The following is a 119,612-nucleotide window of genomic DNA, read 5'->3' on the forward strand; positions in this document are numbered from 1 at the left end:
GAGCGGCATTGGAGGAATTACAGAGTAAAGTCAGTCTAATCAAACAAAGAAACAATTGCATAATTTTTCTGATGCCACAGCACACAAGGCACTACAAGTGCTGCGCCTGCCACATGCACAACTCCACTCCACCAAGCTATGTAGAAGTCCCTGGATGGAATGAAGAGCTACTCCAAACGTGAACAATGTAACGTGAATGGAGTGTTCTGTGTAAAGTGTTGCAGCATTTCACAAGAGGAAGCAAACCAAGATTGGGAGTAGCTGCAGACAGCAAGCAGACAACTTCAATCTTTATGTATCCCAGCTTAGGATGGAAGGAGCTGGTTTACCTCTCGGAAACATGCAATCCTATCTGCTACAGTCCTAAAGCTGGACTTGCCAGAAAACACTTCGTTTGGACATTACCAGAAATTCCAGGTAAGCAAGATTGTCCAGTGCAGCTGGAGCTAGCAGAGTCCTGCAATGCTTTAGGGACATGCAGATCAGCTCCAACTGCAATGAAGAAGATTGCCGACCTGCAAAGGCTGAAGAAGACACAACACAGGGCACTGTCCAAGAGAAATAGAACATTTATTACCAACAATCAATAGAAAACTAGAAAACATCATAAAAAATTGTAACTAAACTAAAATTGCTGCCTGAAATAGGCTCCAAGGCTGGGCTGGTCCTCGTCTGGTTCCACCTCCAGGGCTTGCTCCAGGGCCTGGATCCAGCGGCACATCCAGCCCAGGAGGCCACGAATGTCAGGATCGGGGAACAATGTAGAAAAAGCCAAACAAAATGTATTATCTGTAATAAAAAAGGAGACAGACTTGCTTCACACAACAACAGCATGCAATGCTTGTCTACCTTTGTCCATTATCCTGAAAGCACTCTATGCTGTTGTCACCTCATAATTGGAACACAGAACTTACATTTCTTGCCTGGATGATATCATGGCCCAAGGAGTGAGCTTGGAATCCTTAGTCCTAGATTACCCGCTTCCCACCCGCAATGTACTGTGGCCAGGCGGCAGCTACAGGCAAAGCAATGTACTTGTACGTCACTCTGGCTGTACTAACACAGGAGGCACACCACACACCCGAGCCGGCACGCAGCGCTCCCCTCCCCCGACTGCTGTGTCTGGTGAATACAGCGGAATGAAGATCCCAGTGATTGTGACCCGGTGATCATGTGATCTCTAGGTGATCCCAATGTAAGCAGCTGTTATGAATCAATCTCATTCATAACAGCTCTGCTTCTCCTCCTAGTGAGCTGTGATTGGCCCACAGCTGTCACATGATACATGGGGCCAATCACAGCACCCTGTACCATGTGACCAGCTCCAGCCAATCACAGATCACTATCTTGAGCTGTCAAAAATCTAACTCACTGATTACAGTTGATGAATGAGTTCGGTTCTGACAGCATTGCAGGAGAAATGATCATTATTTCTACAGCAAAGAAAAATGTGAAAAAAAAATCCCTGATCACCCCCCTCCCCCCCCCAGTAGTACAATGGTTACCATGGTAACATCCTACTATTCTGATAAAAGTATTTTTAAAAAAAAGTTAAATACCATATTGAGAATTTTGTTTTAAAAAAATTTTAAGGTTTTTTTTTTTTAACTACTTGCCAACCACTTACCCGCATTTTGTGGGTGAGCAGCAGCTCTTGGTAAAGTGGCATAATCTGCATCACTTCCTGTTTTGGGGTGTCAATGCGCCTGCGCCCCCCACTGCCCCCCCGGTCAGTCCAGGGAGAGAAGAGAGAACACGGCACCGAGTAAAAGCACCACTACATTGTACACACACGTTAGATTAGCACATTTAACCCTTTGATTGCCCCGTCACCCAGCCAGTGCCATTAGTACAGTGTCAGTATATAGAATGTTTCCCTGATCTCTGTATTCCTGCCACTAGTGACATCACATAGTGTCAGGGTCAGTAAGCCCCTCCCAGCCAGGGTCAGCTGGCGTTAGATTGGCCGCACACTGTCGCACTCACGCTATAGGTCGCTGATCACCGCCATTACTAGTATAGTGTTTGTACGGATCAATATATTGATCATGAACAGAACTATACTAGTGCCGCCTTTGTATAGTGTCCCCAATACTCAGTGTTAGCCGGATCGGCCCGGTCACTGCCAGCACTAGTGTTCAGCCCCTCCACTGTTCTTCACAGAAGATTTGTACCAATTGTGGGCCAAGGCAATTTATACACCACAATACATGGCCGCCACCCAAATTCAACTCTTGTCACACAATTCACATGGAACTCTATCACCGTTTATGAAATTAAAACATTTTTTGGGCCGAACCCTCAACATGGACATTACAGAAAAGAATGAATTGCAGTCATATTGGTCCGCAGACCCGATTCATCGTATGTCCGTGTTCTCTGCTGTGGATGGATTTGCACACGGTTCAGTTTCCTTCATTTATTGATAAACCCCATAAGACCAATGAAGTGGGTGTAAAGTGGAAGCAGTGGATGTGCAGAGAATAGGATTTGGAGCCCCGAGCTCTTTATCTCTGAATGTCTCCACATATTTGTAGTGTATTTGTGATGATTTCTGTGCACACACAATAGGACAGCGCTGTGACACATAATGCTCTTCTAGATGACAGGGAATCCTTCCCTTTGTTACAGCAGCAGTCCGCTAGAAGGTTTTTGTAGGTTTGGAGTTGTTACACATAGCGCGGGTTTTATCCATTTATAGTGATGACATCATTGCCCAAATCTGGGGGTCACCAGCCATTTCCACCCTTTACTCCCAGCTGGGGGGCTTTGTATCCATATACCAGATGTTCTACAGGACTAAATCTGCAATCAATGTTACTGCAAAATCAAAGGGGCCAAAACCCCTCCCCCGAGGAGTCATATATTTCTGTCCCCCTTGGTGGGAGTGGAGGTGACCCCTCTATAAGGATCTACAGTCCATACACACCCAGCACAATTCCGGGGTCACACTACCAGACGCTTCTCGGGGCTGCAGTTCCTCTGAGCTCCACAAGGTGGGGATCTCACTTCTACCCAGACAGGAAGTCTCTATGGAAGACAGTTGGAAGTGATGTCAGGTACACTCAGGACGGTCTAGGGGAGAGGTGAATCAGGAGGAAGTAGAGAGGAGACATTCCTGGATCTGGCGGCAGAGGAGGTAATACGTAGATGATCCCCTTCAGGGGGAGGAGTTGATGATAATATATTTGCTCCCAAAGCTGGCCTACATGGTTCAGTTTTATTGTTCAGCCAGCGGGATGACCAGAAAAACTGAAACGATTCCCCCATCCACACATTGGAGGTGGATGGGGGAATCCTCCCCGCTGCACTCTTGTATTCTGACAATGGGGGGACTCCTCTGCTCTCAGAATACACGGATCAGCACTGAAGCTATTGGCTGCAGCCGCTGGGGGAGTGGCTTTTATCCGGCAGTGGCCACACATGGATGTAAATGTGAGCGATCCCTGCTGAACCAGCTGAATTTCCATGGATCTATGGTCACCTTCAGTGACTTCCTCCCCTCCCCCTCATCTTCTTTATGATGTCAGAGAATCCTATGACATCACACTGACCTCACAGCTCCTCCTCCCAAAGTCCCTCCATCCAGAGTCAGAGAATCCTATGACATCACAGTGACCTCACAGCTCCTCCTCCCAAAGTCCCTCCATCCAGAGTCAGAAAATCCTATGACATCACACTGACCTCACAGCTCCTCCCCCCAATGTCCCTCCATCCAGTCAGGGAATCCTATGACATCACACTGACCTCACAGCTCCTCCTCCCAATGTCCCTCCATCCGGAGTCAGAGAATACTATGACATCACACTGACCTCACAGCTCCTCCTCCCAATGTCCCTCCATCTGACTTTATTCTGATGCTCTTAGGATGTGGGGCCCCTTGGTATCCTCACATGTAAAGTGGGACTGTTGGTCCTGCGTTGTATGTAATGACATCTGAATGCTGCAACAAGCCTATACCCTGCGTAGTGTGGGGGTCCTGTGGGGGGAATTATACCTCAGCCTGAAGTGGGGCTTTAATAAAATGGAGACCTGAATGGAGAGGTGAGGAGGATTCTGGGAATATCATTTGATGTGACTATTTGTGTTCAGATGTAGAGTTTTCCTCCTGTGAAGTCTGGAGATCATATGACATCACATTGCCTCCACCTCCCTCCCTGATAGAAGAGAGAAAGAAGAAGAAGATTCTAGAAGTCACCAGAGAGATCACTGAGCTGCTGACAGGAGAGGTGAGCGGTGCCGGGAATTCTGGGACATTCTCCAGTAACAGACAAGGGATGTGTCTGGATGGTGACTGTATCATTGTGTGTGTCAGGTTCCTATAAGGTGTCAGGGTGTCACTGTCTATTTCTCCATGGAGGAGTGGGAGTATTTAGAAGGACACAAGGATCTCTACAAGGACGTCATGATGGACAATCAGCCGCCCCTCACATCACCGGGTAAGAGGAGACTTTATTGTAAAGGAGAGAGCAGTACGGAGGATCCACCTAGATCCCCCATCATCTGATAAACACATAGAAACAATGGATTCAGTCAGTGTGTGTGTTTCCTACAGATGGATCCAGTCATGGGAACCCACCACAGAGATGTCCCCGTCCTCTGTATTCCCGGGATTCCACACAGGAAGGTCACACCATCCCTCACCATCATCAGGTAGATGATGACAATTATTGGTAGTTGTGATTTATACACAGCATGTTTGTTACAATGAATGTTTTATTATATCTTTCAGAGTGGAATCCTCGGGGATGATAATATTGATGTTAAAGAAGAGTATAAAGAGGAGGATGAGGAGTATGGAGTGATGGAGGAGTTTTCAGAAGGACACAAGGATATGATGGAGCCACCTAATACCAGGAACCCACCAGTGAGATGTCCCCGTCCTCTGTATTCCTGGGATTCCACACAGGAAGGTCACACCATCCCTCACCATTACAAGGTTGGTGGGATGGAGCATCCAGAGCATGGACTCCTAGAGACAATGTGTGGAGTTTTTATGTGATGTAACAATATTAACGCTTATGTCTTACAGATGTTATTTTCTTTCCTTCTCTTGGTTTAGGGTGAAGATCTGATAGATATAGAATTTGAGGTGAAAGCAGAAGAAGAAGAGGCGTATGTGAGGGATGATCAGCAGTCTATGGAGGAGGATGGAATAACGGGGACATTTATAGAGGAGGACACTCCTACAGAGATCAGCACAGGTGGGTCATGAACACTAAATCCATTCCTCCACCCATACTGCTCACTGATTGGTCCAGAGTAGGGCGGGGACTGGGTGATATCAGCCTGTAATCCCCTGGTCACTTTCCTGAGCTGTGTTCCCCGTCCTGTATTCCTGGATTTCTCTCGGATAATCTTCCTTCTCTGTGCTGCAGACACAATTTATGTATCTAGACTGGATTTATGGAGGTTCTGGGGTTCAGCTGGCAGAAAAATGTGGATTTTTACTCTAAGCATTGCATAATGTAGGCACCCAGGACATGTGACTGGGGTCTCCTGCCTTGTGCCTGACTCTTCCAGGGGACCTTCTCTGTTATCTGCTGGCTGTGCCGGGTGGAGGGATATGTCTGTAGTGTCTCAGCCCCAAGTCACTGAGTGCAGTCTCAGGAGATGGGAGGCAGCGGTGTGGGACCTACATAGTTACATAGTTAGTCTGGCTGAAAAAAGACATCCATCTAGTTGTACCATTAAAGATAAAAGTTATAATCCGACACCCACAGCTGATCCACCAGAAGGCAAAAACCCAGCAAAGCACGATCCGATCTGTTCCTGCAGGGGAAAAAAAATCCTTCCTGATCCCTCCGAGAGGCAATTGGATATTCCCTGGATCAACTTTCCCTATAAATGTCATATCCAGTTATATTCTCTGTATCCAAGAAAGAATCCAGGACTTTCCTACAGCAATCCCCCCTTATGTATTATACATGGTGATCATATCCCCCCTTATGTATTATACATGGAGATCATATCCCCCCTTATGTATTATACATGGAGATCATATCCCCCCTTATGTATTATACATGGAGATCATATCCCCCCTTATGTATTATACATGGAGATCATATTCCCCTTATGTATTATACATGGAGATCATATCCCCCCTTATGCATTATACATGGAGATCATATCCCCCCCTTATGTATTATACATGGAGATCATATCCCCCCCTTATGTATTATACATGGAGATCATATCCCCCTTATGTATTATACATGGTGATCATATCCCACCTTATGTATTATACATGGAGATCATATCCCCCCCTTATGTATTATACATGGAGATCATATCCCCCTTATGTATTATACATGGAGATCATATCCCCCTTATGTATTATACATGGAGATCATATCCCCCTTATGTATTATACATGGAGATCATATCCCCCCTTATGTATTATACATGGAGATCATATCCCCCTTATGTATTATACATGGAGATCATATCCCCCTTATGTATTATACATGGAGATCATATCCCCCCTTATGTATTATACATGGAGATCATATCCCCCCTTATGTATTATACATGGAGATCATATCCCCCTTATGTATTATACATGGAGATCATATCCCCCCCTTATGTATTATACATGGAGATCATATCCCCCCTTATGTATTATACATGGAGATCATATCCCCCCCTTATGTCTTATACATGGAGATCATATCCCCCCTTATGTATTATACATGGAGATCATATCCCCCTTATGTATTATACATGGAGATCATATCCCCCCTTATGTATTATACATGGAGATCATACCCCCCTTATGTATTATACATGGTGATCGTATCCCCCCTTATGTATTATACATGGAGATCGTATCCCCCCTTATGTATTATACATGGAGATCGTATCCCCCCTTATGTGTTATACATGGAGATCATATCCCCCTTATGTATTATACATGGAGATCATATCCCCCTTATGTATTATACATGTAGATCATATCCCCCCTTATGTATTATACATGGAGATCATATCCCCCCTTATTTATTATACATGGAGATCATATCCCCCCTTATGTATTATACATGGAGATCGTATCCCCCTTATGTATTATACATGGAGATCATATCCCCCCCTTATGTATTATACATGGAGATCATATCCCCCCTTATGTATTATACATGGAGATCATATCCCCCCTTATGTATTATACATGGAGATCATATCCCCCCTCATGTATTATACATGGAGATCATATCCCCCCTTATGTATTATACATGGAGATCATATCCCCCCTTATGTATTATACATGGAGATCATATCCCCCCCTTATGTATTATACATGGAGATCATATCCCCCCCCCTTATGTATTATACATGGAGATCATATCCCCCCCTTATGTATTATACATGGTGATCATATCCCCCCTTATGTATTATACATGGAGATCATATCTCCCCTTATGTATTATACATGGAGATCATATCCCCCCTTATGTATTATACATGGAGATCATATCCCCCCCATATGTATTATACATGGAGATCATATCCCCCCCTTATGTATTATATATGGAGATCATATCCCCCTTATGTATTATACATGGAGATCATATCCCCCTTATGTATTATACATGGAGATCATATCCCCCTTATGTATTATACATGGAGATCATATCCCCCCTTATGTATTATACATGGAGATCATATCCCCCCTTATGTATTATACATGGAGATCATATCCCCCCTTATGTATTATACATGGAGATCATATCCCCCTTATGTATTATACATGGTGATCATATCCCCCCCCCCTTATGTATTATACATGGAGATCATATCCCCCTTATGTATTATACATGGAGATCATATCTCCCCTTATGTATTATACATGGAGATCATATCCCCCCTTATGTATTATACATGGAGATCATATCCCCCCTTATGTATTATACATGGAGATCATATCCCCCCTTATGTATTATACATGGTGATCATATCCCCCCCCTTATGTATTATACATGGAGATCATATCCCCCCTTATGTATTATACATGGAGATCATATCCCCCCCTTATGTATTATACATGGAGATCATATCCCCCTTATGTATTATACATGGAGATCATATCCCCCCTTATGTATTATACATGGTGATTATATCCCTCTTATGTATTATACATGGAGATCATATCCCCCTTATGTATTATACATGGAGATCATATCCCCCCTTATGTATTATACATGGAGATCATATCCCCCCTTATGTATTATACATGGAGATCATATCCCCCCTTATGTATTATACATGGAGATCATATCCCCCCCTTATGTATTATACATGGTGATCATATCCCCCCCTTATGTATTATACATGGATATCATATCCCCCTTATGTATTATACATGGAGATCATATCCCCCCTTATGTATTATACATGGAGATCACATCCCCCTTATGTATTATACATGGAGATCATATCCCCCCTTATGTATTATACATGGAGATCATATCCCCCTTATGTATTATACATGGAGATCATATCCCCCCCTTATGTATTATACATGGAGATCATATCCCCCCCCTTATGTATTATACATGGAGATCATATCCCCCCTTATGTATTATACATGGAGATCATATCCCCCCTTATGTATTATACATGGAGATCATATCCCCCCTTATGTATTATACATGGTGATTATATCCCTCTTATGTATTATACTTGGAGATCATATCCCCCCCTTATGTATTATACATAGAGATCATACCCCCCCTTATGTATTATACATGGAGATCATATCCCCCCTTATGTATTATACATGGAGATCATATCCCCCCCTTATGTATTATACATGGAGATCATATCCCCCCTTATGTATTATACATGGAGATCATATCCCCCCTTATGTATTATACATGGAGATCATATCCCCCCTTATGTATTATACATGGGGATCATATCCCCCCTTATGTATTATACATGGAGATCATATCCCCCCTTATGTATTATACATGGAGATCATATCCCCCCCTTATGTATTATACATGGTGATTATATCCCTCTTATGTATTATACATGGAGATCATATCCCCCCTTATGTATTATACATGGAGATCATATCCCCCCTTATGTATTATACATGGTGATCATATCCCCCCTTATGTATTATACATGGAGATCATATCCCCCCTTATGTATTATACATGGAGATCATATCCCCCCTTATGTATTATACATGGAGATCATATCCCCCCTTATGTATTATACATGGAGATCATATCCCCCTTATGTATTATACATGGAGATCATATCCCCCTTATGTATTATACATGGAGATCATATTCCCCTTATGTATTATACATGGAGATCATATCCCCCCTTATGCATTATACATGGAGATCATATCCCCCCCTTATGTATTATACATGGAGATCATATCCCCCCCTTATGTATTATACATGGAGATCATATCCCCCTTATGTATTATACATGGTGATCATATCCCACCTTATGTATTATACATGGAGATCATATCCCCCCCTTATGTATTATACATGGAGATCATATCCCCCTTATGTATTATACATGGAGATCATATCCCCCTTATGTATTATACATGGAGATCATATCCCCCTTATGTATTATACATGGAGATCATATCCCCCTTATGTATTATACATGGAGATCATATCCCCCTTATGTATTATACATGGATATCATATCCCCCTTATGTATTATACATGGAGATCATATCCCCCTTATGTATTATACATGGAGATCATATCCCCCCTTATGTATTATACATGGAGATCATATCCCCCCTTATGTATTATACATGGAGATCATATCCCCCTTATGTATTATACATGGAGATCATATCCCCCCCTTATGTCTTATACATGGAGATCATATCCCCCCTTATGTATTATACATGGAGATCATATCCCCCTTATGTATTATACATGGAGATCATATCCCCCCTTATGTATTATACATGGAGATCATACCCCCCTTATGTATTATACATGGTGATCGTATCCCCCCTTATGTATTATACATGGAGATCGTATCCCCCCTTATGTATTATACATGGAGATCGTATCCCCCCTTATGTGTTATACATGGAGATCATATCCCCCTTATGTATTATACATGGAGATCATATCCCCCTTATGTATTATACATGTAGATCATATCCCCCCTTATGTATTATACATGGAGATCATATCCCCCCTTATTTATTATACATGGAGATCATATCCCCCCTTATGTATTATACATGGAGATCGTATCCCCCTTATGTATTATACATGGAGATCATATCCCCCCCTTATGTATTATACATGGAGATCATATCCCCCCTTATGTATTATACATGGAGATCATATCCCCCCTTATGTATTATACATGGAGATCATATCCCCCCTCATGTATTATACATGGAGATCATATCCCCCCTTATGTATTATACATGGAGATCATATCCCCCCTTATGTATTATACATGGAGATCATATCCCCCCCTTATGTATTATACATGGAGATCATATCCCCCCCCCTTATGTATTATACATGGAGATCATATCCCCCCCTTATGTATTATACATGGTGATCATATCCCCCCTTATGTATTATACATGGAGATCATATCTCCCCTTATGTATTATACATGGAGATCATATCCCCCCTTATGTATTATACATGGAGATCATATCCCCCCCATATGTATTATACATGGAGATCATATCCCCCCCTTATGTATTATATATGGAGATCATATCCCCCTTATGTATTATACATGGAGATCATATCCCCCTTATGTATTATACATGGAGATCATATCCCCCTTATGTATTATACATGGAGATCATATCCCCCCTTATGTATTATACATGGAGATCATATCCCCCCTTATGTATTATACATGGAGATCATATCCCCCCTTATGTATTATACATGGAGATCATATCCCCCTTATGTATTATACATGGTGATCATATCCCCCCCCCCCTTATGTATTATACATGGAGATCATATCCCCCTTATGTATTATACATGGAGATCATATCTCCCCTTATGTATTATACATGGAGATCATATCCCCCCTTATGTATTATACATGGAGATCATATCCCCCCTTATGTATTATACATGGAGATCATATCCCCCCTTATGTATTATACATGGAGATCATATCCCCCCTTATGTATTATACATGGTGATCATATCCCCCCCCTTATGTATTATACATGGAGATCATATCCCCCCTTATGTATTATACATGGAGATCATATCCCCCCCTTATGTATTATACATGGAGATCATATCCCCCTTATGTATTATACATGGAGATCATATCCCCCCTTATGTATTATACATGGTGATTATATCCCTCTTATGTATTATACATGGAGATCATATCCCCCTTATGTATTATACATGGAGATCATATCCCCCCTTATGTATTATACATGGAGATCATATCCCCCCTTATGTATTATACATGGAGATCATATCCCCCCTTATGTATTATACATGGAGATCATATCCCCCCCTTATGTATTATACATGGTGATCATATCCCCCCCTTATGTATTATACATGGATATCATATCCCCCTTATGTATTATACATGGAGATCATATCCCCCCTTATGTATTATACATGGAGATCACATCCCCCTTATGTATTATACATGGAGATCATATCCCCCCTTATGTATTATACATGGAGATCATATCCCCCTTATGTATTATACATGGAGATCATATCCCCCCCTTATGTATTATACATGGAGATCATATCCCCCCCCTTATGTATTATACATGGAGATCATATCCCCCCCTTATGTATTATACATGGAGATCATATCCCCCCTTATGTATTATACATGGAGATCATATCCCCCCTTATGTATTATACATGGAGATCATATCCCCCCTTATGTATTATACATGGAGATCATATCCCCCTTTATGTATTATACAAGGAGATCATATCCCCCTTATGTATTATACATGGAGATCATATCCCCCCTTATGTATTATACATGGAGATCATATCCCCCCTTATGTATTATACATGGTGATTATATCCCTCTTATGTATTATACTTGGAGATCATATCCCCCCCTTATGTATTATACATAGAGATCATACCCCCCCTTATGTATTATACATGGAGATCATATCCCCCCTTATGTATTATACATGGAGATCATATCCCCCCCTTATGTATTATACATGGAGATCATATCCCCCCTTATGTATTATACATGGAGATCATATCCCCCCTTATGTATTATACATGGAGATCATATCCCCCCTTATGTATTATACATGGGGATCATATCCCCCCTTATGTATTATACATGGAGATCATATCCCCCCTTATGTATTATACATGGAGATCATATCCCCCCTTATGTATTATACATGGAGATCATATCCCCCCCTTATGTATTATACATGGTGATTATATCCCTCTTATGTATTATACATGGAGATCATATCCCCCCTTATGTATTATACATGGAGATCATATCCCCCCTTATGTATTATACATGGTGATCATATCCCCCCCTTATGTATTATAGATGGAGATCATATCCCCCCTTATGTATTATACATGGAGATCATATCCCCCCCTTATGTATTATACATGGAGATCATATCCCCCTTATGTATTATACATGGTGATCATATCCCCCCTTATGTATTATACATGGGGATCATATCCCCGCTTATGTATTATACATGGAGATCATATCCCCCCCTTATGTATTATACATGGAGATCATATCCCCCCTTATGTATTATACATGGAGATCATATCCCCCCTTATGTATTATACATGGAGATCATATCCCCCTTATGTATTATACATGGAGATCATATCCCCCTTATGTATTATACATGGAGATCATATCCCCCTTATGTATTATACATGGAGATCATATCCCCCTTATGTATTATACATGGAGATCATATCCCCCCTTATGTATTATACATGGGGATCATATCCCCCCCTTATGTATTATAGATGGAGATCATATCCCCCCTTATGTATTATACATGGAGATCATATCCCCCCCTTATGTATTATACATGGAGATCATATCCCCCCCTTATGTATTATACATGGAGATCATATCCCCCTTATGTATTATACATGGTGATCATATCCCCCCTTATGTATTATACATGGGGATCATATCCCCGCTTATGTATTATACATGGAGATCATATCCCCCCTTATGTATTATACATGGAGATCATATCCCCCTTATGTATTATACATGGAGATCATATCCCCCTTATGTATTATACATGGAGATCATATCCCCCCTTATGTATTATACATGGAGATCATATCCCCCCTTATGTATTATACATGGAGATCATATCCCCCTTATGTATTATACATGGAGATCATATCCCCCCTTATGTATTATACATGGAGATCATATCCCCCCTTATGTATTATACATGGAGATCATATCCCCCCTTATGTATTATACATGGTGATTATATCCCTCTTATGTATTATACTTGGAGATCATATCCCCCCCTTATGTATTATACATAGAGATCATACCCCCCCTTATGTATTCTACATGGAGATCATATCCCCCCTTATGTATTATACATGGAGATCATATCCCCCCCTTATGTATTATACATGGAGATCATATCCCCCCTTATGTATTATACATGGAGATCATATCCCCCCTTATGTATTATACATGGAGATAATTTCCCCCCTTATGTATTATACATGGGGATCATATCCCCCCTTATGTATTATACATGGAGATCATATCCCCCCCTTATGTATTATACATGGAGATCATATCCCCCCTTATGTATTATACATGGAGATCATATCCCCCCCTTATGTATTATACATGGTGATTATATCCCTCTTATGTATTATACATGGAGATCATATCCCCCCTTATGTATTATACATGGAGATCATATCCCCCCTTATGTATTATACATGGTGATCATATCCCCCCCTTATGTATTATAGATGGAGATCATATCCCCCCTTATGTATTATACATGGAGATCATATCCCCCCCTTATGTATTATACATGGAGATCATATCCCCCTTATGTATTATACATGGTGATCATATCCCCCCTTATGTATTATACATGGGGATCATATCCCCGCTTATGTATTATACATGGAGATCATATCCCCCCCTTATGTATTATACATGGAGATCATATCCCCCCTTATGTATTATACATGGAGATCATATCCCCCCTTATGTATTATACATGGAGATCATATCCCCCTTATGTATTATACATGGAGATCATATCCCCCTTATGTATTATACATGGAGATCATATCCCCCTTATGTATTATACATGGAGATCATATCCCCCTTATGTATTATACATGGAGATCATATCCCCCTTATGTATTATACATGGAGATCATATCCCCCCTTATGTATTATACATGGAGATCATATCCCCCCTTATGTATTATACATGGGGATCATATCCCCCCCTTATGTATTATAGATGGAGATCATATCCCCCCTTATGTATTATACATGGAGATCATATCCCCCCCTTATGTATTATACATGGAGATCATATCCCCCCCTTATGTATTATACATGGAGATCATATCCCCCTTATGTATTATACATGGTGATCATATCCCCCCTTATGTATTATACATGGGGATCATATCCCCGCTTATGTATTATACATGGAGATCATATCCCCCCTTATGTATTATACATGGAGATCATATCCCCCCCTTATGTATTATACATGGAGATCATATCCCCCCTTATGTATTATACATGGAGATCATATCCCCCCTTATGTATTATACATGGAGATCATATCCCCCCTTATGTATTATACATGGAGATCATATCCCCCCTTATGTATTATACATGGAGATCATATCCCCCCTTATGTATTATACATGGAGATCATATCCCCCCCTTATGTATTATACATGGAGATCATATCCCCCCTTATGTATTATACATGGAGATCATATCCCCCCCTTATGTATTATACATGGTGATTATATCCCTCTTATGTATTATACATGGAGATCATATCCCCCCTTATGTATTATACATGGTGATCATATCCCCCCCTTATGTATTATAGATGGAGATCATATCCCCCCTTATGTATTATACATGGAGATCATATCCCCCCCTTATGTATTATACATGGAGATCATATCCCCCTTATGTATTATACATGGTGATCATATCCCCCCTTATGTATTATACATGGGGATCATATCCCCGCTTATGTATTATACATGGAGATCATATCCCCCCCTTATGTATTATACATGGAGATCATATCCCCCCCTTATGTATTATACATGGAGATCATATCCCCCCTTATGTATTATACATGGAGATAATATCCCCCTTATGTATTATACATGGAGATCATATCCCCCCTTATGTATTATACATGGGGATCATATCCCCCCCTTATGTATTATACATGGAGATCATATCCCCCCTTATGTATTATACATGGAGATCATATCCCCCCCCTTATGTATTATACATGGAGATCATATCCCCCCCTTATGTATTATACATGGAGATCATATCCCCCTTATGTATTATACATGGTGATCATATCCCCCCTTATGTATTATACATGGGGATCATATCCCCGCTTATGTATTATACATGGAGATCATATCCCCCCTTATGTATTATACATGGAGATCATATCCCCCCCTTATGTATTATACATGGAGATCATATCCCCCCTTATGTATTATACATGGAGATCATATCCCCCCTTATGTATTATACATGGAGATCATATCCCCCCTTATGTATTATACATGGAGATCATATCCCCCCTTATGTATTATACATGGAGATCATATCCCCCCCTTATGTATTATACATGGAGATCATATCCCCCCTTATGTATTATACATGGAGATCATATCCCCCCCTTATGTATTATACATGGTGATTATATCCCTCTTATGTATTATACATGGAGATCATATCCCCCCTTATGTATTATACATGGTGATCATATCCCCCCCTTATGTATTATAGATGGAGATCATATCCCCCCTTATGTATTATACATGGAGATCATATCCCCCCCTTATGTATTATACATGGAGATCATATCCCCCTTATGTATTATACATGGTGATCATATCCCCCCTTATGTATTATACATGGGGATCATATCCCCGCTTATGTATTATACATGGAGATCATATCCCCCCCTTATGTATTATACATGGAGATCATATCCCCCCCTTATGTATTATACATGGAGATCATATCCCCCCTTATGTATTATACATGGAGATCATATCCCCCTTATGTATTATACATGGAGATCATATCCCCCCCTTATGTATTATACATGGTGATTATATCCCTCTTATGTATTATACATGGAGATCATATCCCCCCTTATGTATTATACATGGTGATCATATCCCCCCCTTATGTATTATAGATGGAGATCATATCCCCCCTTATGTATTATACATGGAGATCATATCCCCCCCTTATGTATTATACATGGAGATCATATCCCCCTTATGTATTATACATGGAGATCATATCCCCCCCTTATGTATTATACATGGTGATCATATCCCCCCTTATGTATTATACATGGGGATCATATCCCCGCTTATGTATTATACATGGAGATCATATCCCCCCCTTATGTATTATACATGGAGATCATATCCCCCCCTTATGTATTATACATGGAGATCATATCCCCCCTTATGTATTATACATGGAGATCATATCCCCCTTATGTATTATACATGGAGATCATATCCCCCCGTATGTATTATACATGGAGATCATATCCCCCTTATGTATTATACATGGAGATCATATCCCCCCTTATGTATTATACATGGAGATCATATCCCCCCCCTTATGTATTATACATGGAGATCATATCCCCCCTTATGTATTATACATGGAGATCATATCCCCCTTAATCTCCTCTTCTCAGTAGAGAATACATTCAGTTCCTCTAATCTCTCCTCATAGCTGATCTCCTCCATGCCTCGTATCAGTTTGGTTGCCCTTCTCTGTACTTTCTCCAGTTCCCCAATGTTCTTTTTGTGAATTGATGATATCTCTCTCTCTGGAGTCTATAACTCTCCTAATACAAGAGAGGATTTTGCTCGCTTTAGAACCCGCAGCTTTGCATTGCCTGCCATTATTAAGCTGGTAATCTACCATAACCCCCAGATCCTTCTCCACCATTGACCCCCCCAGATCCTTCTACACCACTGACCCCTACCCCTCCAGATCCTGCTCCACAATTGCCCCCCAGATCCTTCTCCACCATTGACCCCCCCCCCAGATCTTTCTCCACTATTGACCCTCCAAATCCTTCTCCACCATTGACCACCCCAGATGCTTCACCACCATTGACCTCCCCAGATCCTTCTCTACCATTGCCCCCCAGATACTTCTCCACCATTGACCCCCCCAGATCCTTTTCTACCATTGACCCCCCAGATCCTTCTCCACCATTGATCCCCCAGTTGTACCCCCCTAGTATGTATGATGCATGCATATTCTTAGCCCCCCAGTGCAGAACCTTACATTTATCACCATTAGCCCTCATTGGCCCCATAGCCCCCCAATTACACAGAGCATTGAGGTCGGCTTGTAAGTTGGAGACATCCTGTAAGGACGTTATTCCCCGGCACAGCTTGGTGTCATCTGCAAAGACTGGAATGGGATTTATAATCTCACACCCCATATTGTTTATAAATATATTAAAAAGTAAGGGTCCCAACACTGAACCTTGGGGTACCCCACTAATAACACTGAACCTTGGGGTACACCACTAATAACACTGAACCTTGGGGTACACCACTAATAACACTGAACCTTGGGGTACCCCACTAATAACACTGAACCCTGGGGTACTCCACTAATAACACTGAACCTTGGGGAACCCCACTAATACCTCCGAACCTTGGGGTACACCACTAATAACACTGAACCTTGGGCTGCCCCACTAATGACTCTGAACCCTGGGGTACCCCACTAATAACACTGAACCTTGGGCTGCCCCACTAATAACACTGAACCTTGGGCTGCCCCACTAATAACACTGAACCTTGGGGTGCCCCACTAATAACACTGAACCTTGGGGTACATCACTAATAACACTGAGCCTTGGGGTACCCCTCTATTAACAGTGAGCCTTGGGGTACCCCACTAATAACACTGAACCTTGGGGAACCCCACTAATAACACTGAACCTTTGGGTACCCCACTAATAACACTGAACCTTGGGGTACCCCACTAATAACACTGAACCTTGGGGAACCCCACTAATACCTCTGAACCCTGGGGTACCCCACTAATAACACTGAACCTTGGGGTACCCCACTAATAACACTGAACCTTGGGGAACCCCACTAAGAACACTGAACCTTTGGGTACCTCACTAATAAAACTGAACCTTGGGGTACCCCACTAACCCCTTCCATACTGGGCACTTTTACCCCTCTGAACAATTATATCATAAGGGCATGCGCTATTAATAAATTATATAAATATATCTATCACCATATATAAAGTGACCAAAAAATAAATAAAATATCCAAAAACCACATGGTGTGTAAAATAAATATAGTGTCCAAAAACAATATATAAATATATCTATTCGTGTCCAAAAACAATCTTCAGTGACTTCATAACACTGAGAAATCCACCACCAAAAACGATGGAATGATCTCACCAGAGATATTTGCTGGTCAAATTATAAACCAGCAACAGCGCTTGTGGTCTGGGAGCGATGAATAATGATGTCCAATTAGTAGATGTAGTAATACTCAATCACTTTCCAGGTAATCAATAATAGTAAGCAGCCTGAGGAATACTATATCCCGATCATAGAAAATACTCTGCAGCCAAAGGATCTCATGGGAAATGTCTCCACTCCATTTCATACCTCCATATATACATGCAGCACACTCAGGAACAAAGAAGAGAACATAATGGTGCAGCACGTTTTTACCATTTATCTGGAGGGGCTCTGAAATAGATCTTCATGTATTTTCACATTGTATTAATGAGAATTGTTCTGGTTTAACGTTTAGTTACGAAGGATTTTGAACGGGTTCATTTCCTGGATTTAAACTTCTATAAATATGAGGGACAGATTTATACTAAATCTTTTGTTAAAGATAAAAACAGCTCCATTCCAGTTTCTAGTGGACATCATCCTAAATGGCTATATAATACCCCAAGGAGCCAGTTTACGAGGATTAAAAGAAACTGTAGTTTAAGGAAAGATTTTGTTGACCAAACCGATCTATTGATAGACAGGTTTATTGATAAAGGATATAAAAAACCCTTTTTGGTGGCTGAAAGGGAAGTTATTGATAGAAAAGATAGAAGTAGTTTCCTGTCTAAGAGAAAGATTAAAAATGATAGATTTGATATTGCCTTTATTACCAACTTTAATAATCAATATAAAAAGTTTGAGGGTATTTTTAAAAAATATTGGCCAATTTTGTTAAAAGATGAGACACTGAAAAAGATTATTCCTGAAAGACCTAAATTTATTTATAAGAAAAATAGATCTGTAAGGATGAAATTGGTACATAATGTTTTAGATCCACCTAAAGAAGTAAACTTCTTCCCTGATCTTAAGGGCTTTGTTTATTGTAACAAATGTAAAGCATGAAGAACGGTTAATAGATCTGGGAAAATAAAAAGGAAGACATTTGTTTCAAATATAACAAAAAAGGAATATAGTATTGATACAACTTATTTCATGTAATTCCTCTCATGTAATATATGTTTTAGAATGCCGTGTCAATGTCAGTATATAGGAAGAACAGGGAGACAGTTAAAAACTAGGATAAATGAACATTTGAATAATATAAAAAGAGGATTTGAGAAACACAGAGTCTGAAGACATTTCAAATGAAAACACAATAGTGATCCAAGTTTAGCAACATTTTATGGTATTGAGTAGAGATGATCGAACCGAAGTAGCCGAAGTGGAATTCGAGTCGAATATCGGAAAAATTTCGATTCGCGCCGAATCCGAAAAATAGCCTAATTCGGACGCGCGAATCGAAATTTTTCCGAAAATGGCGGCTGACATGTGCGGCGACGGAGCGGGGATGTCTGGGAAGGCGCGCAGACAAGGCGCGCTGACCCATAATGCATTCCTCAACGACATGTGATCGCATCAGCCAATCAGCAGCCAGCCAGCTAGCACTGTGTAATGGTCGAGCTATAAATAGCGGCCATTTTGGAATTCTTCATTTGCCTGCAGTCATTGAACAGAGGCAGACCGCTCTGTATTAGGGACAGAGTTAGGGCCACAGAAACGATACTTGGGGACAGAGAAACGTTACTTAGGGACAGAGAACCATTACTCAGGGACACAGATTTGTTAATTAGGGCCACAGAATCGTTACTTAGGGACAAAGAAACGCTAGTTAGGGCCACAGAATTCATACTCAGGGACAGACAGAATTGTTACTGAGTGCCAGAGAATTGTTACTTAGGGCCACAGAAACGTTATTAGGGCCACAGAATTGTTACTCAGGGACAGACAGAATTGTTACTGAGTGCCAGAGAATTGTTACTTAGGGCCACAGAAACTTTAGTTAGGGCCACAGAATTGTTACTCAGGGACAGACACAGAATTGTTACTGAGGGCCACAGAACTGTTACTTAGGGCCACAGAATTGTTACTCGTACAGACACAGAATTGTTACTGAGGGCCACAGAACTGTTACTTAGGGCCACAGAATTGTTACTCGCACAGACACAGAATTGTTACACAGGGACACAGAACTGTTACTGAGGGCCACAGAACCGTTACTTAGGGCCACAGAATTGTTACTCGCACAGACACAGAATTGTTACTCGCACAGACACAGAATTGTTACTGAGGGCCACAGAACTGTTAGTTAGGGCCACAGAATTGTTACTCGCACAGACACAGAATTGTTACTCGCACAGACACAGAATTGTTACTGAGGGCCACAGAACTGTTACTTGGGGCCACAGAAACGTTAATCAGGGACACAGAATTGTTACTGAGGGCCACAGAACTGTTACTTAGGGCCACAGAATTGTTACTCGCACAGACACAGAATTGTTACTCGCACAGACACAGAATTGTTACTCGCACAGACACAGAATTGTTACTCGCACAGACACAGAATTGTTACTCAGGGACACAGAACTGTTACTGAGGGCCACAGAACCGTTACTTAGGGCCACAGAATTGTTACTCGCACAGACACAGAATTGTTACTCGCACAGACACAGAATTGTTACTCGCACAGACACAGAATTGTTACTCAGGGACACAGAACTGTTACTGAGGGCCACAGAACTGTTACTTAGGGCCACAGAATTGTTACTCGCACAGACACAGAATTGTTATACAGGGACACAGAATTGTTACTGAGGGCCACAGAACCGTTACTTAGGGACACATAATTGTTACTGAGGGCCACAGAACTGTTACTTAGGGCCACAGAATTGTTACTCGCACAGACACAGAATTGTTACTCAGGGACACAGAACTGTTACTGAGGGCCACAGAACCGTTACTTAGGGCCACAGAATTGTTACTCAGGGACACAGAATCATTTAATTAAAGAGTATGTCAGACAACATGCAGAGGAGTGGCAGAGGAGGCAATGTTTTAGGAGCGAGCAGACGTGGCAGCAGAGGAAGGGGTCGAGGCAGCACTATTCGCAGCCAGAGGCTAGTGCTCCCGGTGTCATCCAGTACAGTGAGGAAGAGCTAACAGAGGGCGGTCAGGAACGGGGGGAGACATCCGCCTCTTCAGCAGCCAGGCGAAGAAGTAGTGGCGAGGAGAGTGTCTCGGTAGCCGGTGTAGAGACAGGTCTGTCTCCTGACCCACACGCAGCCGAGGGGGCTAGTAGTGAGGCGGAGACCCTAATTGATGATGATGAGGCTGATCGCACTTGGCAGCCTCGTCGTCATCAGGCTATTGCTTCCGCATCTTCAGGAGAAGAGGGTGGCAGCTTGGCAGCGAGCAAAACAGTCGGTGGGTTGTCTCCATCGCCACACTCTGCCATGTGCCACTTTCAGGTCTCCTCACACACTGCTGGTGTGTTGAATTTTTTGACATAGGGTGCTGGCAGATTACGGGCCTCCCATAGCTGCTGCCAGGCCCCTAATCTGCCATGGGCCCCTATACCGCCTCCTCATGCTGCTGCCAGGTCCACAGTCTCTCATGCCATGTGCCACTTTCAGGTCTCCTCACACTGCTGGTGTGTTGAATTTTTTGACATAGGGTGCTGGCAGATTACGGGCCTCCCATAGCTGCTGCCAGGCCCCTAATCTGCCATGGGCCCCTATATACCGCCTCCTCATGCTGCTGCCAAGTCCAAAGTCTCTCATGGGTCCCTGTACGGCCTCCCATTGCTGCTGTCTCCATCGCCACACTCTGCCATGTGCCACTTTCAGGTCTCCTCACACACTGCTGGTGTGTTGAATTTTTTCACATAGGGTGCTGGCAGATTACGGGCCTCCCATAGCTGCTGCCAGGCCCCTAATCTGCCATGGGCCCCTATACCGCCTCCTCATGCTGCTGCCAGGTCCACAGTCTCTCATGCCATGTGCCACTTTCAGGTCTCCTCACACTGCTGGTGTGTTGAATTTTTTGACATAGGGTGCTGGCAGATTACGGGCCTCCCATTGCTGCTGCCAGGCCCCTAATCTGCCATGGGCCCCTATATACCGCCTCCTCATGCTGCTGCCAGATCCAGAGTCTGTCATGGGTCCCTGTTCGGCCTCCCATTGCTGCTGTCTCCATCGCCACACTCTGCCATGTGCCACTTTCAGGTCTCCTCACACACTGCTGGTGTGTTGAATTTTTTGACATAGGGTGCTGGCAGATTACGGGCCTCCCATAGCTGCTGCCAGGCCCCTAATCTGCCATGGGCCCCTATACCGCCTCATGCTGCTGCCAGGTCCACAGTCTCTCATGCCATGTGCCACTTTCAGGTCTCCTCACACTGCTGGTGTGTTGAATTTTTTGACATAGGGTGCTGGCAGATTACGGGCCTCCCATAGCTGCTGCCAGGCCCCTAATCTGCCATGGGCCCCTATATACCGCCTCCTCATGCTGCTGCCAGGTCCAGAGTCTGTCATGGGTCCCTGTACGGCCTCCCATTGCTGCTGTCTCCATCGCCACACTCTGCCATGTGCCACTTTCAGGTCTCCTCACACACTGCTGGTGTGTTGAATTTTTTGACATAGGGTGCTGGCAGATTACGGGCCTCCCATAGCTGCTGCCAGGCCCCTAATCTGCCATGGGCCCCTATACCGCCTCCTCATGCTGCTGCCAGGTCCACAGTCTCTCATGCCATGTGCCACTTTCAGGTCTCCTCACACTGCTGGTGTGTTGAATTTTTTGACATAGGGTGCTGGCAGATTACGGGCCTACTATAGCTGCTGCCAGGCCCCTAATCTGCCATGGGCCCCTATACCGCCTCCTCATGCTGCTGCCAGGTCCAGGCGAACGTAGTCACACAGGGGAGGAACTTATCAGTGTAATGAACAGAGAAATCGACAGATGGCTGTCTCCGCGCAAACTGAAAATCGGAACCATGTTGACCGACAACGGAAAGAACATGGTGTCTGCTCTGCGTCAAGGAAGGTTGTGCCATGCGCCATGCATGGCTCACGTGTTCAATCTGGTTGTCAAGCGGTTCCTAAAATCCACCATCCCACTGCAAGACATCCTTAAAATGTCACGTAAACTTTGCATGCATTTCAGCCATTCCTACACCGCAAAGCACACCCTCCTTGAGCTGCAGCGGCAGAACGGAATTCCACAGCATCGCCTGATCTGCGACGTTGCAACAAGGTGGAATTCAACCCTACACATGTTAGACCGCCTTTACGAGCAGCGAAAGGCCATCACCGATTTCCTGATGTTACAAGCGGATAAAGGTACTCCCCTGTGTAACTTCGATGTCAGCCATTGGCAGCTCATGCGTGACACCTGCCGCTTGCTCAGGCCCTTTGAGGAGGCCACGCTATTCGTGAGTCGGCAGGACTATGGGATGAACGACGTCATTCCTCTGTTGCACGTCCTTGAACAAATGCTGTTAACAATGGCTGGTCAGGGTGCGGTAGACGTGGCGCACAGATCTCAACGCCACATGACCCCTGTGGGGGCAGGACAGGAAGAAGAGGAGGAGGTAGAGGAGGACATTTGTGCTCAGGAATTATTGAGTGAAATGGGTGGTTTTTCCACTCAGCGGACAGGAGTGGAGGAGCAGGAGCATCTGGTAGAGGAGGAGGAGGAGGAGACAGAGGACCCAGACGCACCGTGGCAGTATGCTGTGGAGATGGAGGCAGGGAGTCCCTCACATTCCTTGGCACAAATGGCCCATAGCATGCTCGGTTGCTTGCGTAGCGACAGCCGAATAATAACCATCAGACAGAGGGATGACTTTTGGCTGTCCACCTTGTTGGACCCTCGCTACCGTTCCAAAATGGTGGCCTTTTTCACACCTGCTGAGAGGGAGGCCAAAATAACGTACTATAAAAACCACCTATGTAGTCAGCTGGTCTCTGCCTTTCTGCGCCAACGTCCATCCTCAGACACTGTGGGCCCTGTGCGCTTGCGTTCCGCTGCCATGGCAGCAGGGGAGGGGTGGGGTGGTAGGAGCAGTGGCAGCTCCACCAGCAGCGGCTGCCTCAGTCTGCAGTCGATGATGAGTAGCTTTCTTCACCAGCGCAGTGAGGAAACTACTAACCAGCCGCAGCAGCAGCAGCAGCAGCATCAGGTGGACCTGGAGCAGGACCTCAAACAACAGGCTTGGGCCTACTTGGACAGCACCCTGCCAACCGAGGTAGACAATCCCCTTGACTACTGGTCAACGAAACTTGACCTTTGGCCCCAACTAGCTGAATTTGCCCTTGAAAGGCTGTCATGCCCGGCCAGTAGCGTGGCATCGGAGCGCGTGTTTAGTGCGGCAGGAGGTATTGTAACTCCGCGGAGGACACGACTGTCCACCCAAAGTGTGGAGAGACTCACGTTTGTGAAAATGAATCAGGCGTGGATTAGTCTGGATTTCAAACCACCAGTTCCTGACACAACTGACTAAATCCGCCATGAATCATGCCTCAAACATGTGCCACTTTCAGGTCTCCTCACACACTGCTGGTGTGTAGAATTTTTTGACATAGGGTGCTGGCAGATTACGGGCCTCCCATAGCTGCTGCCAGGCCCCTAATCTGCCATAGGCCCCTATATACCGCCTCCTCATGCTGCTGCCAGGTCCAGAGTCTGTCATGGGTCCCTGTACGGCCTCCCATTGCTGCTGTCTCCATCGCCACACTCTGCCATGTGCCACTTTCAGGTCTCCTCACACTGCTGGTGTGTAGAATTTTTTGACATAGGGTGCTGGCAGATTACGGGCCTCCTATAGCTGCTGCCAGGCCCCTAATCTGCCATAGGCCCCTATATACCGCCTCCTCATGCTGCTGCCAGGTCCAGAGTCTCTCATGGGTCCCTGTACGGCCTCCCATTGCTGCTGTCTCCATCGCCACACTCTGCCATGTGCCACTTTCAGGTCTCCTCACACACTGCTGGTGTGTAGAATTTTTTGACATAGGGTGCTGGCAGATTACGGGCCTCCCATTGCTGCTGCCAGGCCCCTAATCTGCCATGGGCCCCTATACCGCCTCCTCATGCTGCTGCCAAGTCCAGAGTCTCTCATGGGTCCCTGTACGGCCTCCCATTGCTGCTGTCTCCATCGCCACACTCTGCCATGTGCCACTTTCAGGTCTCCTCACACTGCTGGTGTGTAGAATTTTTTGACATAGGGTGCTGGCAGATTACGGGCCTCCTATAGCTGCTGCCAGGCCCCTAATCTGCCATAGGCCCCTATATACCGCCTCCTCATGCTGCTGCCAGGTCCAGAGTCTCTCATGGGTCCCTGTACGGCCTCCCATTGCTGCTGTCTCCATCGCCACACTCTGCCATGTGCCACTTTCAGGTCTCCTCACACACTGCTGGTGTGTAGAATTTTTTGACATAGGGTGCTGGCAGATTATGGGCCTCCCATTGCTGCTGCCAGGCCCCTAATCTGCCATGGGCCCCTATATACCGCCTCCTAATGCTGCTGCCAGGTCCACAGTCTCTCATGCCATGTGCCACTTTCAGGTCTCCTCACACTGCTGGTGTGTTGAATTTTTTGACATAGGGTGCTGGCAGATTACGGGCCTCCCATAGCTGCTGCCAGGCCCCTAATCTGCCATGGGCCCCTATATACCGCCTCCTCATGCTGCTGCCAAGTCCAAAGTCTCTCATGGGTCCCTGTACGGCCTCCCATTGCTGCTGTCTCCATCGCCACACTCTGCCATGTGCCACTTTCAGGTCTCCTCACACACTGCTGGTGTGTTGAATTTTTTGACATAGGGTGCTGGCAGATTACGGGCCTCCCATAGCTGCTGCCAGGCCCCTAATCTGCCATGGGCCCCTATACCGCCTCCTCATGCTGCTGCCAGGTCCACAGTCTCTCATGCCATGTGCCACTTTCAGGTCTCCTCACACTGCTGGTGTGTTGAATTTTTTGACATAGGGTGCTGGCAGATTACGGGCCTCCCATTGCTGCTGCCAGGCCCCTAATCTGCCATGGGCCCCTATATACCGCCTCCTCATGCTGCTGCCAGATCCAGAGTCTGTCATGGGTCCCTGTTCGGCCTCCCATTGCTGCTGTCTCCATCGCCACACTCTGCCATGTGCCACTTTCAGGTCTCCTCACACACTGCTGGTGTGTTGAATTTTTTGACATAGGGTGCTGGCAGATTACGGGCCTCCCATAGCTGCTGCCAGGCCCCTAATCTGCCATGGGCCCCTATACCGCCTCCTCATGCTGCTGCCAGGTCCACAGTCTCTCATGCCATGTGCCACTTTCAGGTCTCCTCACACTGCTGGTGTGTTGAATTTTTTGACATAGGGTGCTGGCAGATTACGGGCCTACTATAGCTGCTGCCAGGCCCCTAATCTGCCATGGGCCCCTATACCGCCTCCTCATGCTGCTGCCAGGTCCAGGCGAACGTAGTCACACAGGGGAGGAACTTATCAGTGTAATGAACAGAGAAATCGACAGATGGCTGTCTCCGCGCAAACTGAAAATCGGAACCATTTTGACCGACAACGGAAAGAACATGGTGTCTGCTCTGCGTCAAGGAAGGTTGTGCCATGCGCCATGCATGGCTCACGTGTTCAATCTGGTTGTCAAGAGGTTCCTAAAATCCACCATCCCACTGCAAGACATCCTTAAAATGTCACGTAAACTTTGCATGCATTTCAGCCATTCCTACACCGCAAAGCACACCCTCCTTGAGCTGCAGCGGCAGAACGGAATTCCACAGCATCGCCTGATCTGCGACGTTGCAACAAGGTGGAATTCAACCCTACACATGTTGGACCGCCTTTACGAGCAGCGAAAGGCCATCACCGATTTCCTGATGTTACAAGCGGATAAAGGTACTCCCCTGTGTAACTTCGATGTCAGCCATTGGCAGCTCATGCGTGACACCTGCCGCTTGCTCAGGCCCTTTGAGGAGGCCACGCTATTCGTGAGTCGGCAGGACTATGGGATGAACGACGTCATTCCTCTGTTGCACGTCCTTGAACAAATGCTGTTAACAATGGCTGGTCAGGGTGCGGTAGACGTGGCGCACAGATCTCAACGCCACATGACCCCTGTGGGGGCAGGACAGGAAGAAGAGGAGGAGGTAGAGGAGGACATTTGTGCTCAGGAATTATTGAGTGAAATGGGTGGTTTTTCCACTCAGCGGACAGGAGTGGAGGAGCAGGAGCATCTGGTAGAGGAGGAGGAGGAGGAGACAGAGGACCCAGACGCACCGTGGCAGTATGCTGTGGAGATGGAGGCAGGGAGTCCCTCACATTCCTTGGCACAAATGGCCCATAGCATGCTCGGTTGCTTGCGTAGCGACAGCCGAATAATAACCATCAGACAGAGGGATGACTTTTGGCTGTCCACCTTGTTGGACCCTCGCTACCGTTCCAAAATGGTGGCCTTTTTCACACCTGCTGAGAGGGAGGCCAAAATAACGTACTATAAAAACCACCTATGTAGTCAGCTGGTCTCTGCCTTTCTGCGCCAACGTCCATCCTCAGACACTGTGGGCCCTGTGCGCTTGCGTTCCGCTGCCATGGCAGCAGGGGAGGGGTGGGGTGGTAGGAGCAGTGGCAGCTCCACCAGCAGCGGCTGCCTCAGTCTGCAGTCGATGATGAGTAGCTTTCTTCACCAGCGCAGTGAGGAAACTACTAACCAGCCGCAGCAGCAGCAGCAGCAGCATCAGGTGGACCTGGAGCAGGACCTCAAACAACAGGCTTGGGCCTACTTGGACAGCACCCTGCCAACCGAGGTAGACAATCCCCTTGACTACTGGTCAACGAAACTTGACCTTTGGCCCCAACTAGCTGAATTTGCCCTTGAAAGGCTGTCATGCCCGGCCAGTAGCGTGGCATCGGAGCGCGTGTTTAGTGCGGCAGGAGGTATTGTAACTCCGCGGAGGACACGACTGTCCACCCAAAGTGTGGAGAGACTCACGTTTGTGAAAATGAATCAGGCGTGGATTAGTCTGGATTTCAAACCACCAGTTCCTGACACAACTGACTAAATCCGCCATGAATCATGCCTCAAACATGTGCCACTTTCAGGTCTCCTCACACACTGCTGGTGTGTAGAATTTTTTGACATAGGGTGCTGGCAGATTACGGGCCTCCCATAGCTGCTGCCAGGCCCCTAATCTGCCATAGGCCCCTATATACCGCCTCCTCATGCTGCTGCCAGGTCCAGAGTCTCTCATGGGTCCCTGTACGGCCTCCCATTGCTGCTGTCTCCATCGCCACACTCTGCCATGTGCCACTTTCAGGTCTCCTCACACTGCTGGTGTGTAGAATTTTTTGACATAGGGTGCTGGCAGATTACGGGCCTCCTATAGCTGCTGCCAGGCCCCTAATCTGCCATAGGCCCCTATATACCGCCTCCTCATGCTGCTGCCAGGTCCAGAGTCTCTCATGGGTCCCTGTACGGCCTCCCATTGCTGCTGTCTCCATCGCCACACTCTGCCATGTGCCACTTTCAGGTCTCCTCACACACTGCTGGTGTGTAGAATTTTTTGACATAGGGTGCTGGCAGATTACGGGCCTCCCATTGCTGCTGCCAGGCCCCTAATCTGCCATGGGCCCCTATACCGCCTCCTCATGCTGCTGCCAAGTCCAGAGTCTCTCATGGGTCCCTGTACGGCCTCCCATTGCTGCTGTCTCCATCGCCACACTCTGCCATGTGCCACTTTCAGGTCTCCTCACACTGCTGGTGTGTAGAATTTTTTGACATAGGGTGCTGGCAGATTACGGGCCTCCTATAGCTGCTGCCAGGCCCCTAATCTGCCATAGGCCCCTATATACCGCCTCCTCATGCTGCTGCCAGGTCCAGAGTCTCTCATGGGTCCCTGTACGGCCTCCCATTGCTGCTGTCTCCATCGCCACACTCTGCCATGTGCCACTTTCAGGTCTCCTCACACACTGCTGGTGTGTAGAATTTTTTGACATAGGGTGCTGGCAGATTACGGGCCTCCCATTGCTGCTGCCAGGCCCCTAATCTGCCATAGGCCCCTATATACCGCCTCCTCATGCTGCTGCCAGGTCCAGAGTCTCTCATGGGTCCCTGTACGGCCTCCCATTGCTGCTGTCTCCATCGCCACACTCTGCCATGTGCCACTTTCAGGTCTCCTCACACACTGCTGGTGTGTAGAATTTTTTGACATAGGGTGCTGGCAGATTACGGGCCTCCCATTGCTGCTGCCAGGCCCCTAATCTGCCATGGGCCCCTATACCGCCTCCTCATGCTGCTGCCAAGTCCAGAGTCTCTCATGGGTCCCTGTACGGCCTCCCATTGCTGCTGTCTCCATCGCCACACTCTGCCATGTGCCACTTTCAGGTCTCCTCACACTGCTGGTGTGTAGAATTTTTTGACATAGGGTGCTGGCAGATTACGGGCCTCCTATAGCTGCTGCCAGGCCCCTAATCTGCCATAGGCCCCTATATACCGCCTCCTCATGCTGCTGCCAGGTCCAGAGTCTCTCATGGGTCCCTGTACGGCCTCCCATTGCTGCTGTCTCCATCGCCACACTCTGCCATGTGCCACTTTCAGGTCTCCTCACACACTGCTGGTGTGTAGAATTTTTTGACATAGGGTGCTGGCAGATTACGGGCCTCCCATAGCTGCTGCCAGGCCCCTAATCTGCCATGGGCCCCTATATACCGCCTCCTCATGCTGCTGCCAAGTCCAGAGTCTCTCATGGGTCCCTGTACGGCCTCCCATTGCTGCTGTCTCCATCGCCACACTCTGCCATGTGCCACTTTCAGGTCTCCTCACACACTGCTGGTGTGTAGAATTTTTTGACATAGGGTGCTGGCAGATTACGGGTCTCCTATAGCTGCTGCCAGGCCCCTAATCTGCCATGGGCCCCTATATACCGCCTCCTCATGCTGCTGCCAGGTCCAGAGTCTCTCATGGGTCCCTGTACGGCCTCCCATTGCTGCTGTCTCCATCGCCACACTCTGCCATGTGCCACTTTCAGGTCTCCTCACACTGCTGGTGTGTTCAATTTTTTGACATAGGGTGCTGGCAGATTACGGGCCTCCCATAGCTGCTGCCAGGCCCCTAATCTGCCATGGGCCCCTATACCGCCTCTTCATGCTGCTGCCAGGTCCACAGTCTCTCATGCCATGTGCCACTTTCAGGTCTCCTCACACTGCTGGTGTGTTGAATTTTTTGACATAGGGTGCTGGCAGATTACGGGCCTCCCATAGCTGCTGCCAGGCCCCTAATCTGCCATGGGCCCCTATATACCGCCTCCTCATGCTGCTGCCAGGTCCACAGTGTCTCATGCCATGTGCCACTTTCAGGTCTCCTCACACTGCTGGTGTGTAGAATTTTTTGACATAGGGTGCTGGCAGATTACGGGCCTCCTATAGCTGCTGCCAGGCCCCTAATCTGCCATAGGCCCCTATATACCGCCTCCTCATGCTGCTGCCAAGTCCAGAGTCTCTCATGGGTCCCTGTACGGCCTCCCATTGCTGCTGTCTCCATCGCCACACTCTGCCATGTGCCACTTTCAGGTCTCCTCACACTGCTGGTGTGTAGAATTTTTTGACATAGGGTGCTGGCAGATTACGGGCCTCCCATTGCTGCTGCCAGGCCCCTAATCTGCCATGGGCCCCTATATACCGCCTCCTCATGCTGCTGCCAGGTCCAGAGTCTCTCATGGGTCCCTGTACGGCCTCCCATTGCTGCTGTCTCCATCGTCACACTCTGCCATGTGCCACTTTCAGGTCTCCTCACACTGCTGGTGTGTTCAATTTTTTGACATAGGGTGCTGGCAGATTACGGGCCTCCCATAGCTGCTGCCAGGCCCCTAATCTGCCATGGGCCCCTATACCGCCTCTTCATGCTGCTGCCAGGTCCACAGTCTCTCATGCCATGTGCCACTTTCAGGTATCCTCACACTGCTGGTGTGTTGAATTTTTTGACATAGGGTGCTGGCAGATTACGGGCCTCCCATAGCTGCTGCCAGGCCCCTAATCTGCCATGGGCTCCTATATACCGCCTCCTCATGCTGCTGCCAGGTCCACAGTGTCTCATGCCATGTGCCACTTTCAGGTCTCCTCACACTGCTGGTGTGTAGAATTTTTTGACATAGGGTGCTGGCAGATTACGGGCCTCCTATAGCTGTTGCCAGGCACCTAATCTGCCATAGGCCCCTATATACCGCCTCCTCATGCTGCTGCCAGGTCCAGAGTCTCTCATGGGTCCCTGTACGGCCTCCCATTGCTGGTGTCTCCATCGCCACACTCTGCCATGTGCCACTTTCAGGTCTCCTCACACACTGCTGGTGTGTAGAATTTTTTGACATAGGGTGCTGGCAGATTACGGGCCTCCCATTGCTGCTGCCAGGCCCCTAATCTGCCATGGGCCCCTATACCGCCTCCTCATGCTGCTGCCAAGTCCAGAGTCTCTCATGGGTCCCTGTACGGCCTGCCATTGCTGCTGTCTCCATCGCCACACTCTGCCATGTGCCACTTTCAGGTCTCCTCACACTGCTGGTGTATTCCATTTTTTGTCATAGGTTGCTGGCAGATTACGGGCCTCCCATAGCTGCTGCCAGGCCCCTAATCTGCCATGGGCCCCTATACCGCCTCCTCATGCTGCTGCCAGGTCCAGAGTCTCTCATGGGTCCCTGTACGGCCTCCCATTGCTGCTGTCTCCATCGCCACACTCTGCCATGTGCCACTTTCAGGTCTCCTCACACTGCTGGTGGGTTCCATTTTTTGTCATAGGGTGCTGGCAGATTACGGGCCTCCCATAGCTGCTGCCAGGCCCCTAATCTGCCATGGGCCCCCGTACCGACTCCTCATGCTGCTGCCAGGCCCGTAATCTGTCATGGGCCCCTGTTGTCGCTTGTTGGCATATTCCGCTCGTTCAGATGCTCCTTCTCCTGCTACTCCTCTTCACGGATTCCGTCAGCAGTCTTTCTTGGAATCCGTTTCCAAGAGACAACAGTTTGCGAGCACGCACCAGACGGTGCAGAAACTGAACGTCCTCCTGTCCAAGTTGCTGCTGCCAGGCTCGTAATCTGTCATGCGCCCCTGTACCGCCTCCTCATGCTGCTGCCAGGTCCAGAGTGTGTCATGGGCCCCCGTACCGACTCCAAATGCTGCTGCCAGGCCCGTAATCTGTCATGGGCCCCTGTACCGCCTCCCCATGCTGCTGCCAGGTCCAGATTGTGTCATGGGTCCCTGTACGGCCTCCCATTGCTGCTGCCAGGCCCGTAATCTGCCATGGGCCCCTGTACCGACTCCTCATGCTGCTGCCAGGCCCGTAATCTGCCATGGGCCCCTGTACCGCCTCCTCATGCTGCTGCCAGGTCCAGAGTGTGTCATGGGTCCCTGTACGGCCTCCCATTGCTGCTGTCTCTATCGCCACACTCTGCCATGTGCCACTTTCAGGTCTCCTCACACTCCTGCTGGTTTCCATTTTGTCATAGGGTGCTGTATGGCCTCCCATTGCTGCTGCCTCCACCGCCACACTGTGGCTCCACACTCTGGTTTTGGCCCCGTGACTGCCCAAATGAGTGAAGTGTGCGGTGATTCTAAGATCGACGGCACTCATCTGCATGTCATACTGCCTGACAGTATTATTTCTCTTCCCCAGCAGACTCCAAGGGCATTTAAATTAAAGGTACAGTGTTCTGCACTAATATTAAGTCTCTCTGAAGCCTAGAAACACCCTTTTATAAGTTAAATTCACAGCGAATATATTCGACTCGAATCGAAATTTTTCCACGAATTCGCCGAATCAGTCGAATCGAATCTTTGAATACTTCGCTCATCTCTAGTATTGAGAGAGCACAAAGACATTGGAGGGTACTGATTTGATTAAAGAAATATCCAAGAAAGAGACGTTTTGGATATATGAACTGGATTCTTTAGTACCAAAAGGTTTAAATATAGATATTGATTTGAATTGTTTTTTGACTAATTTTTAAATATAGTGGCTAGCTATAGAAATTGGAGGATGGGAACTGGCTACACATATATTTTATATGTTTTGGAGATTATAATTTTAGGAAGATGGTGGTTTTTTTAATATATTTTTTATTTTTAATTTTTATTTTATTTTATATTCATTCCTTGTATTAGTATTTACATGCAGGGGAAATAGGAATTAGGTCGTCTATTCCCTTCCTTTTGTGTGTATATTAATGACTATTTCTTATATATATTTGATATATATTTTTTCTTTATGAGAAGAGTGATGCTTTAAGTTGTGTGTATGGCCCTTTAATGTTGTTACGAGCGGGGGAGAGCCATACACACGATAAAATGTATTGAATTTTTGTATGTTTGTGTGGGTGGCCCTTCAATAGCGTTTCACTGCGGAGGGTCAGACACACAAAGGTTTGGATTCAGCCATTTATTCATCCTATCTACATTCGTGTGGAGCGGACTGAATGGAGAGTTCTAATGACCTGATTAATCGAGCGGTGGTGGATTGAGACAGCGCCGCGGTGATTGGCGGGTCATTAGCATTATGTAAATGTATGGCGGTATTTGTATGAGCCATCTGACGTGTCCATCTGTACCGCCCCTTGATGACGTCGTGGTGACGAAACGCGTTGGGCGTGGCCTACTCGATGTCAGAACGCTCCTTGTCCATTGTGCGGTGGAGGTGATCCGTGGTGAGCGGTATTTGTACCTCGCCTCTGTTGAGCATTGCAGTTTAAGCTGGTGTCTGTCTGGACACCTTGTTTGTGAGTTTTTTATGAGCTTTTTTTATTAAATAGATAAATGGTAAAAACATGCTGCACCATTATGTTCTCTTCTTTGTTCCTGAGTGTGCTGCATGTATATATGGAGGTATGAAGTGGAGTGGAGAAATTTCCCATGAGATCCTTTGGCTGCAGAGTATTTTCTATGATCGGGATATAGTATTCCTCAGGCTGCTTACTATTATTGATTACTTGGAAAGTGATTGAGTATTACTACATCTACTAATTGGACATCATTATTCATCGCTCCCAGAGCACAAGCGCTGTTGCTGGTTTATAATTTGACCAGCAAATAGCTCTGGTGAGTTCATTCCATCGTTTTTGGTGGTGGATTTGTATAACACTAATATATGACACATTTAAAGTTCAACCTGTAAGTAGAAAATTTCCATGACAACATGATATGGATTCTCTTTTGTTACACCCATTTCTTACCCGCTGGACATTTTATATCGGATGATGTGATTGGAGCACAGACTTTTACATGGTGATAATAATGTGATAACATCCTCCAACTTTGGACCCTTAAACAGTGATAATGAGGGAGGAGTCAATACCCCAATGATGGTGGTCTTCAGGATCAGTCCATTCTTCATCTTGGTTGTTCTCCCCCCTCCTCACTCTCTGACCCCTGGTGGGGCTCAGCCCCACTGTTCATCATGACTAAATCATGGACTAAATAAGGAAGTGCAGTACTTCTTGTGTTGGGAAGATGGCGATGAGTAATAGAGGGGGTGGGGACCCTCGTCCTATAATCCCCTCATCACTGTCCCTCCTATAAAAGACAGTTCTGGTTGTTTCCTCACTCTCTGACTAAGGTCCATGAATAAAGAAATGACCTGGTAGGAGATCAGAGGAGCCATTTCCTAGTTCCCTTGAGGGTGGAATTGTAAGCTCCTCAGAGCCCAAGCTGCCTGATGTGGGCAGAGTCCTGGTTTGGGGGAACCAATCAGCTCCTGTCTAGTAATCCTCTTTGTCTTTGTATTTTAGTCCATGGCCGGGAGATGAGGAAAACCTCCGAGGATTGTCTCACTTTGTCTCCAGACTGGAAAGTAGAAGATGAGGACATCTCACAGTATAGTCCAGGAGAAAACCCGGCTCCCTCCAATGTCCATCCGGCACCACCCAGTGTAGATGGACCATCGGATTCCTCTTATCCTGAGGAACCTCAGACTGTGCGGGACCGGGCCGGCCTTCCAACAGCTTCTCAGAGCTTCTCCTGTACTGAGTGCGGGAAGGGTTTCAGTTCTAAATCCCTTGTTAATAGGCATAAAAGGTGTCACACAGGAGAGAAGCTGTATTCCTGCCCTGAGTGCGGGAAGGGTTTCCATTATAAATGCAATCTTAATGTTCATAAAAGAACTCACACAGGGGAGAAGCCGTATTCCTGTCCTGAGTGCGGGAAATGTTTTTCACAGAAGTCCAGTCTTTACACACATCAGAGATCTCACACGGGGGAGAAGCCGTATCCTTGTCCTGAGTGTGGGAAATGTTTTTCACAGAAGTCCCAGCTTTTCAAGCATCAGAGATCTCACACGGGGGAAAAGCCATATTCCTGTCCTGAGTGTGGGAAATGTTTTTCAGAGAAGTTCAGTCTGCACAAACATCAGAGATCTCACACGGGGGAGAAGCTGTATTCTTGTCCTGAGTGTGGGAAATGTTTTTCACAGAAGTCTCATCTTTCCACACATCAGAGATCTCACACAGGTGAGAAACCACATTCCTGTCCTGAGTGCGGGAAATGTTTTTCAAGGAAGTCAAATCTTTCCACACATCAGAGATCTCACACAGGGGAAAAGCCATTTTCCTGTCCTGAGTGTGGGAAATGTTTTTCAGAAAAGTCCCATCTTTACACACATCAGAGATTTCACACAGCTGAAAAGCCATATTCCTGTCCTGTGTGTGGGAAATGTTTCTGTTTTCAATCTGGTCTTAATGTGCATAATAGATCTCACACAGGGGAAAAGCCATATTCCTGTCCTGTGTGCGGGAAATGTTTTTCACAGAAGTCATCTCTGTATACACATCATAGATCTCACACAGGGGAAAATTCATATTCTTGTTCTGAGTGCGGGAAATGTTTTTCAGATAAATTCAAGCTTTACATACATCAGAGATTTCACATGGGGCAGAAGCCGTATTCCTGTCCTGAGTGCGGGAAATGTTTTTCACAGTTGTCTGATCTTTACAGACATCAGAGATCTCACACAGGTGAAAAGCCATATTCCTGTCCTGAGTGCAGAAAATGTTTTTCACGGAGGTCCAATCTTTACACACATCAGAGATCTCACACTGGTGAGAAGCCATATTCCTGTTCTGAGTGCGGGAAATGTTTTTCACAGAAGTGCATTCATTCATTTATTTCAGTGCAGCAACTTAAAAGGTGACACTAATATATGAGACTCATTCCATGCAAAGCAAGATAGTTCAAGCCGTGATTTGTCATCATTGTGATGATTATGGCTTACAGCTCATGAAAACCCCAAATCCACAATCTCAGAAAATGAGAATATTCCATGCAATCAATAAAACACGGATTGTACATAGAACAATATCGGACCTCTGAAAAGTAGAAGCTGCATATGTACTCAGTACTTGGTTTGGGCCCCTTTTGCAGCAATTACTGCCTCAATGAGGCGTGGCATGGAAGCTATCAGCCTGTGGCACTGCTGAGGTGTTATGGAAGACCAGGATGCTTCAATAGCGGCCTTCAGCTCTTCTGCATTGTTCGGTCTCATGTCTCTCATCTTTCTCTTGGCAATGCCCCATAGATTCTCTATGGGGTTCAGGTCAGGCGAGTTTGCTAGCCAATCAAGCACAGTAATCCCATGGTCATTGAACCAGTTTTTGGTGCTTTTGGCAGTGTGGGCGGTGCCAAGTCCTGCTGGAAAATGAAGTCAGCATCCCCATAAAGCTTGTCTGCGGAAGGAAGCATGAAGTGCTCCAAAATCTCCTGGTAGATGGCTGCGTTGACCTTGGACCTAATGAAGCACAGTGGACCAACACCAGCAGATGACATGGCTCCCCAAATCAACACAGACTGTGGAAACTTCACACTGGACTTCAAGCATCTTGCAGTGTGTGCCTCTCCATTCTTCCTCCATACTCGGGGTCCTTGGGCCTCTCCATTCTTCCTCCATACTCTGGGTCCTTGGGCCTCTCCATTCTTCCTCCATACTCGGGGTCCTTGTGCCTCTCCATTCTTCCTCCATACTCGGGGTCCTTGGGCCTCTCCATTCCTCCTCCATACTCGGGGTCCTTGGGCCTCTCCATTCCTCCTCCATACTCAGGGTCCTTGGGCCTCTCCATTCTTCCTCCATACTCGGGGTCCTTGGGCCTCTCCATTCTTCCTCCATACTCGGGGTCCTTGGGCCTCTCCATTCCTCCTCCATACTCGGGGTCCTTGTGCCTCTCCATTCCTCCTCCATACTCGGGGTCCTTGGGCCTCTCCATTCCTCCTCCATACTCGGGGTCCTTGGGCCTCTCCATTCTTCTTCCATACTTTGGGTCCTTGGGCCTCTCCATTCTTCCTCCATACTCGGGGGTCCTTGGGCCTCTCCATTCTTCCTCCATACTCGGGGTCCTTGGGCCTCTCTATTCTTCCTCCATACTAGGGGTCCTTGGGCCTCTCCATTCTTCCTCCATACTCGGGATCATTGGGCCTCCATTCTTCCTCCATACTCGGGGTCCTTGGGCCTCTTCCTCCATACTCGGGGTCCTTGGTTTCCAAATGAGATGCAAAAGTTGCTCTCATCAGAAAAGAGGACTTTGGACCACTGAGCAACAGACCAATATATACTCTGTTGTACATTACATACTCCTGACCCCTGCACTATATACTCTATGTTGTACATTACATCCTCCTGACCCCTGCAGTATATACTCTACAGTGGATATAAAAAAGTCTACACACGCCTGTGTCAGGTTTCTGTGATGTAAAAAAATTAGACAAATAAAAATGATTTCAGAACTTTTCCACCTTTAATGTGACCTATAAACTGTACAACTCAAGTGAAATATAAATTGAAATCTTTTAGGGGGGAAGTAAACAAAAAAATACTAAAATAATGTGGTTGCATAAGTGTGCACACCCTCTTTATAACTGGGGATGTAGCTGTGTTTAGAATTAAGCAATCACAATCATGGTAAATAGGAGTCAGTACACACCCGCCATCATTTAAAGTGCCTCTGAATAACCCCAAATAAAGATCAGCTTTTCTAGTCTGTCTTTCCTGACATTTTCTTAGTCGCATCCTACAGCAAAAGCCATGGTCTGCAGAGAGCTTCCAAAGCATCATAGGGATCTCATTGTTAAAAGGTATCAGTCAGGAGAAGGTTACAAAAGAATTCCCAAGGCATTAGATGTACAATGGAACACAGTGAAGACAGTCATCATCATGTGGAGAGAATATGGCAAAACAGTGACATCACCAACAGTGACATCACCAAGAACTGGACGTCCCTCCAAAATGGATGAAAAGACGAGAAGAAAACTGGTGTGGGAGGCGGCCAAGAGGCCTACAGCAACATGAAATGAGCTGCAGGAATATGTGGCAAGTCCTGGCTGTGTGGTCCATGTAACAACAATCTCCGTGTTCTTCATATGTCTGGTCTATGGGGTAGAGTGGAAGACAGAAGCCTTTTCTTAGGAAGAAAACCATCCAAGCTCGGCTACATTCTACAAAAACACATCTGAAGTCTCCCAGAAGCAAGTGGGGAGATGTGTTCTGGTCTGATAAAACCAAGGTTGAACTTTTTGGCCATAATTCCAAAAGATATGTTTGGCACAAAAACACTGCACATCACCAAAGGAACACCATACCCACTGTGAAGCATGGTGGTGGCAGCATCATGCTTTGGGGCTGTTTTTCTTCAGCTGGAACTGGGGCCTTAGTCAAGGTAGAGGGAATTATGAACAGTTCCAAATACCAGTCAATATCGGCACAAAATCTTCCAGCTTCTGCTAGAAAGCTGAACAAAGAGGAGCTTCACCTTTCAGCATTGCGACCACCCAAAGCATCCATCCAAATCCACAAAGGAATGGCTTCACCAGAAGAAGATGAAAGATTTGGAATGTCCCAGCCAGAGCCCAGACCTGAATCCGATGGACAATCTGTGGGGTGATCTGAAGAGGGCTGTGCGCAGGAGATGACACGCAATCTGACAGATTTGGAGTGTTTTTTTCAAGGAAAAGCGGGCAAATATTGCCAAGTCAGGATGTGCCGTGCTGATAGACTCCTCCCCAAAAAGACTGAGTGCTGGAATCACATCAAAAGGGGCTTCAACAAAGGATTAGTGTAAGGGTGTGTACACTTATGCAACCAGATTATTTTAGTTTTTTATTTTTACTTCCCCCAACTAAGCGATTTCAGTTTGTTGTTTAACCGAGTTGTACAGTTTATAGGTCACATAAAAGGTGGAAAAAGTTCTTAAATTATTTATCTTTGTCTCATTTTTTTTTACATCACAGAAACCTGACATTTTAACAGGGGTGTGTAGACTTTTTAAATCCACTGTATGTTGTACATTCCATACTCCTGACCCCTGCACTATATACTCTATGTTGTACATTACATACTCCTGACCCCTGCACTATATACTCTATGTTGTACATTACATACTCCTGACCCCTGCACTATATACTCTATGTTGTACATTACATACTCCTGACCCCTGCACTATATACTCTGTGTTGTACATTACATACTCCTGACCCCTGCACTATATACTCTATGTTGTACATTACATACTCCTGACCCCTGCACTATATACTCTATGTTGTACATTACATACTCCTGACCATTACACTATATACTCTATGTTGTACATTACATCCTCCTGACCCCTGCACTATATACTCTATGCTGTACATTACATACTCCTGACCCCTGCACTATATACTCTATGTTGTACATTACATACTCCTGACCCCTGCACTATATACTCTATGTTGTACATTACATACTCCTGACCCCTGCACTATATACTCTATGTTGTACATTACATACTCCTGACATCTGCTCTCCCCCCACTGCTATATATACACATAATATGGATTCTCTTTTGTTACACCCATCTCCTACCAGCTGGACATTTTATATCGAATGATGTGATTGGAGCACAGACTTTTACATGGTGATAATAATGTGATAACATCCTCCAACTTTGGACCCTTAAACAGAAAGTGATAATGAGGGCGGAGTCAATACCCCAATGATGGTGGTCTTCAGGATCAGTCCAGTCTTCATCTTGGCTGTTCTCCCCCATCCTCACTCTCTGACCTCTGGTGGGGCTCAGCCCCGCTGTTCTTCATGACTAAATCATGGACTAAATAAGGAAGTGCAGTACTTCTTGTGTTGGGAAGATGGCGATGAGTGATAGAGGGGGTGGGGACCCTCGTCCTATAATCCCCTCATCACTGTCCCTCCTATAAAAGACAGTTCTGGTTGTTTCTTCACTCTCTGACTAAGGTCCATGAATAAAGAAATGACCTGGTAGGAGATCAGAGGAGCCATTTCCTAGTTCCCTTGAGGGTGGAATTGTAAGCTCCTCAGAGACCAAGTTGCCTGATGTGGGCGGAGTCCTGGTTTGGGGGAACCAATCAGCTCCTGTCTAGTAATCCTCTTTGTATTTTAGTCCATGGCCGGGAGATGGGGAAAACCTCCGAGGATTGTCTCACTTTGTCTCCAGACTGGAAAGTAGAAGATGAGGACATCACACAGTATAGTCCAGGAGAAAACCCGGCTCCCTCCAATGTCCATCCGGCACCACCCAGTGTAGATGGTCCATCGGATTCCTTGTATCCTGAGGAACCTCAGACTGTGCGGGACTGGGCCGGACTTCCAACAGGGAAGAAGTTCTCCTGTACTAAGTGTGGGAAGGGTTTCCATTATAGATCCCGTCTTAATGAGCATAATAGATCTCACACGGGGGAGAAGCCGTATTCCTGTCCAGAGTGTGGGAAATGTTTTTCAGTGAAGTTTCATCTTTACAGACATGAAAGATCTCACACAGGGGAGAAGCCATATTCCTGTCCTGAGTGTGGGAAATGTTTCCCCTATAAATCAAATCTTAATGTGCATAAAAGTACTCACACAGGGGAGAAGCCGTATTCCTGTCCTGAGTGTGGGAAATGTTTTGCACAAAAATCAGACCTTGTCAAACATGAAAGGTCTCACACAGGTGAGAAGCCGCATTCCTGTCCTGAGTGCGGGAAATGTTTTTCACAGAAGTCCAATCTTTACAAACATCAGAGATCTCACACAGGGGAGAAGCCATATTCCTGTTCTGAGTGTGGAAAGTGTTTTTCAGTGAAGTCCAGTCTTTACACACATCAAAGATCTCACGCGGGAGAAGCCGTATTCCTGTTTTGAGTGCAGGATATTATTTCAATGAAGTCCAGTCTTTACCAGCATCTGAGATCTCATAGAGGTGAGAAGCCTTATTCCTGTCCTTAGTGTGGGAAAAGTTTTTCACAGAAGTCCAGTCCTTACACACATCAGAGATCTCACACGGTGGAAAAGCCGTATTCCTATCCTGAGTGTGGGAAATGTTTTTCACTGAAGTCCGATTATTATATACATCAGAGAACTCACACGGGGGAGAAGCCATATTCCTGTCCTGAGTGCCGGAAACGTTTTTCAGATACGTCCAGTCTTCATAGACACAAGAGATCTCACATGAGGGAGAAGCCGTATTCCTGTCCTCAGTGCGGGAAATGTTTTTCACAGAAGACTAATCTTCGCAGACATCAGAAATTTCACACAGCGGAGAAGCTGTATTCCTGTCCAGAGTGCGAGAAATGTTTTTTATACAAGGTCAGGCTTCACACACATCAGAGATCTCACACTGGGGAGAAGCCGTATTCCTGTCCTGAATGCGGGAAATGTTTTTCACAGAAGTCCAATCTTTACAAACATCAGAGATCTCACACAGGGGAGAAGCCGTATTCTTGTCCTAAGTGAGGGAAATGTTCCTCACTGAAGTCCTGTCTTCCTGTACATCAGGGGTCCCACACAACCCTGGAGGTGTATTAGTGCCTTGAGTGCGGGAAATGTCTTCTAGATGAATGTTGCTGGACATCCCAGCTCTCATGTGGGGAAGAAGCACACCCTGATATACACCTCAGATATACTCCATGGCTGATCTTCATCATGGAAGGAACAGTTGATAAGGAGATGAGAGGCCCCCAAAGACATGAATGAAGTGCAGTAAATGTCAGGGTGCAGAGTGGTCAGTAGATCCTGGAAATGAAGGACACAACTTCAGCCCTTCTTGGGTGTCGGAGTTGCGTTTCCTGATAATGATATAGCGGGTTACAGAGCTAGAAGCCGGGAGAGCCCAGATCTGGTTATCGGGGAACTTTACACAGACAACAAGAACTTCTGAAGTTGATGTCCTTCATTTCAAGGCTCTACAGAACAGTGGTGACCCCGAAGCGTCTCTCTGTCTTCAGTCCATCCTTCTCCCATCCCCCAACAGGAGGGAAGGAGAACTCCGCCCCAAACTAGGGGGGAACTTTCCTCTCATTATTTCCCTTGGCTTCTGTGTGAGTTTGGGTGGTTGGAGGAGTGCGGCACGAGAGGGAACACAGCTTGTTGTTCTATGTCTACATATGGGGTCTGGGTAGAGGGGATCCACCAGAAAATATTTCTACTCTTTGATTTTGTGCAAATCGTTTCTGTTTTCACTTTGAAGGGCGATATTATGTGGTTTGTAAAAAGGATTGGCCCAATAGATACCACCCCACTTAGAGAATAGATGAACTAATATGACCAGCATTCATTCAGCCATGTCACATGTTGGGATCTTTTCTACAATACTTTGTTATAATAATGGAACACGTTATGTATTGTATTGTACACCAATAATAATGACTCCGCCCCCACATTCCAGACAAGGGATCTTCCTGACCAATCTGATTCCTTCCTTTGTTATTTCCTGATTCTATGATTACAATCTTGTTAGAAGTAAAACTATAATAAAGAATTTATTGAGTGAAAAGAATTGTGTGTGTCGGGGCCACGATGGGGATCTTTGGGGCCCAAACATTTCTCACAGAAGACACTTTACAAGCCTTTACAGGTCATCCAGTTTCTGGTTCACCATGAATAATGGCCCAGAGTGCAGGAGTCAGGAGACTACTTCATACAGCCCTTCAAACAACGTGCAGTGGTCAGGTGTTACATCCCAGAGTACAGAGTGTAGTGGTCAGGAGTATGTGATTTCCATCCCAGAGTACAGAGTGCAGTGGTCAGGAGTATGTGATTTCCATCCCAGAGTACAGAGTGTAGTGGTCAGGAGTATGTGATTTACATCCCAGAGTACAGAGTGTAGTGGTCAGGAGTATGTGATTTCCATCCCAGAGTACAGAGTGCAGTGGTCAGGAGTATGTGATTTCCATCCCAGAGTACAGAGTGTAGTGGTCAGGAGTATGTGATTTACATCCCATATTACAGAGTGTAGTGGTTAGGAGTATGTGATTTCCATCCCAGAGTACAGAGTGTTGTGGTCAGGATTATATGATTTACATCCCAGAGTACAGAGTGTAGTGGTCAGGAGTATGTGATTTCCATCCCAGAGTATAGAGTGTAGTGGTCAGGAGTATGTGATTTCCATCCCAGAGTACAGAGTGTAGTGGTCAGGAGTATGTGATTTCCATCCCAGAGTATAGAGTGTAGTGGTCAGGAGTATGTGATTTACATCCCAGAGTACAGAATGTAGTGGTCAGGAGTATGTGATTTCCATCCCAGAGTATAGAGTGTAGTGGTCAGGAGTATGTGATTTCCATCCCAGAGTGCAGGGGTCAGGAGTATGTGATTTCCATCCCAGAGTACAGAGTGTAGTGGTCAGAAGTATGTGATTTCCATCCCAGAATACAGAATGTAGTGGTCAGGAGTATATGATATACAGAGTGAAGTAGTCAGATGTAGTATGTGATGTACAGCGCACAGTGGGTAAGATCATGTCTTATACAGCCTCAGCAAAAAGAGTGCATTGGTCAGGAACATGTCGCATACAGCCCATCATACAGAGTGCAGTGGGCAGGAGCATATAATATACAGCTCTGTGTACAGAGTGCAGTGGTCATGAGTATATCTTAGGTCTTTGTACAGAGTACACTGGTCAGGAACAGGTCATATACAGCTCTGTGTAGAGTGCAGTGGTAAGGAGTATATCATATACAGCTCTGTGTACAGAGTGTAGTGGTCAGGTTTATATCTTAGGCCTGTGTACAGAGTGCAGTATTCAGGAGTATATCATATACAGTCCTATGTACAGAGTGCAGTGGTCAGGATTATATCTTAGGCCTGTGTACAGAGCGAAGTGGTCAGGAGTATGTCATATACTGCCCAGCATGCATAGTACATTGGTCAGGATTTTGTGATATACAGTCCTCTGTGCAGCAACCCCCCCGATACTCCCTTGAGCCCCACCCTGATCCAGCGATGTGCACAAGATCCTTGGCAGTCTGGGGATTCTCCCTCCTCATTGGCTGAGACAGAAGCAGGGGCCATTGTTTGTTTTAAAAGAAACACAATGTTGTCTTTACAATAGCTTTAAGTCTCATTTACTAATGGACACGACACCCTCTGACACCCACAGACCGTAGACAAAGCAAAAGTGACAAATAAATGTGACAGCAAATAACCAACCCAACAACCTGACTATAATACACTGTGTACAAATGGAGGGAAGCTGACATACACCGGGCAGACCCAGGACTGGGACTGGGAATCAGGGGAGCAGAGATGGGGGAACAGGATGCAGGAAACCAGAATCAGGGAAAAGTATACAAGATACAGGATCCAGCAGGGAAGAGGCTCACAGGCAGACCACTGAGGCACTGATGAAAACTACGGGGGGATTATATACCTTCCCAGCAGCCAGCATCAGGTGGCAATGTCTCCTCTCTACTTCCTCCCAACTCACCTCTCACCCAGAGCTTCCTGTCTGTACCTGACATCCCTTCCCATCTGTACCTGACATCACTTCCCGTCTGTACCTGACATCACTTCCCGTCTGTACCTGACATCACTTCCTGTCTGGATAGAAGGGAGATCACCACCTGGTGGAACTCAGAGGAACTGCAGCTCTAAGAAATGTCTCATAGTTTGAACCTTGTTGTTGTTTCCAAGTGTTCTCCAATGTTCATGTCCATGTCTGGCAGGTTCCAGGACTCTTCAGAGTGGCAGTGAGGTGATGACTCCGGAACACTCTCTGGGTTCCATCACCAGGCACTGCAATTATACCCGACTGCTGGGAGCCGGCATCTCCTTTCCTACAGTGAAAGTATAATTCTGACATCAGCAGAGAGGCAGCGGGAGGGTGGTACCACCACTGACCACCAATGCTGGGCTGGGGGTACACTTTGTTCTCACGGACACCAACAATGGGGCTTATTTTATCTCACTGACACCAACAATGGGGCTTATTTTATCTCACTGACACCAACAATGGGGCTTATTTTATCTCACTGACACCAACAATGGGGCTTATTTTTATCTCACTGACACCAATGATGGATGTCAAGGAAATCATGCCCATGGTGACTGGCTAACTGGAGTGAGATCCTTGATTGGTGGAGAAGGAATGAGGGTGGAGCTTTCTCTGAATTCTCATCTGTTGACAATTGATGGACTGATCTGAATTCTGTGTGAAATATATCTGGTTGTTAATGATTGGCCGGAAATCAGGCGGTCACACCCCTAACCGATGACTCCTCATCTGTCGACAGGTTTCCCCCCTGACAGCTGAATGTCCACAAAAGAATTGTCAGCAATTACAAATTGTGGAAAACCCCTCAGAATGTCTCTGAGAAGAAATGATATTTTATCTTCTCTCCAACTCAGACTATATTTGTCTTAGACATAAGAGGCCCAAAATCCCGAGTCCCTGTCAGGTCTGAGCTCCAGCCGGATACAATCACCTTCTCCACTCACAAAGTTTGCTTTTGTAAATGAAGTGAGTACAGAATTGAGGAAAGCGAGGACACCCGGCAACAATGGGATTCTGTCCTATCTCCTGCACCCGGAGCAAATGAACAACATGTACCAGCCTTCCCAGCCCCATCAATGTACACTGTGGAGGCATCTTGTATGTAGACTCTGGATTCAACAAACCAGCAGCCTGGCCATTCAGGAACGTACCATTGTTCAGTTCTGGGGGGGAAACAAACATCTCTCATGGAAAGGAGCTCTGGGGAGTCAACAGACCAATCTTTCATCTATACATATGTTTCCATCTATCCACATCACTCCATTCTTTTTCTGGACAAAACCATTATAAATATCAGCGACAGATTTACAAATCTAGGATTTTACAATGAGAACACAATGTCACAAGGGATCTATAAAAGATTTTATCCGGACACAAGATCCCATTGTAAGGAAGGAATTCTGAATATGAACAGCGACTGTTATGTGGGATCCCATTATATTCAGTGCGGGGAAATGTATCTTTTATATTTTACTGAAACCTTAGATAATAAATTACATTTATGTTCCAGAAATTAACTTTACTGTGTTTTTAACTGAAATTGTACCTTTCATAAATCATTGCACTAATATTGTGTAAAATAATAAAAATCATAAAACATCAGAACTACTAACAATTTATCCTCTAGTGTGTCTAGAGAAGTCCTGGAGGCTGGCATGGGAGGAGGAGACCAGGGAACTAGAGAGAAGGAGGTCTTGTGAGGAGCGGAGTGTGCGTGTTGGGCGGTACTTGGATATTAGGTCAGTGATGTAGTTCGGGGCAGTATGGTGGACAGCTTTGTATGTCAGTGTAAGAATTTTGAATTTCATCCGTTGTGCAATCAGAAGCCAGTGGAGGGATTGGCAGAGGGGGGTGGCGGAAACGGAGCGGTTGGAAAGGTGAATGAGTCTGGCAGCCGTGTTCAGGATGGACTGAAGCGGGGATAGCCAGCGGCGAGGCAGGCCAGTGAGGAGGGAGTTGCAGTAGTCGAGTCGTGATATGATGAGGGAGTGGATGAGCTGTTTAGTGGTTTCTGGGGTTAGGAACGTGCGGATTTTGGCGATGTTGCGGAGGTGGAGTCTGCATGAGTTTGTTAAAGATTGGACTTGGGGCTGGAAGGATAGGTTGGAGTCCAGAATGACACCAAGTACTCTGGCCTGCGGGGCGGGTTTGATGGTGGAGTTGTTGGATGTGATAGAGAAGTCAATGGGGGGTGGTGTCCGGGCTGGGGGGAAGACAAGAAACTCGGTTTTGGAGAGGTTCAGTTTAAGGAAGTGGAGCGACATCCAGTCTGATATGTCGCTCAGTAGGTGTGTGATTTGGGCGGAGACTGAGGGGGTGAGGTGAGGGGTAGAGAGATAGATTTGTGTTTCGTCGGCATAGAGGTGGTAGTTGGAGCCGTGAGAGTGTATGAGTTGGACCCCTTCTCTTCTCCATCTACACCTCCTCCCTTGGCCGAGGATGGAGGCTTAAGGGACCCCAACAGAGAGGGGGAGTGAGGGGGAGGTGGTAGCATTATTCTTTATGCTTCGTCTGATCAGGATGGCGGTCATTTCTCCCTGAACACGGAGCCCCCTAAACACGAGGTAAACGTGGTGCAGCATTGAGCCCTGTCCAGCTGTAGTGTAGACTTTGACAGGCTGCAGGCAGCGGGGCTGGACACTGTACCTGTGCCTACCAGGTGTATTATAATGCCAGCATTGCACCCACAGGGGCTGGACCCCCCCATGTACAAGGGGCCTAAGAGACACAATCAGCTGGTGTCCCATTCCACCAGACCCCTATAACTGGAAGAGGACATTTTTGGGGGGATGTGTTGTAGAAGAACCCAGACCACGGTATTGTGCGGTGAAATTATAATTCAACTTTATTAAATGTGACACTTTAACAACAGAAGAAAAGAGATAAATTGTTGATTTATTTATACCATTTATATAATCTATTCTAAAAAACTGATTAACATATGACACACCCCTCATTAACACAAGCCACGCCCACTTATGTATCCCTCTAAACATCCAAATCCCTGTAAATTCCCAGAAGACACTTTCATCTTTTATCCACAACAAGCTGATTGGGTACAAGAGAACCCCGAGCCCCTCCTGCTCATTCCCACACAAGTCCATGTCACCATCTACAAGGTGAGAGGACCTGAAGGAGAACAAGACCATGACCACCAGGACCATCGCCTGACTGAAGCCATGCTCACATTTCTTTCTAATGCAGCTTCTATGGTCTCCTCAGATATAGATTTGGCAGATGTACATTAGTGGAACCCTTTCACTCCGGCCAACGTAAGGTTTCCATCAGCAGCAGCACGGCCTTATAGCTATAGCACCCGGGGGTTGTCTACATTTGTTATGCCAACTGTCAGATTTCTGGTGGAAGTGATTCAGCCGCACTGAAGGTCCTCCCCCCACCATGTATACCGGGCTCAACTGTCCTTCCTGCAAGCCCAAGACAGGCATGGTGGGTGTCAGTGGTGAGAGCAGAAGGAGATCAGCAAACATCTGATCTCTGATCTCCCCTTCAGTGAATGGATGTGGGAGGTGGGAGATTATGTCATTTCTGGTTTCAGTGCTGTCATTCTCCAGTCACTATGGTTTGGGAAGGAGCTGATTAGGCATGATCTGTGCTTGACCATCTTTTTTGGGGTACAGAGGTGACATTGGGGGTCTAATAATGTTCTGATGTCTCTTTAAAGAGGACCTGTGACCACAAATTTGTACCAACCCCCCTTCTGATAGAAGTCATGCTAAGTGCAAAAGAGTTGAAAAAAATTAAAGTAACACTATAAAAATAAAAACCCACAAAACAAATCACACGACACATTTTACATATCATTGCACAAGTGAGAGTGAGAACAATCATTCTGAGGCCATCATTCACGGATAACTATCTGAACTGATAACCTATAAAGGCTCTTAAAGCGTCATCTTTGAACAATTTTTGGTACTGAAGTTTGTCACCATTTCACAAGTACGCACAATTTGTAAAGTTTGACATGTTTGGTATCTATATACTTGATGCCAACCCCATATTTTATATTTCACCAAACAAATTGGGTCATATATTGTGTTCTTTGTGCACTAACATTATCTTTAGTGTTTTTTACAGGAAATATGTATTTGATAAACAGCTGTGCTAATGTTCTGGGGCATAAAAAATGGCAACTACCACCATTATATTCTCCAGAGTCTCTGCTTTCAGAAAGTAAAATAAATGTTTGGGGTTTTATCTAATCATAAGGCCTAAAATGTGAATTTAACTTTAAAAAAAGCAAAATAAACTCTGGCAGTGAAAGAAAATAAAGCAATATATAACATTTCAAAATCAAAACTATGGTAGCAACTAATGGCTTAAGAAGCAAACCCACCATATTACTCAACCAGGTTCCAACTAAACCCACCCAAAACGTTGGATCCCACCTCCTCCCACCCAGGTTCCTGTTGGAACTCCTTTACCTTGTGTAGATATCCCCTTCTGAGATCCTCATGATCTAATATAAATGTACAACACTCTCCATCTGACATCAGTTTGTAGACTCCACTTTGGTCTTCCAAGAGATAGTAAGCTGCCAAGCAGTTCTGTGACACCACCCTAGATGGTGGAGCCACTTCTGCTGTCAGCTCTGCTTATAACATCAATGGTGTCATTGGTTATCTGATCCATGACTCCAGTACACAATTTCAACTTACTTATCTTAGATTCCCCATCTATGAAGGGCTCACTGCATAAAGCATCTCCAATCCAGAGAAAATGTTTCTTCTCACTGAAAGGCCAGGGGAGTATTGGGAGAAATTGAGGCTTACCCTTACAGATATGAGGGGGAGGGGCAACATAACCTAAAGCCATTGGACCCCATCCTAGACTCTGGTACTGAGGCATTGTTGGTCATGTATTGGTTGGTCAGATTCTGGCAATGAAGAAAACACATGGGAACATAGCTCAGTTAGTGAATGATGAAAATGCATTACATGTTCAGTCAATGCTCCATAAAAAAGGATAAAGATGAGAATGATGAGGAATACAGTTCAGTCATTGCTGCTTATCTTTAAAAATGTCCAAAGGTAAAATATTCACAGGCCTTCTAGGTGTGTTTCTGATGGACATAAGCACTAAACCCAATGAATCCGATCATTAGAGTCCTGTTTGTTCAAAGTTTTTTTTTTTTTTTTTTAAAGTAGCATCATGTCTTCCCTAGTTTGTGGGAAGACATTGGGCCTGTGAGCCCAATGGGACAGCTGCAACGTCTTTAATATTGCCACTTCTTCTGGAGTTTCCTTTATGCAGCTCAAGCTTGTGAATCCTCTGGTGATAGCTTAGCCCGGCATTACCTGTAAAAGCTTTGCCACATTCAGAACACTGATGTGGTTTCTCTCCAGTGTGGACCCTTTGGTGTGCTATGAGATCTGACTTCTGTGTAAAAGCTTTGTCACATTCAGAACATTGATATGGTTTCTCTCCAGTGTGGATCCTCTGGTGTATGATAAGATATGACTTCCATGTAAAAGCTTTGCCACATTCAGAACATTGATATGGCTTCTCTCCAGTGTGCACCCTCTGGTGTGCTATAAGAGCTGACGTCTGTGTAAAAGCTTTGTCACATTCAGGACACTGATGTGGTTTCTCTCCAGTGTGGATCCTCTGGTGTGTGATAAGATCTGACTTATGTGTAAAAGCTTTGTCACATTCACAACACTGATATGACTTCTCTCCAGTGTGAATCCTCTGGTGTGTGATAAGATATGACTTCTGTGTGTAAGCTTTGTCACATTCAGAACACTGATATGACTTCTCTCCAGTGTGAACCCTCTGGTGTATGATAAGCTCGCGCTTAGTTAAAAAAGCTTTGTCACATTCAGAACACTGATGTGGTTTCTCTCCAGTGTGCCTCCTCTGGTGTATGATAAGATGTGACTTCTGTGTAAAAGCTTTTTCACATTCAGAACACTGATATGACTTCTCTCCAGTGTGAATCCTCTTGTGTCTGATAAGATGTGACCTCTTTGTAAAAGCTTTGTCACATTCAGAACACTGATGTGGTTTCTCTCCAGTGTGAATCCTCTGGTGTATGATAAGATTTGACTTCCATGTAAAAGTTTTGTCACATTCAGAACATTGATATGGCTTCTCTCCAGTGTGCCTCCTCTGGTGTATGATAAGATATGACTTATGTGTAAAAGCTGTGTCACATTCAGAACATTGATATGGCTTCTCTCCAGTGTGCCTCCTCTGGTGTATGATAAGATATGACTTATGTGTAAAAGCTGTGTCACATTCAGAACATTGATATGGCTTCTCTCCAGTGTGCCTCCTCTGGTGTATGATAAGATGTGACATACATGTAAAAGCTTTTTCACATTCAGAACACTGATATGACTTCTCTCCAGTGTGAATCCTCTGGTGTATGATAAGCTGTGACTTCCATGTAAAAGCTTTGTCACATTCAGAACACTGATATGGCTTCTCTCCAGTGTGCCTCCTCTGGTGTATGATAAGATGTGACATACATGTAAAAGCTTTTTCACATTCAGAACACTGATATGACTTCTCTCCAGTGTGAATCCTCTGGTGTATGATAAGCTGTGACTTCCATGTAAAAGCTTTGTCACATTCAGAACATTGATATGACTTCTCTCCAGTGTGAATCCTCTGGTGTCTGATAAGATATGACTTCCTTGTAAAAGCTTTGTCACATTCAGAACACTGATATGGCTTCTCTCCAGTGTGCATCCTCTGGTGTCTGATAAGATGTGACATACATGTAAAAGCTTTGTCACATTCAGAACACTGATATGGCTTCTCTCCAGTGTGACCCTTCTGGTGTGTGATATGTTTTGCCTCCATTGTAAAATCTTTGTCACGTTCCAAACAAGAAATCGCTTGAAATGATTCCTCTTATGTATACATGGGTTGGACTTTACTGTAAAGCAATTGTCACATCCAGAACACTGAAATGTCTTTTCTCTTGTTATCCTCTGAGGTTGGATCAGTGTTGAAGAGGACCCAAAGCACTTATGACATGTAGAACACGGATATGACTTGTGTCCTGTGTGACTCCTCCAGTGAACTGCAATAAAAACTTTCAGTCAATTACAACACCCAGACGTTTGGTTTCCCATGTGACTGAGTTGTATTCACAAAGACCAGCATGACCAAAAACGTGATTCGTCAATCCACCTGTACAAAAAATAAAAAAATAAAAATCAGAATTCTATATAAAAGGGCTAAAGTTGTTTTTTATTTTTAATGATCATTAATAAATATATCTTATATATCATCGCAGGCTGTGTCATCATTATGGTTGTCCTCAAAAGGCCAGTTGTAACTGTAAGACTAGATCTCCAGAGCACCTCACCCCCCCATTACATCAGATGCCAAGAACCCCACACCCACCCTAACATCACCGTGCACCTCCTTTGGGGGCAGAGCTGGAAAGCAGAAAGTGCAGGGTCTGGAGGAGGACCAGAGGAGGAGTGGAGTCAATTACCAGAGTCTGCTGAATGCTGAGACCAAGGGAGGTGAAGATGAGGGGATGCTGCAGCTTCACTGAGAGGTGCAGGATTTAGCAGAGGAGTTCCATTCTCTTCTCTGCTGCCGACTGCTGAGACAAGGTGGGGGAGGAGACAAGGGGGTACCTGCAGGAGAGGTGCAAGGGCCACATGAAATAACCTAGAGAGCCAGATCCAGATATATATAGAAAGCATATGTACATCATTGTGTGTATATACAGTTGTGACCAAAATTATTCAACCCCCACTGAAATTGAGTGTTTTGGCCAGTTTGACATTGCTTTTGATCATTCAGTCATCTTGCTTACATTTACATTAAAGAGGCACTTGTAGGTCAGACAAATATAACATAACAGTTATAATGAAATAACCACAAATGTCTTTTCTGTGCTCACAGCATTATCAGTTTTATTCAACCCCCAAGTGACATTCAATCTTAGTACTTAGTACAGCATCCTTTTACAGTTATAACAGCTTTTAAACGTGAAGCATAGCTTGACACAAGTGTCTTGCAGCGATCTACGGGTATCTTCGCCCATTCTTCATGGGCAAAGGCCTCCAGTTCAGTCACATTCTTAGGCTTGCGCACTGCAACTGCTTTCTTAAGTCCCACCAGAGGTTCTCAATCGGATTTAAGTCTGGTGACTGCGATGGCCACTCCAAAATGTTCCAGCCTTTCCTCTGCAACCATGCTCTAGTGGACTTGGAGGTATGCTTGGGATCATTGTCCTGTTGAAAGGTCCAACGTCTCCCAAGCCTCAGGTGTGTGACGGACTGCATCACGTTTCCATCCAATATCTCCTGGTACTGAAGAGAATTCATGGTACCTTGCACACGCTGAAGCTTCCCTGTACCTGCAGAAGCAAAACAGCCCCAAAGCATGATTGACCCTCCACCATGCTTCACAGTAGGCAAGGTGTTCTTTTCATCATAGGCCTTGTTCTTCCTCCTCCAAACATAGCGTTGATCCATGGGCCCAAACAGTTCTAATTTTGTTTCATCAGTCCACAGAACACTATCCCACAACTTTTGTGGTTTGTCCACATGGCTTTTGGCATACTGCAGTCGACTCTTCTTATTCTTTGGAGACAGCAAGGGGGTACGCCTGGGAGTTCTGGCACGGAGGCCTTCATTACGCAGTGTGCGTCTTATTGTCTGGGCTGAAACTTCTGTACCCACATCTGACAAATCTTTTCTCAGTTCCTCAGCAGTCACACGGGGACTTCTCTCCACTCTACGCTTCAGGTAGCGCACAGCAGTCGAAGTCAGCATCTTCTTTCTGCCACGACCAGGTAGCGTTTCAACAGTGCCCTTTGCCTTGAATTTGCGAATGATGCTTCCTAAGGTGTCTCTTGGTATGTTTAACATCTTTGCAATCTTCTTATAGCCATTGCCCTTCCTGTGAAGAGAAATCACCTCTTCTCTTGTCTTCCTGGACCATTCTCTTGCCTTCACCATGTTTGTAACCACACCAGTAAATGTCTAGAAGGAGCTGAGTATCACAGTCATTTTAAAGCTGCCTAATTGGTGCTTATTATGCTTGATTGCTGCTCGGTGACATCCACAGGTGTTTTCAATACCTGATGGAAAGCACCTGTATGAACCTCTGTTCTTCAGAGTGGTAGTCTTTAAGGGGTTGAATAATTGTGGCAATGAAGAAACCACATAAGAACCATTTACTACTGTATTACATAAACAATTGATGTCATTTTAGTTGCATTTGGGTAGTTACAACGTCCTTGTAGGATTTGATTCTGAATACAATTCCAAATGTACACTATAGTCCCTAAACCCCTTTACAGCATTGGGGGTTGAATAATTTTGGTCACAACTGTATATGTGTGTATTATATTTTTTTATTAAATTAAATAGTATTTAAGACATTTTTTTTTAAGTGCACACAGTATATCCAACATTCAGCCCAGACAATGGAGTCATACATTCTAATGTATAAGCAGTTGTGGCAATGTTACAGATCATACAGAACAATAACTTGCTTTGTCTCTGGTGTCACTTTTACTTTCTATAAACAAACGAAAAGAGAAAAAAGAAGCAACGTAGAACAATTCACCTGTACATGGCAAGTAACTCTCTCCAGTACAGACATAGATAGCTGACTCCGTTCAAGTAGGCCTGTGTCTACAGGATCATACACCAAGTATCGGCCTCCAATGTAGTTACCATTTAGTAGGGTACAATTGGCCGGGTCCATTTTTAGGGGCCTAAAAAAGTTAAACCTATAAAAACCTATGACAAATGAAGTATGGGGAGTGAGTACCGGAGTATCCAGCCAGTTCTGCCAGAGAGCCATAAGTCTCCTAGGAGAAGTTAGGTTTTCATGTATTATTATGGGGTTCACCTGCTCAATCCATGCCTGGTGGGAGTATGAGTTGATAACCAGAATGCTTGGATTCGATTTGCAGGTTCGTTCAGAAAGTAAATCTAAGAATCCAAAAATTACAAGCTTAATCTCTACTAGGGAGAGACTTTGTTCAATTAAAAGAAGGTGAGAAAATGTAAATGAGCAGCTGAGAGAAGAGCTAAAAACACTAAAAATACCCCCAAAGATCTATCCTAGAAATTCAGTCTAAAATGTAACAATTACACCAAGAAAACCCTCAACTGAGGGAAGAGATAATGACACCAAAGATACAAATGGAGCTCAACAATCAGGAAAGAGAATCAAAGAGGATGATTTATACAAAGTACCCATCAAGGAACAACAGACCGGTGAGACCAATCAGCTTCCGAAATGTAACAAGACAAAGACCAGCAATAGCCAAGACAACTCTACTAATCCTGAGATCACAAATAGTGATGGCGAACACCCCCCTGTTCAGGTCGCGGTCAAACATCCGAACCTAGAGAATGTTCTACAGTGAATGTCGAACACGAAGGACTGAGAGGTGTCTTACCGCATCTGAGTATGAAGATCCCGCTCAGTTACTAACATCCGGCATGAGTTCTATGATGAAGTCACGCGGTATTTTAGTAGTGAGACATTCATTCATGTTCCTGGTGTCAGTGGGGTTTCCTGCCGACAGCTGAATGTCAAAAGAATTGTCAGGATTGCCCAGCAATTAAAAAAAAAACAGCTTGTTGTCCCCCTCTCATCCACACCAAGCACTTCGAGACTGGTATGGATTTTGAGAGGAACCCTCTATGCCAATAATATTTTTATAAATGGCATGGGGGTCCCCCAAAAATCCATATCAGGAGGTGAGCACCCCCTCTCCTGAACCATACCAGGCCACATGCCCGCAACATGGTGGGATGCCTTGGGTCGGGAGCCCCCCAAAGCACCTTGTCCACATATTGATGGGGACAAGGGCCTCTTTCCCACAACCGTAGCCTGTGGTTGTGGGGGTCTGTAACCTGGGGGGCTTATTGGAATCTGGAAGTCCCCTTTAACAAGGGGGCCCAAAGATCCTGGCCCCCCCGCCTATGTAAATGAGTAGGCGGTATATGGTACTGCTACCCATTCACAAAAAAAGTGTAGAAAATGACAGGAGACAGTCTTTAACAAGTCCTTTATTGAAAATAAACATTTTAAAAAATGTCCCCCAAAGTAGATCCAACGTCAATCACGATCCTGCTACCACCACCGCTACCCAAAAAAGGGGAAAAAAGCTCTGCTTGCTATGCTGGCTCCTAGCTGTCTGACAGCTGCACCTGTGACAACAGTTTTTATATACCCCGCCCCCTTGTGACATCACCACGCACTGTGATTGGTCAAAGTATTACACCTGACTTGTGGTTAGGTGCATTGCTTTGTCCTATCACAATGCACTATCAGGGCGCAGTGCATTGTGGGGCATGGTGGGCAAACAGCCCACTGAATGCCCATACTGTTTGTGTTTGCTGAACACACGAACGGCCCATGTTCAAATCAAACTTAGGTTCAACTGGAACATGAAGCCCATCCCTACAAACAAACAATCATCAAACCACAAGAACAGCCAACAAACTCCGGATTCTTATTGTTATTAATAGACTCCAATGGGAAATATCTAAACACCAAACGGCTCTTCCCAGGAACAAGAGACAACAAAATTCAAGTCCAACAACTGAACAAGCGACAGGAGTCATCAATGATCCGTATTTCACCGACCCCAAACATATCATCATACACACCGACCCAAACATATCATCATACACACCGACCCAAACATATCATCATACACACCGACCCAAACATATCATCATACACACCGACCCAAACATATCATCATACATACCGACCCAAACATATCATCATACACACCGACCCCAACGTATCATCATACACACCGACCCCAACGTATCATCATACACACCGACCCAAACATATCATCATACACACCGACCCAAACATATCATCATACACACCGACCCAAACATATCATCATACACACCGACCCAAACATATCATCATACACACCGACCCAAACATATCATCATACACACCGACCCAAACGTATCATCATACACACCGACCCAAACGTATCATCATACACACCGACCCAAACATATCATCATACACACCGACCCAAACGTATCATCACACACACCGACCCAAACGTATCATCACACACACCGACCCAAACGTATCATCATACACACCGACCCAAACATATCATCATACACACCGACCCAAACATATCATCATACACACCGACCCAAACATATCATCATACACACCGACCCAAACATATCATCATACACACCGACCCCAAACATATCATCATACACACCGACCCAAACGTATCATCATACACACCGACCCAAACATATCATCATACACACCGACCCAAACGTATCATCATACACACCGACCCAAACATATCATCATACACACCGACCCAAACATATCATCATACACACCGACCCAAACATATCATCATACACACCGACCCAAACATATCATCATACACACAGACCCAAACATATCATCATACACACCGACCCAAACGTATCATACACACCGACACAAACATATCATCATACACACCGACCCAAACATATCATCATACACACCGACCCAAACATATCATCATACACACCGACCCAAACGTATCATCATACACACCGACCCAAACATATCATCATACACACCGACCCAAACATATCATCATACACACCGACCCAAACATATCATCATACACACCGACCCAAACATATCATCATACACACCGACCCAAACATATCATCATACACACCGACCCAAACATATCATCATACACACCGACCCAAACATATCATCATACACACCGACCCAAACATATCATCATACACACCGACCCAAACATCCTCCAGAGACAAAAGGAAGCCTCTGAGAATAAACTATTACAACTAACAGAGACCACACAACAAAAATGTCCTCACTCCAACATCATACTGTCCTCCCTAATTCCAAGGATGGACATAACAAACAATAGAAAACTCAGCGAATCAACACAGAGCTGGCAGATAAAACCAGGTCAGAGCCTACCATTCACCTGACACATCATTCCATCATGACCCAACACCTCTATGACTACAAACACCTCAACTAACAAGGGGGCAGTCAACTAGCAAGAGAACCCAAAGACATTGTACTGAATGGAACTCACAACCCGGGATCTGGCACAAACCATCTCAGATGGACACAATGGGGCTGATTTACTAAAACTGGAGTGTGCAAAATCTGGGGCAGCTGTGCATGGGAGCCAATCAGGTTCTGACTTCAGCTTGTTCAATTAAGCTTTGACATAAAACCTGGAAGCTGATTGGTTCCTATGCAGAGCTGCACCAGACTTTGCACTCTCCAGTGTCTCATTGTCATCACATGCTGTGTCCATAATGACCACCCATCCCCCCTTATCAGCTGGCTTCAATGTTATATCTCCCCTTGCTGCTAATGATGGCAATGCACCTTTCTCCTCAATGGTCCCATTATTAGGATATAACCCCAGAGTTCCTGATTATAGACTGTCATTAGAGATGAGCGAATCGAAGTAGGCGAAGTGGAATTCGAGTCGAATATCGAAATTTTTCCTAAAATGGCGGCGGACATGTGCGGCGACGGAGCGGGGATGTCTGGGAAGGCGCGCAGACAAGGCGCGCTGACCCATAATGCATTTCTTAATGACATGTGATCGCATCAGCCAATCAGCAGCCAGCCAGCCAGCACTGTGTAATGGTCGAGCTATAAATAGCGGCCATTTTGGAATTCTTCATTTGCCTCCAGTCATTCAAGAGAGGCAGACCGCTCTGTACTAGGGACAGAGTTAGGGCCACAGAAACGTTACTTGGGGACAGAGAAACGTTACTTAGGGACAGAGAAGCATTACTCAGGGACACAGAATTGTTAATGAGGGCCACAGAATCGTTACTTAGGGACAAAGAAACGCTAGTTAGGGCCACAGAATTGTTACTCAGGGACAGACAGAATTGTTACTGAGTGCCAGAGAATTGTTACTTAGGGCCACAGAAACGTTAGTTAGGGCCACAGAATTGTTACTCAGGGACAGACAGAATTGTTACTGAGTGCCAGAGAATTGTTACTTAGGGCCACAGAATTGTTACTCAGGGACAGACACAGAATTGTTACTGAGGGCCACAGAACTGTTACTTAGGACCACAGAAACGTTATTAGGGCCACAGAATTGTTACTCAGGGACAGACAGAATTGTTACTGAGTGCCAGAGAATTGTTACTTAGGGCCACAGAAACGTTAGGGCCACAGAATTGTTACTCAGGGACAGACACAGAATTGTTACTGAGGGCCACAGAACTGTTACTTAGGGCCACAGAAACGTTAGTTAGGGCCACAGAATTGTTACTCAGGGACAGACACAGAATTGTTACTGAGGGCCACAGAACTGTTACTTAGGGCCACAGAAACGTTATTAGGGCCACAGAATTGTTACTCAGGGACAGACAGAATTGTTACTGAGTGCCAGAGAATTGTTACTTAGGGCCACAGAAACGTTAGTTAGGGCCACAGAATTGTTACTCAGGGACAGACAGAATTGTTACTGAGTGCCAGAGAATTGTTATTTAAGGCCACAGAAACGTTAGTTAGGGCCACAGAATTGTTACTCAGGGACAGACACAGAATTGTTACTGAGGGCCACAGAACTGTTACTTAGGGCCACAGAAACGTTATTAGGGCCACAGAATTGTTACTCAGGGACAGACAGAATTGTTACTGAGTGCCAGAGAATTGTTACTTAGGGCCACAGAAACGTTAGTTAGGGCCACAGAATTGTTACTCAGGGACAGACAGAATTGTTACTGAGTGCCAGAGAATTGTTACTTAGGGCCACAGAATTGTTACTCAGGGACAGACACAGAATTGTTACTGAGGGCCACAGAACTGTTACTTAGGGCCACAGAAATGTTAGGGCCACAGAATTGTTACTCAGGGACAGACACAGAATTGTTACTGAGGGCCACAGAACTGTTACTTAGGGCCACAGAAACGTTAGTTAGGGCCACAGAATTGTTACTCAGGGACAGACACAGAATTGTTACTGAGGGCCACAGAACTGTTACTTAGGGCCACAGAAACGTTACTCAGGGACACAAATTTGTTACTGAGGGCCACAGAACCGTTACTTAGGGCCACAGAATTGTTACTGAGGGCCACAGAACCGTTACTTAGGGCCACATAAACGTTAATCAGGGACACAGAATTGTTACTGAGGGCCACAGAACCGTTACTTAGGGCCACAGAATTGTTACTCAGGGACAGACACAGAATTGTTACTGAGGGACACAGAATTGTTACTGAGGGCCACAGAACCGTTACTTAGGGCCACATAAACTTTAATCAGGGACACAGAATTGTTACTGAGGGCCACAGAACTGTTACTTAGGGCCACATAAACGTTAATCAGGGACACAGAATTGTTACTGAGGGACACAGAACCGTTACTTAGGGCCACAGAAACGTTAATCAGGGACACAGATATGTTACTGAGGGCCACAGAATTGTTACTCAGGGACAGACACAGAATTGTTTCTTGAGGGACACAGAATTGTTACTGAGGGCCACAGAACCGTTACTTAGGGCCACAGAATTGTTACTCAGGGACACATAATTGTTACTGAGGGCCACAGAACTGTTACTTAGGGCCACAGAATTGTTACTAGGACAGACACAGAATTGTTACTCAGGGACACAGAATTGTTACTGAGGGCCACAGAACCGTTACTTAGGGCCACAGAATTGTTACTCAGGGACACAGAATTGTTACTGAGGGCCACAGAACTGTTACTTAAGGCCACAGAATTGTTACTCGGACAGACACAGAATTGTTACTCAGGGACACAGAATTGTTACTTAGGGCCACAGAAACGTTACTCAGGGACACAGAATTGTTACTGAGGGCCACAGAACCGTTACTTAGGGCCACAGAATTGTTACTCAGGGACAGACACAGAATTGTTACTGAGGGACACAGAATTGTTACTGAGGGCCACAACCGTTACTTAGGGCCACAGAATTGTTACTCAGGGACACAGAATTGTTACTGAGGGCCACAGAACTGTTACTTAGGGCCACAGAATTGTTACTCGGACAGACACAGAATTGTTACTCAGGGACACAGAATTGTTACTGAGGGCCACAGAACCGTTACTTAGGGCCACATAAACGTTAATCAGGGACACAGAATTGTTACTGAGGGCCACAGAACCGTTACTTAGGGCCACATAAACATTAATCAGGGACACAGAATTGTTACTGAGGGCCACAGAACCGTTACTTAGGGCCACATAAACGTTAATCAGGGACACAGAATTGTTACTGAGGGCCACAGAACAGTTACTTAGGGCCACAGAATTGTTACTCAGGGACAGACACAGAATTGTTACTCAGGGACACAGAATTGTTACTGAGGGCCACAGAACCGTTACTTAGGGCCACATAAACGTTAATCAGGGACACAGAATTGTTACTGAGGACCACAGAACAGTTACTTAGGGCCACAGAATTGTTACTCAGGGACAGACACAGAATTGTTACTGAGGGACACAGAATTGTTACTGAGGGCCACAGAACCATTACTTAGGGCCACATAAACGTTAATCAGGGACACAGAATTGTTACTGAGGGCCACAGAACCGTTACTTAGGGCCACAGAATTGTTACTCAGGGACAGACACAGAATTGTTACTCAGGGACACAGAATTGTTACTCAGGGACACAGAATCGTTGAATTAAAGAGTATGTCAGACAACACGCAGAGGAGTGGCAGAGGAGGCAATGTTTTAGGAGCGAGCAGACGTGGCAGCAGAGGAAGGGGTCGAGGCAGCACTAGTCGCAGCCAGAGGCCAGTGCTCCCGGTGTCATCCAGCGGTCGTGTCTCCACCGACAACCCTGCTGTCATCGATTGGTTGGCTCGGTCGTCTTCCTCTTCCCAGGTCACCTCTGACACCTACAGCCAACGGTCGGTGGGTACGTCAGACACAACCGTTAGTTGGCATGGCCCGGGAGCAAGCCCACTGAAATCACGTGTCCTCTACCTGCCCCTGTCCTTTGCTGTTCCCTCACCAAGCGAAGTATCGCATGCTGTGGGCTCAGCCCCACTGTACAGTGAGGAAGAGCTAACAGAGGGCGGTCAGGAACGGGGGGAGACATCCGCCTTTTCAGCAGCCAGGCGAAGAAGTACTGGCGAGGAGAGTGGCTCGGTAGCCGGTCTAGAGACAGGTCTGTCTCCTGACCCAGACGCAGCCGAGGGGGCTAGTAGTGAGGCGGAGACCCTAATTGATGATGAGGAGGTTGATCGCACTTGGCTGCCTCGTCGTCATCAGGCAACTTCTTCCGCATCATCAGGAGAAGAGGGTGCCAGCTTGGCAGCGAGCGAAACAGTCGGTGGGTTGCCCAGGAGGCAGCAGGGTCGCATCAGTGTCAGTGGAGCCAAACGGCCACGGAGTAGAGCACCAGCTCCACTGCAGCCTACCACCACGGCCAGTAGTGGTGCCGGTGCGCACGAAGGAAGTAGCAGTCAGCCAGTGAGGAGTAGCGGGGGCAAAGTTTTCGACTCGGTGGTGTGGCAATTTTTCGTCAAGCCGCCCGAGGAAGTAAACGTAGCCGTATGTCGACTATGTGGCCAGAAAGTCAAGCGTGGCCAGGGGGCCCATGTTGGGACTACAGCGTTGCGTCAGCATATGCAGCGTCACCATTCGGTGTCCTGGGAAAACCGTGATAAAGATACGGCGGTTCTGCCTGCCCCAGCCCCCGCTCCATCACCCGCTCCGTTACTTGCTCCGTCACCCGACGTCGTCAATCGCCCTCTATCAGCCAGTCAAGGCTCCAACACCTCTGCTGAGGGGAGTTGTCGCTCGTTGGCATCTTCCGCTCGTTCAGATGCTCCTTCTCCTGCTACTCCTCTTCTCGGATTCCGTCAACAGTCTTTCTTGGAATCCGTTTCCAAGAGACAACAGTTTGCGAGCACGCACCCGACGGTGCAAAAGCTGAACGTCCTCCTGTCCAAGTTGCTGGTGCTGCAGTCCCTCCCTTTCCAACTGGTGGACTCAGCACCTTTCCGAGAAATGATGGCTTGTGCAGCGCCGCGGTGGAGAGTGCCAAGCCGTCATTTCTTCGCCAAAAAGGCAGTGCCAGCCCTGCATTCACATGTAGAAGAGATGGTGGGCCAGTCTTTGAGCATGTCGGTCTCTGCCAAAGTGCACGGCAGCGCCAATGTGTGGAGCTGTAACTACGGTCAGGGACAGTACATGTCATTTACGGCCCACTGGGTGAACGTGGTGCCGGCACAGCCGCACCAGCAACTTGGACAGGTCACGACGCTTTTGCCTCCACGTTTGCACGTCCTTGGTCCAGCAAACATGTCCGCCTCTACCACCTCTTCTTCCGCCGTGTCCTCAGCCGCCACCCCCGTGCCAAGTCCCATTACCCGACCGGCATATCACATGTGCAGGGCGCAACGGTGTCACGCTGTGCTGCACCTGGTATGCCTTGGCGAACGTAGTCACACAGGGGAGGAACTTCTGAGTGTAATGAACAGAGAAATCGACAGATGGCTGTCTCCGCGCAAACTGAAAATTGGAACCATGTTGACCGACAACGGAAAGAACATGGTGTCTGCTCTGCGTCAAGGAAGGTTGTGCCATGCGCCATGCATGGCTCACGTGTTCAATCTGGTTGTCAAGCGGTTCCTAAAATCCACCATCCCACTGCAAGACATCCTTAAAATGTCACGTAAACTTTGCATGCATTTCAGCCATTCCTACACCGCAAAGCACACCCTCCTTGAGCTGCAGCGGCAGAACGGAATTCCACAGCATCGCCTGATCTGCGACGTTGCAACAAGGTGGAATTCAACCCTACACATGTTAGACCGCCTTTACGAGCAGCGAAAGGCCATCACCGATTTCCTGATGTTACAAGCGGATAAAGGTACTCCCCTGTGTAACTTCGATGTCAGCCATTGGCAGCTCATGTGTGACACCTGCCGCTTGCTCAGGCCCTTTGAGGAGGCCACGCTATTTGTGAGTCGGCAGGACTATGGGATGAACGACGTCATTCCTCTGTTGCACGTCCTTGAACAAATGCTGTTAACAATGGCTGGTCAGGGTGCGGTAGACGTGGCGCACAGATCTCAACGCCACATGACCCCTGTGGGGCCAGGACAGGAAGAAGAGGAGGAGGTAGAGGAGGACATTTGTGCTCAGGAATTATTGAGTGAAATGGGTGGTTTTTCCACTCAGCGGACAGGAGTGGAGGAGCAGGAGCATCTGGGAGAGGAGGAGGAGGAGGAGACAGAGGACCCAGACGCACCGTGGCAGTATGCTGTGGAGATGGAGGCAGGGAGTCCCTCGCATTCCTTGGCGCAAATGGCCCATAGCATGCTCGGTTGCTTGCGTAGCGACAGCCGAATAATAACCATCAGACAGAGGGATGACTTTTGGCTGTCCACCTTGTTGGACCCTCGCTATCGTTCCAAAATGGTGGCCTTTTTCACACCTGCTGAGAGGGAGGCCAAAATTACGTACTATAAAAACCACCTATGTAGTCAGTTGGTCTCTGCCTTTGTGCGCCAACGTCCATCCTCAGACACTGTGGGCCCTGTGCGCTCGCGTTCCGCTGCCATGGCAGCAGGGGAGGGGTGGGGTGGTAGGAGCAGTGGCAGCTCCACCAGCAGCGGCTGCCTCAGTCTGCAGTCGATGATGAGTAGCTTTCTTCACCAGCGCAGTGAGGAAACTACTAACCAGCCGCAGCAGCATCAGGTGGACCTGGAGCAGGAGCTCAAACAACAGGCTTGGGCCTACTTGGACAGCACCCTGCCAACCGAGGTAGACAATCCCCTTGACTACTGGGCAACGAAACTTGACCTTTGGCCCCAACTAGCTGAATTTGCCCTTGAAAGGCTGTCATGCCCGGCCAGTAGCGTGGCATCGGAGCGCGTGTTTAGTGCGGCAGGAGGTATTGTAACTCCGCGGAGGACACGACTGTCCACCCAAAGTGTGGAGAGACTCACGTTTGTGAAAATGAATCAGGCGTGGATTAGTCTGGATTTCAAACCACCAGTTCCTGACACAACTGACTAAATTCGCCATGAATCATGCCACAAACATGTGCCACTTTCAGGTCTCCTCACACACTGCTGGTGTGTTCCATTTTTTGTCATAGGGTGCTGGCAGATTACGGGCCTCCCATTGCTGCTGTCTCCATCGCCACACTCTGCCATGTGCCACATTCAGGTCTCTTCACACTGCTGGTGTGTTGAATTTTTTGACATAGGGTGCTGGCAGATTACGGGCCTCCCATAGCTGCTGCCAGGCCCCTAATATGCCATGGGCCCCTATACCGCCTCCTCATGCTGCTGCCAAGTCCAGAGTCTGTCATGGGTCCCTGTACGGCCTCCCATTGCTGCTGTCTCCATCGCCACATTCTGCCATGTGCCACATTCAGGTCTCTTCACACTGCTGGTGTGTTGAATTTTTTGACATAGGGTGCTGGCAGATTACGGGCCTCCCATAGCTGCTGCCAGGCCCCTAATCTGCCATGGGCCACTATATACCGCCTCCTCATGCTGCTGCCAAGTCCAGAGTCTCTCATGGGTCCCTGTACGGCCTCCCATTGCTGCTGTCTCCATCGCCACACTCTGCCATGTGCCACATTCAGGTCTCTTCACACTGCTGGTGTGTTGAATTTTTTGACATAGGGTGCTGGCAGATTACGGGCCTCCCATAGCTGCTGCCAGGCCCCTAATCTGCCATGGGCCCCTATATACCGCCTCCTCATGCTGCTGCCAAGTCCAGAGTCTCTCATGGGTCCCTGTACGGCCTCCCATTGCTGCTGTCTACATCGCCACACTCTGCCATGTGCCACTTTCAGGTCTCCTCACACACTGCTGTTGTGTTGAATTTTTTGACATAGGGTGCTGGCAGATTACGGGCCTCCCATAGCTGCTGCCAGGCCCCTAATCTGCCATGGGCCCCTATACCGCCTCCTCATGCTGCTGCCAAGTCCAGAGTCTCTCATGGGTCCCTGTACGGCCTCCCATTGCTGCTGTCTCCATCGCCAAACTCTGCCATGTGCCACATTCAGGTCTCTTCACACTGCTGGTGTGTTGAATTTTTTGACATAGGGTGCTGGCAGATTACGGGCCTCCCATAGCTGCTGCCAGGCCCCTAATCTGCCATGGGCCCCTATACCGCCTCCTCATGCTGCTGCCAAGTCCAGAGTCTGTCATGGGTCCCTGTACGGCCTCCCATTGCTGCTGTCTACATCGCCACACTCTGCCATGTGCCACATTCAGGTCTCTTCACACTGCTGGTGTGTTGAATTTTTTGACATAGGGTGCTGGCAAATTACGGGCCTCCCATTGCTGCTGCCAGGCCCGTAATCTGCCATGGGCCCCTGTACCGCCTCTTCATGCTGCTGCCAGGTCCAGAGTGTGTCATGGGTCCCTGTACGGCCTCCCATTGCTGCTGCCAGGAGGCAGCAGGGTTGCAGCAGTGTCAGTGGAGGCAAACGGCCACGGAGTAGAGCACCAGCTCCACTGCAGCCTACCACCACGGCCAGTAGTGGTGCCGGTGTGCACGGAGGAAGTAGCAGTCAGCCAGTGAGGAGTAGCGGGTGCAAAGTTTCCTACTCGGCGGTGTGGCAATTTTTCGTCAAGCCGCCCGAGGAAGTAAACGTAGCCGTATGTCGACTATGTGGCCAGAAAGTCAAGGGTGGCCAGGGGGCCCATGTTGGGACTACAGCGTTGCATCAGCATATGCAGCGTCGCCATTCGGTGGCCTGGGAAAACCGTGATAAAGATACGGCGGTTCTGCCTGCCCCAGCCCAGGGTTCCATTTTGTCATAGGGTGCTGGCAGATTACGGGCCTCCCATAGGTGCCGCCAGGCCCCAAATCGGCCATGGGCCCCCGTACCGCCTGGTCACGCTGCTGCTGGGCCCACAGTGTGACCTGGGTCCCTGTACGGCCTCCCATTGCTCCCACTCTACCATGTGCCACTTTGAGATCTCCTCACACTCCTGCGGTTTTCCATTTTGTCATAGGTTGCTGGCAGATTAAAGGCCTCCCATAGGTGCCACCAGGCCCCAAATCGGCCATGGGCCCCCGTACCGCCTGGTCACGCTGCTGCTGGTCCCACAGTGTGACCTGGGTCCCTGTACGGCCTCCCATTGCTTCCACTCTGCCATGTGCCACTTTGAGGTCTCCTCACACTCCTGCGGTTTTCCATTTTGTCATAGGTTGCTGGCAGATTACAGGCCTTCCATAGGTGCCGCCAGGCCCCAAATCGGCCATGGGCCCCCGTACCGCCTGGTCACGCTGCTGCTGGTCCCACAGTGTGACCTGGGTCCCTGTACGGCCTCCCATTGCTTCCACTCTGCCATGTGCCACTTTGAGGTCTCCTCACACTCCTGCGGTTTTCCATTTTGTCATAGGTTGCTGGCAGATTACAGGCCTTCCATAGGTGCCGCCAGGCCCCAAATCGGCCATGGGCCACCGTACCGCCTGGTCACGCTGCTGCTGGTCCCACAGTGTGACCTGGGTCCCTGTACGGCCTCCCATTGCTTCCACTCTGCCATGTGCCACTTTGAGGTCTCCTCACACTCCTGCGGTTTTCCATTTTGTCATAGGTTGCTGGCAGATTAAAGGCCTCCCATAGGTGCCGCCAGGCCCCAAATCGGCCATGGGCCCCCGTACCGCCTGGTCACGCTGCTGCTGGTCCCACAGTGTGACCTGGGTCCCTGTACGGCCTCCCATTGCTCCCACTATACCATGTGCCACTTTGAGATCTCCTCACACTCCTGCGGTTTTCCATTTTGTCATAGGTTGCTGGCAGATTAAAGGCCTCCCATAGGTGCCGCCAGGCCCCAAATCGGCCATGGGCCCCCGTACCGCCTGGTCACGCTGCTGCTGGTCCCACAGTGTGACCTGGGTGTCTGTACGGCCTCCCATTGCTTCCACTCTGCCATGTGCCACTTTGAGGTCTCCTCACACTCCTGCGGTTTTCCATTTTGTCATAGGTTGCTGGCAGATTAAAGGCCTCCCATAGGTGCCGCCAGGCCCCAAATCGGCCATGGGCCCCCGTACCGCCTGGTCACGCTGCTGCTGGTCCCACAGTGTGACCTGGGTCCCTGTACGGCCTCCCATTGCTCCCACTCTGCCATGTGCCACTTTGAGGTCTCCCCACACTCCTGCGGTTTTCCATTTTGTCATAGGTTGCTGGCAGATTACAGGCCTCCCATAGGTGCCGCCAGGCCCCAAATCGGCCATGGGCCCCCGTACCGCCTGGTCACGCTGCTGCTGGTCCCACAGTGTGACCTGGGTCCCTGTACGGCCTCCCATTGCTTCCACTCTGCCATGTGCCACTTTGAGGTCTCCTCACACTCCTGCGGTTTTCCATTTTGTCATAGGTTGCTGGCAGATTACAGGCCTCCCATAGGTGCCGCCAGGCCCCAAATCGGCCATGGGCCCCCGTACCGCCTGGTCACGCTGCTGCTGGGCCCACAGTGTGACCTGGGTCCCTGTACGGCCTCCCATTGCTTCCACTCTGCCATGTGCCACTTTGAGGTCTCCTCACACTCCTGCGGTTTTCCATTTTGTCATAGGTTGCTGGCAGATTACAGGCCTTCCATAGGTGCCGCCAGGCTCCAAATCGGCCATGGGCCCCCGTACCGCCTGGTCACGCTGCTGCTGGGCCCACAGTGTGACCTGGGTCCCTGTACGGCCTCCTATTGCTCCCACTCTACCATGTGCCACTTTGAGGTCTCCTCACACTCCTGCGGTTTTCCATTTTGTCATAGGTTGCTGGCAGATTACAGGCCTCCCAAAGGTGCCGCCAGGCCCCAAATCGGCCATGGGCCCCTGTACCGCCTGGTCACGCTGCTGCTGGGCCCACAGTGTGACCTGGGTCCCTGTACGGCCTCCTATTGCTCCCACTCTACCATGTGCCACTTTGAGGTCTCCTCACACTCCTGCGGTTTTCCATTTTGTCATAGGTTGCTGGCAGATTAAAGGCCTCCCATAGGTGCCGCCAGGCCCCAAATCGGCCATGGGCCCCCGTACCGCCTGGTCACGCTGCTGCTGGTCCCACAGTGTGACCTGGGTCCCTGTACGGCCTCCCATTGCTTCCACTCTGCCATGTGCCACTTTGAGGTCTCCTCACACTCCTGCGGTTTTCCATTTTGTCATAGGTTGCTGGCAGATTACAGGCCTCCCATAGGTGCCGCCAGGCCCCAAATCGGCCATGGGCCCCCGTACCGCCTGGTCACGCTGCTGCTGGTCCCACAGTGTGACCTGGTTCCCTGTACGGCCTCCCATTGCTTCCACTCTGCCATGTGCCACTTTGAGGTCTCCTCACACTCCTGCGGTTTTCCATTTTGTCATAGGTTGCTGGCAGATTACAGGCCTCCCATAGGTGCCGCCAGGCCCCAAATCGGCCATGGGCCCCCGTACCGCCTGGTCACGCTGCTGCTGGTCCCACAGTGTGACCTGGGTCCCTTTACGGCCTCCCATTGCTTCCACTCTGCCATGTGCCACTTTGAGGTCTCCTCACACTCCTGCGGTTTTCCATTTTGTCATAGGTTGCTGGCAGATTAAAGGCCTTCCATAGGTGCCGCCAGGCCCCAAATCGGCCATGGGCCCCCGTACCGCCTGGTCACGCTGCTGCTGGGCCCACAGTGTGACCTGGGTCCCTGTACGGCCTCCTATTGCTCCCACTCTACCATGTGCCACTTTGAGGTCTCCTCACACTCCTGCAGTTTTCCATTTTGTCATAGGTTGCTGGCAGATTAAAGGCCTCCCAAAGGTGCCGCCAGGCCCCAAATCGGCCATGGGCCCCTGTACCGCCTGGTCACGCTGCTGCTGGGCCCACAGTGTGACCTGGGTCCCTGTACGGCCTCCTATTGCTCCCACTCTGCCATGTGCCACTTTGAGGTCTCCTCACACTCCTGCGGTTTTCCATTTTGTCATAGGTTGCTGGCAGATTAAAGGCCTCCCATAGGTGCCACCAGGCCCCAAATCGGCCATGGGCCCCCGTACCGCCTGGTCACACTGCTGCTGAGCCCACAGTGTGACCTGGGTCCCTGTACCGCCTCCCATTGCTCCCACTCTGCCATGTGCCACTTTGAGGTCTCCTCACACTCCTGCGGTTTTCCATTTTGTCATAGGTTGCTGGCAGATTACAGGTCTCCCATAGGTGCCGCCAGGCCCCAAATCGGCCATGGGCCCCCGTACCGCCTGGTCACGCTGCTGCTGGGCCCACAGTGTGACCTGGGTCCCTTTACGGCCTCCCATTGCTTCCACTCTGCCATGTGCCACTTTGAGGTCTCCTCACACTCCTGCGGTTTTCCATTTTGTCATAGGTTGCTGGCAGATTAAAGGCCTTCCATAGGTGCCGCCAGGCCCCAAATCGGCCATGGGCCCCCGTACCGCCTGGTCACGCTGCTGCTGGGCCCACAGTGTGACCTGGGTCCCTGTACGGCCTCCTATTGCTCCCACTCTACCATGTGCCACTTTGAGGTCTCCTCACACTCCTGCAGTTTTCCATTTTGTCATAGGTTGCTGGCAGATTAAAGGCCTCCCAAAGGTGCCGCCAGGCCCCAAATCGGCCATGGGCCCCTGTACCGCCTGGTCACGCTGCTGCTGGGCCCACAGTGTGACCTGGGTCCCTGTACGGCCTCCTATTGCTCCCACTCTGCCATGTGCCACTTTGAGGTCTCCTCACACTCCTGCGGTTTTCCATTTTGTCATAGGTTGCTGGCAGATTAAAGGCCTCCCATAGGTGCCACCAGGCCCCAAATCGGCCATGGGCCCCCGTACCGCCTGGTCACACTGCTGCTGAGCCCACAGTGTGACCTGGGTCCCTGTACCGCCTCCCATTGCTCCCACTCTGCCATGTGCCACTTTGAGGTCTCCTCACACTGCTGGTGTGTTCAATTTTTTGACATAGGGTGCTGGCAGATTACGGGCCTCCCATTGCTGCTGCCAGGCACGTAATCTGCCATGGGCCCCCGTACCGACTCCTCATGCTGTGACGTTGCAACAAGGTGGAATTCAACACTACATATGTTAGACCGCCTTTACGAACAGCGAAAGGCCATCACAGATTTCCTGATGTTAAAAGCGGATAAAGGTACTCCCTGTGTAACTTAGATGTCAGCCATTGGCAGCTCATGCGTGACACCTGCGCTTGCTCCGGCCCTTTGAGGAGGCCACGCTATTCGTGAGTCGGCAGGACTATGGGATGAACGAGGTCAAATCGGCCATGGGCCCCCGTACCGCCTGGTCACGCTGATGCTGGTCCCACAGTGTGATCTGGGTCCCTGTACTGCCTCCCATTGCTCCCACTCTGCCATGTGCCACTTTGAGGTCTCCTCACACTCCTGCGGTTTTCCATTTTGTCATAGGTTGCTGGCAGATTACAGGCCTCCCATAGGTGCTGCCAGGCCCCAAATCTGCCATGGGCCCCCGTACCGCCTGGTCACGCTGATGCTGGTCCCACAGTGTGATCTGGGTCCCTTTACCGCCTCCCATTGCTCCCACTCTGCCATGTGCCACTTTCAGGTCTCCTCACACTCCTGCTGGTTTCCATTTTGTCATAGGTTGCTGTATGGCCTCCCATTGCTGCTGCCTCCACCGCCACACTGTGGCTCCAAACACTGGTTTTGGCCCCGTGACTGGCCAAATGAGTGAAATGTGCGGTGATTCTAAGATCGACGGCACTCATCTGCATGTCATACTGACTGACAGTATTATTTGTCATCCCCAGCAGACTCCAAGGGCATTTAAATTAAAGGTACAGTGTTCTGCACTAATATTAAGTCTCTCTGAAGCCTAGAAACACCCTTTTTTAAGTTAAATTCACAGCGAATATATTCGACTCGAATCGAATAATGTCCACGAATTCGCCGAATCAGTCGAATCGAATTTTTGAATACTTCGCTCATCTCTAACTGTCATACTTCACCATCTTTATCATCCAAATGAAGGAACATTTCTGCTGCTGCATATGTAGTGGGTGGTGGAAACTTGTATATTTTGTCTGTCAACCTCAGACAGACCTACTCAGTGGTGTGACTACAGATGATCCCTCAATATCGCCTCTCCAAGAATAATGTCCCTTCAATCTAATATTCCTAAAACATCTATACAAGTCCTGAGCCAACAAAAACTTCTTCATGATACCTTTAGGGCTAAAGCCCAAACTTTTCCCCAGAAGGTCCATCTTACCCGATGTCAGTCCAGCTGAGGAGAAGGTGACAATTCCGTCTATTTCTGTTGATGATGAATCATCTGTTGGGATGGTTGGATGAGTGGGAGATCCCTTGTTGCAGCGTTGATGTTTCCTAGCTCCCCTGTGGCCGGATCTCTGCTGTTTCCTTGATTCTGATGGACAAAACGAGGCCGGAGTTGTCCCTCTATAGATCCTAATAAAGTGTCTCCAGCAGAGGAGGGAAGTGATGGGTCAGAGGCTGTAGAAGAAGCTCTAGTGAGCAGTCTAGATGGACGAGGTGAGTCTTGTGTAGGTGGAGCTCCAAGAGTACGCCTGATTAGTAGATGGTTAGATGTTGGAGTCCTTCAGCTGCTCGGCTGACAATGCAGACTGCAGTGTAGACTCCACCTGTGTGATCTGTACAGCCAGAGCAGCTTCTTCCTTCTGGAGAAATGAAACTCGGAGAACAATGGAGCTCTTGTTTAGGACTTGTGTAACCAGACCACTGGACTCCTCCCTGTCCACAAACAGACCATTGAACTCCTCCCTGTCCACAAACAGACCATTGAACTCCTCCCTGTCCACAAACAAAGCCGGGGTCAGTTTATCCCATAGACCCCTTGGAATACGCTGTGCTTTCTAATGTTCAGCTAAAGTTATCTTTTTACATAGACAAGACAGTTGTCTTTTTAGGAACTTCTCAGGAGGACTTTGATCTGGTGTCATTTACCCAAAAAAAACCCTTCCCCTCCTCCACTAAGAACACCCCCTTCTCCCCCCCACAGAGGACACCCCTCCCCCACTAAAGACACCCTCTCCACTGAGGATACTCCATTCCCCTCTTTTCCTCCTCTGAAGACACCCCTCCCTCTCCTTTCCTGCACTAGGGACACCCTTCCCCCTCCCCTTCTGAGGACACTCTCTCCCCTAGTGTTGTCACCCCTTCCCCACTCAAGACACTCTTTCCACTGAGATCATCCCCTCCAGTTTAACATGTTGCCACCCAGCCTATAGCCAGATGGCAGCCGGGCGAAAAGCTCGTCCCTCCGGGTTTACGCCATATGGCAAAAATAAAATAAAATTATCAATTTTTTTTTTTGTGCTGTCACCAGTCAGTGTCCCTGATCACCGCCATGCCAGTTATATGATAATTCTGTACTGCACTGGTGACAGTATGTAAAAAAATAGTGAAAATATTTTTTTTTAATTTCTTCATTTTCCAAAAAATTATGACAAAAAAGTTACAACTTCAAAAAACTTGGCATGCCTCTTATGAAATATGTCACACTGTCTACTTTGCAAAAAGAGGTAATTTGGGGGATATTTGTACTCTCCTGACATTTGGGGGATATCTGTACCGTCCTGACATTTGGGGGATATCTGTACCGTTCTGACATTTGGGGGATATTTGTACCGTCCTGACATTTGGGGGATATCTGTACCGTTCTGACATTTGGGGGATATTTGTACCGTCCTGACATTTGGGGGATATCTGTACCGCCCTGACATTGGGGGATATCTGTACCGTCCTGACATTTGGGGGATATCTGTACCGTCCTGTCATTTGTGGTATATATGTACCGTCCTGACATTTGGGGGATATCTGTACCGTCCTGACATTTGGGGGATATCTGTACCTTTCTAACATTTGGGGGATATCTGTACCGTCCTGACATTTGGGGGATATCTGTACCGTCCTGACATTTGGGGGATATCTGTACCGTCCTGACATTTGGGGGATATCTGTACCGTCCTGACATTTGGGGGATATCTGTACTGTTCTGACATTTTGGGGGGATATCTGTACCGTCCTGACATTTGGGGGATATCTGTACCGTCCTGACATTTGGGGGATATCTGTACCGTTCTGACATTTGGGGGATATCTGTACCATCCTGACATTTGGGGGATATCTGTACCATCCTGACATTTGGGGGATATCTGTACTGTTCTGACATTTTGGGGGGATATCTGTACTGTCCTGACATGGGGGGATATCTGTACCGTTCTGACATTTTGGGGGGATATCTGTACCGTCCTGACATTTGGGGATATCTGTACTGTCCTGACATTTTGGGGGGATATCTGTACCGTCCTGACATTTGGGGGATATCTGTACCGTCCTGACATTTGGAGATATCTGTACTGTCCTGACATTTGGAGATATCTGTACTGTCCTGACATTTTGGGGGGATATCTGTACCGTCCTGACATTTGGGGGATATCTGTACCGTCCTGACATTTGTGGTATATATGTACTGTCCTAACATTAGGGGGATATCTGTACTGTCCTGTCATTTGTGGTATATATGTACTGTCCTGACATTTGGGGGATATCTGTACTGTCCTGACATTTGGGGGATATCTGTACTGTCCTGACATATGGGGGATATCTGTACCGTCCTGACATTTGGGGGATACCTGTACCGTCCTGACATTTGGGGGATATCTGTACCGTCCTGACATTTGGGGGATATCTGTACTGTCCTGACATTTGGGGTATATATGTACTGTCCTGACATTTGGGGGATATCTGTACTGTCCTGTCATTTGTGGTATATATGTACTGTCCTGACATTTGGGGGATATCTGTACTGTCCTGACATTTGGGGGATATCTGTACCGTCCTGACATATGGGGGATACCTGTACCGTCCTGACATTTGGGGGATACCTGTACCGTCCTGACATTTGGGGGATACCTGTACCGTCCTGACATTTGGGGGATATCTGTACCGTCCTGACATTTGGGGGATATCTGTACCGTCCTGACATTTGGGGGATATCTGTACTGTCCTGTCATTTGTGGTATATATGTACTGTCCTGACATTTGGGGGATATCTATACTGTCCTGACATTTGGGGGATATCTGTACTGTCCTGACATTTTAGGGGGATATCTGTACCGTCCCGACATTGGGGGATATCTGTACCGTCCTGACATTTGGGGGATATCTGTACCGTCCTGACATTTGGGGGATATCTGTACCGTTCTGACATTTGGGGGATATCTGTACCGTTCTGACATTTGGGGGATATCTGTACCGTCCTGACATTTGGGGGATATCTGTACCGTCCTGACATTTGGGGGATATCTGTACCGTCCTGACATTTGGGGGATATCTGTACCGTCCTGACATTTGGGGGATATCTGTACTGTTCTGACATTTTGGGGGGATATCTGTACCGTCCTGACATTTGGGGGATATCTGTAATGTCCTGACATTTGGGGGATATCTGTACCGTTCTGACATTTGGGGGATATCTGTACCATCCTGACATTTGGGGGATATCTGTACCGTCCTGACATTTGGGGGATATCTGTACTGTTCTGACATTTTGGGGGGATATCTGTACTGTCCTGACATGGGGGGATATCTGTACCGTTCTGACATTTTGGGGGGATATCTGTACCGTCCTGACATTTGGGGGATATCTGTACCGTCCTGACATTTGGGGATATCTGTACTGTCCTGACATTTTGGGGGGATATCTGTACCGTCCTGACATTTGGGGGATATCTGTACCGTCCTGACATTTGGAGATATCTGTACTGTCCTGACATTTGGAGATATCTGTACTGTCCTGACATTTTGGGGGGATATCTGTACCGTCCTGACATTTGGGGGATATCTGTACCGTCCTGACATTTGTGGTATATATGTACTGTCCTAACATTAGGGGGATATCTGTACTGTCCTGTCATTTGTGGTATATATGTACTGTCCTGACATTTGGGGGATATCTGTACTGTCCTGACATTTGGGGGATATCTGTACTGTCCTGACATTTGGGGGATATCTGTACTGTCCTGACATATGGGGGATATCTGTACCGTCCTGACATTTGGGGGATACCTGTACTGTCCTGACATTTGGGGGATATCTGTACCGTCCTGACATTTGGGGGATATCTGTACTGTCCTGACATTTGGGGGATATCTGTACTGTCCTGACATTTGGGGGATATCTGTACTGTCCTGTCATTTGTGGTATATATGTACTGTCCTGACATTTGGGGGATATCTGTACTGTCCTGACATTTGGGGGATATCTGTACTGTCCTGAGATATGGGGGATACCTGTACCGTCCTGACATTTGGGGGATACCTGTACCGTCCTGACATTTGGGGGATACCTGTACCGTCCTGACATTTGGGGGATACCTGTACCGTCCTGACATTTGGGGGATATCTGTACCGTCCTGACATTTGGGGGATATCTGTACCGTCCTGACATTTGGGGGATATATGTACTGTCCTGTCATTTGTGGTATATATGTACTGTCCTGACATTTGGGGGATATCTGTACTGTCCTGACATTTGGGGGATATCTGTACTGTCCTGACATTTTAGGGGGATATCTGTACCGTCCCGACATTGGGGGATATCTGTACCGTCCTGACATTTGGGGGATATCTGTACTGTCCTGACATTTGGGGGATATCTGTACTGTCCTGACATTTGGGGGATATCTGTACCGTTCTGACATTTGGGGGATATCTGTACCATCCTGACATTTGGGGGATATCTGTACCATCCTGACATTTGGGGGATATCTGTACTGTTCTGACATTTTGGGGGGATATCTGTACTGTCCTGACATGGGGGGATATCTGTACCGTTCTGACATTTTGGGGGGATATCTGTACCGTCCTGACATTTGGGGGATATCTGTACCGTCCTGACATTTGGGGATATCTGTACTGTCCTGACATTTTGGGGGGATATCTGTACCGTCCTGACATTTGGGGGATATCTGTACCGTCCTGACATTTGGAGATATCTGTACTGTCCTGACATTTGGAGATATCTGTACTGTCCTGACATTTTGGGGGGATATCTGTACCGTCCTGACATTTGGGGGATATCTGTACCGTCCTGACATTTGTGGTATATATGTACTGTCCTAACATTAGGGGGATATCTGTACTGTCCTGTCATTTGTGGTATATATGTACTGTCCTGACATTTGGGGGATATCTGTACTGTCCTGACATTTGGGGGATATCTGTACTGTCCTGACATTTGGGGGATATCTGTACTGTCCTGACATATGGGGGATATCTGTACCGTCCTGACATTTGGGGGATACCTGTACTGTCCTGACATTTGGGGGATATCTGTACCGTCCTGACATTTGGGGGATATCTGTACCGTCCTGACATTTGGGGTATATATGTACTGTCCTGACATTTGGGGGATATCTGTACTGTCCTGTCATTTGTGGTATATATGTACTGTCCTGACATTTGGGGGATATCTGTACTGTCCTGACATTTGGGGGATATCTGTACTGTCCTGACATATGGGGGATACCTGTACCGTCCTGACATTTGGGGGATACCTGTACCGTCCTGACATTTGGGGGATACCTGTACCGTCCTGACATTTGGGGGATATCTGTACCGTCCTGACATTTGGGGGATATCTGTACCGTCCTGACATTTGGGGGACATCTGTACTGTCCTGTCATTTGTGGTATATATGTACTGTCCTGACATTTGGGGGATATCTGTACTGTCCTGACATTTGGGGGATATCTGTACTGTCCTGACATTTTAGGGGGATATCTGTACCGTCCCGACATTGGGGGATATCTGTACCGTCCCGACATTTGGGGGATATCTGTACCGTCCCGACATTTGGGGGATATCTGTACCGTCCCGACATTTGGGGGATATCTGTACCGTCCTGACATTTGGGGGATATCTGTACCGTCCTGACATTTGGGGGATATCTGTACCATCCTGACATTTGGGGGATATCTGTATTGTTCTGACATTTGGGGGATATCTGTACTTTCCTGACATTTGGGGGATATCTGTACTGTTCTGATATTTGGGGGATATCTGTACTGTTCTGACATTCTTGGACCTCAAGAAAATAGATTGGCTGTCAGTATTTCAGGATTGATCAATTTTCAGATATCTCCCATAGTTTGTGAACTCTATAACTTCCCTACAGACTAAATCATAAATAATAATTTGGGTTATTTTCACCAAAGACATGTAGCAGAATACACCTCGGCCTAAATGTATAAAGAACAATTATTTATTTGCAAACTTTTATAACAGAAACAAAGAAAAACTTGTTTTTTTTAATTTTCAGTCTTTTTTTGTTAATTTAGCAAAAAATAAAAACCCCAGCGGTGATTAAATAGCACCAAAAGAAATTTCTAGTTGTGTGAAGAAAATTATAAAATTTTAGTTTGGGTACAATGTTGTATGACCGCGCAATTGTCATTCAAAGTGTGAGAGCGCTGAAACCTGAAAACTGGCCTGGTCAGGAAGGGGGTAATGTGCCCGGTATGGAAGGGGTTAAGAAGCTCCGGGTAGTTCTGGTTATTAAGGATACGTGTGAATGTGGTAAAACTTTGAGATTGGAAATAATATTTAGCCTTGCTCCACATTCTGTCAATCAGTGCTAGAGTGGGGAACTGTGCTAGGGCTTTGAACTCACCTGCTTCCAGGCATTCCACTAAATGATCTGTGGACACAATCCCTAGAAGAAGTGACCTGACCGGGTCTGGGTGTGGATTGTCCTGCCAGGCTGGAAAGTGTTGTAACTGGGCCATAATATAATAAAGAGAAGGATTGGGAACCTCAGGGCCTCCCATATCTGTAGCCTCCTGTAGAGTTTCTAGTTCAATCCGAGGCGTGGCATCCACCAGATTAAGGAGCCAAACACCATATCAAATCTTCTAAAGATCCGTATAGGAATCCAAACAAGGACGTTGTGCAGAATATAAAGTCATTGAGGGGCCCAGATCATTCTGATTAAGTTACACCTCCCTACCACGGATCGAGGGAGTTTAGTCCAGCTAGTTGTTTTCTGTTGAAATGTTTTAATGAATGAATGTCAGTTTAGATCTGTATATTTCGATAGAGTGGGGTGAATGATAATACCCAGATATATAAAGGAGGCCACTATTTCAATCTGCGCAGCTTCAGGTGGTATGGGATGTGTAAGGGTGTCCAGTGGGAGAAGGGTGGACTTATCCCAATTTATTGAGAAGCCGGAGAAGGAGCCAAATTCACTGATTAATGTCATTAGGTGTGTCAATGAGGCAAATGTATCACCCAAAAACAGAAGGGTGTCATCGTCATAGAATGCTACTTTCTCCATCTGCTCTCCTCTACAAAAACCATAAACCCGGATCCTCTCCAATGGCAGCCACCAGAGGTTCTATCACTATAGCGAATAACAGCGGGGAGAGAGGACAGCCCTGCCGTGTCCCTCTGCCTAGTGTGAATGAGATGGACAGGGCATTGTTAACCCGAATGCGGGCCGACTGGGCACGATAGAATCATTGAATCCACAAAATTAAAGTGTTCCCCAGGGTTACATTTCACAAGGACTTGCCAAAGAATCTCCATTCTACACAGCCAAACACCTTAGGAGCGTCGGGAGACAAAATCGCCATCACCCATATTATCAGAAGGGATTTGAAGGTTAAGATAAAGCCTATGACTATTGATTGCTGTAGATCTGAATGAAACCCGACTGATCCGGGTGAATAAGCGTAGAGATAACCCTAGTCAGTCTGGTCACCAGTACTTCAGTAATAATTATGAGGTCTGAGGTCAATAGCGATATGGGCCGGTAGGATTCTGCTAAGGTTGGGTCCCTCCCCGGCTTCAAGTACGACTATTATTGCCTCATACATGGGGAGGGAGTTCTGTTCCAATGCCACCTGGAGTATTTTAAGTAGTTCAGGTAGAAGTATTCCCCCAATTATTTGTAAATTTCCATCAGCAGCCCATCTACACCGGGAGCCTTGAATTGGGGTATGAAGCTCCAGCCATCTGCAAGTCTTCAGGAGTGAGTGGTGCATTAAGCTTTTGCCTTTGTTGAATAGTAAGTTGAGGAAGTGTTAAAAATTCCCACATACTAGAGTCATCAGAAGACACTTTGGGAGAGTAGAGCGTTTCATGAAAAGATCTAAAGCCTTGTAAGATGGAGGGGGTATATGTGACCAATTGAGTCGAAGACAGTTTTGAAGAAGAGATATGACAAGATGGTCACTGAGCTTTTGCAATGATTGTGAGAATATGACCTGTCTTTTCCCCCTCCTCAAGGTTTGAGAAGAAAAAAAATGTTTATTTTCAGCATGCTGAAGTTGGACAGTGCGCAGAAACTGTTGTGCTGCAAGCACCACCTCTCTGTATCAGGGTTGGTATTGCTAAGATAGGCTTGTTCTGCCTTAGTTACAGATTGGCCGGCCTCAACCTCCCATTGTCTGGAGTTAGTCTTCATTCTGGAAATGTCTTTGATACACGTGCCTCTAATATATGCTTTCAAAGCATCCCAAACAATCATAGGAGATGTTGAATGTCTGTATCCAAGTAGAAAGCCCTGTAATTGTTTATGTTTTAAGTCAGTGAAGAGAGTTATCCAGAATGGATTGACCTTCCACAATGTAAATGTAGAGGACCTTTTCAGGGACAAGGATATACGCATTGGGAATGATCAGATAGGCTCCTGGCTAAAGAGGTCACCTGAGGTGTATATGGTAGAATCAGATCGGAACCCAATGCCAAATCTATATGGGATAGCGAGGAGTGACATTAAATTTGAGCATCTAGTGGGTGGAGGGATCGCCATAAGTCCCGGAGTCCAATTTCCTTCATATGGCGTTCAAAAGGAGAGATTTTCTAGGGCCAAGTGGGGATAATTTTTTAAGAGATCTAAGGAAGTATCCAAAACTGTGTTAATGTCCCCCATTACCAATAATGGTGTTTGTGGATGGGTGGCTATAAATTGAAACAGACATCTCACCGTCTCCATATGAAATGGTGGAGGTACATACATATTTGCAAGAACACATAAATGAGAGTCCCAATTGTATAACAGAAATATATAACGACCCAACGGATCTATTTTGGATGAGATAACCATGAAAGGTACTCCTCTGACAACCTGTCAGGAATGGACTTGCCAGTAACGGTGGGACTCACCTGCCTTGTGGGCTGCAGTACCAGGGCTGGCCAGCGGGTGCTCTCAGCAATCAGAGACTCAACCCTGCAGCCAGCCAAACACCTGAAGCTGATTATGCAGGTGTATTTAAGGGATGGCCAGACCTGCAGTCTGGGCCTTGGTGTGTTTTTCCATGGGCCCCTGTATCCTGTGTTCCTGTTCCTGCCTCTGCCTGACTTGTTGCGACCCGGTCTGATCCTGACCTCTGCTGACTTCTCCTGTTTTGATCCCTGGCTTGTGACCCTGACCATTCTCTCCGCCTGCTCCTCCTGTACCTACCTGCCCGATAGTTATCGACCCGGCCTGCCTGATTACGTTGTGCTCTATATGTGTATGTACCTGTGTATCTGTATCAGTTTAGGTTTGGGTTTGTTTCACCTTATTGTATGTATTTGTGTTAGCTTGGGGTTTGGTGCACTGCGTTTATGTTTGTATTGTTAGTCTTTAATAAATTATATTGTTTATAACTTATCTGAAGCCTGCGTTTCCCTGCGTCAGTTCACATACCTCTGGTCACACCCTGGAGCCCTGACATTACACCAAGGCCAATCCTGACCAGAAGTGGCTGCACAGGGAAGCCATCTTGGCTTGTTGCTGGGAAGGATGGATCTTGATGAGGTTGTGTATTTATCTCTGCTAGTGTTTGATGACAGAGAGTATGCTTATCAGACTCTGAAGGAGTATCCCCGGGATCAACTGCTAGAATGTATACGGATCGCTCATGTTCTAGTAGATCAGGGCACAGAATTCTCTGAGGTGCAGCCATTGATTCAGGTTTGTGCTGAGTTGGCTTCATCTGGTGCCCCTGAAAGCAGGAATGACTTTTTGCCGCCATTTAGTGCCGACCAGGTAGAGTCCCTGGTATGGTCATTAGAGGATGATGTGGATTACTTTCTGGAGCGTTATTCTGCATGTTCACCACAGGTATTAAGGGATTGTATAAACGCAGTGCAGTCTTTGACCAGACAGGCTTTGTGTAAGCTGAGCTTTGTTCAACCCATACTGCAGACATGGACAGACTTGTTGCACCCAGCCTCAGTCAGCTTGCAACATCATTCCTCTGCTCAAGGCACTCTTCCTGCATCCCCGACAGCACCCCCAGTGACGGCCCAGTATACTCTGCTAACTACCACATATCAGTCCTCTGCTCCCACTCGCTGCACCTATCCTGCCTTTAACCCTGTAAAGAAGTCCTCTGTAGCAACTGCTCCCTCCTCTGTTCCATCCTCCAGCTCTTCTCTGTCTTCAGCTGCTCCATCCGTTTACAAACCTGCGCTTACAGTGCTCCGGTAACTAAAACCAGAAAAAAGCGAAAATTCTTCCCAACCAATACCATCCTGCCAGTATCCAAACCGGTGAGCCTGCCGTCTGAGAACCTGCCTTCCGTGGTTCAGCCTGGTGCCTCGGCACCCGCACTTCAGCCTGATGTCTGTACCCAGCCTGATGTCTGTACCCAGCCTGATGTCTGTACCCAGCCTGATGAACTGATCCAGCCTGATGAACTGATCCAGCCTGATGAACTGATCCAGCCTGATGATCCTATCACGCCTGATGACCCAGTGCCCGCTGTCATGCCTGGTGACCCGATACCCGCTGTCGAGCCAGACGATCCAATGCCTGATGACCCGGTGCCCGCTGTTGATCCAGACGATCCGGTACCTGATTTCCCGGTGCCCGCTGTCATCCTTAGTGACCCGATGCCCGCTTTTGAGCCAGACGATCCAATGCCTGATGACCCGGTGCGGGCTGTCGATCCAGTACCTGATGACCCAGTGCCCGCTGTCATGCCTGGTGACTCGATGCCCGCTGTCGAGCCAGACGATCCAACGCCAGATGACCCGGTGCCCGCTGTCGATCCAGACGATCCCTTACCCGATGACCCGGTGCCCGCTGTCATCCTTAGTGACCCGATGCCCGCTGTCGAGCCAGACGATCCAATGCCTGATGACCCAGTGCCCGCTGTCATGCCTGGTGACCCGATGCCCGCTGTCTAGCCAGACGATCCGGTACCTGATGACCCGGTGCCCGCTGTCGTACCTGGTGACCCGATGCCCGCTGTCAAGCCAGACAATCCAATGCCTGATGACCCAGTGCCCGCTGTCATGCCTGGTGACCCGATGCCCGCTGTCGAGCCAGACGATCCAATGCCTGATGACCCAGTGCCCGCTGTCATGCCAGGTGACCCGATGCCCGCTGTCGAGCCAGACGATCCAGCGCCAGATGACCCGGTGCCTGCTGTCGAGCCAGACGATCCGGTACCTGATGACCCGGTGCCCGCTGTCGTGCCTGGTGACTCGGTGCCCACTGCCTTGACAGATGACGCGGTGCCCGCTGTCGAGCCAAATGACCTGATGCCTGGTGACCTGATGCCCGCTGTCAAGCCAGACGATCCAATGTCTGACCCAGTGCCCGCGGTCATGCCAGTTGACTCGGAACCCACTGTCGTGCCTGGTGACTCGGTGCCCACTGCCTTGCCAGATGACGCGGTGCCCGCTGGCGAGCCAAATGACCTGATGCCTGGTGACCCGATGCCCGTTTTCGTGCCTGATGACCCGATGCCTGCCGCCCCTCCTGGGGGCCCGGCGCCCGCCGCTCCGCCTCGGGGCCCGGCGCCTGTCGCTCCACCTGGGGGCCCGGCGCCCAACGCTCCACCTGGGGGCCCGGCACCCGTCGCTCCGCCTGGGGGCCCTGCCGCTCCTCCTGGGGGCCCGCCGCCTGCCGCTCTGCCTGAGGGCCCAGCGCCCGCCGCTCTGCCTGGGGGCCCGGCGCCCGCCGCCCCGCCTGGGTGCCCGCCGCTCCGCCTGGGGGCCCAATGCCCGTCGTTCTGCCCGGGGGCCTGGTGCCTGCCGCCCCTCCCGGGGGCCCGGTGCCCACCGCTCCGCCAGAGGGCCCGGCGCCCGCCGCTCCGCCAGAGGGCCCGGCGCCCGCCACTCCGCCTGAAGGCCCGGCGCCCGCCGCTCCGCCTGAGGGCCCGGCGCTCGTCGCTCTGCTCGAGGGCCCGGCGCCCCGCCTCGGGGCCTGGCGCCCGCCGCTCCGCCTGGGGGCCCGGCGCCCGCCACCCCGCCTGGGGGCCCAATGCCCGCTGCTCCGCCTGGTGGCCCGGTGCCTGCTGCTCCGCCTGGTGATCCGGTGTCCAGCCCAATGTGCCTCTGCCCGGAGTCCAGCCCCATGTGCCTCTGCCCGGAGTCCAGCCCCATGTGCCTCTGCCCGGAGTCCAGCCCCATGTGCCTCTGCCCGGAGTCCAGCCCCATGTGCCTCTGCCCGGAGTCCAGCCCCATGTGCCTCTGCCCGGAGTCCAGCCCCATGTGCCTCTGCCCGGAGTCCAGCCCCATGTGCCTCTGCCCGGAGTCCAGCCCCATGTGCCGCTGCCCGGAGTCCAGCCCCATGTGCCGCTGCCCGGAGTCCAGCCCGATGAGCCGCTGCCCGGAGTCCAGCCCGATGTGCCGCTGCCCGGAGTCCAGCCCGATGTGCCAGTCTTTGATATCCCGCCAGTTACCAGACCCGGGTGGTGGAACATTTTGCCCAGCTAGGACTGTTTGGAGCATCCTGAGGCCGCTCCTTGAGGGGGGGGGGGTACTGCCAGGAATGGACTTGCCAGTAACGGTGGGACTCACCTGCCTTGTGGGCTGCAGTACCAGGGCTGGCCAGCGGGTGCTCTCAGCAATCAGAGACTCAACCCTGCAGTCAGCCAAACACCTGAAACTGATTACAGGTGTATTTAAGGGATGGCCAGACCTGCAGTCTGTGCCTTGGTGTGTGTTTTTCCATGGGCCCCTGTATCTTGTAACCTGCGTTCCTGGTCCTGCCTCTGCCTCTGCCTGACTTGTTGCTGACCCGGTCTGATCCTGACCTCTGCTGACTTCTCCTGTTTTGATCCCTGGCTTGTGACCCCGACCATTCTCTCCGCCTGCTCCTCCTGTACCTACCTGCCCGATAGTTATCGACCCGGCCTGCCTGACTACGTTGTGCTCTATATGTGTATGTACCTGTGTATCTGTATCAGTTTTTAGGTTTGGGTTTGATTCACCTTGTTGTATGAATTTGTGTTAGCTTGGGGTTTGGTGCACTGCATTTATGTTTGTATTGTTAGTCTTTAACCACTTCCTGTCCGGACACTTTTACCCCCTTCCTGTCCAGGCCAATTTTCAGCTTTCGGCGCTCTCACATTGTGAATGACAATTACTCAGGCATACAACACTGTATCTAAATGAAATTATTATCATTTTTTTCAAACAAATAAAGCTTTAATTTGGTGGTATTTAATCATTACTGGGGTTTTTATTTTTTGCTAGAAAAATGAAAAAAGACTGAAAATTTTGAAAACAAACATGTTTTTCTTAGTATTTGATACTAAATTTTGCAAATAAATATACTTTCTTCATAAATTTAGGCCAAAATCCATTGTGCTACATTTTGTTGGTAGACATAACCCAAATCAGTGTGTATTATTTAGTCTTTGTGAAAGTTATAGAGTCCACAGACCACGGTATATATATTTGATATATTTGAAAATGTATCAATCCTGATGCACGGACTACCTATATAATTTCTTGGGGCCCTAAAATGCCAGGACAGTACAAATACCCCCCAAACGACCCCTTTTTGGAAAGTAGACAGTCTGAGGTATTTAATGAGAGGCATGGGGAGTTTTTTGAAGTTGTCATTTTTTGCCAATTTTTTAAGGAAACGATGAAAGTAAAAAAAATTCTTTTTTTTTTTCCCACAAAGTTGTCATTTAACACGCTCTTTCTCTCACACGGCATAGGCATACTTGCAATTACACCCCAAAACACATTCTGCTACTCATCCTGAGTATGGCAATACCACATGTGTAAAACTTTTTCACAGCCTAACCACATAGAAGGGCCCCACATCCAATAAGCACCCTTAGGCGTTCTAGGGGCAAAAATTACACATCTAATTTCTTGACTGTCTATCACAGTTTTGGAGGTCCTGGAGCACCAGGACAATTGAATTACCCACAAAATGACCCCATTTTCAAAAGAAAACACCTCAAGGTATGTTTTAAGAGGCATGGGGAGTCCTCTGAAGACTTCATTTTTTGCCACATGTTTTTGGAAAATGTGAAAAGAAAATGAAAATGTATTTTTTTTTACGCAAAGTTGTCAATCTATGAGATATTTCTATTACACAGCATAGGCATACTTAAAATGATACCTCAAAAAGCATTCTTTAACTCCTGCTGAATATGGCGATACCAAATGTGTGAGACTTTTTCACAGTCTGGCCACATAGAGGGGCTCCACATCCAATAAGCACCTGTTAGCGTTCTAAGGACAAAAATTACACATCTAATTTCTTGACTACCTATTGCCGTTTTGGAGGTCCTGGAGCATCAGGGCAATGGAATTATCCACAAAATGACCCCATTTTGGAAAGCAAACACCCCAAGGTATGTTTTAAGAGGCATGCAGAGTCTTCTGAAGACTTCATTTTTTGCCACAAGTTTTTGGAAAATGCGAAAAGAAAATGAAAATGTATTTTTTTCTACACAAAGTTGTCAATCTATGAGATATTTCTAATACACTGCATAGGCATACTTAAACTTACACCCCAAAACACATTCTCTAACTCTTCCTGAATATGGTGATACCAAATGTGTGAGACTTTTTCACAGTCTTGCCACATAGAGGGGTTCCACATCCAATAAGCACCTGTTAGCATTCTAAGGGCAAAGATCGCACATCTAATTTCTTAACTACCTATTGCTGTTTTGGAGGTCCTGGAGCATCAGGACAATGGAATTATTCACAAAAAGACCCCATTTTGGAAAGCAAACACCCCAAGGTATGTTTTAAGTTCTCCGTCACTCTCATCTGTCATACTCAGAATTTGAAATGCCTCCTCGCTTGTATATGATCTTTTGGCCATATTTTTGACACTGATCAGGACCCACTGGTATGGCAGTGATCAGGATGGTGTTGCAGTGAGGGACAGATATCTGGCTGCAGTTGGTTCACACTAGTCACTGTTGGGCAAAAATCAGAGATACAGTGAGGTGGCAGGCAATGTTTTGTGAGTGTGTGTAAACTCTGTGCAAAGGCTGAAAATTACTCACAGTTAGCTGTACTGGATCTCTCTCCTCACAGACGATGGCAGTGAACAGGATCCACTGGTGTGGCAGAGATCAGGGACACTTTATGAACAGGGATACTGTAAGGTGGTCAGGGACACTGATTGGGCCACTGTATGGTGATCAGGGCCACTGCTGGGCCACTGCGGTGATCAGGGACACTGCTGGGCCACTTGTGTGGCGATCAGGGACACTGTGGCGATCAGGGACACTGTGGCGATCAGGGACACTGCTGGACCACTTGTGCGGCGACCATGGACACTGCTGGGCCACTGCGATGATCAGGACACTGCTGGGCCACTTGTGTGGCGATCAGAAACACTGCTGGGCAACTGCGGTGATCAGGGACACTGCGGTGATCAGGGGCACTGCTGGACCACTTGTCCGGCGATCAGGGACACTGCTGGCCACTTGTGTGGTGATCAGGGACACTGCTGGGCCACTTGTGTGGTGATCTGGGCCACTGCGGCAATCAGGGACACTGCGGTGATCAGGGACACTGCTGGACCACTTGTGCAGCAATCGGGGACACTGCGGTGATCAGGGACACTGCTGGGACACTGCGGCGATCAGGGACACTGCTGGACCACTTCTGCGGCGATCAGGGACACTGCTGGGCCACTGCGATGATCAGGACACTGCTGGGCCACTTGTGTGGCAATCAGAAACACTGCTGGACTACTGTGGTGATCAGGGACACTTCGGTGATCAGGGGCACTGCTGGACCACTTATCCGGCGATCAGGGACACTGCTGGGCCACTTGTGTGGTGATCAGGAACACTGCTGGGCCAATGTGGGGATCAGGGACACTGCTGGGCCAATTGTGTGGTGATCAGGAACACTGCTGGGCCAATGCGGTGATCAGGGACACTGCTGGGCCACTTGTGTGGTGATCAGGAACACTGCTGGGCCAATGCGGTGATCAGGGACACTGCTGGGCCACTTGTGTGGTGGTCAGGGACACTGCTGGGCCACTGCGGCAATCAGGGCCACTGCGGCGATCAGGGACACTGCTGGACCACTTGTGCGGCAATCAGGGACACTGCGGTGATCAGGGACACTGCTGGGCCACTGTGGTGATCAGGGACACTGCTGGACCACTTGTGCGGCAATCGGGGACAATGCTGGGTTACTTGTGCGGCGATCAGGGACACTGCTGGGCCACTTGTGTGGCGATCAGGGACACTGCTGGGCCACTGCGGCAATCAGGGACACTGCGGCAATCAGGGACACTGCTGGACCACTTGTGCGGCAATCAGGGACACTGTGGCGATCAGGAACACTGCTGGACCACTTGTGCGGCAATCAGGGACACTGCGGTGATCAGGGACACTGCTGGGCCACTGCGGCGATCAGGGACACTGCTGGACCACTTGTGCGGCAATCAGGGACACTGCGGTGATCAGGGACACTGCTGGGCCACTGCGGCAATCAGGGACACTTCTGGGCCACTTGTGTGGCAATCAGGGACACTGCTTGGCCACTTGTGTGGCAATCAGGGACACTGCTTGGCCACTGCGGCGATACTGCTGGGCCACTTGTGTGATGATCAGGGACACTGCTTGGCCACTGCGGCGATCAGGGACACTGTGGCGATCAGGAACACTGCTGGGCCACTATGTGGTGATCAGGGACACTGACAATCAGGGACACTGCTGGGCCACTTGTTGGGCAATCAGGACCACTTGTGGGCGATCAGGGCCACTTGGGGCAATCAGGGCCACTTGGGGCAATCAGGGCCACTTGTGGGCGATCAGGACCACTTGTGGGCGATCAGGGCCACTTGGGGCAATCAGGGCCACTTGGGGCAATCAGGGCCACTTGGGGCAATCAGGGCCACTTGGGGCAATCAGGGCCACTTGGGGCGATCAGGGCCACTTGGGGCGATCAGGGCCACTTGTGGGGGCGATCAGGGCCACTTGTGGGGGCGATCAGGGACACTTTAGGGGCGATCAGGGACACTTTAGGGGCGATCAGGGACACTTTAGGGGCGATCAGGTGTCACTGAGGTGGAGGGCAGTTAGCTACAACCCTCTTCTTCGCTGTTTCTCCTCTCACAGACAACTCCGTGAGAGGAGAAGGAGGCGGAAGCAGCACCATGCGGCTTTTGTTTACACTTAAGCTGTGTCCTTATTGGACACAGTTGATCACATGGTATGGGACCGATTTCATTGGTCCCATACCATGTCACGTAATCCACCGTGTCCGTCGGACTCGGCGATCATCGGGCTCGCGGGTGCGCGGTCTAGGAGCCGCGCACGAGCCTCAGATACAAGGTGCCGTTTAGAGACGGCAACCCGCTCCTGTAGGTGTCCCGTCCTGCCGTTTATAAACAGCGGCCGGACGGGAAGTGGTTAATAAATTGTCTTATTGTTTATACTATATCTGAAGCCTGCGTTTCCCTGCGTCAGTTCACATACCTCTGGTCATTCCCGGAGCCCTGACATTACCATTATACTCATGCCCCTAGAGTACTGAGAGTGTGCAGCATGGAACTGAAGGGGGAACTCAGAGCGTTTCAAAAGATGAAGAGTATCCAAAGTCATGTGAGTCTCCTGAAGGCATACAATGGAAGGGTCTTGATGGCTGAGGAATATTGAGACAGCCGTTCTCTTCTTTGGTCATGCAGGCCACAGACATTCCAAGAAAGGACAATATCCTTTTGATTACTCATAGTTATGAAGGAGGTTATGAAGACTAGGAGTGTGATTCCTCAGGAGTAGTGTTCCATGTCCCAAGGAAGTGTTTGGCAGGATATCGTCAGCATGAGAAGGCTTTGCAGAGGCCTGAGGGAGCTGCCACCCCCTCTATCACTCATCGCCATCTGCCCAACACAAGAAGTACTGCACTTCCTTATTTACTCCATGATTTAATCATAAAGAACAGTGGAGCTGAGCCCCACCAGAGGTCAGAGAGTGAAGAAACAACCAGAACTGTCTTTTATAGGAGGGACAGTGATAAGGGGATTATAGGACGAGGGTCCCCACCCCCTCTATCACTCATCACCATCTTCCCAACACAAGAAGTACTGCACTTCCTTATTTACTCCATGATTTAGTCATGAAGAACAGTGGGGCTGAGCCCCACCAGAGGTATTGTAGCCCCACCTGGCAAGTATTGTTTTTAATCTTTATCCCTGCTGTGGGCAAGCTGCAGGGCTCTCCTTTCAGGTGCCAGCCTCTGCCACCCCGTGTGTGTGATCCTCTCCTGTACCTACTATGCTTCCCCGGCTCTGCTTGCCCATCTGTGGGCCCGGTTCAGTGGGTCCCGGAGGGTAGAGGGGATGGAGGAGATGTTCACTCCCTTCTTGTCCTGACCCAGAAGTGACTTTATGACAGATTTCCCGACCATCGAGGATGGCAAAGAATATAATGTGGTGCGATGTGCACTACATTACATCCAATGGAGTACAGGGGAGACATTGGGGGTCTTTTAGACCCTGGATGTCTGAATAAAGAGAACCTCTCATCAAAAGTCATCACATAGATGACTTTGTCCCCTTAAGTAAAATGTTTTTCTTTAATTGTAAAGAATTAACGTTACACCTAAGTACATAACTCCTCCCCTTGAAAAATTTTAAGGCACCCCCACATATATGCATGGCAAAAGGTATCCAACATGTCAACTTAAGGTCTGACATGTTGGATATCTATTTACTCGCTGCAACCTCGGCTTTTATATTTTTACAAATAAATGGGTTATTTATTGCTTTTTTGTGCCCTGAAATTAACTTAAGTGTATCCTCCTTCGCACTCACACAATACACGCAATCCTCCACCCACATCGATGGGAACACCCTGGACCTCGTCTTCTCCCACCTCTGTACCCTCAACCAGTTCACTAACACCCCCTTCCCTCTCTCCGACCACCACCTCCTCACGTTCTCCGTCTCCCCTTCCCCCAACTCCCCCCCAAAAGCGCCAAACCATCACCAGCCGCAACCTGAACCCGGCCCCCCTCCACTTGGCTGCCGACCACCTACACGACAGCATCCTTCCACTGTCATGTCCTGACCTAGCCACCACCACGTACAAAGACTCTCTGTCAGCTGCCCTAGACTCTCTGGCACCCCTTACCACACGCAACATCAAACCTAGACTGCTTCAACCATGGCAGAATGACCATACTAAATGCCTCAAACGTCGCCGTCACGCGCTGGAGAGACTATGGCGCAAAACCAGGTCCCCTCATGCATTCTCCCTCTACAAATCTGCCTTCCTCACTTACACCTCCTCCCTCCACGCCGCCAAGCAGGCCTACTTTGTAAACCTGATCAACACCCTCTCCACCTGCCCTCGCTGACTCTTCTCCACCTTCAACTCCCTGCTCTCCCCCCCCCCCTCCACTCAGTACCTCACTCACCGCCCACGAGATTGCCACCCATTTCCACAACAAGATTGACTCAATCCGTAAGGACATTGTCAACTCGCAATCTACCTCCCCACCTAGCCTCCCCCCTATCACCCCCTCTTCTCTCCCCTCCCCTGACCTCGCAACCACACTGCCCCCCACCACACCCAAGGCCCCGCTTACCGTAACCCCCCCAGCACTGTACTCCTTCAGCCCTGCTACCACTGAGGAAGTCACCAGGGTCTTCTCAGAAGCCCGCCTCACTACCTGCCCCCTGGATCCTATCCCCTCTCAACTCCTCCGGTCACCCCCCTCTTCCCTCATCCGCTCCCTCACCCATATCTTCAATCTCTCCCTCACTACTGGCACATTACCCTCCCCCCTAAAGCATGCGCACATCACCCCCATACTCAAAAAGCCCTCCCTGGACCCCACTGACCCAAACAACCTCAGACCCATCTCCCTGTTGCCACTCACTTCCAAGCTCCTTGAGCGCCTAATCTACGATCACCTAAGCACCCACCTAACTCACAACAACCTCCTTGATCCACTACAGTCCGGCTTCCGTCCCCTACACTCCACCGAAACCGCCCTCCTCAAAATCACTAACGACCTACTAACCGTCAAAGCCAAAGGCGACTACTCTGTCCTCCTCCTGGACCTCTCCGCGGCCTTCGACACAGTTGACCACCCCCTCCTCCTTAATAAACTACTCTCCCTTGGCATCAGAGACACCGCTCTCTCCTGGTTCTCCTCTTACCTATCCCGACGCTCCTTCAGCGTTTCCTACAACAGTGCCACCTCCCCCTCCCTCCCCCTCTCTGTTGGGGTCCCCCAAGACTCTGTCCTTGGACCCCTTCTATTCTCCATCTACACCTCCTCCCTTGGCAAACTCATACACTCACACGGCTTAAACTACCACCTCCACGCTGATGACACTCAAATTTACCTCTCAACCCCCCCACCTCAGCCCCACATTCTCTGCCCGCATCAATCACCTCCTAAATGACATCTCAGACTGGATGTCGCTCCATTTCCTCAAGATTAACCTCTCCAGAACCGAGCTTCTCGTCTTCCCCCCTGCCCTCACCCCCCCCATCCTATCCATCATCACCAACAACACCACCATCAATCCCACCCCGCAAGCCAAAGTCCTTGGCGTCATTCTGGACTCAAACCTTTCCTTCCAACCTCATGTCAAATCACTTACAAACATATGCAGGCTCCACCGCCGCAACATCGCCAAAATACGCTCCTTCCTTACCCCAGACACCACCAAACTACTCGTACACTCCCTCATCATCTCACGCCTGGACTACTGCAACTCCCTCCTCACCGGCCTACCCCAGTGCAGGCTCTCCCCGCTTCAGACCATCCTGAACTCAGCGGCTAGACCAGGGATGGGCAAACTTTTTGACTTGAAGGCCGCAATGGGTTCATATATTGGACCCGGGGGCCGGACCAAGAGTAGATGAATGATGTGTATGTGTCATCCATAGTAAGTATAGTAATATTCCCCCATAGTAAGCATAGTAATTCATCCCCCATAGTAATTCATCCCCCATATAGTAATTCATCCCCCATATAGTAATTCATCCCCCATAGTAATTCACCCTCCATATAGTAATTCATCCCCCCTATAGTAATTCATTCCCCATATTATTTCATCCCCCATATAGTAATTCATCCCCCCTATAGTAATTCATCCCCCATAGAGTAATTCATCCCCCATATTAAATTCATCACCCCTATAGTAATTCATCCCCCATATAGTAATTCATCCCCCATATAGTAATTCATCCCCCATAGTAATTCATCCCCCATATAGTAATTCATCCCCCATATAGTAATTCAACCCCCATATAGTAATTCATTCCCCATATTATTTCATCCCCCATATAGTAATTCATCCCCCATATAGTAATTCATTCCCCATATTATTTTATCCCCCTTAGTAATTCATCCCCCATATTAATTTATCCCTCATATAGTATTTCATCCCCCATAGTACTATTCCCCCCCAAGTAGTAAGCCAAGTCCCCCCTGTGTCAATTCACTTACCTTTGCTCCGCGCGTTCCTCTCGCCGTGTTCCCTCACCTCACCACCCGCTCCACCTCTGCCACCCCCCTCTGCCTCTCACTCCACTGGCTCCCAGTTGCCCAACGCATCAAATTCAAACTACTCACTCTGACCTACAAAGCCATTCACAACACTGCCCCTAACTACCTCACCGACCTGATTCCCAGGTACCACCCTACCCGTACCCTTCGCTCTTCACAGGACCTCCTTCTGTCTTGCCCCCTGGTCTCCTCCTCCCACACACCAAACAAGAGATCCCTGTGCTCAAATCCATACAGCTAGTGCATGCATTTATCCATCAGGTGCTAAAGGGGTGTAACCACATTACCTCTAGAAATTCTGAAATATATACCAGTGTGCAGAGGGTCCTTCAGAATTCCTCCCACACACGTCTGCAAGACTTCTCCAGGTCCTCCCCCATCCTCTGGAACTCACTACCCCAATCCATCAGACTGTCACCTTCCCTCTTCACCTTCAGGCGCTCCCTGAAAACCCACCTCTTCAGGGAAGCCTACCCCACCCTCACCTAACAGCCGTTCTTCATTCCTCCTACCACTCCATCCCCCACAGCCACTTCCTCCTGTACCTCTACCCCCTCCCTCCTAGATTGTAAGCTCCTAAGAGTAGGGCCCTCTTACCCCTCGTGTGCTGTTTGTAGTTGCTGTAATGTTTCATGTATTGTCCCCCCCTCTATTGTACAGCGCTGAGCAAACCCTTTGGCGCTATATAAACTCCATATAATAATAATAATAATTTATTACTGAAATTTGGCATTTCCTAGACTTTGTGATATTTTGTGACATAAAAATTAGAACTGCCGCTATTTTATTCTCTAAAGTCTCTACTTTCAGAAAATCGATATTTTGGGGGTTTTATGTCATCTTCAGGATAAAGTGATTTTTTAAATGTGCAAAAATGCCAAAACGGCTCTGGGAGTGAAAGGGAGAAAGGATAAGCCGGACACTCCCCTTTCCTGAGGAGCAGCCAATCGGTTCTCATTACACTGCAAGGTCTCTCCCCTCCCTGCTAGTCCCCGGGTGCGGTGCTGGAGACAGGCGGGGGAGGGGAGGAGGAGATAAACAGAACAATGTTACACATATTACACATTTAAGTTGCTATAAAGCCCCTTTCATTGCTTAAACCCCCCAACATTCCTAAAAGAGCCTCAGATTTATATACATTTGTTGTAAATAGGAAATAACATCTTATTACCTCCTCTGCTGCCACTTCCACCAACGTCTCCTCTTTACTTCTTCCCGCCTCACCTCTCTTCTGGAACTTCCTGTCTGTACCTGACATCACTTCCTGTCCGTCTGTGCCTGACATCACTTCCTGTCTGTATTCCATAGAGACTTCCTGTGTGAGTATAGGTGAGATCCCCACCTTGTGGAGTTCAGAGGAACTGCAGCCCCGAGATCCATCCCATAATCCCCCTTCCTGTATAATATGACTTCCTGTGACAAAATAAGTCCCCCTCATTCCCTCTTTACACCAAGTCACGGCCAGACGTGCACGCCTCTGTTAGCTAGTCACTGTGGCCGTGTGCATGTGGGTGGGATCTGTGACAGCCTCTGATGACTCCTCTGTCATCCAATAAAGCTCATGGACCTCAGATGTCTTCCTTGTCCTACGATGAAGCTGATGGACCTCTGATGTCTCCCCAGTCCTCTGATGAAGTTGATGGACCTCTGATGACTCCCCTGTCCTCCAATAAAGCTGATGGAACTCTGATGTCTCCCTTGTCCTACGATGAAGCTGATGGACCTCTGATGTCTCCCCTGTCCTCTGATGAAGCTGATAGACCTCTGATTTCTCCTCTGTCCTCTGATAAAGCTAATGGACCTCTGATGTCTCCCCTGTCTCCAATGAGGCTGATGGACCTCTGATGTCTCCCCTGTCCTCTGATGAAGCTGATAGACCTTTGATTTCTCCTCTGTCCTCTGATGAAGCTAATGGACCTCTGATGTCTCCCATCTCCAATGAGGCTGATGGACCTCTGATGTGTGCCTATCCTCTGATGAAGCTGATGGACCTCTGATGACTCCCCTGTCCTCCAATAAAGCTGATGTAACTCTGATGTCTCCCCTGTCCTCCAATAAAGCTGATGGAACTCTGATGTCTCCCTTGTCCTATGATGAAGCTGATGGACCTCTGATGACTCCCCTGTCCTCTGATGAAGCTGATAGACCTCTGATGACTCCCCTGTCCTCTGATAAAGCTGATGGACCTCTGATGACTCCCCTGTCCTCTGATAAAGCTGATGGACCTCTGATGTCTCCCTTGTTCTACAATGAAGCTGATGGACATTTTGATATCTCCCCTGTTCTCAGATGAAGCTGATTGACCTATAATGTCTCTCCTGTCATCTGATGAAGCTGATGGACCTCTGATGTCTCCCTTGTTCTACAATGAAGCTGATGGACATTTTGATGTCTCCCCATTCTCAGATGAAGCTGATGGACTTCTGATGTCTCTCCTGTCATCTGATGAATCTGATGGACCTCTGATGACTCCCCTGTCATCTGATGAAGCTGATGGACCTCTGACGTCTCCCCATCCTCTGATATCCACCAGTCAATGCTAACTGAAGGAAGGGGGATCCAGGAGTGAACATTCACTGAAGGAAGGTGATATCCATGAACGAATGCTCACTCCAGGAGGGAGAAATCCAGGAGTGAATGTTCACCATGGGAAGTGGAAATCCAGGAGTAAATGTTCAATGAAAGGAAGGGGGGATCCAGGAGAGAATGTTCACTAATCTCCCACCCCTCTAACTGGCATCACCCCGTGTCAATCCTAAGTGTGCTAATGGGCCCATGGCATAGGTGTGTGGGGGACCTACCTTTACCAGGGTTTGTGGGGAAAACCCCCATTGCTGGGATATGCAGGGGGACCTACCATTACTTATGTGTATGGAGGAATCCACCATAACCTGGGAGTGTGCGGGAGGGCTCACCATTACCAGGGTGTGTGCGCGGGGGGGCACCATTGCTGGGGTGTGTGGGGGAACCCACCATTACAATGGAGTTCGGGGGAGCCAACCATTACTGGGGTATATGGGGGACCCACTATTTGTCAATAAGATAACACCTTGTTATCATTAGTTCATTTTTAGGGGAGTTCCCCTTCATCTTCATACTTCTCCTAATGCTGGATGAGGGTCTGGTATGGATATTAAAGGGGAACCCCACACCTATTTAGTTTTGAAGCAGAGTTTTCCTTTATATTGTTAGACCTCACAGTTGAGCTGAACTTTTACTGCCCCCTATATCTGCAGAGGCAGTGGGCAGCATCTACACATATCCCAGTAGTGATGGTTGTCTTCGCAGTCACAGCAGGAATTATCCCCAAGATGTCACTTTTGATGGGTGTATCTCCTGCTGAATGTGACCCATTGAAGTGAATGAGGCTGTTCTTTGACCCCCAACAAGTACAGGCAATGCATGTGACTCACAAACTGCACCAAAAACACAAGGCAGGTGCATTTTTGATGTGGTTTGCCATGTTTTCCATTGATTTCATTGGGGAGGTGCGTTTTTTGTGTGGCTTTTTTTTTACCACAGCAAACCTGCACTAAAAATGTGACAAGTAGGACTTTGAAAAATGCAGCGGTCCCGCATCGGCTGAGTGTAAAAAGGAATCTGGGAGGGAAACGTAATTTGTTGGCAATTTAAAACTTTTCTCTAGATCTGTAAATGTCAGCGACGTGCGATGATTGACACCCCCTTACCCAGATAATGGGGACTTGTAATCTGACAAATTCACACAGGAATTGTTCATTGCTGAAGGAGCCCCGAGAAAACTTTGGAGGACCCCTGGCTGAGGAAGGCTGGACTAGGCAGTCATATATTTCTGTCCCCCTTGGTGGGAGTGGAGGTGACCCCTCTATAAGTGTAGTGATCCCCCAAAGGGGGTAAGTTTGTTCACTCCACCACTCTGCCTCCCAACCCCAAGAACTGTCTCAGCCCCAACTGACACCCCTGACAATAGTGAAGTACAAGGACCAATGAAAAGCACACACGGTATAATAAACACAGAGATCAGCTTTACTGTAAGACCTCTATGGGAAGTAATAAACATGAACAACAGGTATACGTTCGGTGAATCCAGAGAACAGCAAATCCTGAGACCGGAAGCAATATAACTCACTTTTACACTCAGGCTGCTTTCAGTGGATTCCAACCGTGAATAACCCCAAGAGCAGAGGAAACACTTACATGGCGCCCTCAATGTGGGTCTAAACCCCTTTACATAAACTCAGCTCTATGATGTCCAAGCAGGAGGAGAGCAGAAGGATGACTCTCTGTGGTGTCAGACTTCTCCCTTCTAACCCCCGACACCACAAGCCCAATAGGCAAACACTGCGCCCAACTGATGCTTCATAGCTACTTTCCAAGGTAGAGCTATTCCCTCCCACACCATGTAATATAGAGGCCTGAATACGCATGCGCGTGCCCGTATGGCACCAGTAACTTCAGTCTCTTGGTAACAGGATGAATGTTGGGGTCTTCAGCGAGACACTTTCATTGGTGCACTTACACTCCTATGGTAAAGTATCATTGTAATCCCGTGGCAGGATTTGTATAGGAAAGCAAACACTGTGTCTGTATAGCAGAGTCATCTACACAACCAAGTGCCTGGTGAGTATGGGAGAAGTGTCATGTCTCTGTGTGCCGTGTTCCTGTCATCTGCCAGGGGGCAAAATCCCTCTCACCAGATCCTGGGACTAAGGCCCAAACCATGGTCCTGGAAATGATCGGCTCCTGTGGTCACCTCACGATGAGCCCTTCACACTGTCGGTGTAGGCACTGTACTGTAGGCCACATCTCTCAGGTTGGATGTTCCCTGACTGATGCAGATACCCAAACATGGAGTGAACTGACCCTGAGCACTTCTCTGCCAGGTCCAGACTGTCTCCTGCCACATGCAGACTGCCTCCCCTCAGGAAAAACAAGATGGAGTCCTTCACTCTGCTCTCACTAAGCATGCTGGTCTCTGTAGTTCCATCCCTCATATCAGCCTATCAGGCCATTTCTGTTCAGGACTGTATATCCCACAATGCTTTGCAGCTGCACCTCCTGCTTGAGAAAGTCCCTGTCATTGGCTCCTTTAATACCTCTTCTGATTGGCTCTCTCTGTATTACAGTCTGAGAGGAGAAGGGAGGGGCTGAAATCCCTGACTGCCTTGTGTGTATCCAGTGCCAGTGTCAGATTTCACAGGAGATGCCAGTCAGCAGGTTACAGCAGTCACAGATAGGAGTCATTTCCTCCCTACACAAGGATCTACAGTCCATACACACCCAGCACAAGGCCGGGGTCACACTACCAGACGCTTCTCGGGGCTGCAGTTCCTCTGAGCTCCACAAGGTGGGGATCTCACTTCTACCCAGACAGGAAGTCTCTATGGAAGACAGACAGGAAGTGATGTCAGGTACAGACAAGAAGTGATGTCAGACATAGACAGGAAGTAGAGATGAGACGTGGCTGGAAGTAGCAGCAGAGGAGGTAATAAGATGTTATGTTCTATTTACACCCAGTAACCCCCCGTCATGTCTGTCCTCTTCCTCCATAGTCACGTCCGTCCTCTTCCTCCATAGTCACGTCCGTCCTCTTCCTCCATAGTCATGTCCGTCCTCTTCCTCCATAGTCACTGTGACATCTTTTATCTCCAGCAGATGATGATACACACATATATAGTGTGGGAACCCAGATTAACCCCTTCAGGGGCAGAACATTCCCCCACTTCCGGGGCCGGAACAGTCGACCTCATTGTGGAGCTGTGTCACCTTTCCCACCAATCACTCTCTTACCTCATCAGTCTATACCAAAGGATTATACCACTTTTATAAATGGCGGGGGATGGAGAATCCTATGACATCACACTGACCTCACAGCTCCTCCTCCCAATGTCCTTCCATCCAGAGTCAGAGAATCCTATGACATCACACTGACCTCACAGCTCCTCCTCCCAATGTCCCTCCATCCAGAGTCAGAGAATCCTATGACATCACACTGACCTCACAGCTCCTCCTCCCAATGTCCTTCCATCCAGAGTCAGAGAATCCTATGACATCACACTGACCTCACAGCTCCTCCTCCCAATGTCCCTCCATCCAGAGTTAGAGAATCCTATGACATCACACTGACCTCACAGCTCCTCCTCCCAATGTCCTTCCATCCAGAGTCAGAGAATCCTATGACATCACACTGACCTCACAGCTCCTCCTCCCAATGTCCCTCCATCCAGAGTCAGAGAATCCTATGACATCACACTGACCTCACAGCTCCTCCTCCCAATGTCCCTCCATCCAGAGTCAGAGAATCCTATGACATCATACTGACCTCACAGCCCCCAATGTCCCTCCATCCAGCTCTTTTTTCTTTTTTTCCGGTGCTCTTAAGATATGGGCGGACACTTTACATCCTCACAGCCAAAGCAGAACTGTTGCTCCAGCATTTTATGTAATGACGTCAGAATTCCTTTTATCTGCGTAGTGTGGGGGTCCTGTGGGGGGAAATTATACCTCAGCCTGAAGTGGGGCTTTAATAAAATGGAGACCTGAATGGAGAGGTGAGGAGGATTCTGGGAATATCATTTGATGTGACTATTTGTGTTCAGATGTAGAGTTTTCCTCCTGTGAAGTCTGGAGATCATATGACATCACATTGCCTCCACCTCCCTCCCTGATAGAAGAGAGAAAGAAGAAGAAGATTCTAGAAGTCACCAGAGAGATCACTGAGCTGCTGACAGGAGAGGTGAGCGGTGCCGGGAATTCTGGGACATTCTCCAGTAACAGACAAGGGATGTGTCTGGATGGTGACTGTATCATTGTGTGTGTCAGGTTCCTATAAGGTGTCAGGGTGTCACTGTCTATTTCTCCATGGAGGAGTGGGAGTATTTAGAAGGACACAAGGATCTCTACAAGGACCTCATGATGGACAATCAGCCGCCCCTCACATCACCGGGTAAGAGGAGACTTTATTGTAAAGGAGAGAGCAGTACGGAGGATCCACTTAGATCCCCCATCATCTGATAAACACATAGAAACAATGGATTCAGTCAGTGTGTGTGTTTCCTACAGATGGATCCAGTCATGGGAACCCACCAGAGAGATGTCCCCATCCTCTGGATTCCCGGGATTCCACACAGGAAGGTCACACCATCCCTCACCATCATCAGGTAGATGAGGAACAATCACTGATAGTATCATTAGGATCTGTACATTCTCTGCATTGTTACCATTGATGGCATTTTATTATATATTCAGAGTGGAAACCTGAGAGATTCTAAAGTTGAGGTTAAAGAAGAGATAAAAGAGGAGGAGGATGAGGATGGGGGGATGGAGGAGTCAGAGCTTCTAAAGGAACACAAAGATCTGTACCAGGACACCATGGTGGAGTCATCCAGCTACAGGAACCCACCAGAGAGATGTCCCCGTCCTCTGTATTCCTGGGATTCCACACAGGAAGGTCACACCATCCCTCACCATCATCAGGTAGATGATGACAATTATTGGTAGTTGTGATTTATACACAGCATGTTTGTTACAATGAATGTTTTATTATATCTTTCAGAGTGGAATCCTCGGGGATGATAATATTGATGTTAAAGAAGAGTATAAAGAGGAGGATGAGGAGTATGGAGTGATGGAGGAGTTTTCAGAAGGACACAAGGATATGATGGAGCCACCTAATACCAGGAACCCACCAGAGAGATGTCCCCGTCCTCTGTATTCCCAGGATTCCACACAGGAAGGTCACACCATCCCTCACTATTACAAGGTTGGTGGGATGGGGAATCTAGAACATGGACTTGTAGAGACTATGGGCTCCAATCACAAAGCGGTATCTTCCCGTATCCCAGTATGTAGTAAGATGCTGCATTCTGTTTTTTAGTAATGAAGCCTGCGGGTAATTTACCACTGGTCTCCATAGCAACACTTGTAAATAGCTTGTTGTTAAGGAGAGGGCAGCCGCCAGTGTCCCCAACAACCAGTAAACAAGGAGCGGACGGCCACCAAGTTCCCCGCTGACAGCTGTGACAGGTCTGGTATGGATTTTGATGAGAACCCCGATGCCAAAATAATAAAAAAAAAGGTGTGGGTTCCCCTTCAAAATCAATACCAGACCCTTAGTGAGTGCCCACCTTCCTCCTGAACCATACCAGGCCACATATCCTCAACATGCGGTGGGTGCTTAAGGGCAGGGGCGCTCTGCCCGCCCCAAAAGCACCTTATTCTTGTGTCGATGAGGACAAGGGTCCCTTTCCCACAACCCTGGGCAGTGGTTGTGGGGGGCTGTGGGTGGGGTGCTTTTTGGAATCTGGAAGCCACCTTTAGCAAGGAGGCCCCCAGATCCCAGCCCCCCACAATGTTAATGAGTATAGAGTACAGGTGAAACTCAAAAAATGATAATATGGTGCAAAAGTTCATTTATTTCAGTGCAGCAACTTAAAAGGTGAAACTAATATATGAGACTCATTCCATGCAAAGCAAGATAGTTCCAGCCGTGATTTGTCATCATTGTGATGATTATGGCTTACAGCTCATGAAAACCCCAAATCCACAATCTCAGAAAATGAGAATATTGTGAAAAGGTGGAATAATCTCGGCTCCAAGTGTCCCACTCTAATCAGATCATTCAGCCATAACACCTGCAAAGGGTTCCTGAGCCTTTAAATGGTCTCTCAGTCTGGTTCAGTATTAATCACAATCATGGGAAGGACTGCTGACCTGACACCATCACTGACACCCTCCATAAGGAGGGAAAGCCTCAAAAGGGAATTGCAGAAGAAGTTGGATGTTCCCAAAGTGCTGTATCAAAGCACATTAATAGAAAGTTATGTGGAAGGGAAAAGTGTGGAAGAAAAAGGGGCACAAGCAGCAAGGATGACCGTAGCCTGGAGAGGATTGTCAGGAAAAGGCCATTCAAAAGTGTTGAGGACTTTCACAAGGAATGGACTGAGGCTGGAGTCAGTGCATCAAGAGCCACCACACACTGACGGATCCTGGACATGGGTTTCAAATGTCATATTTCTCTTGTCAAGCCGCTCCTGAACAGCAAACAACGTCAGAAGCGTCTTACCTGGACTAAAGAAAAACAGACCTGGTCTGTTGCTCAGTGGTCCAAAGTCCTCTTTTCTGATGAGAGCAACTTTTGCATGTCATTTGGAAAGCAAGGACCCTGAGTATGGAGGAAGAATGGAGAGGCCCAAGGACCCAGAGTATGGAGGAAGAATGGAGATGCACAAGGACCCAGAGTATGGAGGAAGAATGGAGAGGCACAAGGACCCCGAGTATGGAGGAAGAATGGAGAGGCCCAAGGACCCCGAGTATGGAGGAAGAATGGAGAGGCACAAGGACCCCGAGTATGGAGGAAGAATGGAGAGGCCCAAGGACCCCGAGTACGGAGGAAGAATGGAGAGGCACAAGGACCCAGAGTATGGAGGAAGAATGGAGAGGCCCAAGGACCCCGAGTATGGAGGAAGAATGGAGATGCACAAGGACCCAGAGTATGGAGGAAGAATGGAGAGGCCCAAGGACCCCGAGTATGGAGGAAGAATGGAGATGCACAAGGACCCAGAGTATGGAGGAAGAATGGAGATGCACAAGGACCCCGAGTATGGAGGAAGAATGGAGAGGCACAAGGACCCAGAGTATGGAGGAAGAATGGAGAGGCCCAAGGACCCAGAGTATGGAGGAAGAATGGAGAGGCCCAAGGACCCCGAGTATGGAGGAAGAATGGAGAGGCCCAAGTACCCCGAGTATGGAGGAAGAATGGAGAGGCCCAAGGACCCCGAGTATGGAGGAAGAATGGAGAGGCCCAAGGACCCCGAGTATGGAGGAAGAATGGAGAGGCCCAAGGACCCCGAGTATGGAGGAAGAATGGAGAGGCCCAAGGACCCCGAGTATGGAGGAAGAATGGAGAGGCCCAAGGACCCCGAGTATGGAGGAAGAATGGAGAGGCCCAAGGACCCCGAGTATGGAGGAAGAATGGAGAGGCACAAGGACCCCGAGTATGGAGGAAGAATGGAGAGGCACACACTGCAAGATGCTTGAAGTCCTGTGTGAAGTTTCCACAGTCTGTGTTGATTTGGGGAGCCATGTCAACTGCTGGCGTTGGTCCACTGTGCTTCATTAAGTCCAGGGACAACACAGCCGTCTGCCAGGAGATTTTGGAGCACTTCATGCTTCCTTCCGCAGACGAGCTTTATGGGGATGCTGACTTCATTTTCCAGCAGGACTTGGCTCCGCCCACACTGCAATAAGCACCAAAACCTGGTTCAATGACCGTGGGATTACTGTGCTTGATTGGCCAGCAAACTTGCCTGACCTGAATCCCACAGAGAATAAATGGGGCATTGCCAAGAGAAAGATGAGAAACATGAGACCGAACAATGCAGAAGAGCTGAAGGCCGCTATTAAAGCATCCTGGTCTTCCATAACACCTCAGCAGTGCCACAGGCTGATAGCTTCCATGCCACGCCGCATTGAGGCAGTAATTGCTGCAAAAGGGGCCCAAACCAAGTACTGAGTACATATGCAGCTTCTACTTTTCAGAGGTGCGATATTGTTCTATGTACAATCCGTGTTTTATTGATTGCATGGAATTTTCTCATTTTCTGAGATTGTGGATTTGGGGTTTTCATGAACTGTAAGCCATAATCATCACAATGATGACAAATCACGGCTTGAACTATCTTGCTTTGCATGGAATGAGTCTATCTCACATATTAGTGTCACCTTTTAAGTTGCTGCACTGAAATGAATGAATGAATGCACCATATTCTCATTTTTCGAGTTACACCTGTACATAGCACCCCTATTCATTCACAAAAAAAAGTGTAAAAAAACTCAAAGTAATTTTTGGCAAAACACAAATAAAGAACAATATCCCCCTGATGTAGATCCATCGATGATCCAATCACAATAATCGCTGTCATTGTTGACTCGAAGAAAAAACAAAGCTCGACTCCTGCCGTCTGACAGCTCTGTCGCCTCCCACTTCTAAATAAACTAAGGAGCGCCACCACCCTGTGACATCACTGGGTGGCCTTGCCCTCTTGTGACGTCACCAATACAACATGACCCGGTCAGTGACATCACCAATACAACATGCCCCGGTCAGTGACATCACCGAGTGGCACCGTCCCTTAGTATATTTAGTGGCAGGAGGCAGCAGAGCTGTCAGACAGAGGGGAGTCTTCATTGGGAGCGGAGCTTTTCTTTCCGAGTCAGCGGTGACAGCGAGCATCGTGATTGATAATGGATCTACACCGGGGGGACATTTTGCTTTAGTTTTGTTTTTTTTAATAAAGAACTTGTCAAAAACTGCCTGCTGTATTTAACAGAATACTTTTTTGTGGTGACTAAGTAGGGGTACCATGTACCCCATACTCATTCACATGGGGTGAGGGATCTGAGGGCTCCCTTGTTACATTTTGTAAGTCCTCTGCCTGCAAACCCCCACAGCCACTAGCCTGGGTTGTGGGGAAGAGTCCCTTGTGCTCATCAATATGGACAAGGTGGTCTGGGGGAGTATTTACTGAGCGGTTTTCAGTGTTTGTGGTCAATACCGCAACACGGGATAGGAAATGGACAGTTTCAGGATGGCATGCGGTATTTAGGGGAAATGTACCGACATATCACATGTGATCTGCTTCTGTGAAGGGAGACAATGTGTGGATTTTGTGTGTGATGTCACAATCATAAATCTTACATTTTACAGATGATATTTTCTCTCATTTCCTTGATTTAGAGTGGAGATCCAATCGATATAGAATTTGAGGTGAAAGCAGAAGAAGAAGAGGCGTATGTGAGGGATGATCAGCAGTCTATGGAGGAGGATGGAATAACGGGGACATTTATAGAGGAGGACACTCCTACAGAGATCAGCACAGGTGGGTCATGAACACTAAATCCATTCCTCCACCCATACTGCTCACTGATTGGTCCAGAGTAGGGCGGGGACTGGGTGATACCAGCCTGTAATCCCCTGGTCACTTTCCTGAGCTGTGTTCCCCGTCCTGTATTCCTGGATTTCTCTCGGATAATCTTCCTTCTCTGTGCTGCAGACACAATTTATGTATCTAGACTGGATTTATGGAGGTTCTGGGGTTCAGCTGGCAGCAAAATGTTCATTTTCACCATAAGTGTTACTAGACCTAGGCACCTGGGGTGTGTGCTTTGAGTCTTTTACTCCATCTCTTACAGAACAATCCCCCTAGAGTTACAAGTCACTGAGTGCAGTCTCAGGAGATGGGAGGCAGCGGTGTGGGATCTCTGCAACTTGTCTACAGTAAATATTTAAACTTCTATGGTTTGCTGAATAACAATATTATGAGTCCTGACCCTTATACTGTATAATTTATATTGTACATTACATACTCCTGACCCCTGCACTATATACTCTATGTTGTACATTACATACTCCTGATCCCTGCACTATATATTGTATGTTGTACATTACATACTCCTGACCCCTGCACTATATATTGTATGTTGTACATTACATACTCCTGACCCCTGCACTATATATTCTATGTTGTACATTACATACTCCTGACCCCTGCACTATATACTCCATGTTGTACATTACATACTCCTGACCCCTGCACTATATACTCCATGTTGTACATTACATACTCCTGACCCCTGCACTATATACTCCATGTTGTACATTACATACTCCTGACCCCTGCACTATATACTCCATGTTGTACATTACATACTCCTGACCCCTGCACTATATACTCTATGTTGTACATTACATACTCCTGACCCTGCACTATATACTCTATGTTGTACATTACATACTCCTGACCCTGCACTATATACTCTATGTTGTACATTACATACTCCTGACCCTGCACTATATACTCTATGTTGTACATTACATACTCCTGACCCCTGCACTATATACTCCATGTTGTACATTACATACTCCTGACCCCTGCACTATATACTCTATGTTGTACATTCCATAGTCCTAACTTCTGCTCTCCCCCCTCCCCCCACTGCTATATATACACATAATATGGATTCTCTTTTGTTCCCCCCATTTCCTCCCAGCTGGACATTTTATATCGGATGATGTGATTGGAGCACAGACTTTTACATGGTGATAATAATGTGATAACATCCTCCAACTTTGGACCCTTAAACAGAAAGTGATAATGAGGGAGGAGTCAATACCCCAATGATGGTGGTCTTCAGGATCAGTCCAGTCTTCATCTTGGTTGTTCTCCCCCCATCCTCACTCTCTGACCTCTGGTGGGGCTCAGCCCCGCTGTTCTTCATGACTAAATCATGGACTAAATAAGGAAGTGCAGTACTTCTTGTGTTGGGAAGATGGTGATGAGTGATAGAGGGGGTGGGGACCCTCGTCCTATAATCCCCTCATCACTGTCCCTCCTATAAAAGACAGTTCTGGTTGTTTCCTCACTCTCTGACTAAGGTCCATGAATAAAGAAATGACCTGGTAGGAGATCAGAGGAGCCATTTCCTAGTTCCCTTGAGGGTGGAATTGTAAGCTCCTCAGAGACCAAGCTGCCTGAGGTGGGCGGAGTCCTGGTTTGGGGGAACCAATCAGCTCCTGTCTAGTAATCCTCTTTGTCTTTGTATTTTAGTCCATGGCCGGGAGATGAGGAAAACCTCCGAGGATTGTCTCACTTTGTCTCCAGACTGGAAAGTAGAAGATGAGGACATCACACAGTATAGTCCAGGAGAAAACCCGGCCCCCTCCAATGTCCATCCGGCACCACCCAGTGTAGATGGACCATCGGATTCCTTGTATCCTGAGGAACCTCAGACTGTGCGGGACCAGGCCGGCCTTCCAACAGGGAAGAGCTTCTCCTGTACTGAGTGCGGGAAGAGGTTCCGTACTAAATCCTATCTTAATGTGCATAAAAGATCTCACACGGGGGAGAAGCCACATTCCTGTCCTGAGTGCGGGAAATGTTTTTCAGTGATGTCCAATCTTTACAGACATCAGAGATCTCACACAGGGGAAAAGCCGTATTCCTGTCTTGAGTGCGGGAAATCTTTTTCTAATAAGTCAAATCTTTACACACATCGAAGGTGTCACACGGGGGAGAAACCGTATTCCTGTCCTGAGTGTGGGAAATGCTTTTTAGACAAAGCTAGTCTTCACGCACATCAGAGATCTCACACGGGGGAGAAGCCGTTTTCCTGCCCTGAGTGTGGGAAATGTTATTTATCAAAGTTCCATCTTTTCAGACATCAGAGATCTCACACGGGAGAGAAGCCATATTCCTGTCCTGAGTGCGGGAAATGTTTTTCAGAGAAGTACAGTCTTTACACACATCAGAGATCTCACACGGGGGAGAAGCCATATCCTTGTCCTGAGTGCGGGAAATGTTTTTCACAGAATTCCAGTCTGCACAAACATAAGAGATCTCACACAGGGGAGAAGCCATATTCCTGTCCTGTGTGCGGGAAATGTTTTTCGGAGCATTCCAGTTTGTACAAACATCAGAGAACTCACACGGGGGAGAAGCCATATTCCTGTCCTGAGTGTGGGAAATGTTTTTCAGAGAAGTCCATTCTACAAAAACATCAAAGATTTCACACAGGGGAGAAGCCGTATTCCTGTCCTGAGTGTGGGAAATGTTTTTCAAAGTCATCAAATCTTTACACACATCAAAGATCTCACACTGGGGAGAAGCTGTATTCCTGTTCTGAGTGCGGGAAATGTTTTATAGAAAAATCAAAACTTGTCAGACATCAAAGATCTCACACGGGGGAGAAGCCGTTTTCCTGTCCTGAGTGTGGGAAATGTTTTTCAGAGAAGTCCAGTCTGCACAAACATCAGAGATCTCACACGGGGGAGAAGCCACTTTCCTGTCCTGAGTGAGGGAAATGTTCCTCACTGTAGTCCTGTCTTCCTGTACATCAGGGGTCCCACACAACCCCGGAGGTGTATTAGTGCCTTGAGTGCGGGAAATGTCTTCTAGATGAATGTTGCTGGACATCCCAGCTCTCGTGGGGAAGAAGCACACCCTGATATACACCTCAGATATACTCCATGGCTGATCTTCATCATGGAAGAAACAGTTCATAAGGAGATCAGAGGTCACCAAAGACATGGATGAAGTGTGGGACCGGGTTGGCCATTGATGGCAGGAGAAGAATAAAAATGGAGTCCTGCCCTGTGATTGGCTGAGTATATTTTGTGGTGGGAGATTTCACAAACACTTGGAGGTCTATGGAGAACAATGTTGAACTGATGTGACCCACATTCTCCAGCTGGGAGGAGTTTTGGCCGTATTTTATTTCTTATGATCATTGGCTCCATCTAGTGGCCATAATATCATATTGGGTTAGTTTTACTGATGGAGATATTTCAGAAAAATCACCTCATTGTGCCCACTAGATGGAGCCGGCGATCATAGGAAATCTCTGTGTTACTTGAGGTCACACTCCTGCCACCTGAGGTCACACTCCCGCCACCTGAGGTCACACTCCCGCCACCTGAGGTCACACTCCCTCACTCTGAGGTCACACTCCCGCACCCTGAGGTCACACTCCCGCACTCTGAGGTTACACTCCCGCACTCTGAGGTCACACTCCCGAACTCTGAGGTCACACTCCCGCACTCTGAGGTCACACTCCCGCACTCTGACGTCACACTCCCGCACTCTGAGGTCACACTCCCGCACCCTGAGGTCACACTCCCGCACTCTGAGGTCACACTCCGGCACCCTGAGGTCACACTCCCGCAACCTGAGGTCACACTCCCGCACCCTGATGTCACACTCCCGCACCCTGATGTCACACTCCCGCACCCTGATGTCACACTCCCGCACTCTGAGGTCGTACTCCCGCTCTCTGAGGTCACACTCCCGCACCCTGAGGTCACACTCCCGCACTCTGAGGTCACACTCCCGCATTCTGAGGTCACACTCCCGCACTCTGAGACCCATAAAACTTTATTTTGGTGGTTTTTATTCACTGCCGGAATTTTTATTTTTTTTTGCTATATAAATGAAAATGTCCAAAAACTTTGTAAAAAAAGGGTTTTCTCTTATAAAATATTGCAAATAAATAATCTTTCTTCATAAATTTTGGCCAAAATGTATTCAGATATCGTTTTAGTAAAAAAAAAACAAATTAGTTTATAACCAAAAATTATTTTTTAAAAAAAAATTTACATTTTTATTTTTTTATATTATTATTTATGTTTTATTACACCCATAAAGGCTGTAAAAGCAATAATTTCTCGTTCTCTCTGGCTGCATTCCTGCAGCCATTGAGAAATACTGTGAGAGCTGTGATTGGTCCCAGCTTGTCACATGGTACAAGTCTGTTGGGAATAGCCCTGTACCATGTGACCTCTGTCATCATTCACAGATTTCATTGGTAGTAAGCAATGATATCAGGAAATGACATTCTCCTTACTACTATTCATGGGATCACTTGTCTTCAGTTCCCTGGTCTTCCCAGTGAATGGCTGTGCAGGGAGGGGAGATGTCAAGACAAGTCTGATGATTGGAGGAGAGCAGACTGAGCTCCCAGCACAGCTACAGAACTGACCATGCTGAACTCTCATGCCTACTGTGGTCAGTTTTTAATAGGAAATCAGAGGGACTGTCAGGATCACCGGGGATCTCACACAAAGGAAGCAATACAGAGAGAAGAGGAGACGTCTTCATACCAGGACATGGGACAGCCGGCACAGATCAGGAATAGGACATGTTGGAGGAACATATTCTTTGAAGGAGAAGTTCAGGCAAAGCTCTTTTGTCTGTACTTCTCCTGTGGATCAGAGGAGTGCAGTTCATTCTGAACTCCTGTGACCCGTTTTCAGGTGAAGCCCGCTGTCAGCTGACGTCACTCAGCCGGTCCAGGCTGGAAAAGATCCTGACATCAGAGTCTGGACCAGCCCTCCCCCTCCACAGCCCAGTGAATGTGGGGGGGGGGGGGGGCAGGGCAGAGAGCGGTGACTGACAGTCACCACTCTCTGCTCAGAAGGGCTGTGAGAACTCATGGTCAGCAATCACATGATCGCTGAGTTCTCACACTTGGAGCCGGCGGGGGATGGGTGCAGCATCCACCTAGGGGCAAGGATGATTTTACAAAGTCAAGAAATAAATGCCATACTTTTCTGGCCTTTAGATGGCGCTAAGTATCAGAAATTAGAACCATTTTATTGCCAAATGTGGTATTCTCCATTTTATATCAATGGAAACCATTCACCCCGCCCAGCACAGAGCCTACTCCCTCTACTCCCCCCATCCCATTCACACAGAGGGAATGACAAGCACATTCACCGGGTGTATTGCTGTGCAATTGTTTTATGAACAGACTCCTAGATGATTACAGCTACTTATATAGGGCCATCAATTTACATATTACCCATCAGTCCCCGCCCCCGAGGAGCCTACAGTCTAAGGTCCCTAACATTCATACATACACATACTAGGGGCCAATATAGACAGGAGCCAATTACCTTCCAGCATGTCTTTGGAGTGTGGGAGGAAACCGGAGTACCCAGAGGAAACCCACACAGGCACAGGGAGAACATGCAAACTCCAGACAGGTAGGGAAGTGGTTGGAATTCAAATCAATGACATTAGAGCTGCTAGGAGGAAGTGCTAACCACTGAGCCACTGTGCTGCAGAATATGTTTCTATAAAGGTGGGAAGTATGTAGCAGTGAATAGACCTCCCAGCAATGTTATTACCAGGCTGCAGCTAGGGGGAGCTCTAATGTGTACAGTGTGACCCCAGCAGAGTGATCCCATCTAGCCCACATTAACCCTCTCACTGCCAGAGCTGTTTCTGCATTTTTCTTTTGCGTACATATTAAACCGCAGACTTTGGGCCTGAAGATTAGTTAAACCCCCAAACATATATATCATGAAAGGAGAGGCCCTGGAGAATACAATGGTGATAGTTTTGAATTTTTGAGAATACAGATACATTATTTTACCAATTTGTTAGTAAAATATAAAAGATGAGGTTGTGCCAAGTCAATAGATAGCCAACATGTCCAGCCCTAAAATGGGGCGTGCCATTGAGATGATGGAAAACGTTTTATATATATACTGCTCAAAAAATGAGAGGTACTTTGAAAACCCATCAGATCTCAATGGGGAAAACTCTCTTGCTGAATATGTATACTGATATGGACAGGGCAATGTAAGGACGCCCCATCGTTTGAAGGAAATGAAAACGATCGATCTACAGAGGACTGAATTCAGACACCATGAAAATCAAAGTGAAAAAGTGATGCAGCAGGCGAGTCCATTGTGCTGAAATTTAATTGCAGCAACTCAGAATGATACTCAGTAGTTTGTATGGCCCCCACGTGCTTGTATGCATGCCTGAGTGACAATGTCGGGGGAGGCTCCTAATGAGATGACGGATGGTGTCCTGCGGGATTTCCTCCCAGATCTGGACCAGGGAACCACTGAGCTCCTGGACAGTCTGAGGTGCAGTTGGACGGACCAAAACATAACATCCCAGAGGTGTTCTAATGGATTTAGGTTTGGTGGCCATTCAATGGTGTCAATTCCTTCATCCTCCAGGAACTGCCTGCATACTCTCACCACATGAGGCCAGACATTGTCTGCACCAGGAGGAAAACAGGACCCACTGCACCAGGAGGAAAACAGGACCCACTGCACCAGGAGGAACCCAGGACCCACTGCACCAGCGTAGGGTCTGACAATGGCCTAATAGCATTCAGGGTGCCATTGTCTACCCTGTAGAGGTCTGTACGTTCCTCCATGGATATGCCCCCCCAGACCATCACTGACCCACCACCAAAACAGTTATGCTGAACAATGTTATGGGCAGCAGAACGTTCTCCATGGCTTCTCCAGACCCTTTCATGTCTGTCACATGTGCTCAGGGTGAACCTGCTCTCATCTGTGAAAAGCACAGGACGCCAGTGGTGGACTTGCCAATTCTGGTGTTCAATGGCAAATGCCAATCCAGCTCTATGGTGCTGAGCAGGGAGCATAGGACCCACTAGAGGATGTCGGGCCTTCAGTCCACCCTCATGAAGTCTGTTTCTGATTGTTTGGTCAGAGACATTCACGCCTGCTGGAGGTTATTTTATAGGGCTCTGGCAGTGCTGTTCCTCCTTGCACAAAGGAGCAGATACCGGTCCTGCTGATGGGTTAAGGACCTTCTATGGCCCTGTCCAGCTCTCCTAGAGTAACTGTCCGTCTCCTGGAATCTCCTCCATGCTCTTGAGACTGTGCTGGGAGACACAGCCAACCTTCTGGCAATGGCACGTATTGATGTGCCATCCTGGAGGAGTTGGACTGCCTGTGCAACCTCTGTAGGGTCCAGGTATGGCCTCATGCTACCAGTGGTGACACCAACCCTAGCCAAATGCCAAACTAGTTAAAAACAGTCAGAAAAGATGATTAGGGAAAAAATGTCAGTGGCCTCTGTGACGATCGCGGCGTCAGACCCCAGCCCCTCTCACCAAACTCGTGACCAAAGGACTAGCCAATCTAAAACCGTGCTGTCATGTGCGTAACAATGCCACACCCAGCACAACGATTTTCCAGCTAATGGACCGCAGATCGATGTACCGGCAGCCTGAATGCGCTTGTTACTGGGTCAGGTTAATTATGCAATGAACCCTTCACACTGCCACCACCTCCTTTTTATACAGAGAAAGAGGAAACTCAGCAATACACTAGGATGATTGGTTAATTGACAGTATACCGCTATCTCTACAGACCGGTTATACAGAGGGTTAAACACTCATTTATTTATTTCAGGTACTTATATAGCACTGTCAATTTACACAACGCTTTACATATATATATATATATATATATATTGAACATTCACATCAGTCCCTAACCCTCAAGGGGCGTACAATCTAAGGTCCCTAACTTACATTCATACATACACATATTACTGCCAATTTAGACAGGATCCAATTCACCTACCAGCATGTCTTTGGAGTGTGGGAGGAAACCGAAGCACCCAGAGGAAACCCACACAAGCACAGAGAGAACATACAAACTCCATGCAGGAGGCACCATCATTGAGAATCAAACCCATGACCCATTTACTGCAAGGCAGACGTGCTAACCACTAAGCCACTGTGCTGCCCACAGCAGGGACTCGTAAATTGCAATTAAGAGCTATAGAAACAATTCAACACTTTCAGAAAGTAAGATTTATTAGTAAAAGGTCAAAAGGGTGCAGTAGAAATATTTACAGGAAGAAGATGTAACATATATATATATATATATAAATATACAGAGCAATACAGCACAGCAAACAGATAACAGAAAGAAGTTTAGGTAAATAAGTACTTGCCAAATAAATTCCTGGGGTTAAGCAGTTTCAAGTCTGATGAGCTAAAAAGGGATTTCTGGTCTCTCATTGGGTTTCGTTGTTGCCGTGAGATTCTCCTTTGCTTTCTGTCCGATAGATGTTCTATTGAACGGTCCTCACTTGTCTGACTCCTCACAAGAACTAACTGCGTCTTTTTCCTACACAAAACCTCTTCCCACGATGGACAAGCCAAGCCTTATTTGGCAAGAGGATTGTATAGACAGCCCCTTAGCAAGGTGTGCTGAATGCGTTCCTGAGGGAGGGGGGAAATCGGAGGAGAGAGACTGATTTGGGAGTTTAAGAGAAATACCAAGATATAGTTGTTTGGAGCAGAATGGATGACCGCTCCCATCTCTGTGTGCATGATTGTGACAGCCTCCACCTGTAAAACCATGTCTGTTTTGGGGGTCGTCTCATTTTTGCCCATCTAGTGTACCTGTTGTTCATTTTATTAACACCAAAGCAGCTGAAACTGATGAACAACCCCCTCTGCTACTTACCTGACCAGATCAATATCCCAGGAGGTTCATTGGCTTGGTGGTAGACTCTGATTAAAAAGTCTTCCTTTCATTTTTTTGAGCTATATATATATATATATATCTATTCATATGTATGATTTGACTGACTGAGTGTCAGCTCTTTATATTCCCATTTTTCTGACTGCTCTTCTGTAACAATGTCACACGTGAAGATCTCTTTGTATCATCTCAGCTTGAGTCTAGTAGGAACGTGTGGATTCTGTTCATTCCTTCCACCTTCCAGTGGCAATGTTGCTGCATATTCTTCTCAGGAAATTGTTGGCCTCATGGATCTGTTGCTACTAGAAGGTTTGTTATGGAATGACTGAGGCTCTGTTTTCATCTAAAATATAAAATCTATAAAAGAGATAACATCAGCGCAGAGTTGGAGGAAACAGAACAGACCTCCCTGTTGGCCCCAAACTGATCCCCAAAAAACTACCCATGAACCCCAATCCCTTCATCCTGGGGGGAGTAAAGATGATCAAACCTGATAAGGACACCCCGTCCTGGACTCATCTCCATCCCATCTCTTTCCTAAATGTCGATGTCTAAATCCTCATCCAATTTCTATCTAAATGGCTGAATTTATCCCCAAATCTCCTCATTTATAAAGTCTAAGTGGGCTTTGTTCCCTATAGACAAGCAGCCGACAATGTCTGACACACAATCCTCCTGAACCATCGAGTCCATCAGAGATCAGAACAGATGCTGCTTTCTATGGATATGTACAAAGCAGATGAGACACCATCATGGTCCTATCTACCCCCCACCCTAACTCACTGGGGTCTAGGTGATGTCTTCCTGAAATGGGTCATGGCTCTATACAACCCCCATCTGTGATGAGTCAATGCCATGGAGTCCAGTCTTCCTGCTTTCTGATTTGTTATTGAACATGTCAGGGATGTCACCCCCCCTCCCCCATTCATTCTAGTACCAGAACCGCTGGCTGCGCAGATCAGATCCAACCTGTGCATTAACCCTTTCTCTGCCGGGCCCTGAGATCCCCTTTTAACCCCTTGCCTACCGTGCACTGTCACCCCTTCCTGCTCAGGACAGTTTTCAGCTTTCAGCGCTCTCACACTTTGAATGACACCAACTTTTCATCATTTTTGAGACAGATAGAGCTTTCTTTTCTTTTCTTTTGTTGGTATTTAATCACCACCGTGGGGCTTTTTTTTTTTGCTAAACAAACTAAAAAATTACAATTTTGAAAAAAGTTTCTGTTATAAAATGTAAAAAAGTAATTTCTCTCCTTCACTGATGTGTGCTTATGAGGCTGCACTGATAGATGGTACTGATAGGTGACACTGATGGGTACTGACAGGCATCATTGATGGGCACTGAAAGGTAGCACTGATGGGCACTGATAGGTGACACTGACTGGCAGTGATAGGTGACACTGACTGGCAGTGATAGGCAGCACCAACTGGCACTGATAGGCAGCACTGATGGGTACTGATAGATTGCACATATGAGGAGGCATTGATGGGCATTGACAGGTATCAGTGATGGGCACTGAAAGGCAGCACTGATGGGCACTGATAGGCAGCACTGATCGGTACTGATAGACTGCACTGATGAGGAGGCACTGATGGACATTGACAGGCATCACTAGTGGACACTGAAAGGCTGCTCTGATGGGCACTGATATTTGGCATTGATGGGCACTGATATTTGGCATTGATGTACACTGATTGGAGGCAAAGGTGGGCACTGAAAGGCAGCACTGATGGAGCTGCACTGATGATCATTGCCCTAATTAAAAGTGTAGAGGAGAGGACTGCCGATAGCAGCATTTCCTGTTTACATGTGATCAGGTGTGATTGGACACAGCTGATCACATGGTAGAGCCTACATCATTGGCTCTTTACCATGATCAGTGATCCACTGTGTCCCCGGGGGTGTGCATGCGCAGATAGAGTGGGAGGATGTCATATGTCCTCCCAGAACAAGAGAGCTCCCCCCCATCCCTCATTTCCCTACACGGTGGGCAGGAAGCGGTTAAACTCAGGTGGTCAGACCATTTTTTAAATGTTTCCATTTTTTTATTTTTTACAAACAGCCTTGAAAATGGAGAAAATCAAATCTACACAAAACTGTCAAAGAGCAATTTTGTCTAAAAATTATAATTTTTCACTTACAGTTTCCAAAACGTATAAAACCGTACATTTTATGAAAGCACAGGACGGGTAGAATGAAAAGAAGGTGACACCCCAAATCACACATTTTCTGAAAGCATAGGACAGGTAGAATGAAGAGAATTTGCCCCCCCCCCCCCACAAACTACATTTTATGAAAGCATAGTACCGGCAGAATAAAAAGAAAGTGACCTCCCCCCAAACTGTACATTTTCTGAAAGCATAGAAGCGGGAGAATAAAAACGTGACCCCCCCTAAATCGTAAATTTTCTGAAAGCATAGAAGCGGGAGAATAAATAGGTGACCCCCCCTAAATCATACATTTTCTGAAAGCATAAGGCAGGTAGAATAAAAAGAAGGGGGGGTCCCTAACTGGGTACATTTTATGAAGGCTTAGGCCAGTGATGGCGAACCTTTTTGAGCCCGAATGCCCAAACTGCAACACAAAACCAACTTTTTTATGTCAAAGTGCCAACACTGGAATGAATCACTTGCCTACCGGGCACTTCTACCCCCTTCCTGCCCAGGACAATTTTCAGCTTTCAGTGCTGTTGCACTTAACAAAGACAATTGTGCGGTCATGCAACACTGTAACCATATGCAATTTTTATCATTTTTTCACACAAATAGAGCTTTTTTTGGTGGTATTTAATCACCACTGGGTGTTTTATTTTTTGCACTATAAATGAAAAAAGAGCAAAAAATTAAAAACATAAAAGGTTTCCTTTGCTTCTATTCTAAAATTTTGCAAACAGGTAATATTTCTTCTTTGATGTGCGTTGGTGAGGCTGCACTGATAGGCAGCACTGATGGGCATTGATGAGGCGGCACAGATAGGTAGCACTGATGGGGCGGCACTGGTGAGCATTGATGAGGAGGCTCTGATGATGCACTGATATGCAGGAAATGATGGGCACTGATAAGAGGCACTGACAGCACCAACTGGAGGCACTGACAGACGGCACTGACCGGCGGCACTGCTGGGCATCATTGATGGGTGGCACTGATGGGCAGCACTAATGAGGTGTCACAGATAGGTGGCACTGATAGGCGACACTGATAATGGGTACTGATAGACAGCACTGATAGGTGGCATTGACTGACATCACTGCTGGGCACTGACTGGCACAACCAATGGGCACTGACTGGCACAACCAATGGGCACTGACTGGTGGCACTGACTGGCAGCACTGCTGGGCTGCACTGATGGGCACTGGTGGGTGGCACTGGTGGGCACAGGTGGGCGGCACAGGTGGGCACTGGTGGGTGCATTGCTGGGCACAGGTGGGCGCACTGTTGCGCACAGGTGGGTGCATTGCTGGGCACAGGTGGGCGCACTGCTGGGCACACGTGGGTGCATTGCTGGGCACAGGTGGGCGCACTGCTGGGCATAGGTGGGCGCATTGCTGGGCACAGGTGGGCGCACTGTTGGGCACAGGTGGGCGCATTGCTGGGCACAAGTGGGCGGAACTTGTGTGTGGCACAGGTGGGCACCGATCATCAGGGCACTGATGATCAGTGACCCTGATGATCGGTGCCGATCCCTGTTCTGACAACTGCCGGTTTTCGGCAGTACTTTCCTCACGATCTGACAGCGTGAGGAAAGTGCAGCCGAGAACCGGCATTTGCATTTCCCGGTGATCAGCGTGTCATTGGACACGGCTGATCACGTGGTAAAAGGCCGCTGTGATTGGCCTTTTACCATGTCACGTGATCAGCTGTGTCCGCAGGACACAGCGATCACGGAGATCGCCCGGTGCGCGCCCCCGGAGGTGCGCAGGAGAGCGCGTTCTCTTCCTCTTCCTCTCTTCCTCCTGGCGTGCCCACTGAGATGGCTCTGCGTGCCATAGGTTCGCCATCACTGGCTTAGGACCAGTAGAATAAAAGAAGGTGCTAGTGATTTTTCAGGTCCCGTGATATTTGTGCAAATGTTAATAAAAATATATATATATTTTCACAAAAAAAATACATAAAAGTCATTGTTAGCCGAGACAAACAACAAAACTCACAAAATTCCCGCTAACTTCCCACTAAATCTAAAACTGGACTGCGGTAATCAATAAGAAATATTTGTACATTTTAGATTGCGCCTTTTTGGGAAATGGTGAAAATCAAATATTTGCAAAACTGTAAATGTGCAATTTAGTCTAAAAATCTGAAGGTTATAATTTTTCACTTAATATTTCCAGAATTTGTAAATGACCCCCAAACCAGACATTTTCTGGAAGCATAGAACCAGTGGAATAATAAAAAGTGCTACAGATATATTAGACCCGCAATAGTTGGGCAAACGTTTATCCAATCTCTATTTTCACTAAAAATACACTAAAATCATTATTAGAGACATAAACACAACACAACGTACAACATTCCTGCTATAGTCCTACTAAGGCCTCGTTCACACAGGAAATCCTATAGTGTACGCCCTGCCAGGCCTCGGTTCCCCACACGGTGATGGACACGTGCTGTGCGGTCCCATTGGGGATTCAGTGGCTGCATGGAGGACATAGCTGCTGCCCCCATCCTGACATCCATGAGGGTGCACAGCCCTGAATGCAGACAGTGTGACTTCTGGGACA

The 119,612-nt window shown here is 47.5% G+C and overlaps 2 protein-coding genes across 2 annotated transcripts; one reads left to right on the plus strand and one right to left on the minus strand.

Moving 5' to 3' along the window:
- Window positions 1-3,052: 3,052 nt before the first annotated feature.
- Window positions 3,053-110,127, plus strand: LOC149462478 (uncharacterized). The gene is made up of 6 exons (XM_089676827.1): window positions 3,053-3,059; window positions 4,093-4,244; window positions 35,613-36,229; window positions 41,285-41,704; window positions 47,211-47,216; window positions 108,358-110,127. Exons 1-6 carry the CDS (start codon window positions 3,053-3,055, stop codon window positions 108,917-108,919), a joined length of 1,764 nt encoding a protein of 587 aa, XP_089532953.1. The 3' UTR covers window positions 108,920-110,127.
- Window positions 48,207-52,220, minus strand: LOC149462479 (uncharacterized). The gene has a single exon (XM_089676788.1). It carries the CDS (start codon window positions 52,213-52,215, stop codon window positions 50,566-50,568), a length of 1,650 nt encoding a protein of 549 aa, XP_089532914.1. The 5' UTR covers window positions 52,216-52,220; the 3' UTR covers window positions 48,207-50,565.
- Window positions 110,128-119,612: the final 9,485 nt, after the last annotated feature.

The sequence above is a fragment of the Staurois parvus genome, unplaced genomic scaffold (assembly GCF_062004578.1).
Source record: "Staurois parvus isolate SC_StPar_1 unplaced genomic scaffold, SC_StPar_1.0 ptg000174l, whole genome shotgun sequence".
Classification (NCBI taxonomy): domain Eukaryota; kingdom Metazoa; phylum Chordata; class Amphibia; order Anura; family Ranidae; genus Staurois; species Staurois parvus.

What these genes read in the sequence shown, in the direction of transcription:
- LOC149462478 (XM_089676827.1), top strand. An exon ending in GAGAGGTGAGCGGTGCCGGG is followed by an intron (nt 4,245 to 35,612) that starts AATTCTGGGACA and finishes AGCTTCTCCTGT; the next exon opens with ACTGAGTGCGGGAAGGGTTT. An exon ending in GGGAAATGTTTTTCAGAAAA is followed by an intron (nt 36,230 to 41,284) that starts GTCCCATCTTTA and finishes TTTCCATTATAG; the next exon opens with ATCCCGTCTTAATGAGCATA.
- LOC149462479 (XM_089676788.1), bottom strand. Translation starts at nt 52,215, where the DNA reads ATGGAGGCAAAACATATCACACACCAGAAGGGTCACACTGGAGAGAAG.